This window comes from Oncorhynchus mykiss, chromosome 21 (genome assembly GCF_057628025.1).
Source record: "Oncorhynchus mykiss isolate SJ-2025 chromosome 21, ASM5762802v1, whole genome shotgun sequence".
Taxonomy (NCBI): domain Eukaryota; kingdom Metazoa; phylum Chordata; class Actinopteri; order Salmoniformes; family Salmonidae; genus Oncorhynchus; species Oncorhynchus mykiss.
The window spans coordinates 18,013,540-18,157,376 of record NC_143042.1 but is presented as its reverse complement, the minus strand read 5'-3'; the positions used below and the strand labels follow the sequence as shown (position 1 = coordinate 18,157,376).

Here is a 143,837-nt window from a genome sequence, read left to right as displayed (position 1 = left end):
TGCGGTTAAAATTGGCAAAAAACACTAATTTCTTTCCACAGGGCCGTGGGCTAAGACAGGGATGCAGCTTAAGCCCCATCCTCTTCAACATGTATATCAACGAATTGGCAAGAGCACAAGAACAGTCTGCAGCACCCGGCCTCAACCTACTAGAATCTGAAGTCAAATGTCAACTGTTTGCTGATGATCTGGTGCTTCTGTCACCAACCAAGGAGGGCCTACAGCAGCACCTAGATCTTCTGCACAGATTCTGCTAGACCTAGGCCCTGACAGTAAATCTCAGTAAGACAAAAAAATAAGTTCCAAAAATGATAGTCGCCAGGACCACAAAGACAAATTCCATCTAGACATCATTGCCCTCGAGCACACAAAAAACTATACATACCTCGGCCTAAGCATCAGCGCCACAGTAACTTCCACAAAGCTGTGAACGAGCTGAGAGACAAGGCAAGAAGGGCCTTCTAAGCCATCAAAAGGAACATAAAATTTGACATACCAATTAGGATCTGGCTAAAAATACTTGAATCAGTTATAGAGCCTTTTATGGTTGTGAGTTCTGGAGAAGAGTCCCCTAAGCAAGGTGGTCTTGGGGCTCTGTTCACAAACAGACCCCACAGAGCCCCAGGACAACAACTAAATTAGACCCAACCAAATCATGAGAAAACAAAAAGATAAGTACTTGACACATTGGAAAGAATTAACAAAAAAACAGAGCAAACTAGAATGCTATTTGGAGACCGAGAGTACACAGTGGCAGAATACCTGACCACTGTGACGGACCCAAACTTAAGGAAAGCTTTGACTATGTACAGACTCAGTGAGCATAGCCTTGCTATTGAGAAAGGCCACTGTAGGCAGACCTGGCTCTCAAGAGAAGACAGGCTATGTGCACACTGCCCACAAAATGAGGTGGAAACTGAGCTGCACCTAACCTCCTGCCAAATGTATGACCACATTAGAGAGACATATTTCCCTCAGATTACACAGATCCACAAAGAATTCGAAAAAACAAACCCAATTTTGATAAACTCCCATATCTACTGGGTGAAATCCCAGTGTGCCATCACTGCAGCAAGATTTGTGACCTGTTGCAACAAGAAAAGGGCAACCAGTGAATAACAAACACTATTGTAAATACAACCCATATTTGTTTATTTATTTTCCATTTTGTACTTTAACTATTTACACATCGTTAAATTTGAATTGTCTTTTTATTTTGAAACTTCTGTAAGTGTAATGTTAACTGTTCATTTTGATTGTTTATTTCACTTCTGTTTATTATCTAATTCACTTGCTTTATCAATGTTAAATGTTTTCCATGCCAATAAAGCCCTTGAATTGAATAGAATTTAAATTAACATTCAATTCTCTGGCCAAAGCTCTGGTGGACAAACAAATGTGTGCACAAAATTGGAGAGAAATAAGCTTTCTGCATATGGACATTTTCTGCAATCTTATTTCAGCTCATGAAACATAAGACCAACACTACATGTTGCATTTATATTTTTGTTCAGTCTATTTTTGTAGCCATTCATGGGCAGTTTTGAACAAGTCCTACAAATAAGCATTGGATATGAAATGCTGCAGGAATCAAATATAATTTGACATTTTAATATTGTGGACATGCTAGGCAACTCAAACATTTTCTAGAGTAAGATGATGGCAAGGATCTTCAACCAGTAGGCATAAACCTCCTGAATATTGATATTCATTAGATTTCTCTTGAAGTTTTGGTGATTTAGAGAAATTAATTCTTATAACAAGAACATTTTCTAATACCCAGCAATTGGGAAACACAGATCAGGGGTGGCCAACCCTCCTTAAGAGTAAGCAGGATTTTTTCCCCAAAACCTATTTTAAAGTGATAGTTCACCCAAATTATAAAATGTTTGTGTCCTTACCTTGAAACCAGTAAATGGACAAGGAGACCCACTGCCATAAACCATTCAAATGTCCTGGCCAAAAACTTGATGTAGCTGTAACACCCTGCCACTTGTTGCACACAACTTTCCACCTGAGAACAGGGATTAATCCCTGCTTCCAACCTTCCCACAGTTTCTAGCATTGGCCTGTCTCCCTATCTCATTTCATTACTGTCTGAATAGTGTCAAACCACCTAAAAGTGTTTACATTTTTTGGCATACTTTGTATTTCACCCACCAAAAGTGGCAAAGTAGCAAGTTGTCCAATTTTGAGTGTTCATTTAATGTTCAAAGCATTCTGAATACACCTGACCTGTGTTTAAAAATATATATTCCACCATGGTCATAGGCCTAAACCATGTCAAAATTCATAGAATTGCAGGAAATTAGCTTTAAAATAGTAACATTTCCTCCTGTCTAGGGGTTGTGCCAAAGGGGCAATGAAATTCACATAGCAAATCTCACTCCAAGCATTCTTCAAAAGTTGTCAGCTGTGTCCAATGACCAAACGAAGTAGGCAGTGGCATGGTGTATTTAGCCATAGAAGCACAGTGACATGCCTCAATGCTGTCATATTGGTTGGTTATTGGGGGTGTGGTTTTCAGTTGGCTCTTGTGTTAATCTGTTCTGTTATATTTCATCAAATCGGACTAACTCCGTGCACAGCTTGCTATGAATTCTATATGATAGTGTTTGCATGTTTATGTAAAAAGACTAATGGCCTTTTTGAAACACTGACAAGTAAAGAGCAGTTTTCTTGTTGTTGCTAAATCTGATTTGGTGGGCCTGGCTCCCCAGTGGGCCCACCCTTGCCTACGCCTCTGGTTAAGAAACATCACGTCAAATCTAAGGTTACCACAAATGATTGACTGAAGGGACATTTTCAGTCATGACCACTCCAGTTCTTAAGGTGGCAGTAAAGACAAATCTCTGCAATGTCTATACCTATTACAGAGAGAACAAGAAAGAAGGGCTACCGTAAATCGCCACTATTTACATTGCTTTGCGTCCACCGCCTGCTGATTGCCGGTAAAATGGGGCAGGGCTAGGGCAGCTCCATAACGCTTTGCCGAATCTGAAGCAGTTCATGTATGTGATTGTGAAACATAGAAATTAACACTCGATTAGACCTGGATTTTACATTATGGATCCCAATCGGATAATTCAAGCCCTGAAAGGGACGATCGATCCCAACCTCCGGATAGCGGCTGAAAACGAACTCAATCAGGTGGGTGGATGCCCAAAATAACTTTGTTGTTTTTGTTATCCGGTCAGCATGAACCCATTTCCAGAAAGGGTTGTCCGTGTTTATGATTTGGGATCGCAATAAGGCCGTGTTTCGGGATCAATGATTAGTCCTTCTATAACTTATGTTTGCATCTCTCTGTTTATTGTGTAGGACACGAAACAGTAGATTGACATGTAATGTAACTTGCAACACAAACTGTTGCACCGGAGAACAATAGAATTGTGAGGGAGAGTGCGCCCACTGTGCAGCAGTCCGGAGATGGAGCTATTCGTGAAACAATGTAACTAGCAAGTGTCCGATTGGAGTGGAATTGTAGACGTCACGCGCGAGTTGAAACATTGTAACAAATGCAGCAATTTCAGCCAGCGATAGTAAAAGTTTACAATTTCGATGGTTCATTGGATTTGACCGGTGAATTCTAACCGGGACAAATGATTGGTGTGTCTGTATGAAATGCCTGTCAGTCAGTTATTCAACCAAGTGAAATTAGGAGCATTTGCTGGAGACAGAACACTGACAGGGAGAGGAGGGAGATAAAGAAAGAGCGAGGTAAAGAGAAAGAATTCGGTTCAAAATATCCCTCCTTTTTTAATTGTTGTTTGCTGGTTATAACTTTGACAGACCCTGGCTCTTTTTTACAACCTGAAATCTGATAACTGGTCTGGCAAGATTGATGTGAGTGTGTGAGGAGCGAATAGGCTACATGCTTCACCTGCTCTGTGTTTACCTTGTTCTTCAGTTAGAGTGTAAGGAGTCCACCTCCTTACACTCTGCTCGGTCATCATATAATTGTTTTGACCACTGTGCTCACTGTGCGCTGTAGATGTGAAGCTGACACCTGAAGTAGTCAGGTGCTTAACTTTATGTGGTCCGATTTGGGTTGAGCTCATTTTAAAGCAGTGTCTTATTTTGTGTGTTCCAGTCGTACAAGATCATCAACTTCGCCCCCACTCTGCTCCAGATCATTGTGTCTGAACAGGTGGAGTTCCCTGTTCGCCAAGCAGGTAAGAACCTTGCCTCAGAACATGACATAAAGACATGCATCTGGCTGTTTTTAAAACATCACTGGACCAATGCAACAACTATAAACAACACTGATAATAGCCTCACTTTGGGCCGGTGTCCAGGACACAGATTAAGCCTAGTCCTGGGCAAAAGATCACTTTCAATGAAGGTTCTTCATCAAGCATGCTTTTTAGTCCAGGACTAAGCTTAATCTGTGTCCAGGAAACTGGCACATGAATGAATGAATGAATGAATTGTAAGGTAGAATTGTGTCAGTCTTGCCAGTCTGAGTGATCTCTGTTTGCCAGCGGCCATCTACCTAAAGAACATGGTGAGCCAGTACTGGCAGGACCGCGAGCCCTCTCTAGGGGAGGTGGTGTTCCCCTTCAACATCCACGAGAACGACCGCACGCAGATCAGAAACCACATCGTGGAGGCCATCATCCAGTGTCCCGAGTCCATCCGGTGGGTCCTGCTGTCCTAACCTCCTTTACCTCCCTTAACCTACTAACCCTTACCTCTTAGCCTGATACTCAGGGAAGGTGGTGCCCTGCTCCGGTCCTCTGCTCTGCTCTACCTAGAGTCTTTGAAACCGGGTCACTTCATTGGGGACTACAAGTGCCCAATGAAGAGGGATGTGAGGATCGTTTAGTGATGGCATGTTATAGAAAGAATACAATGCTGATGTATGTGTGTGTATTCTCTCTCCCAGGGCCCAGTTGACAGTGTGTTTGCGAGCCATCATAAAGCATGACTTCCCTGGGCGCTGGACGGCCATAGTGGATAAGATCGGCCTGTATCTGCAGTCTCAGAACAGTGGCAGCTGGTACGGCAGCCTCCTGGCCCTCTACCAGCTTGTCAAGACCTACGAGTGAGTCAACCAACCGGCGCTGTTTGTCCCACCTGGGGACCCGTCACTCTCACTAGTGATCAAGTCGTAACGATGCGGTGTTTTGAGCCACCATTTTCAGTCCTAGTTTAGTAGTTCTAGTGTATAAGCTGAGTGATATAAATGATTATTTCATTTACATTTTTCAGTCATTACACCCAGCCTGTTGTCGATGATATCACGTGCGTGTGTGTGTGTGTGTCAGGTATAAGAAGGCGGAGGAGAGGGATCCGCTGCTAGCAGCCATGCAGATCTTCCTGCCCCGTATACAGCAGCTCGTCACCCAGCTACTGCCTGACTGCACCATCTTCTCTGTCCTCATACAGAAACAGATCCTCAAGATCTTCCACGCTCTCGTACAGGTGAGAGAAAAGACTGTGTGTGTGTGTGTGTGACTGACTGACTGTGCGTGCAAGTGTCTGTGACTGACTGCATGTGGCATGCGTGTGCAATTGTGCGTGATACTAATACCAGTGTCTCTCTATTCTGCTCCTGCAGTACTCCCTGCCTCTCCAGCTGATTAATAACACAGTCATTACCCAGTGGATGGAGCTCCTCAGAGCTGTTATGGACAGAGATGTCCCCCCAGTAAGGTTTATTTCTTCATCCTTTATTGTGTAGACCTGCCAGCCTTCTGCGAATTCTTCGACCTACGTTTTTTTATTGAAAGGGAGTGGCGAACCTCTGTTGTGTGTGGTTGCTAGGAGACGTTGGAAGTGGATGAGGATGACCGTCCTGACTTGGTGTGGTGGAAGAGTAAGAAGTGGGCCCTACACATCATCACCAGACTGTTCGAGAGGTGAGGGGACACGGGAGATGTATTTGTGTGTTGATGAATTTGGATGTATGTTGATGTGAATATGTTTGTTTGTTTGTTTGTGGATCGTAGCCTTTTTTTCAGTCTAACCATGTTGTTCTATACTTGTGTGGCAGGTACGGAAGCCCAGGCAACGTGACAAAGGAGTACTTTGAGTTTGCAGACTTTTTCTTGAAGACGTACGCTGTAGGGATCCAACAGGTAAGAGTTTGTAACATTCTAAATATGACATCCCGCTTGAATGTATAGATGTCTGTTAGTCCACATCTACCAATGGTGGGTGGGTGGGTGTGTGTGTGTGTGTGGTGTGAGCAGCAGTAGTCTTCTGTTTAGTCTGACCCCGTACGATCTGGTGTGACCTCGTCTCTGGGTGGTCTCCTTCAGGTCCTGTTGAAGGTGCTGGACCAACACCGACAGAAGCAGTATGTCACGCCTCACGTCCTCCAGAAGTCTCTTAACTACCTGAACCAGGGCCTGTCTCACTCCCTCACCTGGAAACACATGAAGCCACACATGCAGGCGGGTCAGACAGACACCACTACACCTGTACCTCTGTGACACGCTAATAATAATGGATTTGATTTATATTTAGGTCTTTTCCATCACAAATGTGAAATTACACATTGTTATACCGGTGGTATGTCTGTGACATTACAATTTTGGATTGAGTTACAGTATGTGGCAGGTGATGATCAAAGTTAAATTTGTCTAATCTTTATGTCAGCATTTATATCTTCTGTTTTATATACTTAGTAATTGAGCTAATCAGAATACTGCTATGCTTCTGAAAACGATGTTACAATTCCATTCCACTTTTAGTAGTTAACCTGAGTGTGTGTGTGTGTACTGTGCGTTCCACAGACCATCAGCCAAGAGGTGATCTTCCCTCTAATGTGTTACAAAGACGAGGATGAGAAACTGTGGCAGGAGGATCCATACGAGTACATCCGCATGAAGTTCAGTGAGTACACACGTTCTATAACTCAATCAGTTAGTAGTTTTGGAGGTAATGGGACATTGAATGGTCAGTATACATAATGACATGTTAGGTTGAAAATGTATGGCTTCCACAGAATAGAGATAAGGTAAATTGTGATCTTGGCTGCGTTTCATTCTCTGTTCCAGATGTGTATGATGACCATGCCCTCCCTGCCACCGCCGCCCAGAGCCTCCTGTGTAAAGCAGCCCGCAAGAGGAAGGAGGTGAGTGGAGAACCACACAAGAACCAAACAAAAACTACCCAACAGTCCTAAATAGATTACTTTCCTCATTTCCTTTCCTTAACTGAGTCTTCTCTGAAATGACTTGCACCCCCCCCCCCCCCCCCTAGGTTCTTCCCCAGATGATGGAGTTCTGCCACCAGATCATGATGGAGCCCTCTGCTGACCCCCGCAGGAAGGATGGGGCGCTGCACGTCATCGGCTCACTGGCCGAACTCCTACTGAAGGTCAGCAAGTGTGGCTGTCTCTGTACTTTCCCCTCTTGTTTTATGGCCTGTTTTATGGCCTGTTTAGTCTATCTGTGACTGAGTCCTCTGTTCCTGTTGTCTTCCTGTTGTCGTCCTGTAGAAGAGGGTGTACAGGGAGCAGATGGAGCTGATGTTACAGAATTACGTTTTCCCTCTACTCAACTCCCCTCTGGGATACCTCCGGGCCAGGGTGAGACACACACGCATGCGTGCGCTTTCACTCCAGGGCCCCTCTAACCCAACCCTTCACATGGAGCTGAGAATGGGTGTGTAAGAACATGTAGGGCGGCAGGTAGCCTAGTGGTTAGAGCGTTGGACTAGTAACTGAAAGGTTGCAAGATCGAATCTCTGAGCTGACAAGGTAAAAATCTGTCGTTCTGCCCCTGAACAAGGCAGTTAACCCACTGTTCCTAGGCCGTCATTGAAAATAAAAATTTGTTCTTAACTGACTTGCCTAGTTAAATGAAGGTAAAATAGAAGTGTGTGTGTTATTGTGTGTGAGCAGTTCTTCGATCTTTAAAATGGCTCCTTCCCTCTTTATACCTACAGTCCTGTTGGGTGCTACATTCCATACAGTCCATCCATGTGAGTCAGAATGGTCTGTCAGTCCTGTTTTATATGGATTAAACATCCCCCTCCCTGTGTTTCTTTACCCTCCTCACCCCTGCTATTTTACTTACTGGCCCTCTTCAGGCTGGTGATCGTGTTGGGAAGCACCACTGCACATTTTGGTGACTGGAAGTGGACGGTGCTGATTTGTACATAATGTGGATCGGCTCCACACTGATAGCGATGCCCATCCGTGTGGTATATAGATCAGTGATTGTGACCCTGTGTTTGTCTTCAGTCGTGCTGGGTGCTGCATTCGTTCAGCCCGCTGCGTTTCCATAACGAGTTGGTCCTGAGGAATGCGGTGGAGCTGGTCAAACAGGGCCTGGTAGCAGACAAGGAGATGCCCGTCAAGGTGGAGGCTGCTATCGCCTTGCAGACACTGGTCAGCAACCAGGAGCAAGGTCTGGGGTTCACACACACGCACGGACGTGCACACATGCATACACAAATGCACAAGCGTCGCTAGCACAGACACACACACACACACACACGCACTCTGAACCCTCTCTCTCCCTCTCTTTAGCTAAGGTCTACATCAGGCCCTACATCCGGCCTGTCATGCAGGAGCTGCTCCACGTCATCAAGGAGACGGAGAACGATGACCTCACTAATGTCATTCAGAAGATGATCTGCGAGTACAACCAGGAAGTGGCTGTCATCGCCGTCGACATGACCCAGAACCTGGTACGCCCCCTACGCCTCCACTGGCATGCTCTACTGTTTAACAGGATCTCTGTGTGTGTGTGAAAGAGTCTTAGTATACATACAATCTTCACCAGTATGATTCTACATAAAGAGTGAGAAGTAAGAGTGCATCTAACCTCGCTCTGTGTCTCTCTGTGTCTCTCTGTGTCTGTCTGTCTCTCTGTGTCTGTCTGTCTCTCTGTGTCTGTCTGTCTCTGTGTCTGTCTGTCTCTCTGTCTCTCTGTCTGTCTGTGTCTCTGTCTGTCTGTGTCTCTGTCTGTCTGTCTCTCTGTGTCTCTGTCTGTCTGTCTCTCTGTGTCTCTGTCTGTCTGTCTCTCTGTGTCTCTGTCTGTCTGTCTCTCTGTGTCTCTGTCTGTCTGTCTCTCTGTGTCTCTGTCTGTCTGTCTGTCGCTCTGTGTCTGTCGCTCTGTGTCTGTCTCTGTGTGTGTGTGTAAAGGCGCCCGCATGCTTCCTATCTGAAACAGTTTGTGCATATATTATGACAACATTTTGTGACGTTTTTGTTTGATTGGTCTTCGGCTAGGGTTGTTTTTTGGCTGTTCGTGAACACTTTTCTCTCGAGGCAAGCCGAATTCGGTAGCGAAGAAATACTGCACCAAACATCTTAGTTAGATGTAAAATTGCATGACTAAGATCTCCTAAGCATGATTTTTTTTTTGTTTAATTCAGACTATTTTGGCTACGGCGTCTCAAGATGGACAAACAGTACTATTGTCGCTTCCCCCCCCTCGTTTTTTCAAGCGAAGGTCTTTTTAAGCGAGCACAGCCAAACCGAAACACGCGAAAGCCTTAACACCCCCTGCATATGTGTGTCTCCAGGCTGAGATCTTCACCAAGGTGCTACAGAGTGAAGAGTATGAGGAGAATGAAGACAAGACGGTGATGGCTCTGGGGATCCTCAGCACCATAGACACCATACTCACTGTTATGGAGGACCACAAGGAGGTGAGACAAACTGTATACTCACGCATTCTACAGATATACACACACACACACGCTCACCCTATTCCAAATCGAGTCCTCTGAAGCTCCAGTTGAATGTGTGATGATTGGTGATTGATTTGCTCCCTCTCCCCTGCTTTGTGTGAACACACAGTGTTATTGAACATCCTGTATGTCAGACTAGGGCTGTGACGGTCATGGAATTTAGGATGACAGTAATTGGCCAGCCAAATGACTGTGCTCTCTGTAATAACCGTTTTCCCTCTCCGCTCCTGACCACATGTGCCTCCATAGAAATAGAATGAATAGAACGGGCGTCCCCATTCAAGTCAATGATGGTATGATGGGTGTACTGGCGGCCATTGCGAGTGTACCCATAGAAGTAAAAACAGGAAGTGTACCCATCAATATGTGCCGTGATTTGTTGATTCAACTCCACTGACATTACAGAAATACATTCCATTGCATGAGCCACACCAGTTAACATCATTTGAATGAACAGTGTACATTTCATAACGTTGTTATGAGTCCATGTTAACGCAGAAACACTCAACCGTACGATTGCCCTGCCGCTCTGTCTTCAGTCAGCTGTTCGTGCCACATTTTACGCTTATGACTGTTATTTTATCCATAACCGTCGGTTATATGGTAATTGTGCCCTCCCTATGTCAGACCGATATTAGCCTGGGATCAATAGATCTTTGACCTTTTGATATCTCTCTTTCTCTTTCTGCCTGTATCTTTCCTCTCTCACCCTCTTGACTGCCTCTCGTTCTTTCGTTATCGTGTTCTCTCTCTTCCCCTCTCTCCATCTCCCTCTCTCTCTCAGATCACTCAGCAGTTGGAGGGCATCTGTTTACAGGTGATAGGCCTGGTGCTGCAGAAGCCCATCATAGGTATGGCAGGTGTGTGTGCTCACGTCACTGTCTGTTTTTGTGTGTACACACATACTCATTTGTTTGCGTTGTGTGTCTATTCTTCTGTGTGACCTTTTGTGGGTGTGTGTGTGTGTGTGCTTTTCACACACATTACACAATAACCATATTAATCTCACTTCCCTGTTCCATTGAGCTGTTCCCCGTCTTGTATAACACCTTGTCCATTTCCGTCGCACAATGAGCACGGTCTAATTATCAAAAGGTGCTTCCCAGATAACCAAGCACCGTGTGTGTGTGTGTAAGGAGAGAATACAGCTCTATGTTAATGAATGGGTTATGTGATAACTTGTATAATGTTAGTTTCCTTCAGGAAGAGTGGGGGGGGGGGGGGTCACTGTGGAAGATTGTTTATCTCTCAAAGGGAAACATCAATTCGATGATCTGTTTCCTCCTCTTCTCTCTCCCCTCCAGAGTTCTACGAGGAGATTCTGTCCCTGGGGTTTGGGCTGACCTGCCAGACCATCTCCCCTCAGATGTGGCAGCTACTGGCGGTGCTCTACGAGGTCTTCCAGCACGACTGCTTTGACTACTTCACGGGTAGAGTACTGAGTCACTGAGTGAGAATATTGGGCTTACACTCCTGTCTCGGTGAACATTGAATATCACAGTGAATGTGATGTTGAATAGCATGATGGTGATACTGGCTAAACATGCTGATGATCACGGTCTGTTCTCTTTCAGATATGATGCCTCTTTTGCACAACTACGTTACCGTGGATACAGACACGCTCCTGTCCAACCCCAAATATTTAGAGGTCATATACAACATGTGCAAAAAGGTGAGTGTGAGCATATGTGTGTGTGTGTTCAGGTAGAGTTTGATGAAGTGTCCCATGTTGAGCTTTGACTCCTGTACTGTAGGTGCTGACCAGTGATGCAGGTGAGGATGCAGAGTGTCACGCTGCTAAGCTGCTAGAGGTCATCGTCCTCCAGTGTCGGGGGAGGGGCATCGACCAGGTGAGAGGGACCGCGAAGGCTTCTGGGTAGTATTTAAGGGTAGAAGTGGTCCCAGTTCAGCCCAAATCAGTTTGCACGGTCTTTCCTTTTCATACCCTCAATCTCCCGTTGGGAGGGATGATTGCTATCAATATTGAATTGATTCTTCTCTCTCACCCGCATGTGATTTGGCACAGTTGTATCTCTTGTTTGCTCTCTCACTCGCTCTCTCTCTCACTCTCTCCCCCCTTCCTCCAGTGTATCCCGTTGTTTGTGGAGGTTGTGTTGGAGCGGCTAACCAGAGGTGTGAAGTCCAGTGAGCTGAGGACCATGTGTCTGCAGGTGGCCATCGCTGCTCTCTACTACAACCCAGCCCTGCTCATCCACACGCTGGACAACATGCACTTCCCCCACACCCCACAGCCCATCACCGCTCACTTCATCAACCAGTGGATGAATGACACTGAGTTCTTCCTGGGGTAAGTGTATAAACTAAGCCATACGCCCTACATCCTACATCCTACGCCCTATACACTACCCACTATAAAGTGCACAGTGGATAAACAACGTGTCCTAAACCATGGTCCCTAAATACTACTAGACCCATACTGTTACGGTCCACTTCATCAACTATATTGTTAGTTATCACTGAGTCACACTGTGTTCTTCCTATAGCAGTGTAAAAACATAAGGGACATGCAATACTTATACCTACTACAGTACACTGTACATGATTAATTCACCACCTACCTGGAGTTCATTGTCTCTCTCCCTCTCTCCACTCCTCTCTCTCCCAGGCTCCATGACCGTAAGATGTGTATCATCGGACTGAGTGTTCTGATGGAGCTACCCTCCAGGCCAGTGGTGGTAGACGGGATAGCGGCTCAGATTGTCCCCAGCGTCCTGCTCCTCTTCCTGGGGCTCAAACACCTTTACTCCTCCCGCCTCAACAAGCCAGATCTTCTGGCCTGTACTGGGGTACCGGAGGAAGACCAGAACGGTGAGAGGAGGAAAACGGGTGACAGAGGAGGAGAGGAGACAGAACAAATGAGAGGGGAATGGAGAGAGCAGGCAAGAGAGGAGGAGAGAAAAGGAAAGGAGAGATGCTAATACTGTTGAATCAAACCCGCTTCTTGGAAGCCATTGGGTAGGGCCAGGGATAATGTCAATGGTAGAAGATTAAGACACTACTAACACTAGCTATGGATGTGGTGGGAATCAGTCCTCAGCTGTTCATGTGTGTTGCTTTACACATCTATGGCCAGGTTTCAACACCTATGGACCTCTCTTTCTCTCTCTCTCTCTCTCTCGCTTGACTTCTCACTCTGCCTTCAGGTCATATTAGTTGCACTACATTTCCCTACATACCGCAGGGCAGCTGTGCTGGCATTCCTCAGTCAAGTGTGAAGAACCTGTTCCAGAATATTCAGAGTGCTTCTGGGGGTTGTAGTGTTGTTGTGCAGTCAGACACAAAGGTAGTAGATGAGACTAGCTCAGAGGGAATGACTTTGAGTGTTCCATTTAGTCTCCATATTCGCTCCATTTGAGTTGATTTACCTTCTGGGAATATAGGTGTGTTATTGGGAACAGCAGGGTACAGGGGAGGTTAGGATGAAGTCAATTGTTATGTATGTTAGCTAAGCAGCTGTTACTGTAATTTGGCATATTTAAAATAGCATTAAGAAGAATTGTGCATTTAAAAAAAGTTTATTCATTCTGTTTGTCTGTCTGCGTGTGTATTGCGTCCACAGAGGAGATCCCTAGTGATGAGGACGAGGTGAATGAGAACTGTAACGCCATGATGCAACAGCAGACCTGCACACGAGTAGGCCACGAGGACGATGAGGAGGAGGAGGATGATGAAGACTACTGGGATGAAGAAGGGCTGGAGGGGACACCCCTGGAGGAGTACAACACGCCTCTGGAATATGACAATGGAGAGGACGAGTACCAGTTCTTCACCGCTGCCCTACTCAGTAAGTGGTTACACATCTACACACACCGACTCGCACACAAATGCACACACACACACACACACACACACACACACACACACACAGGAAAAACAAATATGCATGCATACATGTACGAGCGCGCACACACACACACACACACACACACACACACACACACAGAGGCATCTAACCCTTACTCTATCCTGTGTGTACTGTAGGGGTCCAGAACACTGACCAGCCTTGGTACCAGTCTCTGACCACGCCCCTCAGTGATGACCAGAAGAAACAGCTGCAGGAGATCTACAGCCTGTCCCAGCAGAGGAGGAGCACCGCTGCCAAGGGCCAATGGTGAGGCAGAAGAGAGGTACGGGGGACCAATGGGGAGAGAGGACAGGGGGCGAATGGGGAGAGAGGACGGGGGGGGCGAAGGGCTAATTGGGAAAGAGGGGAGAGCGCCAATGGGCAGGAGAGAGAGGACAGGAGGCCAAGGGCCAATGGGTTGGGAGATGGTGAGGCTGAAGAATAAGGATGCAGGGTGTAAAATACAACAACAGTAAAAGGTTGTTGATTTAAACATGTATTTTGTCAAGCATGCTGTATTTTCCAGTACGTTGAGTCCTAACACTGTGTCATGTTGTTTCAGAGCTGTAAGAGACATGGCTGGAGGCCTGGATGGAAGGAGGAGTAGCAGCAGAGTTCTGGCCTGATCTGAAGTGGATTTAAAACACACCAATAACTGTTTCAGACCAGATCTATCTAGACTTTACTGATCCCACCAAGACCAGGCCATCTAGAACCGAAACTGAACTCGGTGGAGACCCACCAGAGACCATAACACCAGGACTTTACACTACACACTTTACGATTCATATCTCAGACCGTAATTGGACCACACCCACCCCAGAGAGAGAGAGAGAGAGTGTGTGTGAGATTGATGTCCTGCTCTGTATCACTGACCAGCGAATTCATCTTCTAGTGCAGTACAGTCCTTGGGTCTGTGATTCTGTAACTGTGTGAATGTAAGTATTGTACACAAAATCTCTGTTTCTCTATAGCCTGACATTTGTTTGGTCTCGAGAGGACTGGGCAGGTGTCCTTGGTTGCCATGGCATCAATCAGAACCATGTGTCAGTTAGTCTGAACCAAAGCTGTGGTTCTAATGGACGGACAGACAGGCATGTTGGGGTGAAGGGTTAGAGGTCAGTGACCTTTAACCCACGGGGGGGGTTCCTTTCACACTGATGAATTGTAATAGGGGGCAAGATGCTGGGAGGAGAGTGTTTGTTTGTCTTTGTTTTATATAACTGTTTTCATTTAACTTAAGAAAATCATAAATGTTCATGTAACATCTAGCCCTGTGCCTTTTCCTGTTATGTTACTATAGTGTGTGTGTGTGTGTGTGTGGGGGGGGGGGGATAAAGATTTTATATTGATTTCACATAGAGGATATTGCGGCAGCTGAAACGTTCCGTCTTTGTACGTCTCTTCCTGCTCTGTTGAATCAATACTAGGTCAGAGTTCACTGCTGCGATCAACCCTCATTTATAAAACATCCAGCTCAGTAGCACACAGATGGATTGAACAACTACTGTAACATCATGTAGGTGAACAGTATCAGCAGGAGTAAATATGTTTTCATAACATCATTTACAGGCTTCTCTCAGGGCCCATGTTCAAATACTTCCAAATGGATTCCTCCCATCCTCCATGGTTCTGACACAAGACAGAGGGCATAACATGGTGGATTCTGGCTTTCACCAGTCTACCAACTATCTGGACTTGGGTGTCAAATTCAAATCACAGCTGGGAATCTCTCCATGCCCGGCAGTTCTTTCTCTCCTGTCCCCAGCTGTCCAGAAAGAGGAGCCAACTGTGAAAGGAGTTTCCTCTGGAATGTTAGAGATGTCCAAATACCACAGGGCTTCTTTCTGCATTTTATAGTCAGTATTTGATTCTCTAGTGGAGTCAGAGGGATCTGCTTGCAGGATTGGTAGTCAGATCCTGATTTTTCAGATGGGACGCTTGGATGGGTTTTGGTGCGGCAACGGCGTTCTTGCTCTCGCTCTCTCTCTCTCCCTGTGTTAGTATTCTGTGTGTGTTCGGCTGCAGTTTGTATGTTCTAGCCCACTGCAGTTTGTACTGAAGACTGTGTGTGTGCAGGACAGTAAGGAGCAGCCAAGCGTTGAAGAGCTGTCGAACTCTGCGGGCAGTGAAACCAACATAGGGTGTGTGTTATTTGTTGTTGACTAGTGTCTGGAGTTGTTTCTCTCCAGAAAATGTTCTGTTGCAATCTGCCTCTGCACTTAAGCACCGCAGTGAATTATGTTCTCCAACAACCACCCTCCCTCTCTCTTCTATTGGTCTGTATGATTGTTTTATGTAGGTGATGTTGCGTATACCTGACACTTCCAGGCCATGCTAGGATGCTGTTACACTAATCTGTGAGAGAGAGACGGAGTTAACTCTAGTCTACTGCCCTGGTAATAATGCAGGGGATTCTCTGGCCCCTGTGTCCCAGTCAGGGTGCCTCTCCTCCAGCCTGCCTGGTGGCCTCTTTCCCCCTGGGGAGCAGAGTGGAGGTAATGATGATGGCCATAGACCGTGGTGTGCTGGGCAAAGCTAATCGGATCTGATAGTATAGTCTCACTAAAGCAGCGTATGAGAAGGGCAAACAAGGGCAGAGTCAAAGAGAGAGACCTCACTGCAGTTCAGCAACCGAATAACTTCAGCTCACAGTTAAAAAGGGAGCGGAAGTCTCCAGCTAACTATTGAGTGGAGTACTGTGATGTGTGTTTGTTCTCTGGGGCAGCTAACTGCCTGTGGTCTCTGCAGTGTGTGCCTCTGTCAGAATCACTTACATGGATGGATGGATGGATGGATGTGGGTAGGCAAAGTTCAGGTGAAGTGAATTTTGTGTCATGTGGTAGTTCCCTGCCCTTTTATAGCCACCCAAAAACACACTCACACAGAGAACTCTCCTGTGTGCGTGTGTGTCCAGGGCACACAGGGACCATCTCCACCCGCCAGTGAAGCTGAGACAGATGCAGACTGACAGTGCTGACTGTGTCTCTATCGGCCCTGTGTGAGTCAGAGGTCCCCATATATATATATATATAACAGTTCTCAAGTTTCCGAGATGCTGGTCTCAAGTTTAGGGAGCATCCACAAACAGTGTAGCCTCCCTATTAAACTGGCCTCTGCTAAGAGGAGTGGACTTCTATGGCACAGGTTGAAGTGTGCTGCCTCGCATTGTAACTATACAAGGTCACTGGTTCAAGCCCCATTCCGGCTGACTACTCCCCCTCCACCGCTGCATTAGTAATGGGATATTTGATTCCTAATGGGGGTCTTGGCTACTTTGCAACCCCTTCTCACACTCCAGTTAATTGCATTTGCTTTGGTAATGAGGGAGTCTGATTGCATATCATGAATCATGCGCCACTCTCCCGCCCTTGTGCCCCTTCCACTTGAATCCCGAAGGGTTTTTTAAAGAGAGCGGGTCACTGTCAACTTTCCCGTTCAGAGGAATAAGGCAACCTCCGAGAGCGTTCCACACACTAAAGAACTTTATTTCCAGAGGACATATATGAGATGGTTCTGTACAGAGAAGAGATGTGAATGAATAAACCACATGAGACAGAATCAGTAATAGCACAAGAGCAATTAATAGACTATAAGGGGATAGTGACATCAGCAAAGGACTAAGTAACACATAGCATCAACTACTATTAACAACTAGCAATAGTAACAACCAGTAAATGCACACGTTTCAATAACAACAACACTCACCGTTGTCCACTTGGAGAGAGACTGAGGAGGCTCTGACCTGAGCAGGCAGGACTCTCTGGTATCCTGCCCCCTAGCAAACTATTGGTGGCCTGATGGCAGAGGTCACTGGAAGTTTGGGCAGACAGTTTATGATCCCCTAGTCTCTGGCACCATCAGGTGATGGGTGGAGTGAGCTGCATGAAATTAGAAACCTTGCAGGCAGGAAGATCCATAACAGGTTTAGTCTGATGATTCCATCCCAAAGCTCTTCATACCTGAGTAGTAGTATTATAATCACCTCTCCTTCTAATGAGCTACTCATCCTCAAGTACACCTGTGAGATTGAATACCACCTCGTGCTGCGATGGGCCTGGCGGTGGCGTAACTGCCAGGCAGGCTCATTTAGTGGCAATCAGCCACCGACCTAAGGTAATGAAATCAAACGCAGTTGTAGAAAGAGAGAGGCCCACACTCGCCTCAAACATGTAACCGTATCATTACCGATGGATAATGGCTATTGTGGTCGACACGCTCCGTCGCCCACAGGAATGTAGGCCTGCCTAGCCCTGCTGAGCGGTGCGGCAGTTGGTGAGTGCACCATGCATTCTGAAGGCAATTAGAGCACAGAAAGCCACCTTGAACACTCACAGATGCACCATTCCAATGGGGAAAAAACAAGCAAATTAATGAGGCAAACCCGTTTCATTCTTTATAGTCAGAGAGACCACAGAGAGCAGATGTTTGATTTTCTCCTGGTCCCAGAATGGTGAGGTGAATATATGGTGTGCAGCAATGTTCCCTCCATTTTTTATCCGGCACTGAGCAAATTTCAGGTCTGCTGACCGCAAACATTGAAAGTCCTGTACAACTTCCAGGGCGTTTACTGTGAACACTGAGGCTGTACCCTCTCTAAGTTACAGTTTTAACAGTGGCCAAATAGGCTACTTGATCATAAACTATGGAGAAAATGCATCCCATAACATTTTAACATGGAAATAGCTGTTCTATCATTCAGCCGACAGTAGCAGCCTATGTGTGGTGTTCAATGTCGGCCTACATTCCATGAGACTTTTGGAAAAAAACAAGCAGGCCTTGACATTAACCTGTTTTATCCACTTGTTGTTCAGACAAGGTGATTGAAAATGCTGCTGTGTTGTTTGATGCAAGTAACCACTTTACAAAATCAAATCCATTATTATTCTCCTACCATTACTACAGAGAATCAGACAAATTATGCTACACTCTGCCTATTGGCTACTTAGATTATTCAAACCTGTCTCAAAATGTAACACTGCCCCTTTAAGACCAAAACAAAAGCTCATTAACTGACTGGCTTTTCAAAGGTGTCTAGAAAGGTACACGTTTTTGTGCTCTTGTAGGAAGCAATCACTCCCCTATTGCTGACTATAAATAATCTATAACTGGGCTAATAATTCACTAACTATCAGAGGATATGAACAAAATGTACATGTGGCTTCATGCAGCTCTTGCTTTGATCTCACAAGTTCATCTACTCATGACTGCTCATGCTGTAAACGCATTCCAGTTCAAAGTAAACGGCACAGATCCATATATGGCAATAGTCTATTTGCATATAGGCCTACTGCAACTCTGATTGTTTATGCTGCACCATACGGGCTGAGTGTCGCTGTCAATGCAATAGAATCCTACTCCGATGCTTTCTGCCTACAACCAAATCTCTTGCATAGTTCGTTTTGTTTCAGTATGTTGCATTGAAAGTGGCTAATGTTGAGTCAATAGTGTTAACAGGGAAACTATAGAACAGTGGTCAGCAACCTTTTCTGAGTCAAGATCAAAATGCAAGCTGAGATCTACCGCTTAATTTATTTTTTTTACATAAAAACGTAAGCCTATGCAACATTAACCAATTAAAAACAGTACTGTAGCAGAGGTTTGTGCAGAAAGCTATAAGCCCAATACATTATCACTGCACATTGGCTTTGCTTGAATTGCCCTGCCAGTGCATTGTTGTTCTGGACATTTTTTTTAAATAATAGTTTTTTTTTAATTAGGTAGGCTATATGATCACACTGGTAATAGATCCATTGTTCTATTACTTGTGCGACACAGCTGAGTGAGCATACATTTCAATAATTTGCTTTTTATTTTTTATTTTACTGGGCTGACGGTGCCTGCATCCCTCTTCTCTCTCTCCTCCACTGACACTGACCAAAAAGGGACAATGTCTTCCAGCTGAAGACAACTCCAGTCGCACCGCATTATTTCTGCCTCGTGCACAAATTCATGTTGTTACTCCTATGAACAGAGAAAGTGAAATATTCCTTGATATTAAAAAAGACCCAATCCACTAATAATAACGCAAGCCTATACGTTCCTACTCATTCATTACTGGTGCACTGCTTGTTGTAGAGCTGAATACAGTTGACAGTGCTGAGTATAAACTTAAACATGAACTCATTCATAAAAACAGCAGCTCTTTGCTGTATTCGTTGACAGTCTCTCTCTAGTCACAGCTTTAAACGTTTTGAAATCTCACAGTATCAACTTTGCTGTATATATATTTTTTGTGCCTGCTTCATTACTGCAGACACGGTCATCTGAGCCATTCGATTGGCCAGCGGTAAACCTACAGTGCACTTGATATGCTCTCTGGGCCCTCGGAGTTTGTACCTTCTGAACAAACGTACATGCAATTATTGAAAATAGCAACAGTTCGCTTACTCGGCGCAGAGGGCAGATGAATCGGGTACACCTACCCTCAACTGCACGAGACGAATACAAAGAAAACAGAAACATGCTTTAATCGTAGATTTTTTACAGAAATGTTTGGCTTGTTGACCATTGAACATCACTCAACTTTCCAGAGCAATCTCTTGCTTCTCTCTGCGGACTGATATTTCAGCGCGGCAGTCTCGTGGCTAAGTTTAGAGCGAACATTGGTGCGCAAAATGGATACTTATACCCAGGTGAATAGCGAGCGGCTAATGGATGAAACAAATGGTCGAGAAGACGACCTTGATCCGTGTAGCCGGCTAGACGCCAGCTGCTGGGTGAAGAAATGGCCCTGAACAGCCTTCATGATGATGTGAATACAGCAACAGTATCATGTGCATTTTATAAGTCAGGGATGGACAACTGGCGGCCCACGGGCCCCACCACATTTAAAATAAAATATTTTTTAGAAACTCCTGTTGGGTCTCAACTGTTGCAAGTTAGAATATACAAGGTGCAATTTCGACACAAAACGTCTCTACACCCTATGGCAAAATGTGTACACTTGCAGGAAATTAGCTGTAAAACAGCTCGTTTTCCTATCTGCCCAATGGCAAAATGAGCAGAATTGCATGAAATGAGTTACAAAATTGCAAAATCTTCTGTCCCATGGCAAAAATGTGTAGGATTGCAGCAGTTGCTCTAAAACGAACATTCTCTACACCCTGCGAGCAACTGTGGCTCTCATGAGTTCAGATTTGTTGTGGCCCCCCACCACCATCAAAGTTGTCCATCCCTGATAGGATATCCTGTCACCGCACAACCCTCTGGCAATGACTAGAGAGCAAGAGAGGGGGAGGAAGGAGAGTAAGGGAGGGGGTACTTGACAACTTAGTTGTTTTGCCCTTTAGCATGTCTTTCCCAGTAGGCACGCCCCACCCCCTCCTCCTCCCCAGGTCCTGTCATGCTGGACTCAGAGCACAGGAGGTGGTTGTCTGCAGGTGTTGCACGCCAGTTTGTTTCCTGGCGGTGTGTACATGGTTCAGTGGTCAGTGTGCCCCAGTGTACCCTTTGCCAACCCCTACTGTACCATCAGAGCCCCCTCCCTAGTACCACCCACTAGCTGTAGTGACAGAAAGCTATTCTCAAGTAGTAGAAAGGGCAACTGAAGTGTGTTTGTCAAACATGTTATTCATACCTTATTAAAAATGTGCTTTCACGGCAAAGTCTACACTTGTGTTAGGCACATGATTTGATTTAAAGCACATAGCCTATGTGTTTTCATCACGAGTGGAAACACTTTTGTGTGTGTTTGTGTAATTTAGCGCGGTGCAGTGTTGTGTGAGTGTCTTGTAGGCAGTCATAGTTGTCAGTCTGTGTTGCTCTCACCGCCACTCACGTAGCTGCTGACTTGCCACATCCAGGGACTGTTACACACACTCTGCTGCAGTGAATGAGTGTTAGTAACAAACTCCTCATTATTGAGTTAATAAAGCTGCATAAAAACATAGTCTCTAGGTTGCTTTCTTGAGAAATGCAGCTCCAAAATGCAGGTGTTTCAGCCTAGCTCAGTGCTTTCTGTGGTGGGAGTGGCCAGTGGAAAATATGGAGTGTAGGTGTTGGTAATGTTCTCCGGTTGTGCTGTGATTGGCTCAGTGTTGTGTTACTCATGGGGACAAAATTCAAGCCCCTTGGGTGCTGCCATAGAGTTACATTAGTAGGTCATTGGCCACAGATAAAATTACGTCAAATCACGGTATATCTACAGTAGCTTTGATTGGACTGATCATGTCAACATCATACTTTCTAAATCTTAGCTAGCAGTCATCATCATGAATCAAGTCGACAATCTGCAGGTGAATCCTTTTTAATCCTTGTCATATTAAGATAAATAATGAAGAGAAATGATAGATAATACATATCGGTGCTCATTGGCCAAATTCAACAATGAGTGGTTTGGAAGGAATCTGTGACCGTGGCTAACTGCAAGCATTGCAAAGCAATCACTAGCCTTCTATTCATTGGAGTGCCTGTGTGGTCCCAAGTCTGGGATTAAGGTTCTCTTTTCCAAGCTTAAAATGATAAACATTCAACATTGGCCATGCTGCTAATGAAGCATGATTTGTGCCGCGCTCAAAACAACTTCAATGAGTTCAAGACAACTGGGAAAATACGTTTTGAACGGTCATCCAACTCGGAATTGTAAATCCAGAATTCTGGCCTCTTTTTAGAGCTACGACCTGAAGATCACTGACGTCTTCATGATTCAACCTTGTTTTTTTTCAAGTTCCCAGTTGTCTTGAAAGCACCATAAATCCAGAGAATGGCAGACTTTGATGACAACATTTGCCCACAAAGGACCGCCATACCACCTTCCTGTTCAAGTGAGCACAGCACAGCAAGGTGAGTCAAAAATGTATTGTATGCTGCTGCATAAATTATGTAATATGCCAGGGAGATATGTATACTGTAACTAAGAAGGTAATACTAAATGTATGGTGTGTAGTAAGCTGTTAGTAGCCCATGTGCCTCACCATAATAATTTGGTCTATTTACCCCTCTTAATTTCACCTACTATTCTGACTTGGTGGTGCACATGTAGCCTATAACCTGTTTTTGAGAAATGTAATCATTGAATATTGTAAGAGTTTTTGTCTGCTTATATGCCCCCTTTATTTATCCTACAGTTCTGATTTGGTGTACAGGGAGAACACTGTAAGAACGGCCCATGTTCTGAATTCTGTCGCTGTACATTTCAAAAGTGCTGAACAAATAGTTATATTTACTACGTCTGTCCTGGCTCGCTCATTGATGTCTTATTCAAACTGATGGATTGCCTCTTGTCTGCTCGTCGTCCCCTTATGCCATAGTTTGTACATCTCCATTGTCAGTAGAAACCACATTTGTTTAAGCAAGTCAGCCATGTCGGCTATGTTTTTTGTAAAGGCAGTAAACGAGGCTGAATGAACTGTTTCGTTGCCAGGCAAGGCTCCGCTGATAGCCAGATGTGGCAGTGTTGGGACTGCTGTTGGGACTCTGCTGTTGGGACAGCTTTATGTAGGCCCTAACAGTTTGTGTGTACCGTTTGTCACCGTTATATTGCAATTAATGTATTGTTTAGTATTGTGTAGTGGCTTTGCTGGCATGCATCCCACATTATTTTATTATTTTGCCCCACAGAGATTTACATGCTAAAATCGCCACTGTGTGTATATGCATTTGATCAGAATGACTAACCTGATGGATTATGGGAAGCAGCTATATGGATGTCCTCCACACTGCTTGAATAAGAAATTATTTAGTCTGGTCCATCTGTGCTTGTCCTTCAGTGCAGTTGTGTTTTCAGCTCACAGCTCTGTCCTGTCCCGAAGCCTCTAAAACAGAGACAGAGAAAAAACATCATACCCTTGGCTCAGTCTGTCAAGGTTGTGGCGCTAGATTTGCTCACAGCCTCACACACATAGAGTAGGCTACATACACACCACCGCCCTGCACTGACAGACACACACACATACAAACTGACACACACACACAAACTCTGCCCACCATCCCCACAGGACACAAAGAGACCTAATTCTCTACCCTTCATTTGTCTGAGAGCTAAAGTCGTCTCAGGCGTCAGACTGGAACTGACAGATATGTTAATGTCAGTGAGAACACTGGATATTTAAGGGAAGTGTGTGTGTGTGTGTGTGTGTGTGTGTGTCCATCCTCATCTGCGTTTCTCATATATATATATATATCAGTCTGTGTGAGATGGATTCATCCTAAAGCACTGTTAGCATTATTAAACAAACAAATTCATACTGGATGTGATTGTGTTGGCATATTTCCCTCCCAACAGATGGTGGTAAAAAAAATAGGCCATTGTAGAAGTATAACCATTCCTCTTCATCAACAGGTGATGATGCTGCCTTGCCAATGCAACTTTATGGAGAGGGTCATTGGCATGGACACTGGTGGTCGGCTGGTGTTTGGCCAGGCAGGACAGGAATGACAATGAGTAGTTTTAACCACAAGAGGGACAACGACTATGTTTAACTGGACGGACATATTCGGACATACGCACACACACACACACTCTATTTTTAAGTGCTACATCATTTGGAAGTCAAGCACCTGTATGCAATTGTCTCCATTAGTCATATTGCGTCAGCGGGGATGGTTTTGACACTGGCTCTGCGCTGTCTGAGAGCGCAGTTTCTGTACTGGGACTGGACGATCCCTTCACCTTTACCTGCTGCATATGAATGTAGCCCTTCATTACTTGCCATCTTGACTGTACAGGTTTCTGTGAAGGACAGCAGCAGGAGTGGTGTGAGGTTGCAGTGGCCAGCTGGTGTGCCTGTAGCAGGGCCCGCTGGATGGATGATCATCATACAACACAACAGCCGTTCCCACCGACCAGGCTGGCACTACACCTGCATTCTGCTGCTGAGGGCAAACTCAACACCAGCCTATTTAGAAATTATTAAAGTGACGCTTTGAAAGAGGATTTTTTTTGTTTTTGGAAAGTGTAGATTTAACATACTGACCTAGTGGATGTTTTTTCAATGAATAGATTTTCAGTAGGCCTAGTACAGTAGCCTACAAGGAAGTGGATGGATATTAAATCTTATACTCATCATAACCTGCTATGGTCAGGTCAATATCCCACATCGTAACCATCATCATGGTTCATTGATTTATGGTTATCTCTCTAGTAAACATGTTTATTACCTGTGTCTATACTGAGCTTACAAAACATTAGGAACATTTTCCTAATATTGAGTTGCCCCCCTTTTGTCCTCAGAACAGCTTCAATTCATCGGGGCATGAACTACAAGGTGTCAAAAGTGTTCCTCATTAGGGATTCTGCCCCTTGTTGACTCCAATGCTTCCAACAGTTGTGTCAAGTTGGCTGGATGTCTATTGGGTGGTGGACCATTCTTGATACACACAGGAAACTGTTGAGCATGAAAAACCCAGCGGTGTTGCAATTCTTGACACACACAAACCGATGTGCCTGGCACCTACTACCATACCCCGTTCAAAGGCACTTAAATATTTTGTCTTGCCCATTCCCCTCTGAATGGCACATATACACTCTAAAAATGAGGTGTTTAACAAGGGTTCTATAATCCTCAAAGTTATTTGAAGAACCTTAGGGTTCTTGGCACTAACAGTTGGGCAGTTAGGTTCCTGCACGAACCCCATAGGAGGTGGGGTTTAATTGAGGAACCTCCTTAGTTGTTGGAGGTTCTTGCAGGAACCTAACTGCCCAACTGAAACATTTGGATTTGAAAGGACAGCAGGTGCAGGCACTTAAATGAAAAATATAAAGATGCCCTCGATTTAAGGTAAGGTTTGTCCCTTGTATGATCTAAATTAATATTGTATTTTCAAATTTGTGCAAATATTTCTAAAACAGAAAATGGACACAATCCAATGGATATCAATCAACAGAGGTAAGAATATGTAGGCTATGAGAATATGTTGAAGGCTAGCTGTATTGGGTGCAGATGACTGAACTGCTCACTTCTGTGTCTGCAGGTATACAGGCGATGAGGCATACAAAGGTATGTCTGTTGGTATGTTATGGAGATCACATGTACCATCTCTCCCTTGCCTCTTCAATGAATATCCCATAGGCCTCTACATTATGGATAAGATATGTGAATGAAAACCATCATCAAAACAGTATTTTACCACAAAAACCAAGGTATGAATACTGTCATGTGCATGTTTTGTTAATCATCTGTATAATTACTATTTTTTGGGATTCACAGACTTCACCCTCCCCACACCTCTGATGAATATAACAGGAAACCTGTTCAATCACCATGCACTGCAAAATCATTCTGGCTATGCATACGGAGAACATCAACACATTAACATCAACAGGCCAGAGGATATACCCATTGGACTTGGGGCTCTGATGGGAGTTTACCTCGTATTTACATGTTTTATTCTGTTTGCCACTAAAATCCTAATAAACAATGACAACTAAACTATTGTGTTATTGTTGTGCATATTATTATTATTATTATTATTAATAATAGGGGAGGGGGGTAGTTCAGATATTAACCCCAAAAGGTTCTTTGAGGATCTATTAAAAGGGGTTCTTTGAAGAACTTATAAGGGTTCCCCCACAGTTTCCATTTGAAGAACCCCTAAATGATACTACAGGAACCTTTTATTTTTAGAGTGTAGTTCAATGTTCCCCAAAAGGTTCTTCAAAAGGTTATTTGAGGATCCATTGAAAGGGATTCTTTGAAGAACCCTTAATGGTTCTTTGAAGAACTTATAGGGGTTCCCCGACAGTTTCCATTTGAAGAACCCCTAAAGGATACTCCATGAATCTTTTATTTTTAAAGCGTACGCAATCCATGTCTCAATTGTCTCAAGGCTTGAAAATTGTTTTGTTTTTTACCTGTCTCCCCTTCATCTTCAAAATCAAATGTATTTATATAGCCCTTCTTACATCAGCTGATATATCAAAGTGCTGTAAAGAAACACAGCCTAAAACCCCAAACAGCAAGCAATGCAGGTGTAGAAGCACGGTGGCTAGGAAAAACTCCCTAGAAAGGCCAAAACCTAGGAAGAAACCTAGAGAGGAACCAGGCTATGAGGGGTGGCCAGTCCTCTTCTGGCTGTGCCGGATGGAGATTATAACAGAACATGGCAAAGATGTTCAAATGTTCATTAATGACCAGCATGGTCAAATAATAGTAATCACAGTGAACAGGTCAGGGTTCCATAGCCGCAGGCAGAACAGTTGAAACTGGAGAAGCAGCACGGCCAGGTGGACTGGGGACAGCAAGGAGTCATCATGCCAGGTAGTCCTGAGGCATGGTCCTAGGGCTAAAGTCCTCCGAGAGAGAGAAAGAAAGAGAGAATTAGAGAGAGCATTACTTAAATTCACACAGGACACCAAATAAGACAGGAGAAGTACTCCAGATATAACAAACTGACCCAAGTCCCCCGACACATAAACTACTGCAGCATAAATACTGGAGGCTGAGACAGGAGGGGTCAGGAGACACTGGCCCCATCCGATGATACCCCCGGACAGGGCCAAACAGGCAGGATATAACCCCACCCACTTTGCCAAAGCACAGCCCCTGCACCACTAGAGGGTTATCTTCAACCATCAACTTACCATCCTGAGACAAGGCCGAGTATAGCCCACAAAGATCTCCGCCACGGCACAACCCAGACGGGGGGGGGGGGGGGGGGGGCGCCAACCCAGACAGGACCACGTCAGTGACTCAACCCACTCAAGTGACGCACCCCTCCTAGGGATGGCATGGAAGAGCACCAGTAAGCCAGTGACTCAGCCCCTGTAATAGGGTTAGAGGCAGAGAATCCCATTGGAGAGAGGGGAACCGGCCAGGCAGAGACAGCAAGGGCGGTTCGTTGCTCCAGTGCCATTCCGTTCACCTTCACACTCCTGGGCCAGACTACACTCAATCATATGACCCACTGAAGAGATGAGTCTTCTATAAAGACTTAAAGGTTGAGACCGAGTCTGCGTCTCTCACATGGGTAGGCAGACCATTCCATAAACATGGAGCTCTATAGGAGAAAGCCCTGCCTACAGCTTTTTGCTTAGAAATTCTAGGGACAATTAGGAGGCCTGCGTCTTGTGACTGTAGCATACGTGTAGGTATGTACGGCAGGACCAAATCGGAAAGATAGGTAGGAGCAAGCCCATGTAATGCTTTGTAGGTTAGCAGTAAAACCTTGAAATCAGCCCTTGACTTAACAGGGAGCCAGTGTAAGGAGACTAGCACTGGAGTAATATGATCACATTTTTTGGTTCTAGTCAGGATTCTAGCAGCCGTATTTAGCACTAACTGAAGTTTATTTAGTGCTTTATCCGGGTAGCCAGAAAGTAGAGCATTGCAGTAGTCTAACCTAGAAGTAACAAAAGCATGGATACATTTTTCTGCATAATTTTTGGACAGAAAATGTCTGATTTTTGCAATGTTACTTAAATGGATAAAAGTTGTCCTTGAAACAGTCTTGATATGTTTGTCAAAAGAGAGGTCAGGTTCCAGAGTAATGCAGAGGTCCTTCACAGTTTTATTTGAGACAACTGTACAACCATCAAGATTCATTTTAAGATTCAACAGAAGATCTCTTTGTTTCTTGGGACCTAGAACAAGCATCTCTGTTTTGTCCGAGTTTAAAAGTAGAAAGTTTGCAGCCATCCACTTCCTTATGTCTGAAACACAAGCTTGCAAGGAGGGCAATTTTGGGGCTTCACCATGTTTCATTGAAATGTACAGATGTGTGTCATCCGCATAGCAGTGAAAGTTAACATTATGTTTTCGAATGACTTCCCCAAGAGGTAAAATATGTAGCGAAAACAATAGTGGTCCTAAAACGGAACATTGAGGAACACAGAAATGTACAGTTGATTTGTCAAAGGACAAACCATTCACAGAGACAAACTGATATCTTTCCAACAGATAAGATCTAAACCAGGCCAGAACTTGTCCGTGTAGACCAATTTGAGCTTCCAATCTCTCCAAAAGAATGTGGTGATCGATGGTATCAAAAGGTCATTTATCACCTTCACAAGTGCAGTCTCAGTGCTATGATGGGGTCTAAAACAAGACTGAAGCTTTTCGTATACATTATTTGTCTTCAGGAAGGCAGTGAGTTGTTGCGCAAACAGCTTTTTCAAAAAATGTTGAGAGGAATGGGAGATCCGATATAGGCAGATATATTTTAGATTTTCTGGGTCAAGGTTTGGCTTTTTCAAGAGAGGCTTTATTACTGCCACTTTTAGTGAGTTTGGTACACATCTGGTGGATAGAGAGACGTTTATTATGTTCAACATAGGAGGGCCAAGCACAGGAAGCAGCTCTTTCAGTAGTTTAGTTGGAATAGGGTCCAGTATGCAGCTTGAAGGTTTAGAGGCCATGATTATTTTCATCATTGTGTCAAGAGATATAGTACTAAAACACTTGAGTGTCTCCCTTGATCCTAGGTCCTGGCTGTCAATCTACACGGATTGAAGTGGATTTAACAGGTGACATCAATAAACTTTCATGTGGATTCACCTGGTCAGTCTATGTCATGGAAAGAGCAAGTTCCTAATGTTTTTGTTCACTCAGTGTACACTGTCATGAAGTTGGCCCGGGGGTACGTTTATGACAGTCATAAATACCTCTTCCCCCCTTTTTCCTCTCTCTATGCTACTGATGTTACATTTGCAAACACCTTGGTTAACATAGAGATTCTGGGAACATCAGAATGTGGGGGGAAATTATCTATATTCTGGTAATCCGACCAATTGAACATATGTGGTGGTACTTAATGAATATGATGTCAGTTCGGTTGTCATCTGAGACATTCTCTTCAATGATAAGATGACATAAACTCTACAGTGGAAAGTCTACACATCAGAGTTATCGGATTCACATGGAATTGTTGTTCAATCTAAATGTTTGAATATGAAATTATTCGTGATGGGATGAAATGTGATTTTAGCTTCTAAAATATGAGATTTGGGTTTTCATGAGTGAATTAGGCCCGACTCAGTGGCCCGCCCACGTGAAGAGACATAGGTTGTAAACTATGAAACACACCCCTTTTCTCCCTTCCTATATAAAGCCTTGATGACAATATAACCTCCTGTTCTGAGGATGTGAGGACGACGGTCTGATGTCAGAATGGTTCAGATAATAACTACAGAACGAAGCCAACATCAGCGTGAGATTTGGTTGCGAATGGTATGAACTTTGAACTCTTATTCACTACAGAAGTGATACCTCCTAGCCGTTGAGTTAGCAACAGCAGCTGCAAACGCAGGTTAGGAAGGAACAGACAGAGTATCCCGTCTACCAAACAACGATGTTACTACAACGTATCCAATTTACCAGCAGAGACATTCTTCAAAGGACAAAGGACTCGGTTGGGCAACACGGCCTTCCATCTACCACCAACCTACTGAAGCGCAGCTCAGAGTAAATATTTATTGCATTTTCCTTTTCCAAATGGTCGGTAATTTAGAATGCATAAGATATTGTATTTACGATAGCACAGCTTCGCCCTTTGTTCCTCAGTCTTCCCGCTCTTTCACTCAAACCCAGACCCTTTTCTTTTGTGTAACAAGCTGTCATATCTGTTCTGCCCGCTAGGGACGTTTTCCTTTATGACGTAATTTGTAATCAAGTTATGATTAATTATGTGTATGTGTAATTCTGTGTGATTAGTTAGGTATTTAGTAAATAAATAATTAAACCCAATTTTGTATTGCTGATTCAACTTGTTAGCCAGGGTTTGTGCAGATAACCAAGAATTTACAACTTTCAGATGAGACTGAATTAAGGTGACGATTAATATTGACTGCTATTGATGTAAAATATTACTAGGTCTTTAAGAGTTTATTCGGAAGATAACAGCTCTATAAATATTATTTTGTGGTGCCCCGACTCTCTAGTTAATTACATTTACATGATTAGCTCAATCAGGTAATATTAATTACAGAGAAATTATTTTATAGAATAGCATGTCATATCACTTCATCCGGCATAGCCAAAGACACGACAACACTCTAAAAAGAAAAGGTTCCTGGAGTATTATTTAGGGGTTCTTCAAATATAAGTTCGCCGAAGAACCCCTTTTAATGGATTGTCAAATAACTTTTTGAAAAACCTTTTGGGGTTCATTTTTTATCTACCCCCCTACCCTATGAATATTATTAATATTATGCATAACAAGAACAACAATAACACAATAGTTTAGTTGTCAGTGTTTATTATGATTTTAGTGGCAAACAGAATAAAACATGTAAATACGAGGTAAACTCCCATCAGAGACTCAAGTCCAATGGGTATATCCTCTGGCGTGTTGATGTTACTGTGTTGATGTTCTCCGTATGCATAGCCAGAATGATTTTGCAGTGCATGGTGATTGAACAGGTTTCCTGTTATATTCATCAGAGGTGTAGGGAGGGTGAAGTCCGTGAGTCCCAAAAAATAGTAATTATACAGATGATTAACAAAACATGCACATGACAGTATTCATACCTTGGATTTTGATCAGATTTTGCTCAGATACCTGCAGACACAGAAGTGAGCAGTTCAGTCATCTGCACCCAATACAGCTATCCATTGGAATATGTCCATTTCCTGTTTTAGAAAGATATGCACAAATATCATCCTAAAACAATATTCATGTAGATCACGAGGAGATCATTACATTTTCAGTTAAGTGCCTGCACCTGCTGTCCTTTCAAATTAAAATCCAAATGTTTAAGTTGGGCAGTTAGGTTCCTGCAAGAACCTCCAACAACTAAGGAGGTTCCTCGATGAACCCCACCTCCTATGGGGTTCTTGGAATAATATTTTGGGGGTAATTTTCAGTGCCAAGAACCCTACGTTTTTTGAGGATCTTAGAAGAACCCTTGTTGAACCCCTATTATTTTGTGTATAATAACCTGCTAGGCAGGGTAAGAGTCAGTGACCTCGAGCTCACAGAGACAGACAGACAAGGTATTTGTTTTCTCATCTCTCCCACTCAGACTGACAGGACACGGGCATGTATCTAACTCACTCTATTAGCGCGTCCCCACATGGCCCGTCCTAGACAATCATTCGTTTATTATTGTCCTAGTCTAAAGATAAAGGTCATGTCGGCTGGAACAGTACGCCGCGCGCTATTGATTTTCGATCTAGATGGTGCTAATGAACCTCTCTAGCTCTGCGAAGGCCTGTACTGCGCCGTACGCATGCGTCAAGAGGAGGTTTCTCATTTCGCTGGCTGTTCCATAGTCAGTCCCCGCAGCCCACTGTAGGCAATACAGTCGCTACCTGCCGGTCTAGTGGAACGGATATGGCTCCCCACTCACCCCGGCTTTTTCCCAGACCCAAGCGGCTTGTTGCCAGGCAAGGGCCGACATGACAGTACACCGACGAGAGAAGACCCCTGGTCGGCTCCGCCTGTCGGTCCCGTTAGAAGCGGGGAGAGGAGCGGGTCGATATGCCGTGTTGCTGGCTCTGTGCGCGCTGTGCTACAGTAACTCTCTGCATGGGGAGTTCGTGCACGACGATGTGTGGGCTATCAGCAATAACCCCGACGTCCGGCCCGGGTCCAGCCTTCAGAGCATCTTCTCCAACGACTTTTGGGGCAAGAGGATGGCGGACAACACAAGCCACAAGTCCTACAGACCGTTATGCATCCTCACCTTCAAGTAAGTTCTCTCTCTCCCCTCTCTCCTATAGCTCTCTGTGGTTATCTTCCCAGCATCGGTTGCAAAGTCTATGTAGTTTACTTGAACAGTTGGGTCTCGGGCTGGAATGAGAAACAATGTTGCAGAAGTTGGTGGCAATGTCCAGAAATGCGCCGGCCTCGTCAGCTATCCTACCTGTGATCGGATACAATTAATACCACGTATCCGTTCCCAGAAATAGGCTGACGTCATAGGCTAGCATATTGTAGGTTACTTCGATCGCCTGCGGTTATGAACGACGCACATCTGCACTTACCATAAACAAACATGCATGTAGCCTAATGGGTTATAAACAGACTGCTACCGCGGTCCGGTTGCGCAGTTAGCTAAACTTGCTGAAGCGTGCCATGAACACTGCTCGCTCGCAAGAACATCCGCTTTTATTTGTGCTCGTTGATCTTAGAATATGCTACTTGAAACATTTTCAAATAGCCCAGTGTCGACATACAGTATGTTAGCTGGACCAGGCAGATATTGACCGTTTTTTGCCTCCACACTTGTTGCTTGCTGTGGAATCCCTGAATTCGCACTCAGGTTCACTTCAATGTATTTTTGGCGGATATGTTTGACACTCCAGAACATTTATTGGCCACATTTTGGAAATGAGTGTTGAATGTTGTTGTATCAACTAAACAAACAGTCGTCATTCAAGGGAACTTTTCCAGACAGTGTAATTTTATTCTCCGGGTACACACACTGGAGAGGGCGTGTCACAGGCTGCGCAATGGGACGCGAGAGGGTTCTGGCTCTCGGCTCAAGCGTTAGTCAACCAGAAACATTAATAGCCTACACATTTCACAGATTGATGAAAAAACATACTGCAGACTATTTGAAAGATGTGTTGATATGAAAACTACACACAAACCATAGGCTCTGTTTCTATCTAGCACATGTAGGCTATGTAATCAGCGAGGGCACAAATTGCTTGGTTTTCTTCAGCAGGCAATACAGTTGAAATATAAACAATAGATATGAAAATCCTGGAATATTAATATGAACCATTCAGGCGGTAGACAACCACAGGATAGACCGATTCTCTGCCTGGTAAAGCTTTGTGCTACTTTTTTTGCACGGGACTGTGGATACACTCACACCGTCCTATGTATGGAACTTATCTATTCTAATACTTTGAGTTCTTAGTAAGACATCTCCACTGTCACTCTGTCGCTGTATCCTCTGACCTCTTTGCAGAGCCTGAACCGCATGCCAACCACGTGCTGCTCCTCCCCGACACTGCACGATGCGCCAGAAAATACATTTCAAAAAATATATTATTTCTTCTCTGCGCTACATTCCTGTGTTGAGCGTGTAGGTATCAACATCCTCTTTGAAAAGAGCACATTCAGAGCTGAAGTCGCGAGATGCTGATTATGACAACAGAGAGGTTGTCAGCTGCTGTGTGTGAGTGTGCTGAATACTTAGTGTGCTGGTACGGGGGAGAGGGAAGGCTGATGTGCTGAGGCGTTGAATGGGTTTCTCTCTTTTGAGGCGGTTGATGGAGCATCTGGTTGTATCGCGCTCTCCTTCTGGTTCTGCAGTTGGTTACCCACACACTGCTGTCAAGCCAAGCAGCTGAATCTCCATCTACACATAGCCCAAAACTGGCCAGATGCATTCTCTGTGGTGTGTACGCTCACGATCAGTTGTCAGTGTCTCAGTGACACTACAGTACCTTGTCTGGTCTCCTCTGTGTTCGCTTTAAGTTCAGACTAAATGGGGCAAATCTGACTCACATTTGCATGTATGCTTCCTTATTATGGGAGACTAAGTGCCTATTTACACTCATGTACCGTATATGGGTCAGTGGTACATATGTACACTCACACACACACTCCCACATCTATGCCCTTGAGGATCTGCTAGGTATATCTGTCATTTCGACATGCAGGGGCTCACACCTCATACACACACACACACACACACACACACACACCAACGCACGTTGTGCCTGTGGGGGCTCTGTGCTCAGTATAGCAGTGTGTTTCTGTGTCCGTGATCACTGTCGGGCCTCTGAGACGGTCCTCAAGGTGAAGGACACACACCCCTGAAGCACTTTAAAGTAGCCTATTAATGGAACAATGGCTTTGGGGAGAGAGCAGGAGGGGACCAAGGGAGAGGGGGAGTTATAGGTAGGTAGAGAGAAGGAGGGAGGAAGTGAATGGGATGAAAAGAGAGGGGCATAACAACCGAGAACAACAGAAGAACAGGCTATGAGATCACGTCACAGCATATGGTCCAGCACCCCCCCCCCCCCCCCCTTGAATCCCACCCAGAGGACATAGTATAAACATGGTACAACAGTGTAAAGACATAACCTGCTGAAGCCTCGGTCATATTCCCTGTCGCCTCCAACACAGCCAGGCTGCCTGGGGACAGTTACTGTGTGCTTTGGGAGCTGGACACCTGTCTGTTTCAGCATTGACCAGTGTAACCACTCTACCTGCACGGCTCAACACTTCTATCACAATACAGAGACTATAGTGCTGTAGCTAGGCAACGGTGAAACAAAAATGACACCTATACAGTGGTGGGCCTAGAGTTTTTCTTTCTGGTCAGGGGATGTGGTGTGGAAAACCTCCAGATCCTAGTCGTAGGGTATAAGAAAGGCCTTGTTTTTCCTGGTCAGATCACATTGTCAGGAAATTGTCCGCTGTCCAGTCTCTGGTCTCTAATTGAAATGCATTCATTTTAATAACAGAGTGCACATCCGCCATGACTCACTGAGAAGGCCTATCCTACAACATCCACTATGTCTGATCTATGATGTAACACAGGATATAGGAGGGGTGGAGCCTGCTTTTCATCATCACTTAATGGATTGGACGTTGGCTTTTATGAGACATCCCCATTATCGCTTATGTGTGACAATCAGCTCTATGGTCTTTCCCCCATTAAAACCCATGTTACGTTCTCTTCAGATTCCCTTCTGTCTAGTTTAGTTCAGTTTCAGATTCTCCCAGTCTTTCACCCTGGAAATGTGTGGGTTTCTTCACATTAGTAGTCGGACTGTGCTCGTTTAATGACGAGAGAAACAGGCTGTTTTACGGAGATGGTGTAATACTGTAATTGAATTCATAATGGAGGTTTGGGGTTGGGATTCTTCTCTTTGAGACGGGGGAGGAATCATAATTACAATCTCACGGAGAAATGCTTTTATGTAACCTGAACTAATGGTTTTCTGTACCTGGGTGTGTAATGGAGATTTTAGTATTGTGTCATAACTGTGTGTGGGTGGGGGGAAAAAATTAATTTGAAAAGACATATGCAGATATGAGATATATTCTATGAAGATTCCAAATGGCTTATCTCAGCCTTTTTACACCATCAAAAAGCTTTTTTAAAGGGAGATTATATGTGTTTCTGTGCTGGCATTTCAAAATGCTCGGCTTCATTCATGTGTAAAATAATTAGGGTTAGGCTCATCCATTTAAAATCGGGTAATTAAAGGGAAGGGAATATCCTCAACAAAAATGAATTTAATTGTATTCAATTCATGTAATTACCTTAAGTTAGATACCCGTCCTGAATTTAATTGACTCCGGTCGAATGGAATTGACCCCAGCCGTGATTGGACTGTAGTCATTGGTGATGGAGGAAACTGTAAAGGAGGGTCATAGTTCCGGACTCTGTGGCTGTGAAACATTAGCAGCAAATGTTTCATATCCTGCAGTTTTAGTTTGAATAAGTCTCTTTTCTCTCTAATTATGATGGTAAAATGTGGTTGATTACAGATCTGGTGATTTTGATTACAAAATGGTGATTACAATTACAATCTCTCTCTCTCTCTCTCTCTCTCTCTCTCTCTCTCCATCAGATTGAACATCCTCTTGGGTGGAATGACCCCTCTCTACTTCCATGTGGTCAACGTGTGTCTTCACTGTGCCGTGACCTGTCTGCTCATGCACACGTGCGATCGCTGCGTGTTTGACGACCCCCGTCTGGCCTTCCTCACCGCCCTCCTCTTCGCTGTGCACCCCATACACACTGAGGCTGTGAGTATGCACGCACACACACGACCCCCTCTAGCAGACATGGTTCTTCTTAATGACTCCTCCCTCACGTGTAAAACCAATGACATGGATTGCGTCACATACTGTAGAGTAGCACTACTTTGTGACACATGCAGTCACCCTCTGACGTGGTATTCTGTGACTAACTGTGCTCTCACTCACTCATCTCGCTACTGGTGAATCAGGTCCCTGTTCAATAAGTCCGGAAAAGGCAACCTTCCTGTTTTCATATTGCAGGATCCAGCTCCATGACTTTAGTTTTGAATGTTTGTAAAGTAGCGATGCAAGGGTAGGCTAGTGGTTAGAGCGTTGGACTAGTAACCGAAAGGTTGCAAATTCATATCCCCGAGCTGACAAGGTACAAATCTGTCGTTTTGCCCCTGAACAGGCAGTTCACTGTTCCTAGTCCGTCATTGAAAATAAGAATTTGTTCTTAACTGACTTGCCTATTTAAATAAAGGTAAAATAAATAAAAAAAGTTTTACAAATGCAAATCCTGTGTGGAGGAGAATTATAATTCATTCTCACAGGTGAAGGTAGAAGAAAGACTGCTGTGTTAAAGTTAGAGCTCTGCAGAGACACTGAGTGAAACGGAGAGAGAGATGAAGAGGGCGAAGGAGAAAAATGTGGAGAGGGCAAGGCAGAGGAATGTATGAGATGGTGGAGAAAGCGAAGGATAAAAGGAGGGGCGAGGGAGAGAAAGAGAGCAAGAGGGAGCTGAATGAAGAGCAGCAGGGGTGAGAGCTGAGCTACACTATAGAGCTCTACAGGGTGCTCCCTTGAGCCCCTGAGAGAGAGAGAGAGAGAATAATAATAATAATAATAATGGAGAGGAGAGAGTCTGTGTCAAGTCTGTGTCTTGCATCCCAATCAGCCTTAGTCTCTCTAGTGTTAATCCTGCAGTTCCCTTTATCCTTCCATCTGTCCCCAGTGTGAGCTTCAGCCCAGGCTTCATTGCCCAACCTTCTCCCTAAACCATAAACTAATCATGGACCAACCTCCAGCTCATAACCCCTGTCCACTTCCACAGCCACTCGAATCACATCCACATCCACTCGAGTCTTTAGCCTCCTAGCTCATACCAGCACTTGCCTCCCTAGCATACATTTTCAGGAGCTTCAGTCCCATTTCCACCCAGTGTCAGTCTGCTAGGCAGTCATGCAGTAAGTAGTTAGTCAGTCATTCTGAGGGCTGGGGCTGTGTCTCTGCAGTGAGTGACTGTGCCAGTGGTACCAGAATCTGATGAACTCAGTGCAGTAAACCGGTTACGTCATTAGCCAGGGGACCAGCTGGAGTTCACTTCACTTATACTGATGAGGAGACACACACACACACACACACACACACACACACACACACACACACACACACACACACACACACACACACACACACACACACACACACACACACACACACCACAATAAGACAGAGATTAAAAAGTGGCTTATCCCTCATCCTCCCTCTCTGTGGAGCTCCTGGCATCACACAGTCCCTGTCTCCCTATCCAATATGGCCGCCATAAAGATGCAGTCATTCAGATCTGCAGCCAGTGAATGGAGGTGCTGTTCAAGGCTGAAAGCCCTCTATTCATCCCACTCTCCTGCTGAGAGAGACTGGTCAGGTCATGTGGGGATCCCACTGACCGTCTGCGTGACTCACTGTCCACTTAGGCACACACATGGTTGGCATGGCGAAGTAGATGTTGCTGAGTGTCTTAGCTGTAGGGAAAAGACCGGCCAGACAGAGGTGAGGGACGCTATACTGTAGATATTTTTTCTCCTGACTTTTAACACCATGTTATTAAGAAAATACATATTTTGCAGACCTGAGGGAGTGTGTGTGGTGTGTGTGTGATATATGTGTTTGGGTCTGTGTCCTTGGGCCGTATTGTATATTCTACTCCACGTGTTAAGTTTAGAGTGGGGGAGCTGCAGCTGTGTTCAAATTCCTGCAAAAGTATGTAATTGGCTAGAAGGAGGTAGTCTGTGTTTTGTGTGTATGTGTGTTTGTGCCAGTGAACAGAGCCCAGTGTGTGTAGAGCAGAGCAGGCCAGAAGACAGCAGTGGAGAGGTGGGAGAGCCATACTTATTATTACAGCAGCTCTGGTTAACACAGTAGCTATTATTGAAACACCTTTGTGTCAGTCAGTTCAGTGTATCACTGTCACCATTGTGTCACCACTGTCAGAGGTACCGTCTATCACTATAGGTTTATGGACATGTTTGGTGCTGGGTTAAAGAGGAGTAGTATGGTACTGACTAGCGTCCTGTCCAGGGGGTGTACTTGTACATCAAGCTGCCTCACGCTACAGAAACAGGATGGGCCCAGTCCGTTCTGGCTTGGACAAGGCTAATTACTGACTACTGTAGTAGGGGTGTGTGGTGGGGTAGTACTTTAAATCAAATCAAATTTTATTAGTCACATGCACCGAATACAGCAGGGCACTGCTTACTTACGAGCCCCTATGCAGTTTAAAAAAAATACAGATAAGAGTAAGAGATAAAAGTGACAAGTAATTAAAGAGCAGCAGTGAAATAACAACAGCGAGACTATATACAGGGGGACTGATACAGAGTCGATGTGCGGGGGCACTGGTAATTTGAGGTAGTATGTACATGTAGTTAGAGTTATTAAAGTGACTATGCATAGATGACATTGGCTGCAGACAGCGTGATCACACAGTTTTCTGGATCAGCTGCTGCTCTCATGTATGTTTCAGTGTTATTTGCCTCGAAGAGAGCATAGAAGTAGTTTAGCTCGTCTAGTAGGCTCATGTCACTGGGCAGCTCTCGGCTGTGCTTCCCTTTGTAGTCTGTAATGGTTTGCAAGCCCTGCCACATCCGACGAGAGTCAGAGCTGGTGTAGTACGATTTGATCTTAGTCCTGTATTGACTCTTTGCCTGTTTTGATGTTTCGTCCGAGGGCATAGCGGGATTTCTTATAAGCTTCCGGGTTAGAGTCCCGCTCCTTGAAAGTGGCAGCTCTAGCCTTTAGCTCAGTGCGGATGCTGCCTGTAATCCATGACTTCTGGTTGGGATATGTACGTACAGTCACTGTGGGGACGACGTCATCGATACACTATTGATGAAGCCAATAACTGATGTGGTGTACTCCTCAATGCCATCGGAGCAATCCTGGAACATATTCCAGTCTGTGCTAGCAAAACAGTCCTGTAGCTTAGCATCTGTTTCATCTGACCACTTTTTTTTATTGATCTAGTCACTGGTGCTTCTTGATTTAATTTTTGCTTGTAAGCAGGAATCAGGAGGATAGAAATATGGTCAGATTTGCCAAATGGAGGGCGGGGGAGAGCTTTGTATGCGTCTCTGTGTGTGGAGTATAGGTGGTCCAGAGTTATTTTTCCTCTGGTTGCACATTTAACATGCTGATAGAAATTTGGTAAAACTGATTTAAGTTTCCCTGCATTAAAGTCCCCGGGTACTAGGAGCACCGCCTCTGGGTGAGCTGTCTTAGTGCCAGCCTCTGACTGTGGTGGTAGGTAAACAGCTACAAAGAATAGAGATTAAAACTCACTCGGTAGGTAGTGTGGTCTACAGCTTATCATGAGATACTCTACCTCAGGTGAGTAATAGCTTGAGACTTCCTTAGATATCATGCACAAGCTACATAGACTGCTGCCCCTTGTCTTACCAGACGCTGCTGTTCTATCCTACCGGTACATCCTATAACCGTCCAGCTGTATGTTGATGTTGTCGTCGTTCAGCCACGACTCCTTGAAACATAAGATGTTACAGTTTTTAATGTCCCGTTGGTAGATTAATCTTCCGCATAACTCGTCCATTTTATTCTCCAAAGATTGCACGTTTGCTAGCAGAACGAGGGAAGAATGAGGAAGTGGGGGTTTATTCGTTCGCCTACGAATTCTCAGATAGCAGCCCGACCTTCGGCCCCTCTTTCTCCTCCTCCTCTTCACTCTGATCATGGGGATCGGGGTCTGTTCCCGAGGAAGCAGTGTATCCTTCATGTCGGGCTCGTCAGAGTCGTGAAAGGAAAAATAGGATTCTGCTACTCCATGGTGAATAATCGCAGTCCTGATGCCTAGAATTTATTTTTGGTCATTAGAGATGGTAGCGGCAACATTATGTACAAAATAAGTTACAAAATTAAGTTTACTGTAGTAGGGATGTGTGGTAGGGTAGTACTTTACTATAGTAGGGGTGTGTGGTAGGGTAGTACTTTACTGTAGTAGGGATGTGTGGTAGGGTAGTACTTTACTGTAATAGGGGTGTGTGGTAGGGTAGTACTTTACTGTAGTAGGGATGTGTGGTAGGGTAGTACTTTACTGTAATAGGGGTGTGTGGTAGGGTAGTACTTTACTGTAGTAGGGATGTGTGGTAGGGTAGTACTTTACTGTAATAGGGGTGTGTGGTAGGGTAGTACTTTACTGTAGTAGAGGTGTGTGGTGAGGTAGTACTTTACTGTAGTAGAGGTGTGTGGTGAGGTAGTACTTTACTGTAGTAGAGGTGTGTGGTAAAGTAGTACTTTACTGTGGTAGGGTAGTACTCTACTGTAATAGGGATGTGTGGTAGGGTAGTACTTTACTGTAGTATGGATGTGTGGTAGGGAAAGTACTTTACTGTGGTAGGGTAGTACTTTACTGTAATAGGGATGTGTGGTAGGGTAGTACTTTACTGTAATAGGGATGTGTGGTAGGGTAGTACTTTACTGTAGTATGGATGTGTGGTAGGGTAGTACTTTACTGTAGTATGGATGTGTGGTAGGGTAGTACTTTACTGTAGTATGGATGTGTGGTAGGGTAGTACTTTACTGTAATAGGGGTGTGTGGTAGGGTAGTACTTTACTGTAATATGAGTGTGTGGTAGGGTAGTACTTTACTGTAGTATGGATGTGTGGTAGGGTAGTACTTTACTGTAATATGAGTGTGTGGTAGGGTAGTACTTTACTGTAATAGGGATGTGTGGTAGGGTAGTACTTTACTGTAGTATGGATGTGTGGTAGGGTAGTACTTTACTGTAGTATGGATGTGTGGTAGGGTAGTACTTTACTGTAATAGGGGTGTGTGGTAGGGTAGTACTTTACTGTAATATGAGTGTGTGGTAGGGTAGTACTTTACTGTAGTAGAGGTGTGTGGTGAGGTAGTACTTTAATGTAGTATAGGTGTGTGGTAAGGTAGTACTTTACTGTAATAGGGGTGTGTGGTAGGGTAGTACTTTACTGTAGTAGGGATGTGTGGTAGGGTAGTACTTTACTGTAGTAGGGGTGTGTGGTAGGGTAGTACTTTACTGTAATAGGGGTAATGTGTTAGGGTAGTACTTTACTGTAATAGGGGTGTGTGGTAGGGTAGTACTTTACTGTAATAGGGGTGTGTGTGATCAGGATAAGTACTCAACCCCCCCTAAGGGAACAGCATTATCCTGAGTTCGTCATGAGGAACCCTCTCGCCTCACGCCGTGCCTCATACCAGGAAGGGTTGTGGGGTTATGTAGGCTAATACACAAACACTCACACGTACACACACACACACACACACACACACACACACACACACACACACACACACACACACACACACACACACACACACACACACACTGTGTAAATCAGTACCAAATGTCCCATTAGACCTTTCCAAGGGGCAGGGTGTGTCTCTAAAGCACATTCTATTAGAAACAGTTGCAGCCCTATAGGGGTGTGGCTCAGAATGTACCATGATATGTGTTTCTCACTGCACACACGCACGTGTGCACACAAACACACAGCTGGTACTCCATGGGGTAGGACATTTAGATATTTTAAGTGAGTGTTAGGGCTGGGAGTGTTTTTGAGTTGAGATATATTGTTAAAGTGTGTGTGTGTGTGTGTGTGTGTGTGTGTGTGTGTGTGTGTTTACCGAGATGACACTGCTGAGTCACCTTCAGTCACAGTGGGAGGCAGGGATGGATAGAGGAAGATGAAAGGAGAGAAAGAACAGAGGGTGGGAAGTGACGGATGAAGGGCAATGGATGAGGGGGTGGGAGGGAAGAAGAAGTTGAAAGGGAGAGAGGGAGGAGCGTGAGGACAGGGAAGGGTGGAAGACTCTTGTCTTCTTCCTCATTAATTAAATATATAAGATACTGGGCTCCTCTCCCTGCTTCACTGATGAGCTTCTACAGCAGGAAAATGAAATACCAACAGTTACTGTAGGTCATGTTTGTTTATTTAGGAAATACAAATTGTTAGTATTCCTGACTCCATATATGATCATGAGTCAAAAAAATGACCAATGAGAGCACAATCAGGAATAATACCAACACTTTAGTATTTGATTAAATAAAAACAAATGATTACTCAACAACAACACTCAAATTAGTGAAATATGCGAGTGAAGTCAATATGTAAACATTGCTCAGACATATTATGCTGTCATTTCTTTCTTAGGTAGAGAACAATATGTGCTCTTGTGTGACTCTCATAAAGGAGGCGTGTCTGTAGCACGGCAGGCTACTTCTCATTTCCCACTCCTGGGTAATGCAATGGGCAGTCGCTAGCTATATTTCCATTAACTTGTCCAGTGATTTTTAGTTTTTTCTTCGTAATTTACATTTGCATAGAAAATAGATGTGACAGTGAATTGCCTGCTAGGGTACGTTTCCATTTAACTATCTTGTCGATTTAAAAACAGCTGGACATAATGACGCCACAGAAACAAACAACCAACTTTTGTGGCAAAAACCTACAATGTCGAATAAATTGTTTGTGGTTGAAGTGTTTAGGCAAATTGCGCATTAATACATTTGTGACAGACTGTATGTCCTCCCACCTGTTTCATGTCTCAGGTATAGCCGGCCAAAGCCAGCATGTATGGAATGCAGTATTTTACTAATATTAGCCATGTTCTAATAATTATCCTGCGCCAACAGATCGCCATGGTCCGCGCTGAAAGGTGCACTACTGGATATCTGAAATAATTGGATGGTGAAACTTGCCATCCAACCAGAAAAGCAATTCTGGTATTCTTGAAAGTCAGGACAATCCTTGACATAAATATACAGTATATCACAAAAGTGAGTACACCCCTCACATCTTTGTAAATATTTGAGTATATCTTTTCAAGTGACAACACTGAAGAAATGACACTTTGCTACAATGTAAAGTAGTGAGTGTACAGCTTGTATAACAGTGTAAATTTGCTGTCCCCTCAAAATAACTCAACACACAGCCATTAATGTCTAAACCGCTGGCAACAAAAGTGAGTACACCCCTAAGTGAAAATGTCCAAATTGGGCCCAAAGTGTCAATATTTTGTGTGGCCACCATCATTTTCCAGCACTGCCTTAACCCTCTTGGGCATGGAGTTTCCCAGAGCTTCACAGGTTGCCACTGGAGTCCTCTTCCACTCCTCCATGACGACATCACGGAGCTGGTGGATGTTAGAGACCTTGCACTCCTCTACCTTCCGTTTGAAGATGCCCCACAGATGCTCAATAGGGTTTAGATCTGGAGACATGCTTGGCCAGTCCATCACCTTTACCCTCAGCTTCTTTAGCAAGGCAGTGGTCGTCTTGGAGGTGTGTTTGGGGTCGTTATCATGTTGGAATACTGCCCTGCGGCCCAGTCTTCGAAGGGAGGGGGATCATGCTCTGCTTCAGTATGTCACAGTACATGTTGGCATTCATGGTTCCCTCAATGAACTGTAGCTCCCCAGTGCCGGCAGCACTCATGCAGCCCCAGACCATGACACTCCCACCACAATGCTTGCACTGTAGGCAAGACACACTTGTCTTTATACTCCTCTCACCTGGTTGCCACCACACACGCTTGACACCATCTGAACCAAATAAGTTTATCTTGATCTCATCAGACCACAGGACATGGTTCCAGTAATCCATGTCCTTAGTCTGCTTGTCTTCAGCAACCTGCTTGCAGGCTTTCTTGTGCATCATCTTTAGAAGAGGCTTCCTTCTGGGACGACAGCCATGCAGACCAATTTGATGCAGTGTACGGCGTATGGTCTGAGCACTGACAGGCTGACCCCCCACCCCTTCAACCTCTGCAGCAATGCTGGCAGCACTCATACTTCTATTTCCCAAAGACAACTTCTGGATATGATGCTGAGCACGTGCACTCAACTTCTTTGGTCGACCATGGCGAGGCCTGTTCTGAGTGGAACCTGTCCAGTTAAACCGCTGTATGGTCTTGGCCACCGTGCTGCAGCTCAGTTTCAGGGTCTTGGCAATCTTCTTATAGCCCAGGCCATCTTTATGTAGAGCAACAAAAAAAAAAGTCAGATCCTCAGAGAGTTCTTTGCCATGAGGTGCCATGTTGCACTTCCAGTGACCAGTCAGTATGAGGGTGTGTGAGAGCGATGACATCAAATTTAACACACCTGCTCCCCATTCACACCTGAAACCTTGTAACACTAACGAGTCACATGACACCGGGGAGGGAAAATGGCCAATTGGGCCCAATTTGGACATTTTCACTTAGGGGTGTACTCACTTTTGTTGCCAGCGGTTTAGACATTCATGGCTGTGTGTTGAGTTATTTTGAGGGGACAGCAAATTTACACTGTTATACAAGCTGTACACTCACTACTTTACATTGTAGCAAAGTGTCATTTCTTCAGTGTTGTCACTTGAAAAGATATACTCAAATATTTACAAAAATGTGAGGGGTGTACTCACTTTTGTGATATACTGTATATATAGTTTAAACATGTATTTAGTAGGCAGCAGGCATTTAGAATTAAATGTAGAGTGGAGTTTATAGTTACGTGATGACCTCACGCGTACCTTCAAAACTATTCCGGCTTTAGCCTGCTTATATAGAGCGGATACTACCTGTTTTCTGAAAACGGGGCAAAGTTCGTAGCTTGACTCGAGCACTTTCACAAAGTGCTGAATACCCCCACCCCCCCATTATTCTCAACCACCAATAATGCGCTCATATCCACGACTATTAACATAGGCTACCTATCGCTCTTGTAACTTCTTTGGTCAGAATGAGCTGCAAAGGGCTGCTTGAATGCAGAGGGGAGATTAAGTTGTGTTTTTATCATATTGTTTACATTTCCATCTTGCTCAGGAGGTAGGAATACTCGGGTGACGTCTGCGTAAATGTGTCAATGTGTTTGATGTGTTGGCGGCTGCTACTCTCTCTCCATCGACGTTCTAATCTACTGGGAAGCCCAAATGTTCCCAAACTGGAGATTTAAAGGATGATGGAGACTCCTGGTTTAACGACCACGCCATCGCACAAAACTAGTTTCGGCCTGTAGTAGTGATTACAACGTGCACATAGGCGCTAGTTTTCTTTTAGGAATAGCCTGAACTGTTGTTGTTTTTTTAGCTCAGATTTACGAAAGATGTCTACAATGCAGTGTAGGCCTAGTATTTTCTAAATATATTTTGTATTTATTCATTCGGGTTCACAGTGCAGACCAAACCGAGGTCCCTGTACCTTTATACACACACACACACACACACACACACACACACACACACACACACACACACACACACACACACACACACACACACACACACACACACACACACACACACACACACACACACACACACACAGTGACAGAGGTTGGCTGTCTTGCCAGTTAGATTAAAAGGTTCTGGGACCCAACTGTTATATTTACAGACTCTCTGGAGGGTGGCAATCAATCTACTTCTTCCTGTCCTCCTCATCTATTGCTATCCCACTCCTCTCCCCTCCCTCTCTCCATCCCCCTGCCTTCCTATCCTGGAGGTTTTGAGATTTATGATCTCACAACTCCTATCTGACCCAGTTCATCTTTCAGAGTCTGACTTTCTCTCTCTCTCTCTCTTTCTCTCTCTCTCTCTCTGTCTCTGTCTTTCTCTGTCTCTGTGTGTGTGTGTTCTTTATCTCAGTCCCAGTTGGACATGTCAGTGTGCTCATCCAGTCTGACTAACCACCTCTCTGCAGCAGAGACTTAAATACTGCAGACCTCACTAGAACTTAACGCACCCCAGACCCAAACAGAACTATAATACAATGTAACATATCACCAGCTAACATATCACACCTTAAGTATTACCACCTAACGAGGTCTCTCTCTTGGGGAAGAGGCTCAAACATCAGGCCACTTTGTGGTAAATATATAGAAATTAATAATGTCGTACTGTCATCTCCAACCTGCCCTGAACTGTCTCTGGACCTTTCTCTGACAGACTGTACCATAACACAGAGTTATGTGTCTCAGTGTAACCTAGCAACACAATAGACTTCCCTATGGACACTCACTCTACTCTGTCACTCGTCTACAGGTTGTGCGGGTCACCTGAGCCACAGGACTAATGTAAACTCTGTTTGTGTATGTTTCAGGTGTCTGGTATCGTGGGCAGGGCGGATGTCTTGGCCTGCATGCTGTTCCTCCTGGCCTTTCTCTCCTATATTAGGTGAGAAACCCTCTCTCTCTCTGTCACTACTATGGAGGGCCGATTGTGTGGAGTTTTATTTACACTGGGTGGCATTTTCTCTTTACTTAATAGCATCCCCCCCTTTCTCTCTCTCTCTCTCCAGGAGTGTGGGTGTGTGTGATTCTGCAGACTGTCTGCCCTCCACTGTGTCTGTGTGGGTGCTGGGTGCCAGTCTGCTGCTGGGCACCTGTGCCATGCTGGTCAAGGAGACGGGCATCACCGTCTTCGGGGTGTGTGTGTTCTACGATGCCCTGGTGCTCTGCCGCAAGCCCCTCCTCTTGTAAGTCACCTCTGTGTGTGTGTGTGTGTGTGTGTGTGTGTGTGTGTGTGTGTGTGTGTGTGTGTGTGTGTGTGTGTGTGTGTGTGTGTGTGTGTGTGTGTGTGTGTCGGGAATAGAACAATAAAGCAAGTAACACTATATTTCCTGCAAAAGTAACAACACTGTACTGTAACTTAGCAACAGAACAGCGTCTTAAAGCTATAGGAGTCAACATTTAAGTCACCACTAACTATTTAGCAGGCAGCTTTAGTCTAGAGCAACAGAGAGAGAAAAAAACAAAGCCACAAGTAAGTAGCAGCAGTAGTGCTGTACACCATTCATCAGCCCACAGTAGGGGTTAGTGGTGCACTCATTCACTATCAGACCAGTACAGCTGTTGTAATACTACAACAATACTGAAGGCTTTTACAGAGGCTTAGCAGTGAGTCTCTACGAGAGGCCTGTAGTCCAGGACTGTCAGTCAGAGGTAGCACACACACACACACACACTCTCTCTCTCACACACACACACACACACACACACACACACACACACACACACACACACACACACACACACACACAGTTTGAGTGCTCCACTGATATATTAAGAGGTTATATCAGATTAGCATGTTCATCCAGAGGAAGACATAAACAAGAGACATACGGCCACACGGCTCAATGACAGATGCCTGGGGCAGTTACCCTAACACAACCCCCTAATACACACACAAACGTCCCCCCTCACTCTTAAGTCCTTTAATGTGTTAGAGGCCAGCCCACTGAACACAGGCTAATTCCAGCACATTCCAACACTTAATGGGGTGGAGGCCCCCCAAAACATCTGGACCTGGCTTAGGCAGGGTGGACTACACACACACACACACACACACACACACACACACACACACACACACACACAAAGCTGTCTATGTAGTTTTCACCCGTCTCTCCCTTTGTCTGATCCTGTGTTACAATCCTTTGTAATATACACCCCAGAGAGGCAGAAACCAGGACATTCCCATACCAACATTTGGCCATACTGTTACTGTACACACACGTTATTCTGTTTCTCTAGATGGTTGATCCACCAAATGAACTGGCTGGTATATAACCAGCTCATACACACACACACACACACACACACACACACACACACACACACACACACACACACACACACACACACAAACAGCTGTGTTGGCCTGCTGCCCGGCCTGGCTGTGTGTTTACATGGCACAGTAACATGCCTCTGTGTCTCCAGCCAGAAAACACACACAAACTGCACACACAACTTCAATTCCCTCCACCCACCAGGGAACGCCCAGAGTTATATTCACAATCAGGCACTGTGCCTGGGCCACAACCCCGATCTCTGCTCCCTGTCCTCAGCCACCAAAACCGCTCCTGGGCCTCAGTCCGCTCTCCCTCCCCTCTTTCATGTGTGGAGTTCCATACCTCTAACCACCACCACTAGGCATTGCAGTCTTGAGTCCTACCCCAAACCAAGCACTGACGCTGGGCTTGGACTCTCTCACCCCCCCCCCCCCCCCCCCCCCCCCCCCAAGACCATCATCATCACTAGTAGCATCTGCTACTCACCACACACCAACCTCACCACCATCTCTATGGTGTGGCTATGACATCACAACACAACATGATGGAGATGGAAGGAGGGAGGGATGAATTGGTGTGAGGGGAGAGGGTGAGAGACAGATGTGAAAGAATAATGGTTGTGTTTGTTTGTGTGTGTGTTTTTGTGTAATCCTTTGCAGTATGTTAAGGCCTCAAATACAAGCCCAGAGCCCTATCAGTGTCTCAACTAGTGGTGACAAGAACTCTCTCTGAGGGATGGCGTGTGTGTTAGTGCAGTAGATGGAATCTCTCATTTGACCGCACGCACAGCATATTTCTTCTCTAAAGGCCTACAGTATCTGCCACGGGGCCTGCGGTTTGGGAGACCTCAGACTGTGTGTGTGTGAGTGAGTGACGCTGTGATCTGTGAATGAACCCAGCAGAAAGGGACCGAACAGAAAAGAGCTGTATGTGTCTGCTGTGAGCTCCACAGGCCCTGTTGCAGGGAGAGACCGAGACTATGTGTACGGATGTGTTTCAGAAGGCATAGAGAGAGGATGAGGAGAGGGAGAGAGTATTCACTGAATACGCACTCTTTTCCGGCCTCTCGCCTCACTGTACTGTCTTTGATACTGGTGCCAGGGAACAGGAAATGCGGATCATCTCCGGAATTCAGCGAGGAAGATCCAATAGCATTTCAAGCCAGACCCCCGCTTTTCCTCTCTCCTTCGCTCTATCTTTCTGTCCCTCTCACTCTCCTGTCCATTTTCACTCTCTTCTCCCTCCCTCTTTCCACCCCCCCCCCTCTCCCCCTCTTCCCTCCGGTCGCCCTTTGTTCTGGACTGTCAACATGCATTAGAAATGCGTTGGAGATAGGTTAGTGATATGTGTGGGGGTGCGTTAGATCTCTCCCCACGCCTGTCCCGTGCCGGGCTCTTTGATACGCTGGGAAGATTTAATAGATGCTGATTTAATTTGGGCCTTAATTAAACACCAACAGCTGTTCATGTATCTACAGGCTGGACTAACTGATAGAACTGGGGGAGGGAGTGGGGGGGGGGGGGGGGGGGGGGAATAGAGGGAGAGAGGGAGAGGGAAGGAATTAAGGAGGGAGAGAAAGATGGAGATAGTATGTGAGCCTGTGTGTGCACTGTGTGTGTGTGTGTGTGTGTGTGTGTGTGTGCACTCTGTCTCCTCTCTGTAATGAGAGCCCTTGGGCCACAGCTCTCTTGCCTGTTTGGAGACCTGTCTGTGATAAGCAGGGTATGTGAACGGTGTTGAGCGGTGGGAAATCCCGCTCATCGCTCCAAGTCCTTTCCAACCTTGCTGCTAAAAACCGGTCTGTGCTCACAGGGGGGAAAGACTGACGCCACAAATTCGCTCCATTCATTAAAATCACAATTTAAACAACGCCTATCTATTTCTGTGACTGCTTGGACCTACCATTTGGTTTGGAAGTATTGAAACCAAACCATATGATTGGAATGAAATGTAGGCTATTTTGATAAACATGAAAAGGTGAATGTCATCATTTCAAATAGGCTACATGTCATATTAAACCGCATATAACACTCTAAATAGGTTAGGAGCCAGACAGGGAGCCTAAGAAGGAACGAAAAGGAATGACTCAGGCTATATTATTTCAATTATTTCAATAGCCTACAAAGAAATACATTGTGAAACATTTGCAAGTGCGACACAATACCCTGGTAGGGACATAAAGCGTTTCCCAATTTAAACAACATTTTGTGGTATTAAATCATTAAATCCAAATTTAAATGAAAAATGTTTTATTAGGCTCAGTGCCTTTTTGAATTCATTTTTTAGAAACATGAGTTTAACCAGTTTGTGGCTTCAGGCTCATGTGATGGTCAGGCCAGTAGCAGAGAGCATCCTCTCCGCGCTCGCAGAGCCACTGGAGATGCTAAACACCCTTTTGGGCACTCTTGCCAAGCTGGGCGGAGATGGAGTTATTTATAAAAATGCCTATAGGTAGGCCAAAAAGTTTTTTAGGCCAAATAAATCAATCAAAACAGAAAGCTCATTGAAAGGGGGCATATGCCAGGCCTATTGTATAGATAATAGAAACTTTTAAGAGATCAGATTTTTAGTTTGTAAATACTTTGCACTTGATTAGCTACTCACCTCGTTCCTTTCTTTTAGCAAGTAAGTACACCATCATGCTTTCAGGATAGGTGTGTTTTCAGATTAGACAATGATTCTTTAGTTGTGGACATTACATTGCCGCAATCCCTCTCTTGCTCTTGGTCCTCATCTTTGTAAGTCACCTTGATTTAGCACCTGTGTGTTTTATCAGTTTCTTTATGGAAACATTTAGCGAACTCCATGACAGTAGTTAAAGCAAGGGGCCATAGCAGCACACAAGTAGACTACAAATGCATGCTGGGCCAGGCATGCCCTGAGCTCATGAAGTGAGCACTACTGGAGCGAAATTGAAGCAGGCGAGAAGGCCGACCCTCCAACCTTTTTGTAATCTCACTCCGCGCTCCAGTCAAATTGGGCACTCTTCGCTTCGCTCCAGTTCCGTTCACATACTCTGGTGATAAACGGTCCGGAACTGGGATTTTAAACAATCCAACATGACAATGGGAGGAGAGAAAGACTATGAGGGATGAGAGAAAGAAAGAAAGGGAGCATGCGACAGAGAGGAGGCACGGAGAGTGACGGAAAAAGAGTGAGTGAGAAGAAAGGCAGAGCGAGTGAGTGAGATAGCGACAGAGGGAATAAGAGAGAGAGAAAGATGAAGAGAGCAAAATAATGTCAGAGTGATCGCCATCACGTCTTTCTCCGGTGTATCTGGCCCAGTGGGGTGTGAGGGCCTGTTTTTAGATGGACGATTGCCCTGCATTGTCATTCAAATATTCAACCTCCCCCCCACACACACACAGGCCAGAGGCTTGAACACTAATTGGGAGATTGTTTTGTAAATGCCTCATCAAAAAAATGTCTGGCGATTTTTGTTGGGGTGAGCTTTTTCTCTCCTGCCTAATTTGTTTGGCACCCGTTTATCGCCGGCCCACACAACTGGAGAGCAGCCAATTGGATGGGAGAACAGATGTTTTAACCCTGTCTGGGTTGAGAGCACAGTATTTCACACTACAGTTACAGTACTTTTATCACACTGCATGCTCTTATTCCAAGCATCCTTATGTACTGTGTATGCCTTGCGAAAAGTGCCCTGCATATGGCAATACAGAGAACTCCTCATACAGTGTTCACATGCGTGCAGGATAATTTAATCACTATAAGTAGTTGACCACAAGATCCACATTCACTATAAGCAGAGTCTACTATATACAGAGAGTGTACTATATGGTTAATACGCTGCCATTTGAAACACAGCCGTAGACAGTATTTATGGGACGTGTCTCTGCCCTGTGAGTTAGCCCTCCTCCAGCTCCATTAGGTCTGTGTTAGCTCTGCCTGATAATGTCATCTCCTCCAGGCATGTTTACAGACGGGCTAGGAGATATGAGGGGCCCATCACACATGTGTTTCTGACTGGGGCCCTCTGCTTTAAAAATATTCAGACAGAGAGAGCTCGGGTCCAGAGGCGGTTTGTGACAGAGGAGTGTGTGTGTGTGTTGTACGGTATGAGTGAAAGCATATGGCTGACCAGAGAGTTCAACTCTGAGTAGATCTCTCCGTAAACCTGCATACCTACACAACTTAATGCAAGTTTGTGTGTGCCTGTGTGTATCTGCTGTATTTATGATAGAGTGTGTTCAATTTGGGGCTTTGTCCCTCATTCTTTTGGGGAGGTTCACAACTGTCAGTTGTGTTTCTTGTTAGGATCTCTTTCCTTAGGTGTTCTGCTCCCCCTGCCTTGCTTGTACTTCTGAAGAGACCTCTAATTGACAGAGGAACTCACACGACTTCTTTTGTGACACATTTTCTCTCCACTCACAGGAGTCTTTGTAGTTGGTGCATGTGGCACAATGTTCCCAAGGGATTTTGTTGGTGTGTTTTTATGTGTGTTTAAAAAAAAAAGTTTGTTTAAAAAGTTGATGGAAATGATGGTTATGATGAGACAGAGTATAAAATAAGTCCCTGAAGTGTGTGTGTATCGTTGTGTAAATGTGTGTTGGAGATATGTATTTTGATGTTTCATTGAGTTCTTTTGAGATGAAATACTTTGAAGATTCTATTTACTCAGACAGAACCCTTTGAAACTTCTAGAACGTGAAGAAGCCTCTGAAGAGAGTCTGTCTGTCCCCATGAAATGGAGTACTGGAGATATCGTTAGTGAGTGTGCGTGCCCTGCTGTGTAGCTTACATACATTAAGGGAACATTTTGTCCACATTGCAAATGTATGGTCCCTTACTAGACATCCGACAACGTTTCTCAAATTCGCGGACGGCGTCAGGCCGTGCAGCAGGGCCGGATCTTCCAGGAAGTCATCAAACGATGTCTCTCGGACATTCGGTTTCCTTTTTATAAAATGTTCATATTTTGGTCATTTTTCCACTGTCCCGGGCGAGTGGAATCATATTGCAAATGAACAAAACATCACCAATCACGACATGGTCTTATCTCCTAAACGGAAAAGTCTTCGAAGACGAAACTTGGTGAGCATAGGTTTAGCATAATGGGCAGTTGGCCCCGAACAAGATGGCGTCCAGGCCTCAACGGTTTTTGAGTTATGGCCATTTTCTGGGATTAAAGGTCAAAAATGAAAATAGAGCAATCATTTTTCCGCTTCACGTCAAAGTAAATCAACCTACGGTGTCAATAAAAAAAGAACCAGCCATTTATCTATCGTAATTTAAGAGAAATCATACAATGTCAAATTGGTGATGTTCAAACATTTAAAAAATGTTGTTTTAAGTTACAGTTGCAGCGTGTTCAGACAAATCTTTTTGAATTGTGTTTCCGAGCTATGCGAGATTTCTGTGATTTTCTGAAATAACACGCACTCATTCAACCCTCTGTAAATAAGTCAGTTCTTAACATAAAGACTTAACTCAATATTCTATAAGTGCCTACCCAAAGGAGGATATGTGTTCACTTTCAGCTTCCTGAGTAAACCGGAAGTGCCTTAAAATGGTGTCATAGGTGCTGTTTGGAAGGGTTAAAAAGGTCTGATCTTTTCAAAACTTAATGTGTTATTAGGCAACCCTCATGAACTGTAAATCATTCATTTCTCCCAACTGATGTCAAATAAAAGCTCTCTCTCACACACACACACACACACACACGTCACACACACACACACACACACAGACACACACAGACACACACAGACACACACACACACACACACACACACACACACACACACACACACACACACACACACACACACACACACACACACACACAGACACACAGACACACACACACACACACACAGACACACACACACACACACACACACACACACACACACACACACACACACACATACACACAGCAAGGATGGAGTGCCAAAGTGCGGTGCTTAAAGACACTCAGAGCCTGCTGCAATGGCATTATCATAATCTCTCGGCTGAGCCGAGTTCAACGAGATGCCCCGCAAGACCGTAGCTTGCTCGGTCTGAGCTCAGCGACCATGAAAAAAGTAGGCCCATAATGAAGCCTGGCCCTAAATTGCAGGTGCTTTTGGGTGACAGCGGGAGAACAGTTAGGGTTAGAAGCACAATTAGACCTCAGGAACATTCCTGAGGTCCTCCCGATCTGTGCAAGCCTAACCTTGACCATGTGGCATTAACCCTTAACAGTTAAAAGAAGGTGTTTACATCAAACAGTTTTCAATGACTTCTCTCCCCATAGGAATACATTGCCTGCACCCCTAAATTCAACCTGAAGCGTATGAGGGTTATGAATGTCTTATGAACCTGTCTTCGATGACAATCCATCAGGCCACTATGAGGTCTACCTGTGTTGATTCTAAGTTTCCTGGAGCAACCGGAAGTGGTTAAAATCACCCTAAAAGTGTTTTTCCATACCCAACCAGCAGTTTGTGATACATAGTGCATTCAACCCTGTGTAAATCAACCCTGTGTAAAAAATAAAACTCAGGATTCTGTAAAAGCATACCCCAATCAGGATATGTGTTTATTTATAGCTTCCTGGGCCAACCGAAAGTGCCTTAAATGGTGTCATCCCTTTCGAAGGGTTAAAAAGGTCAGATCTTTTCAAAACTTCATATGTGTGATTAGGCAACCCCCATGAACTGTGAATCAGTCATGTCTCCCATAAAATTTCCAAGAAAAAAATCACACACAGACAGCTAGGACAGAGGGACACAGTGTGGTGCGTAGAGACAGACAGAGCCTGCAATAGTTACCTTTGTTCGAACTATTAAAGAACCGTCAGACCTAGAGTTCTGAAACTTTAGAAATCTGTTCTAGAGCTCAGGTCGATAGTGCGTGGTGAGTTATGTGGCTCTATAAGGTTCTCGGACCGAGAAACAGCCTCGTACATTTGCAATAACTTCAATTAATTTTGACATCACGAAAATGACGACATTTAGAAATGTCCCAGAGTCGCAAGACTAGGTGCATTTCAACCGCCTCGGCCCATAGAGACGGACCCTAACGTTTCTGTCCGATAGCACATTCAAGGACCCCGTAGCAAGGCATAGAAAAAGGGGGATTTTCAGCACCAATTAAGGTCTTGCCCGGGCACCGAATGATCTAGCTAGGCCTACACATACTGTCAGAACTGGACCCGCAGCTAGAACACAACCACGTGTTTTACGTTTTTACTATGGTTTGAACAGAAGGCGCTGTGAATTTTGGGCCTGCTCTGAAATATGTGATAGTTGGCTTCTAAACGAGTTGGGAAAAGTGGGTGTGGTGTCAGTTTGTATCAGTTTGGTGTCAGAATGATATCTAATTGACTGTTGGACGGTGACTTGCTGGCTGACTTTTGTCCATTTGCAATATGTTTAAACAGTGAGGTACCATCACCAAAATGATATTCTGAAATCAACACCAACGAGCGATGGAGAGGAACCAGAAACACTGCCCGGCCATCCTGAGTTCATCGGGCCAGTCAATTTCGCATTTCTGCAGTATTTTTGAGCATGACAAATCCGTAATGTTAAATGCCCAATGAAACATATTGCAAATGCACAGTGCATTTGCAATATGATTCAACAGTGAAAAACATCACCAAATGGACATGATGAAATCAACACAACGAGCGATGGAGAGGAACCACCATCACTGCCCGGCCATCCCGAGTTCATCAGGCTAGTCAATTTTGCATTTCTGCAGTATTTTTGAACATGACAAATTTTTGATGGTAAATGCCCATTGAAACATATTGCAAATGCACAGTGCATTTCAGGGGGGTGTTCCCTTACATGACTCTGTAGGCCACCAGGGCATGTCTAATTGGGAGATCTGCTCAGTGTTTTTCTTTAGTCAAATATGGGGATTTGTATTTATTAGGGATCCCATTAGCTGCTGCCAAGGAAGCAGCTACTCTTCCTGGGGTCCAAACATATTAAAACACTTACATTACATATAAAACTAAAGACAGTACACCATATAACATTATTACATCACTACATACTGTGCATTCTGAAAGTATTCAGACCCCTTGACTTTTTCCACATTTTGTTACGTTACAGCCTTATTCTAAAATTGATTATATAGTTTTTTTCACTCATTAATCTACACACGATACCCCATAATGACAAAACAAAAACAGTTTGTTTTTTAAAACATTTTTGCTAATATATTTTTTTAACAAATACATTTACATAAGAATTCAGACCTTTTACTCAGTACTTTGTTGAAGCACCTTTGGCAGCGATTACAGCCTCAAGTCTTCTTGGTTATAACGATACAAGCTTGGCACACCTGTATTTGAGTTTCTCCCATTCTTCTCTGCAGATCCACTCAAGTTTTGTCAGGTTGGATGGGGAGCATTGCTGCACAGTTGTCTCCAGAGATGTTCGATCGGGTTCAAGTCCGGGCTCTGGCTGGGCCACTCAAGGACATTCAGAGACTTGTCTCAAAGCCATTCCTGTGTTGACTTGGCTGTGTGCTTAGGGATGTTGTCCTGTTATACTGGGGTGACGGTTGCCCTTCCAAGGTCCTGAGCTCTTTGGTTTCATCAAGGATCTCTCTGTACGTTGCTCCGTTCATCTTTGCCTCGATCCAGACTATTCTCAGAGTCCCTGCCGCTGAAAACCATCCCCACACCATGATTCTGCCACCACCATGCTTCACTGTAGGGATTGTGCCAGGTTTCCTCCAGACGTGATGTTTGGCATTCAAGCCAAAGAGTTCAATCTTGGTTTCATCAGACCAGAGAATCTTGTTTCTCATGGTCCGAGTCTTTAGGTGCCTTTTGACAAACTCAAAGTGGGCTGTCAAGTGCCTTTAACTGAGGAGTGGCTTCCGTCTGGCCACTCTACCCTAAAGACTTGATTGGTGGAGTGCTGCAGAGATGGTTGTCCTTCTGGAAGGTTCTGTCGTCTCTACAGCGGAACTCTAGAGCTCTGTCGGAGTGACCATCGGGTTCTAGATCACCTCCCAGCTCGGTGCATGTGTGTCTGAGCTGTGTGCTAGTGTGCTAGTAGTTTAAACAGACAGCTCGGTGCATTCAGCTTGTCAACACCTCTCCTCCTATTGCTAAGTTTGGCCGAGCTGTGTGCTAGTAGTTTAAACAGACAGCTCGGTGCATTCAGCTTGTCAACACCTCTCCTCCTATTGCTAAGTTTGGCCGAGCGGCCAGCTCTAGGAAGAGTCTTGGTGGTTCCAAACTTCTTCCATTTAAGAATGATGGAGGCCTCTGTGTTCTTGGGGACCTTCAATGCTGCCGAAGTGTTTTTGTACCTTTCCCCAGATCTGTGCCTCGACACAATCCTGTTTCGGAGCTCTATGGACAATTCCTTCTACCTCATGGCTTGGTTTTTGCTCTAACATGCACTTACATCTGTGGAATCTTATATAGACAGGTGTGTGCCTTTCCAAATCATGTCCAATCAATTGAAATTACCACAGGTAGGCTCCAATTAAGTTGCAGAAACTTCTCAAGGATGATCAATGGAAAAAGGATGCGCCTGAGCCCAATTTCGAGTCTCATAGCAAAGGGTCCCTATACTTATTTAAATAAGGTATTTCTATTTAAAATTTGTAATACATTTGCGAACATTTATAAAAACCTGTTTTTGCTTTGTAGTTATGGGTATTGTGTGTAGATTGCTGAGGATATTTTCTATTTTTATCAATTTTAGAATAAGGCTGTAACGTAACAAAATGTGGAAAAGTCCAGGGGTCTGACTACTTCCTGAAGGCACTGTGTCTACAATACTCCCATACAACAATGTCACAATGTATTCGTATGCGTGTGTCTGTACCTTGTGTGTGTCTCTTCACAGTCCTCGTTGTCCCATAATGTGTATTTTTGTGTATTAAATCTGATTCTACTGCTTGCATCAGTCATGGCTCTATGTCGTACTGTGCGCCTCCCATAGTCTGTTCTGGACTTGCGGATTGTGAAGAGACCTCTGGTGGCATGCCTTGTGGGGTATGCATGTGTGTCTGAGCTGTGTGCCTCCCATAGTCTGTTCTGGACTTGGGGATTGTGAAGAGACCTCTGGTGGCATGCCTTGCGGAGTATGCATGTGTGTCTGAGCTGTGTGCTAGTAGTTTAAACAGACAGCTCGGTGCATTCAGCTTGTCAACACCTCTTACAAAAACAAGTAGTGATGAGAAATTGACATGCTTATCATTAATGTTAGCTCTCATGGTGTACTTTTAAGAGCCAGTCTTATCGTGAAAGACTTACTTACTTAGTGTAAAAACAAAGGGGGGTGTGGGGGTGTCAATATAACTAGTCCGGATGACCTTTTGATGAATTGTTCACGAGTCTTATGACTTAGAGGTAGAAGCTGTTTAGAAGCCTTTTGGTCCTAGAATTGTCGTGCATTAGCAGAGAGAACAGTCTATGACTTGGGTGCCTCTGACACCGCCTAGTGTATATACAGTTGATGTCGGAAGTTTACATACTGTACACTTTAGCCAAATACATTTAAACTCAGTTTTTCACAAATCCTGACATTTAATCCTAGTAAAAATGCCCTGTCTTAGGTCAGTTAGGATCACCACTTTATTTTAAGAATGTGAAATGTCAGAATAATAGTAAAGATAATTATTTATTTATTTCAGCTTTTATTTCTTTCATCACATTCCCAGTGGGTCAGAATTTTACAAACACTCAATTAGTATTTGGTAGCATTGCCTTTAAATTGTTTAACTTGGGTCAAACTTTTTGGGTAGCCTTCCACAAGCTTCCCACAACAAGTTGGGTGAATTATGGCCCATTCCTCCTGACAGAGCTGGTGTAACTGTAGGTTTGTAGGCCTCCTGGCACACACACTTTTTCAGTTCTGCCCACACATTTCCTATAGGATTGAGGTCAGGGCTTTGTGATGGCCACTCCACTACCTTGACTTTGTTGTCCTTAAGCCATTTTGCCACAACTTTGGACGTATGCTTGGGGTCATTGTCCATTTGGAAGACCCATTTGTGACCAAGCTTTAACTTCCTGACTGATGTTTTGAGATGTGGCTTCAATATATCCACATAATTTTCCTCCCTTATCATGCCATCTATTTTGTGAAGTGCACCAGTCCCTCCTGCAGCAAAGCACCCCCACAATATGATGCTGCCACAACCATGCTTCACGGTTGGGGTGGTGTTCTTTGGCTTGCAAGCCTCTCCCTTTTTCCTCCAAACATAACGATGGTCATTATGGCCAAATAGTTATATTTTTCTTTCATCCGACCAGGGGACATTTCTCCAAATAGTACAATCTTCTGTCCCCATGTGCCATTGCAAACTATAGTCTGTCTTTTTTATGGCGGTTTTGGAGCAGTGGCTTCTTCCTTGCTGAGCGGCCTTCCTGGTTATGTCGATGTAGGACTTGTTTTACCGTGGATATAGATACTTTTGTACCTGTTTTCTCCAGCATCTTTACAAGGTCCTTTGCTGTTGTTCGGTGATTGATTTGCACTTTTCGCACCAAAGTACCTTCATCTCTAAGAGACAGAACGTGTCTCCTTCCTGAGCGGTATGACGGCTGCGTAATCCCATGGTGTTTCTACTTGCGTACTATTGTTTGTACAGATGAACGTGGTACCTTCGGCCGTTTTAAAATTGCTCCCAAGGATGAACCAGACTTGTGGAGGGCTGCAATTTTTTTCCCGAGGTCTTGGCTGATTTCTTTTGATTTTCCCATGATGTCAAGCAAAGAGGCAGTGAGTTTGAAGGTAGGCCTTGAAATACATCCAGGAGCATCAGAGCCGGTGTAGTAGGATTCAATCTTAGTACTGTACTGACGCTTTGCCTGTTTCATGGTTCGTCCGAGGGCAGAGCGGGATTTCTTATACGCTTCCGGGTTAGAGTCCCACTCCTTTAGAAGCGGTAGCTCTAGCCTTTAGCTCGGTGCAAATGTTGCCTGTAATCCATGGCTTCTGGTTGGGGTATGTACATACGGTCACTGTGGGGACGACGTCGTCATTGCACAAATTGATGAAGGCAGTGACTGAGGTGGAATACTCCTCAATGCCATTGGATGAATCCCGGAACATATTCCAGTCTGTGCTAGTAAAACAGTCATGTAGTGTAGCATCTGCGTCATCTGACCACTTCCCTATTGAGACTTCTTTAATATTAGACATTGCGCACCAGCTGTTTTGACAAATAGACACACACCCCCACCCCTCGTCTTACCAGACGTTTTGACATTTGACACATTCGGGGAAAGCATTGTAACAGCTGGTCAAAATAAAACCCTACTTTAAACCCTCTCTATTATCATAATGATCTATGCACAGTGATACAACACCCACTTCATCTTTAGTGTCCATGCCTCCACAGCCTTTTGCCAATACATTGTTGAACATAGAAATTAAATATGTAGATTCTGCAGTGTTGAAAGAAGACATGGCGCATGTTTAAGGAACATCTTTATTAGCAGTAAAGAAAGCTTGTTTTTTCATAATTAAACATTTTAAAGGCAACACATTTATTTTTCAGGCATTGCCATCAATTCTTGCGAACCCTTCTTACAGATTAGAGGAGAGCGAGAGAGAGTAGAGAGAACATTGGTGTCACACCCTGGTCAAAGTATTTTGTGTTTATCTTTATTTATTTGGTCAGGCCAGGGTGTGGCATGGGTTTTTGTATGTGGTGTGTATGTATGGGGATTGTAGCTAGTGGGGTGTTCTAGCTAAGTCTATGGCTGTCTGAAGTGGTTCTCAATCAGAGGCAGGTGTTTATCGTTGTCTCTGATTGGGAACCATATTTAGGCAGCCATATTCTTTGAGTTTGTCGTGGGTGATTGTCCTTTGTGTCCTGATGTCATTGTTCTGTGTTAGGTTACACAAGTATAGGCTGTTTCGGTTTTCGTTAAGTTTATTGTTTTGATAGTGTTCGTGTTTAGTGTGTTACTTCATTAAACATGGATTGCAATAGACACGCCGCATTTTGGTCCGACTCTCCTTCTCACCAAGAAAACCGTTACAATTGGACTGTGAGGAAGAGTTAGCTTTCACTCTCAAATGTCAGCTTTTGCGTTAAATGGGTTTAATCAAAGCAATGTGTAGAGTACATTTGGTCCTTTTTCATTTTTAATACGAACATTTATTCATACTTAAGACAGATCAAATACAATTCTGATTCTAAGATTCCAATGACAAAACACAAATAATGTGTAATGAACCTTAACTGAATAAACTAAATTTGTAAATGTAGAAATGCAATCTGTTATGAAAAATAGTTCCCGTTCCAACAATACAGTTCAGAGTCTTGTTAATCAGGCTGTGTGATTGACAGGAGAGATGATCAGAGGGGCAGAGTTTTCACCACCATCATTACTACAGGGACAGAAGTATGGATAGAGTTTCTCTGTGAAGGTGCAGCCAGTGAAAGAGTAGATATGAGACCTGGCCTTCACATCATAAAAGGAGACCTGACCCTCTTCATAATCCACAAACACCCCCAATTTATGGGGCTTCTCTCTCAGGGAGAGGGGAACACCAGGGCCAGCTAGAGCCTTGTACTCTCCATTCCTCAGCCGTACAGTCCAGTATCCATTATTAGGTGTCAGTGGGATTTTATTATTCTTCCTGTTGATAGACTCTCTGGCCACTCCTAAATCCCACTTAGTCTTCCCTTTGACAGTCACCTCATAATAAAATCTCCATGAGGAGAATATTTCTTTCCCAAGGACATCACCGTAATTATGAAACCTTTTTGGATTGTTAGGAACATTCTGTTTTGTGTCTCCATATTTCACTTGTTTTCCACCCTCAGACAGGATGAGGTAGGGATGTGCTGTATCAGGGTCCAGAGTCACATCCACTGCATACTGCTGAATCCTCTTCAGCTCAGCGTCACACAACTTCTCCACTTCACTCATAATGGTCTCCTCCACTTGAGACGCAGCTCTCCTCACAGTCCCCACACAAAGATCACCGTGAACACTGATCTCAGACCAGTCTCTGGTGTCTGGAGGGGTGCAGAGGGATGGGAAGCTCTGTAGGAGGTGGAGGTGGTCCTCAGTGTGTGAGAGCTGCTCCAGCTCAATGCTTCTCCTCTTTAGCTCAGTGACTTCCTGCTCCAGCTCTTTAATGAGCCCTTCAGCCTGCCTCTCTGTTGCTTTCAGCTTCTCCTCAATCACCTCAATGAGCACAGCCTGACTTCTCTCAATGGAGCGAACCAGAGCAGTGAAGACCTGTACACTGTCTGATATCTCTCGCTCTGACTCTCTCTTGCTGAGATCTACTGAGTGTTTGATCTCTTGAACCTTCTTCAGTCTCTCCTGGATCATCTTCTGCACTTCTGCCTCAGTCTTCCTAAGCTGAGCCTTCCTCTCTCCACGCTCTTCCTCTAGAGGGACAGTGTCATGAGTCATGTGGTCTGCTTTCAAGCAGAAGACACAAAGAGACATCTCGTCACTTCTACAGAACAGCTCTAGAGGTCTGTCATGCTTTTTACACATCCTGTCTTCCAGTTTCTCCACAGGGTCAATTAGCTCGTGCCTCTTTAAGGCTTGGGATATCTGATGAGGCTCCAGGTGAGTCTCACAGTAAGAGGCCAGACACACCAGACAGGACTTCAGGGCCTTGAGCTTTGTCCCAGTGCAGACATCACAGGGCACTTCTCCTGGTAGGTCAGGGTGGAGGCCTTGGTTGCTGTTAGATTCCCTAACACTCTTTCTGAACTGTGCAGCCATCTCAGAAATGAAAGTATTGACGAACAGATCTGGTCTCTTATCGAATGTATTTTTACACATGGGACACTGGCACAGGTCATCCCTATCCCAGTACTTTGTGATACAGGCCTTGCAGAAGTTGTGTCCACATGAAGTAGAGACTGGCTCAGTGAACACATCCAGACAGACAGAACACAGGAACTGCTCTTCAGACAGGAGACTGCCGGAGGTGGCCATATCTAGACAAGAGACCAAAGGTGAAACCATAAAGCATTTACTGGAATTCTTATGGGATTGATATTAACCAAACATAATATATGGTTTTAACATAGAAATCAGAAGTTTTACAAAAGAGAGTTTAACATACTGGAGATAAAGAACCTGGATCATATTTAAACAAGGTCGAGTTTAGGTTGACTTGTCCATGTTTATCTCTCTACTCACCTGTGTTTATGTGAGTGTGGGTGCTGTCTCTGTTCTTTCCATTTGTGGGGTCAAATTAGGCCTAAAAGCTTGTTTTTTTAGAAATATTTATAAAGTGTTCGAGAGAGTTTGTTCCCGTACACAATATACTGTACGTCTCACCACTTTAGTTTCAGTTCAGTAAAGTGAAGTTGAAGTGCTCCTCCCCACCGGATTCTGCTCTGCAGCGTTTCTCTTCCTGGAACAGTATTAACCCTTTACACGGCTGAACTCTCCCAAGTTCTCTCCGACACTGAGACCAAAAGAGCAATCATCGGGACTGCTTGAAATCGACAGCAATCTACATTTACAGGTCAATTTAGTCCTCGTAATTGTTCAGCCATAAACGATGTAGTGATAACGAACGTTCTTGTTACGTTATTTTACCATTTACCTTAAGTCAACCAAGACAGAGTGACCTCCGAGAGGACAGTTAAAACAGGGCAGGTTTTCATCATTTTCACCGGTCTAGATAGTAAATGAAGTGATCACCAAAGTGCTTTTTGTGTTATTTTCACTGGTATGTGTTTTTTTTTTGTCTCCTAAAGAGCAATTCAAAGTTTGAGACAGTTTGTTCTGCTGTTAAACATATAGATTCCCTGAAAAGTACAATTACATTACTAAGCTCCTTCCTGTGCAATAGTTCTGTGTGATGTATCTTTCTTTTACTGCGCCATAAGGTTAAACATGATCTTTCACTGTTTTAATTGTTCTTATCTACCGTCATTGCTTTGACCTCTACTAAAGTGTTTTAGTCCACATGGAGATGAGCTCTAGATAGACTGTTATTGACGATAATACGGTGTTCAGTTCCTGCCTCGGCCTCTTCTCTGTTCCAGACGTGCACCCCAACTCTCTCTACATGACTAACGGACATTCATTCTGTGGAAGGGATCTCCTCTTCCTCTTTTCCATTCGCCACAGAAGATCTGTGATCATAACAGTATATACACAGGGATGCATCATCCACTTAGGATTTGGAGTGTATATGCCCCATTGTCTTTAGCCTATGGAATGTCGAACATAGAAACATATGGACAACGACATATGCAACGACAAAACTGTTTTTACTCAGGTTCATATCCTTTTGAAAGTTTTCCTTTTCAGTAAATACAATAATTTATTTGCAAGGTTAAGACAGAAATCAGCGTGTCAAATGTTTTATTTGATTGTAAGATTTCAGAGGGCAGTAGTTTAAATACTAATCATACCGATACTGAGTCAATGTGCGGGGGTACAGGTTAGTCGAGGTAATTTGTACATGTAGGTAGGGGTAAAGTGACTGCATAGGTAATAAACAGCGAGTAGCAGCAGTGTAAAAACAAAGAGGGGGGGGGGGGGGGTGTCAATGTAAATATCTCTCTTGCTGAGATCTACTGAGTGTTTGATCTCTTGAATCTTCTGCAGTCTCTCCTGGATCATCTTCTGCACTTCTGCCTCAGTCTTCCTAAGCTGAGCCTTCCTCTCTCCACTCTCTTCCTCTAGAGGGACACTGTTATGTGGTCTGTACAGAACTGACACACACACACACACACACACACACACACACACACACATCTTGTCAGGCCTACAGAACAGCTCTAGAGGTCTGTCGTGCTTCTTACACATCCTGTCTTCCAGGCTGAGACACTCTGAGGCACCAGGTGAGTCTCGCCGTAAGAGGTCTGACACACCAGGCAGGACTTCAGGGCCTCTTCCCAGTGCAGATGTCACAGGACACTTCCCAGGTTTGGCAGAGAACTCATTTTTACCTCTGATTTAAATCTTACAATGTTCTACAACTACTCAACATTGTGTTGACACAACACTCCGGTCTTCTGTAGAATTACAATACCCGCTGATACAGGCGTTGCGGAAGTTGTGTCCACAAGAAGTGGTGACCGGCTCAGTAAGCACATGTAGACAGACAGAGAACAGGAACGGCTCTTCAGACAGGCGACTGCTGGAGGTGTCGCCGTATCTAGACAGATACCAGAGGTGAAACAATAAGGCATTTAGTGGAGTCAGTACCCTGTGGTACTACTTTTCATAGTTTCCAGTTGAGAGGTTTTATTCTGATGGGGTCACATATGGGATCAATCTTGATAAGTTATTTCTATACATGAGTCATTTTTACCAAAGATAATTTAACCCAAATACTGTAGCTACTCTAAATTTAAGAAGACAAGAGAATACATAAAACGTCCTTGCGATCTCTCTACTCACCTCTTTGTGGCTATATTCTTTGTTTCTTCTGTCGGTATTATTAAAATGTGTTCAAGTTTAGCGTTTTAAGAGATTTCCAAAGAGATTGAGATAGTATGCACAATGTACTGTATGTCTCAGTTTCACAGAGTAAAATGATGTCTTTCTGCCTCACGCAATATTGCTATGCACTTTGAAACAGTAAGCGGGATGGAGTTAACCCTTTATATGGATGAACTCTCTGAACCTTCTGTCCTTAGACACTTCAGAGACAAAAGTTCACTTTAAATTATAAGAATAGCTTGAAATCTGTTAAAACATGACATGGGCTTTTTTTTATAAGATAGAGATGATTTTTCTCCAGTGTTCAACTTGAAAGTTTTCCTTCAAAAGGTGCATTACCAGTCCTCCCTGTACGATATTGCTGTACCATTTCTACTGCACCGTGAGGTTTTAAGGGATTTTACTGTTTCTATTGAGCACAAGGTTGAAGTGTTTTCTGAAAGGGGTTCGGCAGAAATCTGCAATATGATATACTTTATGCATTAGATCTGTCTATGAATTGTCATGGGGTTATTAGTTTGTTGTGTATTGTAAAAATGTCCCCTATCTCTTCTTCTATTCCCTCCCCTTCACTGTAAACGAAGTCAGTGTCTGTGTGTGGGTGACTGAATGTAAAGTGGATGGATAGGGACTGGTGGTGCCTGCTGAGTGATGGAGTTGCCATCTCTCGGTTACTCTATGGATATTAGATGACTGTGCCTGCCCAGCTGCTCACACAACAACACACCTGGACAGACAGGCAGAGATAGAGACCCCGCTCTCATCAAATCTTAATGACCTGGGGTGTGAGTGTGATTATGCCTTTTTGAGAAAATGTTCCGTGACTCAGCACAATTGACTGTATCACACCCAGAGGAAAAGGGAGAGAGAGAGATTTGTTTTCGTAGCTCAGCGGAGCATCTGCTCAATGTATCTTCTGGACGTTCCTAATTAGCAACTAGGGAGCCTATGTGTACATAGCTCTCAAAGATTTATGAGTATATCTCTCTCCCTCTGCCCTCCCCTCCCTCCGCATCTTGCTATTCCTCTTCCTCTCTGCTCTTCCTTTCGATCTCCTTTCTTAGAGGCGTACTTAAGCAATAAGGCCCGAGGAGGTGTGATATATGGCCAATATATACCACGGCTAATGGCTGTTCTTATGCACGACGCAACATGGAGTGCCTGGACACAGCCCGTAGCCATGGTATATTGGCCATATATCACAAACCCCCGAGGTGCCTTATTGCTATTATTAACTAGTTACCAACTTAATTAGAGCAGTAAAAATACATGTTTTGTCATGTACCACGGTTGTCAGCCAATCAGCATTCAGGGCTCGAACCACCCAGTTTGTGGAGCTGAGATGTGTATTACTTCAGTGGTGAACACAATTCTATAACACACATACACCTTTCAGTGTACCCAAACCAGACCCTGAGTGGCTTAGAGTTCTCTGGGCGGTGAGCTTTCATTTGTCATTGATGAGAGTTGATGGTTCACTCTGGCAGATAATTGAATTCTCGTTTGGCCTCTTGTTTTAGAGAAAGCCTGGGTCCAAGTCAAATGAAGCCAGTAGGCTCATTTAAAAAACAATGAGGCCAAACAGAATTGACTAACACAACTGGCTCGGCCTCGTTATCGACTGATTAGAACAGAGTGTGTGGCCTTACAGTAATGGCTTTTCTCCCGGTGTAGACATGCAGTAAACCACTAACTACCTCAACACACCCTCGCTTTGCTGATCTCAGATTTGACTTGTAATCCTGCCGACGGCCTTAAGTTCAGTTGCTCAAACATTTTTCTCTGCTGCACAACCACACAATGTACAGTAAGTTCAGTTATTGAGTGAGTGAGTGATTGAGAGTGTGTGTTAGTGTTTATGTGTTATTCCGTTTGTGCAATACAGGAGTGTTTGCATATATCAGATTTTGTAATGGTTTATCACAGCCTCTGGGCCTCTACCTTTGGCTGATCTACAGGGCCTTCAGAAAGTATTCACACCCCTTGACTTTTTCCTAATTTTGTTATGTTACAGCCTGAATTTAAAATTAACAGTGTCCAAAGAAGGGCCAGAGGTATACAGAATGGTGTCGTCTGCATTGAGGTGGATCAAAGAATCACCAGCAGCAAGAGCAACATCATTGATGTATACAGAGAAGAGAGTCGGCCCAAGAATTGAACCCTGTGGCACCCCCATAGAGACTGCCAGAGGTCCGGACAACAGGCCCTCCGATTTGACACACTGAACTCTGTCTGAGAAGTAGTTGGTGAACCAGGCGAGGCAATCCTTTGAGAAACCAAGGCTGTTGAGTCTGCCAATAAGAATGTTGTGATTGACAGAGTCGAAAGCCTTGGCCAGGTCGATGAATACGGCTGCACAGTAATGTCTCTTATCGATGGTGGTTATGATATCGTTTAGGACCTTGAGTGTGGCTGAGGTGCACCCATGACCAGCTCTGATCCAGATTGCATAGCGGAGAACTTGGGCGAGTTGCTGTGGAGGGGGCTGTTTATCGGGGTAGGGGTAGCCAGGTGGAAAGCATTGCCAGCCGTAGAAAAATGCTTATTGAAATTCTCAATTATAGTGGATTTATCGGTGGTGATAGTGTTTCCTATACTCAGTGCAGTGGGCAGCTGGGAGGAGGTGCTCTTATTCTCCATGGACTTTACAGTGTCCCAGAACATTTTTGAGTTTGTGCTACAGGATGCAAATATATGTTTCTAAAAAGCTTGCCTTTGCTTTCCTAACTGCCTTTGTATTTTTGTTCCTAACTTCCCTGAAAAGTTTCATATCACGGGGGCTATTCGATGCTAATGCAGAACACCAGAGGATGATTTGTGCTGGTCAAGGGCAGTCAGTTCTGGAGAGAACCACGGACTATATCTGTTCCTGGTTCTACATTTTTTGAATTGGGCATGCTTATTTAAGATGATAAGGAAGGCACTTTTGAAGAATAACCAGGCATCCTCTACTACTGGGATATCCTTCCAGAATACCCGGGCCAGGTCATTTTTAGAAAGGCCTGCTCGCTGAAGTGTTTTAGGGAGCGTTTGACAGTGATCAGGGGTGGTCGTTTGACCCCAGACCCATTACGGTTGCAGGCAATGAGGCAGTGATTGCTGAGATCTTGGTTGAAAACAGCAGAGGTGTATTTGGAGGGCAAGTTGGTTAGGATGATATCTATGAGGGTGCCCGTGTTTATGGATTTGGGGTTGTACCTGGTGGGTTCATTGATAATTTGTGTGAGATTGAGGGCATCAAGCTTAGATTGTAGGATGGCCGGGGTGTTAAGCATGTCACAGTTTAGGTCACCTAGCAGCACGAGCTCTGAAGATAGATGACGGGCAATCAATTCACATATGGTGTCCAGGGCACAGCTGGGGGCAGAAGGTGGTCTATAGCAGGCGGCAACGGTGAGAGACTTGTTTCTGGAAAGATGGATTTTTAAAAGTAGAAGTTTGAATTGTATGCTTGTCATTGGCAAGGACTAGGGAGTTTATAAAAAAACTAAGAACAGGCTAAATCCTAGAGGAGGAAAACCTGGTTCCGTCTGCTTTTCAACTGACACCGCAAGACAAATTCACCTTTTAGTATGACAATAACCTAAAATACAAGGCCAAATATATACTGGAGTTGCTTACCAAGATGAAATGTAATGTTTCTGAGGGGCCTAGTTACAGTTTTGACTTAAATTGGCTTGAAAATCTATGGCAAGACTTGAAAATGGCTTGAAGAATAACAACTTTTTTTTTTGCAAATATTGTACAATCCAGGTGTGCAAAGCCCTTCCAGACTTACCCAGAAAGACTCACAGCTGTAACATGTAATGACTCAGGGGTTTGAATACTTATGTAAATGAGATATTTCTGTATTTCATTTTCAATTAATTTGCCCCCCAAAAATTAACATCTATTTAATCCATTTTTAATTCTGGCTGTAACACAACAAAATGTGGAATAAATCAAGTGGTATCAATCATTTCTAAAGGCACTGTACTGATCCTATTGGCCAGGGTTGAGGCTCTGTAGCAGACCAGAATGGGGGGGGTTGAAGCGTATATCTTGTTCCCATGCACAACTGTCGACTGGTACGAATAGTGTGTACTTGGAAAGCTGAGCACCTGTGTTTTTGTGTGTGTAGCGAGTTGGGTGTACAGTGCATATACGAATGCTAGGCTTATAGATTCCCATGCGAACCTCTCCCATCCAACCTGACAGAGCTTGAGAGGATCTGCAGAGAAGAATGGGAGAAACTCCCCAAATACAGGTGTGCCAAGCTTTGTAGCATCATACCCAAGAAGACTCAAGACTGTAATCGCTGCCTGAAGGTGCTTCAACACATTACCGAGTAAAGGGTCTGAATATTTATGTAAATGTCATATTTCAGTTTAACATTTTTAATACATTTGCAAAAAAATTAAAAAAAAACTTTCTTCAATTTTATAATAAGGCTGTAACATATCAAAATGTGGGAAAAAGTCATGATCTGAATGCTGAGCTTATAGATTCCCATGAGAACCTCTCCCCATCTCTTTTCCTTTCTCATTCTCTTATTCTTCCTGTGTCTTTCTGGTCTGGACCACCACTTCACCTCCCCGGTGGTCTCTGTCTTCTCCTGGTGGATGAGCTGACTGTCCGTCACTCCTGAATAAGTCATATCCCAGAGAGAGAACACACTGCAGGAAAACCATCTGCTGCTCCATGTCAAGGAATCTGTTCTCTCCTCTAGGTCAAGCACACTGAAAGTGTGTGTGTGTGATTTAAGATTTGATGCATGTCTGTCGGTGTGTGTGTTTGTCTTCATTCGGGTGTGTGTCTTTGTCCATCCGTGAGTGTGTGTGCGTGTGTCATTATTCATCTCTGTGTGTGTCCATGCGCGCATGTGTGTCAGTACATCTTGGTCCTTGGTATCTGCAGAGTTACTAATGAAGGGGCTGCTCTCAGCGCTGGGCCTCAGTATTAATAACCAGCAGCCTGAAATAGAACTGAATACTATTAACATGCTAATACAATCAGCATGGAGCCCTGTCCGTTTCCCTAGCAGCCTATTCACTTCCACTCTGGTACCACACTGCCTCTCTGTAGAACATCATTATCCTTTCTATACAGTTGTGTGTGTGTGTGTGTGTGTGTGTGTGTGTGTGTGTGTGTGTGTGTGTGTGTGTGTGTGTGTGTGTGTGTGTGTGTGTGTGTGTGTGTGTTAGGGCCGGGACGATATTCGCTAGTATCGTGGCAAGGAAACAAAACACAAGTTGCATGTATTTATTTTCCAACCTATAGCACAATATGTTACATACAGCAGGTTTTCAAATGGCCACAGAGTTTGGTCTGCATTGTGTTTGCCATGGAAAAAAATATTGCGATACTGGTTTAGTCACAGCCCTAGTGTGTGTGTGTGTGTCAGTGGAGGCTGCTGAGGGGAGGACGGCTCATAATAATGTCTGGAACAAAGCGAATGGAATGGCATCAATCCATGTATTTGATACCTTTCTACTGATTCTGCTCCAGTTGTTACCATGAGCCCACCCTCCAAAATTAAGGTACCACCAGCCTCGCGTGTGTGTGCGTGTGTGTGTGTGTGTGTGTGTGTGTGTGTGTGTGTGTGTGTGTGTGTGTGTGTGTGTGTGTGTGTGTGTGTGTGTGTGTGTGTGTGTGTGTGTGTGTGTGTGTGTGTGTGTGTGTGTGTGTGTGTGTGTGTAATGTTCATTGTTAAAGATGTTAGTGTAGATGTGAAATGATTCAGATGATTATATAAGTGGGTTATGTAGGTAAAGGAGAAACTGAGTGAACCGTGCTGTGTGTTCAAATGATTGCCTACCTGCTATACCATAGCAGTGTGCACCTATTAGAGACATTATAGAGGGACGTTGTAGTTAGACGGCCACATAACAGCACCTACTGTGACTGCCTACATGGCTTCTGTAAATAGAACTCATGCCTGAGTGAGATGATTGCAAAAGCATAGAGCATATAGGACCCCCACCCTCAAGAAACCTGCTGGTGATATAGAAAGGGAAACAGACAGGGAGGGGTCTTTATGCTTTAGCAATCATCTAACTCAAGTCCCTGAGTTCTATCTATGGAAGACATACTGCAGGCGCAGATGGGAACATATTTGTCAGTTGAATTCATGGGTGACCATTTCCCGAATGCCCGAGTCTTTTGGTTTTCCTGGCACGTTCCTCTGCCTTCCTATTCCTAAAGAGGACTAGAGAGGTGCTGACCCTGGCCATCAGCACCATCACCATCCTCTGCATTACAATACCTTCTCTCTCTCTCTCTCTCTCTCTCTCTCTCTCTCTCTCGCTCTCTCTCGCTCTCTCTCGCTCTCTCTCTCTCTCTCGCTCTCTCTCGCTCTCTCTTTCTCTCTCCACCCCTCTCTCTCTCTCTCTCTCGCTCTCTCTCTCTCTCTCTCTCTCTCTCTCTCTCTCTCCATGACATGACATGTATTAAACAGGACTTTGTCTCCTTCATGGTCACCTCTCCTCACTGGCTCTGTCACTCCATTTCTCCCTTCTCTTTCTCTCTGCCCCTGTGACTGCCCCTGTGACTGCCCCTCTCTGTCTATGTTTCTCTTTCTGTCTCTCAATTCAATTAAATTTGCTGTATTGGCATGATGTGACAATGTACATATTGCCAAAGCTTATTTTGGAGATTTGCATAATTAACATAATAATAATAATCAATGTTGTCAACGGGACAACAGTAACAACAATAATCAAGTATCAACATAACCATACAAATAACCATACATTTAACAATAAGCAGAGAGGACATGTGCAGGTTGCTCTCTCTCTCTCTCTCTCTCTCTCTCTCTCTCTCTCTGTCTCTCTCTCTCTCTCTCTCTCTCTCTCTCTCTCACTCTCTCACTCTCTCCCTCTCTCTCTCTCTCTCTCTCTCTCTCTCTCTCTCTCTCTCTCTCTCTCTCTCTCTCGCATCTAATTCCATATTTCCATGAAATGCGAGGAGCTTTCCAGTGGCTTATGGACAGAAGTGAATTAATGCGGACATCAGACTGATGTGAAAAGCGTTTTGTTTTTAAATCCCCGGGTGAACGAGGTGAAGGGGATTGGTACATGTATTCCTGCACTCTTTCCCCCTGCCTATTATCTCACAGCTGTGATGGGCTGTCATTGTTATGCTGCCTCACACAACCCAGGGAACACACACACACACACACACACACACACACACACTGTAGCTGGAGCAATACCTCCCCGGCAAGCGGAGGTGTATCCACACTAACACCCTCACGCACTACTGTGTGTACACAAAACCTCTCTCATACACAACCACCTTCGTCAATTACCTGGGCAAGCCTACGACCAAACTACAACACCTCTTTCAAGTTCCATCCCACACTCACCCACACATGGAGCCTTACGAATGAGGTAGAATCCTGCAGCCACAGAATGGAGCACATAGTAACCCTCTCCCTATGACAGGACCTCCTCACTGAGAGGAAACGGCCTAAATCAGAGCCAAAATGGAGCCCTCTGTCCTCATGAGCGTGAAGCAGTAGGCTCAGCATAGCGGAACCCATTTCCTGGTCTGGCGTGATTTGGGGCTGTGGGCCTTTTGTCATGAAGCTGTGTTAATTTCAGTTTAGCAGGTTAGCTCTGAATGTACACTGATTGGTCAATAATGGAACTGACTAGCAGTAGAGCGCTACGTGTACTGTTATGAATCGTGCGTGCGTGCGTCTGTAATCACTCTACCCTCTCAATTTAGTTCCCCTACAGCATTCAGTTCCAGCTCATGTGAGGAACTGGAGTGATTAAAAGAAACGCAAAGCAAGAAGTTTCTCAGTAAACAGGCTGATTGTGAGATTGAGGCTAAGCTGGGGGAATATGGGAGAGATGTGTTTTAATATGTTAGGCCTCAGGGTCTCGTTAAAAGGTCTGTGCAGAGTTGATAGGTAAGCAAGAAGTGTATGTGTGTGTGTGTGTGTGTGTGTGTGTGTGTGTGTGTGTGTGTGTGTGTGTGTGTGTGTGTGTGTGTGTGTGTGTGTGTGTGTGTGTGTGTGTGTGTGTGTGTGTGAGATAAATGACTGGTCAGCATTGGCAGTCAAGCCTATGGCAGACCTCATGTCACACACACACACACACACACACACACACACACACACACACACACACACACACAGTAAAACAATTTTGTATATCTGTAAGGATGCCCAATCCTAATCTTTATCTTGGGGATTATATCATTCAGACTTTGACCCTATCTAGCAGAGTGTTGTTTGGGGTACTGCTGCAGTTACATGTATTTCTGTGCTTCACTGCTCTCAAAGCTCTGCAACCTAATCTTGATTATGACATAATGAACAAGGCGGGGGGGGAGGGACCCTGACCGAATCACATAACGAGTGTGTTTTTAAAGCAACGGCAACAGAGGAGATTGTCAGGACATCTCCTGCAGGATTTGAACAAAGGAAACAGTCATCATGGATTTAAGAGCTCTCGTATTACTGTCCCCACTTCTCCCAATCATCCTCTCCTCCTCTCCTCCTCTCCTCTCCTCCTCTCCTCCTCCCTCCAGGATCGTCTGCTCTGTCACTGCTCAATGATTCAGCATCCAAACCACACCGCTTTGCTGTAGTTTATCCCTTTCTTGAAGGATAAAAGTGGTCTCTTGGGTGTGTGAGATTGTGTCTGTGTGTGTGTATAGGTTTCACACACCCCTTCTCTGCTCGATCACGTTCTGTTCCTCCTTCACTCCAAAGCTATTTTGTAGTGTGTTTTATAGTGTGTGTGTTTTGTGTGTGTGTGTGTGTGGTTAGTGTGTGTGTGTGTGTGTGTGTGTGTGTGTGTGGTTAGTGTGTGTTTCACTCCAAAGCTATTTTGTAGTGTGTTTTATAGTGTGTGTGTTTTATTGTGTGTGTGGTTAGTGTGTGTGTGTGGTTAGTCTGTGTTTCACGCCAAAGCTATTTTGTAGTGCGTTTTATAGTGTGTGTGTGGTTAGTGTGTGTGTGTGGTTATTGTGTGTTTCACTCCAAAGCTATTTTATAGTGTGTGTTTGTGTACTCCCTATCCATCTGTCTTTTTCCTTCTACTCCTTGACAAAGTGTTTTGAGGTCCACTCTTAAGATACACTGAGGAATCTGGTTGACTGTCAGCTTACCAAACACTGGTTTGACCATGCCTTACCTCACACCATTGATACAAGACCTAACACTGCATGACGTTGTCTTTCCGGTCTCCACCGAAACGTATTCTCACCATACGGTACTTCCTTTCCTTCTGTCCAGTTAATAGACTGTGGGCATAAATGAGCGCGGTGGGTCGGGCCAGCCCCGCGGGGTGGTTGCCGTAGCACCCAGTCTCTGATCTCCCCTCCTGTTTGAACTCCGCGTCGTATGATTATTAAGGAAAGAACACATCACTTATTCAACACAGAGAAGCAGCAGGGACAGAGATGTAGCATGACTGCTGTACAAACAGCACCTAGTCTGTGTCAGCCAGTGTCCCCGGACCAGAGATGGTGCCCTTTTTCTGTGTGTGTTAAATAATCATGTGTGTAAAAGCTTCTGCGTATACGCATCTGTGTGTGTGTGTGTGCGCGCTTGTCATCCGTGTGTGTGTGTGTGTGTGTGTGTGTGTTTGCATCTCTGCTGAACAGACACAGGGGGACGGTGTGTTCAGATGTATTACAGAGGCTACTACAGCACTGCGTCCTTTCCTACAGCAGGGTCTAATCAGATGACCTTCTACAGTTTCACTGGACTCCTGTTCTATTGTGTTTGTGTTATGGGATTATTTATTTATTCCCCAATTGAGGAGAATAGCCTGGGAGATGATTGTGTTTCTGTAGACAGTGGAGGGGCCTCTATGGGGGAGGAAGAGGGGGGCAGGAACCCCTCTCTGTAGTGAAGGAATGGGATGGGGCAGGTAGAAGGGGTGGGGCAGACATTAGGCAGCAGACACAGGCAAGGGCTACCAAGAGATTAACACACACACACACACACACACACACACACACACACACACACACACACACACACGTTGCATAATGCGACAAAGGCCTGCCTGTATTGGCCTCTACTCTACTGTAGCTGTGTGAGTAGCCCTTCACATTACATCACCCATCACACCACAGGAACAGAAGTCAGGCAGGGCAGACGCTGGAGACTGCTTTGTCCAGTCGCCCCTGAGAAGGAGAGTGTGCCAACCAAGCCAACAGACACTTCATCAACCATGAATGCTGCATCCTTGTACTCACACACACACACACGCACACGCACACACACACACACACACACACACACACACACACACACACACACACACACACACACACACACACACACACACACACACACACACACACACACACACACACACACACACACACACACACACCTCCCTCGTGCAGGGCTGTCATCTAAGATAGCCCTATGTAGAACGTAATCCATTGTAACATGAGACTGTGTTAAGTGTCAGGGTATCATCGCATCTACTGGGGATGAACTAGGTACACACACACCTTTCTGGTCTCCACAAGCATAGTTAAACACGTCCACCCACATGCAGAGAGGCATAACTCATTCCTGTTTGATATGTGTGGAAAGCAGAACTCAGACCTGTGTGTATATGTGTGTGTGTGTGTGTGACAGAATATAATTCTTCCCTCTGTACCTTAAACACAGTGTGGTTGGTTTGAAGGTCAGTATGAAGGTAGAGATGTGCTGCCATTGGTCCAGAGCTCCTATACAGAACACTTTCACCCCAGGCCCTTTTTCCCCACTGAGCTGATAGGAGGGGAGGGGAGGGGGGCATAAATAACAGTGGCACGTGAGGATGACAGACTTAATGGCATGGGAGGAGGAGATAGAAATACCACACCCCTAGCAGGAGAGTTACAGAAATGACTGGAAGGGAAAGGGGATACCTAGTCAGTTGTACAACCGAATGCATTCAACTGAAATTAGTCTTCCGGGGGGGCTGCCGTAATCCAGGTCATCGGCGACTAGGGAGCAGTTGTTGGGGGTTAACTGCCTTGTTCAAGGGCAGCTCGGGGTTTCGACCTCTCGGTTACTGGCCCAATGCTCCTGCCGCCTGGAGCATAGCCTGTTGTGAATGAACTGTTATTCACCCAGCAGAGAGTAGTTACACAGTGATGGTTATTTATGGTTATTCATTCCTTGGGGTTTTGGAGGGTTTTTCCTGCAAGCCCGTGTGTGTGTGTGCTTCATATAGAAACGTGTGTGTGTGTTGTTTGTCTACGTTTCCATGGTGTGTAACTGATCCCTGGTGTATAATGTCTAAGACAGACCATACACACACACACACACACACACACACTGCATCACTAAGCAGTGTGAGGAGGTGGCGCCAACTCTACTCTTGAACAATCAACCACATCTCAATGTCTCTCCCCTCCACCCCCAAACTACCCCCTCCCTCCACCTCGTCATTCATCCCTTCCTGAAACCACGGTCACAGTTGTCATGACAAATTAACATCCTGTTTGGATGCGTGGTGATGTCTTCTTGCCCATCAGGCCTTTGGGGAGAGGGAGAGGCCCAAGTCTGAGAACGCAACAATACCTGTCTCTGTGTTTGTTTGTTTGTCTGTTACATCTCATTCCTCTACACAGCGTGAAATCTGTCTTCAGCGCAGCTCAAATCCGTAATGTTTCCCAAGGTCGACGTGTCTCTTTACATTCCATGCTCGGGAATTCTGTCTGTGTGAGCGTCACCGACTCTCGGAATCTCTCGCCCCTTTCTCTCCCTGCTTTCCCTTCTCTCTCTGTCTGTCTCTCTCGCTCTCTCTCTCTGTCTGTCTCTCTCGCTCTCTCTCTCTCTCTCTCTCTCTCTCTCTCTGTGTTGCTGCCTCAGTGACTGTGGGATTTTTAGAATGCATTTCACAGCATTGCACAGGCTTACAAACACATCGTGACAAGATAATGACACTCGTTTGCAATTGTCTTGTTCTTTTAAACTCTCCTTCTCTCTTTCTAATGTCTCTGCAGCATTAGATAGACACCAGAGTTCCAGACACCAGAGTTCTCTCTCTCTCTCTCTCACTTCATTGACATGCTCTGGCAGATATTCTCCCTTCCGTCTTTCTTTTATCGGTCTCTGCCGATTTCTCCTCTTCTTTCTCTCCCCAGGTCTCTGTCTGTGCACCTCTGTTATATAAGACACTTCATACTCTTCCCCTCTCTTTTCTCCACCTCCCTTCTCCTTTCCTTTCCTCTCCTCTCCTCTCATCCTCCTCTATCCCCCATTATGGAGTCTCAATGCCATTAGTGAGTGTACATGTGGAAGGGTGAACAAGGAAACCGATGAGACCAAACATGCCATTAACCCTGGGGGAGGATTCAACTGTACGTGTCTGTCCTCGGACTCAAACATTATAGGTCCGTTCTCTGACCTTTCGTCTCTCTGTGTTGTTGTGTTCCAGGCACCTCTCCGGCTCCAAGATCAAGGATCTTCACAGAATCTCCGTCCCCTTCCTCAAACGAGCCTGTGCCGTCTCTCTCTATGTGAGAATCAACCACAATCATTACAACTAAGACTATGTCTATATCTCAGTACACATCTGTTTGGTATAGTAATCATGTTAAATGTGTAGGTTAAAGCACATGTTTGATGTTATGTTCGGTACAGTTAACATTATATACATTGAATGTGTATGTTAAAGCATGCGGGTTTGATGTTAGTTTTTGGTCCATTTCACTGTTATGTTGATATTTTTAAATGTAGGTCTAGTTGAATGGTAATGTCCTGCTGTTCACTCCTCCCTCCTGTAGGTGGCGGTCATCATGTCCTTCAGGCTCTGGCTGATGGGCGGCTCCATGCCTCTCTTCTCGGAGCAGGACAACCCAGCCTCCTTCTCTCCTCACCTGCTCACCAGGTTATTCCTAGCCCTATCACAGACATGTTAAATCAATTTCAATGCTAAAATGCTAAGATACCGTATTTCCTGCTACATGTAACCACTATGTTAAAAGTTGTATAAAAAGCTATGAATATACATAGAACCACAAATAGACCCAAACAACAGCCTCCCTCCCTGGGTTAGCCTCCTACCCACTCCCCAGGCTTCAGGGCTTACCCCATGGTTGTAGACCTCAGAGTGCGTGAGCAGTAGAGTTCTGGTCCCTATCTGCAGTAGCAGACACTGTAGCTGGCCTCTGGCAACAGATCATCTGTCAATTAGCTCTTGCAAGGCCACCTGGAAAATGTACTTCCTAAATCTCTTCATACCCTACATCCAATCCTTCTTTCCCTCCTTCCCTCCTTTCTCCCTGGCACTGTCTCGAGGATGCTCTTGTCATTGAGAAAGGAGAGTGTCCGTTTTAGTGTCAAACATTTCCATCCAGCCAGCTATCTATTTGCTGTCTATCTATCCATCAGTCAGTGTGCTCCATAATGTTTTAATGAAGAGATGTGTCTCGTAGTGAATACTGAGGATTGAGACTAACCTTGAAGAGTGTGTGTGTCCTTTTTATTCTGCCAATCAGTCAGTTATGTGTGTGTGTGTGTGTGTGTGTGTGTGTGTGTGTGTGTGTGTGTATCGTCCTTGGTGTGTGTGTGTGTGGTCTGTGTTTATTCATTCCCACTCCATCTGTGGTGATGCAGTAGTGATTATCCATCATGTCAGCGTTTCTCTGCCATTCCATTTATAATTCATCACAGCGCCCTCCCTTCTGTCATCAATCTACCCTGTGTGTGTGTGTGTGTGTGTGTGTGTGTGTGTGTGTGTGTGTGAGGTTGTGTAGGTATGTCTGTCTGTGTGTGTGTGTAGGTGCTTGTGTGATTTATTTGAATAAACATGCGGACTGCGGTCACTGCTTGATATGACATATTTATCAACTGCGGGGGACTGGAGAAGTAGCTGTGTGTTTGTGTGTGTGAGTGCGTGCGTGTGTAGGTGCTTAAGTGATTCATTTGAATAAACAAGCGGACTGCGGTCACAGCTTCATATGACTGATTTACCAACCGCGGGTGACTGGAGAAGTAGCTGTTTTCTATATGAATTAGTTAGGTCCTAGTTTTCAGAGTACAAACTCAACAGACACTATGCAAGCTTTAAACCAAGTTTATTCTGCCCAGAGGGTCAATACAGCTGCATTAGACAAAGACATGGTTTCACCCGTGGTAGTGTATACATACCCCACCTTGGGCAGAGTCTCCTCCTCACCCGTGGTAGTGTATACATACCCCACCTTGGGCGGAGTCTCCTCCTCACCCGTGGTAGTGTATACATACCCCACCTTGGGCAGAGTCTCCTCCTCACCCGTGGTAGTGTATACATACCCCACCTTGGGCGGAGTCTCCTCCTCACCCGTGGTAGTGTGCACATACCCCGCCTTGGGCGGAGTCTCCTCCTCACCCGTGGTAGTGTATACATACCCCGCCTTGGGCGGAGTCTCCTCCTCACCCGTGGTAGTGTATACATACCCCGCCTTGGGCGGAGTCTCCTCCTCACCCGTGGTAGTGTATACATACCCCACCTTGGGCGGAGTCTCCTCCTCATCGCTACACATTGCATCCTTATTGCTAGGCAGGGAGCTAAGAGATATGGGCCTTAAACGGTTCCTCCCCTTATCAATACTACCACGTGTGACCGTTTTCCCTGCACTCAGCCCCTCCCAAACTTCATTATGGCACCCCTCATGTCTCTTTTAGAACTAATGATTCATAATAGGTTTGGTTTTTGAGCTTTAACTATCAAATTATGTGCAACAGTCACAGCCTGGTTAATGGCTATGTGTGTGTGTGTGTGTGTGTGTGTGTGTGTGTGTGTGTGTGTGTGTGCGTGCGTGCGTGCGTGCGTGTGCATGCTTTGGAGTTTTAATCTTCAACTGACCATGTTGCAGACCAGTGACTTTTCTGTTGATTTAGCGTTTTCTATTCCTCTCTCGTTTCTCATAAAGGTCAGGTGTGTTTGTGTGTTATTGCCTATTTGTGTGTGTGTGTGTGTGTGTATGTGTGTGTAATTGCCTAGTTGAGTGTGTACATCAAATGTAATGCTGAAAGCTTTTTGAGAATCTTGAGTGTCATACTGCAACTCACATTCTAATCCATTAAACATCAAGTGCCATTGTCTGTGATTGCCTTTTTCTCTCTGTGTGTGTGTGTGTGTGTTTGCACATGTGCGTGCATGTATTTATTTACCTGTGTGTTTGCCCCCGTGTGTGTGTGTGTGTGTGTGTGTGTGTGTGTGTGAGAGTGTATTTCAAGGGTATTTGTCTTTCTGGTGTGTCAGTGTCCTCTGCGCTGAGTGGTGTGGAGTGCTCTCCTCACATCATGACTATGTGAGCCTTTAAGGCTGTTAAGCTGGTTGGTTTGACACCTGAATTCAGGACTCTTGATCAGGGAGAACATGCTGGAACACAGGAGACCGAGGAGACACAGCTACAGTCCTCAAACCTCCCATCACCTACCTGTCAGCAACTGCTATTCATTTTCTCCATTATTCTTTCTCTGTCTCGATGTCTCTCTCTTTCGATGGCTGTTTCTCTCACTTTCCCTCTCTTTCTTGATTACGCTCCCTCTTTCACTCTCTCTCTCTCTCATTTTCACTCCCTCTTCTCTCTTTCTTGATTACTCTCTTTCACTCCCTCACTCCCTCTCTCACTTTCTCTCTCTTTCACTCCCTCAATTTCTCTCACTCTTTCTTCTGTCTCTCTCTCTTTCACTCCCTCACTCCCTCTCTCACTTTCTCTCTCTTTCACTCCCTCAATTTCTCTCACTCTTTCTTCTGTCTCTCTCTGTTTATTGATTACTCTCTTTCTCCCTCTCCCATTTTCTTTCTCTTTTTTTTCCAAACATGCATCACTTTCCTCTCTCCCTTTTCCCCTCCCTCACTTCTCCCTGCCCTGTCTCCTCCTCTCTGTTAGGAAATGCTGTGCATGTTGTGTTTAGTGGGGGGAGTGGCGGGTTGTGGGCAGTGGGGGGAATTGAATCTATGTCCCGTTCCAGTCTGATCATGGCAGTTGGTGAGCATACTCCTCCATGTTGAACTCTCTGGTTCTGTCAGTCGCCGTGTGTGTGTGTGTGTGTGCACATGTTTGTTCATGCTTGTGCATGTCTATCTGTATGTCTTTCTCTCCAATAGCCAGCCTGACTGGGTGGCAAAAACAGAAGGATGAGGTTGATATTCTGTACATCCATTGCACATATCTAGCCTCCTATTCAGCAGGGATTTCCCCTCAATCTGCTATAGCACGGGGTTAGGTGAATCTGTCAATAGATCACTTAATGGCTTCCTCCGGCATTAGATGTTCCTCCATAAATCGATGATATACCAGCAGTTCATATTCACTCTGCGTCCCCTCTCAAATCAACAGGCGATCTGAACCCGCCTGTCCAAATCAATGGAGAATTGACTTTCCCTATCTATTCTATGGGAAAGCTTGTTTTGCTGCAGAGAGAGAATCAATGTGTAATCTATGCATATCTCTGAAGCTGCTCCTCTTCTGAGTGGGAGGAGGATGCTGATAGGGTGTCACAGTGTTCTCATGTTCTCTGACCAGAGATAGGGCTGGGTGCCATTTTGGATGCAGAAACACACACACATGCAAATTACTTCTAGCATCACCCTACTGTGTGTGTGTGTGTGTGTGTGTGTGTGTGTGTGTGTGTGTGTGTGTGTGTGTGTTTCTGCCCGTGAGCGTTTGTCTGGGTGTTAGGATTCATTTTCTTCAGTGCACTGAAGCACACCAATATGCCTTTTCCCATTTGCAGTGTTGTCTAATCAAAGTTTCATTACACCTCAAACCACATCGACTATGTGTCCATTTGGAAAGTGTTGTCTTACAGTTCACCATCCCAAACACCGAACTCACTAACTCATCTCCAATCATAGCTTCAGCTACAGAGCAGTTCATACTGTGTCCTCTGTGCTGAGTGGTGTGGAGTGCTCTCCTCACATCATGACTATGTGAGCCTTTAAGGCTGTTAAGCTGGTTGGTTTGACACCTGAATTCAGGACTCTTGATCAGGGAGAACATGCTGGAACACAGGAGACCGAGGAGACACAGCTACAGTCCTCAAACCTCCCATCACCTACCTGTCAGCAACTGCTATTAATTTTCTCTATTATTCTTTCTCTGTCTCGATGTCTCTCTCTTTCGATGGCTGTTTCTCTCACTTTCCCTCTCTTTCTTGATTACGCTCCCTCTTTCACTCAATTCAATTCAATTCAAGGGCTTTATTGGCATGGGAAACGTGTTAACATTGCCAAAGCAAGTGAGGTAGATAATATATAAAGTGAATATATAAAGTGAAAAACAATAAAAATTAACAGTAAACATTACACATACAGAAGTTTCAAAACAATAAAGACATTACAAATGTCATATTATATATATACAGTGTTTTAACAATGTACAAATGGTTAAAGGACACAAGATAAAATAAATAAGCATAAATATGGGTTATATTTACAATGGTGTTTGTTCTTCACTGGTTGCCCTTTTCTCATGGCAACAGGTCACAAATCTTGCTGCTGTGATGGCACACTGTGAAATTTCACCCAGTAGTTATGGGAGTTTTTCAAAATTGGATTTGTTTTCGAATTCTTTGTGGATCTGTGTAATCTGAGGGAAATATGGTCATACATTGGGCAGGAGGTTAGGAAGTGCATCTCAGTTTCCACCTCATTTTGTGGGCAGTGAGCACATAGCCTTCTCTTGAGAGCCATGTCTGCCTACGGCGGCCTTTCTCAATAGCAAGGCTATGCTCACTGAGTCTGTACATAGTCAAAGCTTTCCTTAATTTTGGGTCAGTCACAGTGGTCAGGTATTCCGCCGCTGTGTACCCTCTGTGTAGGGCCAAATAGCATTCTAGTTGTCGCTCTCTCTCATTTTCACTCCCTCTTCTCTCTTTCTTGATTACGCTCCCTCTTTCACTCTCTCTCTCTCATTTTCACTCCCTCTTCTCTCTTTCTTGATTACTCTCTTTCACTCCCTCACTCCCTCTCTCATTTTCTCTCTCTTTCTTGATTACTTTCTCTCTCTTTCACTCCCTTACTCCCTCTCTCATTTTCTCTCTCTTTCTTGATTACTCTCTTTCACTCCCTCACCCCTCTCTCATTTTCTCTCTCTGTTTATTGATTACTCTCTTTCACTCCCTCACCCCCTCTCTCATTTTCTCTCTGTTTATTGATTACTCTCTTTCACTCCCTCACCCCCTCTCTCATTTTCTCTCTCTTTCTTGATTACTCTTTCACTCCCTCACCCCCTCTCTCATTTTTTCTCTCTCTCTCTCTCTGTTTATTGATTACTCTCTTTCACTCCCTCATTCCCTCTCTCATTTTTTCTCTCTTTCTTGATTACTCTCTTTCACTCCCTCACCCCCCTCTCATTTTCTCTCTCTTTCTTGATTACTCTCTTTCACTCCCTCACCCCCTCTCTCATTTTCTCTCTCTCTTTCTTGATTACTCTCTTTTACTCCCTCACCCCCTCTCGTTTTCTCTCTCTTTCTTGAGTACTCTCTTTCACTCCCTCACCCCTTCTCTCATTTTCTCTCTGTTTATTGATTACTCTCTTTTACTCCCTCACCCCCTCTCGTTTTCTCTCTCTTTCTCGAGTACTCTCTTTCACTCCCTCACCCCTTCTCTCATTTTCTCTCTCTGTTTATTGATTACTCTCTTTCTCCCTCTCCCATTTTCTTTCTCTTTTTTTTCCAAACATGCATCACTTTCCTCTTTCCCTTTTCTGTCTCGATGTCTCTCTCTTTCAATGGCTGTTTATTTCTCTCTCTCTCTCTCTCTCTCTCTCTCTCTCTATCTCTCTCTCTCTCTCTGTTTCTTGATTTCTCTCTCTCTTTCACTCACTCTCTAATTTTCTTTCTCTATCTCTTCTTTTCTCATCCATGCATCACTTTCCTCTCTCCCTTTTCCCTTCCCTCATTCTCTCCCTGCCGTGTCTTCTCCTATGTTAGGAAATGCTGTGCATGTTATGCTTAGTCGGGAGAGAGGGGGTTGTGGGTAGAGGGGATCTGTCTCTCTGTGTGTGTGTGTGTGTGTGTGTGTGTGTGTGTGTGTGTGTGTGTGTGTGTGTGTGTGTGTGTGTGTGAGAGAGAGCATGCGTGTGAGTGTGTGTGTGTGTGTGTGTGTGTGTGTGAGAGCATGCGTTTGTGTGTGTGTGTGTGTGAGAGAGCATGCGTGTGAGTGTGTGTGTGTGTGTGAGAGCATGCGTTTGTGTGTGTGTGTGTGTGTGTGTGAGAGAGCATGCATTTGTGTGGGTGTTAGGATTCATTTTTATCAATGCAATGAAGTACAAAAGATATTCCCTTAACCATTTGCAGTTTTGTCAAATCAAAGTTTCACTTCACTTCAAATCGACTGTATGTTCATTTGGAAAGTGTTGTCTTACAGTTCACCATCCCAAATACCGGACTCACTAACTCATCTCCAGTCATAGCTTCAGCTACAGAGCAGTTCATACAGAACCGTTCCTTACAGCCCTGTGTTTGTTGTTCCAGTTAGTCTTTGAGTAGAGGAACGGCCACCCACTCAGACTGGAGCTGAAGCCTTTCCATTTCTATAGAGGAGCCAGCTTATCTGTTCAAAATGATAAGGGGCTGTAATGGAGAGTCATTTAGTGATTTAACAGTGTGAGTGTCTGTGTGTGTTCTCTATCGCTTCCTGCTCCCCTCTCTCTGTTTTCTTTCATTACTCATTCTCCTCTCTCAGCTACCAGTCCTTTCACTTTCCCCTACTCCCCCACTCCTCCCATCTCCTCTCTCCCTCTCTTCTCTGTCTCCTGCTCAGTCAAGCAGGCCTATCTCTCTTTCTGTCCGTGGCCATGGAATGGTCTCAGGTAGCTCCCCCAGTGCGACAGAATCAATAGCACAGCCGCTCGGACCTCTACGTCCCAAATGGCACCGTATGGCCTTTGTAGTGCACTACTTTTTGACCAGGGCCCATAGAGCTCTGGTCAACAGTAGTGCACCAGAGGGAATAGAGTTCCATATCCACATATCTAAACTCACGGAGGACATGATGACCAACAGAACAGGAACAAGATGTTCTTTAATGGCTGTTTGCAGTCAACAACCATAGCGTGTGATTGAATACAGTGCGATTCAACTTCCTGTACATGTAATGTAAGAATGTGACCAATAGTTAACATTTGAACCCTCTCTCTCTCTCTCTGTCTATTTCTCTCTGTTCTTTCCTGTTCTCTTGTCTTCTCCCTCTAGGTTCCTGACCTACTGCTACCTGTTGGCGTTCAACGCGTGGCTGCTGCTGTCTCCCGCGGTGCTGTGTTATGACTGGCAGGTGGGCAGTATACCCCTGGTGGAGTCACTGTGGGACATGCGCAACGTCGCCGCCCTGCTGCTGGGAGTGGTCATGGTCGCCCTCTGTCTGCACTGTGTCATGTCGCTACAGGTGAGATGGACATGGAGATTAGGTGCCCTCAGAACAGCCTCAATTCGTCGGGGCGTGGACTCTACAAGGTGTCGGAAGTGTTCCACAGGGATGCTGGCCCATGTTGACTCCAATGCTTCCCACAGTTGTCAAGTTGGCTGGATGTCCTTTGGTTGGTGGACCATTCTTGATACACACGGGAAACTGTTGAGCGTGAAAAACCCAGCAGCATTGCAGTTCTTGACACAAACCAGTGTGCCTGGCACCTACTACCATACCCCGTTCAAAGGCACTTAAGTCTTTTGTCTTGCCCATTCACCCTCTGAATGGCACATATACACAACCCATGTCTCAGTTGTCTCAAGGCTTAAACACCCTTCTTTAACCTGTCTCCTCCCCTTCATCTACTCTGATTTGAAGCGCATTTAACAAGTGACATCAATAAGGGATCGTAGCTTTAACCTGGATTCACCCAGTCAGTCTATGTGGAAAGAGTATAATGTTCAGAATGTGTTGTACACAGTGTATTGATTATATCTGTCTAGTACTTGGACGTCTACATTAGAAGCTAGGGGTTTCTGAACTAGGCCTGCTTTTGCACACTGATACTCACAGGTTTCTAAACACAGACACTATGCTATCAAAACTCTCACCTTCTAATCAGACCACACTCTGTTCGAGGAGTTGCGCAACCCACAACATACAGTACACGCTTTCTCTGCGTTGCCGTGGTGACAGGCAGTGTTTAGAGAAGGAGACTTATGTGTGAAAAGTGTGTGTCCTATGTGTGTCTATGCCAGGTGGGTATTGGGTATGCTCTCACATGACACCCTCCTCTTAGTGCATCCACCCTCCCTCCCTCTCTCTCTCTCTCTCCTCTCGCTCGCTCTCTCCCTCCTCTCTTTCTCCCCCGAGAGGAACTCATTCTACAAGCCTTATTCAATCAAGCCTGCTTGTCAAAAGCATCATTCATCGTTATTGAATAGACCTTTGGACCCCATGCCACTCAGACAGAGTGAGAGATGTTTCGGCTGCTACTGTCAGCTGTCAACACCGAATGGCATTTGTGATATTGATCTCTGCACCCTTTACCCCTTGGTTTGCGTCGGTGTAATTGTTTAAAGCTGAAAGAATTGTGAAAGCTCTTGTTCTCTTCCTGTAGTTTGGTAGGTAACTTTTCTCAATATGCTGATCTTCTTGTAGAGAATGAAGTGAAACAAGGCGGCAGGTAGCCTTAGCATTGAAGAGCGTCGGGTCGGTAACTCAAAGGTCGCTGGTTCGAATCGCCAAACTGACTAGATTGGAAAGTCTGTTTATGTGCCCTTGAGGAAGGCAATTCACCCTAATTGCTCCTGTACGTACTATTTCTCAATGAACTTTACCCTTAACATGGCCTCCACACCAGTCATCCAGAACAGCCCGCGCAAACAGAGTTCTGTGATCATGTGTGAGTGATGGGAACAGGAAGTGTATTGAAAAGGAGTCAGGTGTGTGTGTGTATGTGCATGCCAGAGCAAGATGAGGAAAGACAAATGCAAGTGAGGAAAAGCTAAATGGAGAGGTGCAGTACGAATGAGAGGGAGAGTAAAAGAGAGGAAGCGGAAGAAGAGGGAGCATGAACACTTTTCCATTAGCAGGGAAGAGTGAGGAAATTAGATGAACATTTAATTGGCCAGCCCCTGCTGGGTGGGTACAGGATTACTGTAGGAGAAGCTGACTCATACTCTACAATACAGCAGTGGTATTCTGCTGTGCACTAATCAGACAGAGGTAAACTCATTAGGCTGGTTAGTGTCATTGGTTGTTAAGACAAGTTATCACTGCTTGAGAGAGAGAGAGAGAGAGAGCTTTCTTTTTCCTCCCTATTTCAATCTTCTGTTTTTCTCTCTTTCCCCCTCTCTCCCCTGTCTCTCTCTGACATCCCTTTGCTCTGTCTGTTTTTGCTGAGGTTTGCATTAGAGGTCGACCGATTAATCGGAATGACCGATTTAATTAGGGCCGATTTTCAAGTTTTCATAACAATCGGTGATCTGCATTTTTGGACACCGATCATGGCCGATTACATTGCACTCCACGAGGAGACTGCCTGGCAGGCTTGACTACCTGTTATGCGATTGCAGAAAGGAGCCATGGTAAGGTGCTAGCTAGCATTACACGTATCTTATAAAAAACAATCAATCTTAACACAATCACTAGTTAACTACACATAGTGGATGATATAACTAGTTTATCTAGCTTGTCCTGCATTGCATATAATCGATGCGGTAACTGTTAATTTATCATTGAATCATAGCCTACTTCGCCAAGCAGGTGATTTAACAAGCGCATTCGCGAAAAAAGCACTGTCGTTGCACCAATGTGTACCTAAACACAAACATCAACGCCTTTCTTAAAATCAATACACAAGTATATGTTTTTAAACCTGCATATTTAGTTAATATTGCCTGCTAACATGAATTTCTTTTAACTAGGTAAATTGTGTCATTTCTCTTGCGTTCTGTGCAACAGAGTCAGGGTATATGCAGCAGTTTGGGCTGCCTGGCTCGTTGCGAACTGTGACGACTATTTCTTCCTAACAAAGACAGCCAACTTCGCCAAACGGGGGATGATTTAACAAAAGCGCATTTGCGAAAAAAGCATAATCGTTGCACGAATGTACCTAACTATAAACATCAATGCGTTTCTTAAAATCAATACACAGAAGTATATATTTTTAAACCTGCATATTTAGTTAAAAGAAATTCATGTTAGCAGGCAATATTAAACTAGGGAAATTGTGTCATTTCTCTTGCGTTCATTGCACCCAGAGTCAGGGTATATGCAGCAGTTTGGGCCGCCTGGCTCGTTGCTAACTAATTTGCCAGAATTTTAGGTAATTATGACATAAGATTGAAGGTTGTGCAATGTAACAGGAATATTTAGACTTATTGATGCCACCCGTTAGATAAAATACGGAATGGTTCCCTATTTCACTGAAAGAATAAACGTTTTATTTTCTAAATGATAGTTTCCGGATTTGACCATATTAATGACCTAAGGCTCGTATTTCTGTGTGTTATTATGTTATAATTAAGTCTATGATTTGATAGAATTGTCACATACACATGGTTAGCAGATGTTAATGCGAGTGTAGCGAAATGCTTGTGCTTCTAGTTCCGACAATGCAGTAATAACCAACTAGTAATCTAACCTAACAATTCTACAACTACTACCTTATACACACAAGTGTAAAGGGATAAAGAATATGTACATATATGAATGAGTGATAGTACAGAACGGCATAGGCAAGATGCAGTAGATGATATCGAGTACAGTATATACATATGAGATGAGTAATGTAGGGTATGTAAACATAAAAGTGGCATAGTTTAAAGTGGCTAGTGATACATGTATTACATAAAGATGGCAAGATGCAGTAGATGATAGAGTACAGTAATTACATATACATATGAGATGAGAAACGTAGGGTATGTAAACATAAAAGTGGCATTGTTTAAAGTTGCTAGTGATACATTTTTTAAATCAATTTCCATCCATTTCCATTATTAAAGTGGCTGGAGTTGAGTCAGTATGTTGGCAGCAGCCACTCAATGTTAGTGGTGGCTGTTTAACAGTCTGATGGCCTTGAGATAGAAGCTGTTTTTCAGTCTCTCAGTCCCTGCTTTGATGCACCTGTACTGACCTCGCCTTCTGGATGATAGCGGGGTGAACAGGCAGTGGCTCGGGTGGTTGTTGTCCTTGATGATCTTAATGGCATTCCTGTGACATCGGGTGGTGTAGGTGTCCTGGAGGGCAGGTAGTTTGCCCCCGGTAATGCTTTGTGCTCACTACCCTATGGAGAGCCTTATGGTTGTGGGCAGAGCAGTTGCCGTACCAGGCGGTGATACAGCCCGCCAGGATGCTCTCGATTGTGCATCTGTAGAAGATTGTGAGTGCTTTTGGTGACACGCCAAATTTATTCAGCCTTCTGAGGTTGAAGAGGCAATGCTGCCCCTTCTTCACAATGCTGTCTGTGTGGGTGGACCGATTCAGTTTGTCCGTGATGTGTACGCCTAGGAACTTAACTTACTACCCTCTCCACTACTGTCCCGTCGATGTGGATAGGGTGGTGCTCCCTCTGCTGTTTCCTGAAGTCCACGATCATCTCCTTTGTTTTGTTGACGTTGAGTGTGAGGTTATTTTCCTGACACCACACTCCGAGGGCCCTCACCTCCTCCCTATAGGCCGTCTCGTCGTTGTTGGTAAACTTGATGATTGAGTTGGAGGCGTGCATGGCCACGCAGTCGTGGATGAACAGGGAGTATAGGAGAGGGCTCAGAACGCACACTTGTGGGGCCCCAGTGTTGAGGATCAGCGGGGTGGAGATGTTGTTGGCGGCCTGTCAGGAAGTCCAGTGCACAGGGTGCGGTCAAGACCCAGGGTCTCGAGCTTCATACGAGTTTGGAGGGTACTATGGTGTTAAATGCTAAGCTGTAGTCGATGAACAGCATTCTCACATAGGTATTCCTCTTGTCCAGATGGGTTAGTGCAGTGTGGTTGCGATTGCATCGTCTCTGGACCTATTGGGGCGGTAATCAAATTGGAGTGGGTCTAGGGTGTCAGGTAGGGGGGAGGTGATATGGTCCTTGACTAGTCTCTCAAAGCACTTCATGATGACGGAGGTGAATGCTACGGGGCGGTAGTCGTTTAGCTCAGTTACCTTAGCTTTCTTGGGAACAGGAACAATGGTGGCCCTCTTGAAGCATGTGGGAACAGCAGACTGGGATAAGGATTGATTGAATATGTCCGTAAACACACCAGCCAGGTGATCTGCGCATGCTCTGAGGACGCGGCTGGGGATGCCGTCTGGGCCTGCAGCCTTGCGAGGGTTAACATGTTTAAATGTTTTACTCAGCTGCAGTGAAGGAAAGTCCGCAGGTTTTGGTAGCGGGCCGTGTCAGTGGCACTGTATTGTCCTCAAAGCGAGCAAAGAAGGGCTGGTTTTCTTTTTGTAATCCGTGATTGACTGTAGACCCTGCCACATACCTCTTGTGTCTGAGCCGTTGAATTGCAACTCTACTTTGTCTCTATACTGACGCTTAGCTTGTTTGATTGCCTTGCGGAGGGAATAGCTACACTGTTTGTATTCGGTCATGTTTCCGGTCACCTTGCCCTGGTTAAAGGCAGTGGTCCGCGCTTTCAGTTTTGCGTGAATGCTGCCATCAATCCACGGTTTCTGGTTTGGGAATGTTTTAATAGTTGCTGTGGGTACGACAACGCCGATGCACTTTCTAATGAACTCACTCACCAAATCAGCGTATTCGTCAGTGTTGTTGTTGGAAGCAATGCGGAATATATCCCAATCCACGTGATCGAAGCAGTCTTGAAGCGTGGAATCAGATTGGTCGGACCAGTGTTGAACAGACCTGAGCGCGGGAGCTTCTTGTTTTAGTTTCTGTCTGTAGGCTGGAAGCAACAAAATGGAGTCGTGGTCAGCTTTTCCGTAAGCAGGGCGGGGGAGGGCCTTATATGCGTCGCGGAAGTTAGAATAACAAGGATCCAGGGTTATACCAGCCCTGGTTACACAATCGATATGCTGATAGAATTTAGGGAGTCTTGTTTTCAGATCTGCCTTGTTAAAATCCCCAGCTACAATGAATGCAGCCTCAGGATATGTGGTTTCCAGTTTACCTAGAGTCAAATAAAGTTTGTTCAGGGCCATCAATGTGTCTGCTTGGGGGGGAATATATACGGCTGTAATTATAATCCAAGAGAATTCCCTTGGTAGATAATGCAGTCGACATTTGAGTCAGGTGAACAGAAGGACTTGAGTTCCTGTATGTTGTTATGATCACACTACGTCTCATTAATCATAAGGCATACTCTTCTTACCAGGAAGATGCTTGTTTCTGTCGGCGCGATGCGTGAAGAAACCAGCTGGCTGCACCGACTCCGATAGCGTCTCTCGAGTGAGCCATGTTTCTGTGAAGCAAAGAACGTTAGTCTCTGATGTCTCTCTGGAATGCTACCCTTGCTCGGATTTCATCTACCATGTTGTCAAGAGACTGGACATTGGCGAGTGGTATGCTAGGGAGTGGTGCGCAATGTGCCCGTCTCCGGAGCCTGACCAGAAGACCGCTTCGTTTGCCCCTTTTACGGCAACGTTGTTTAGGTTCGCCGGCTGGGATCCGATCCATTGTGGTGGGCAAAACACAGGAGCCGCTTCGGGAAAGTCATATTCCTGGTCGTAATGATGGTGAGTTGATGTTGCTCTTATATTCAGTAGTTCCTCCCGGCTGTATGTAATGAAACCTAAGATTACATTTTATTTTTATTTTTTAGATTACATGGGGTACCAATGAAAGAAATAACACGTAAAAAAACAAAATACTGCATAGTTTCCTAGGAATGCGAAGCGGCCATCTCTGTCGGCACCGGGTGTAGGGGAGAAGGGTCTGACTGAGTGGTGGTAGGCAGCAGCAGGCTCGTAAGCATTCATTCAAACAACACTTTCATGCGTTTGCCAGCAGCTCTTCGCAATGCTTTAAGCATTGCGCTGTTTATGACTTTAAGCCTATCAACTCCCGAGATTAGACTGGTGTAACCGATGTGAAATGGCTAGCTAGTTAGTGGGGTGCGCGCTAATAGCGTTTCAAACGTCACTCACTCTGAGACTTGGAGTAGTTGTTCCCCTTGCTCTGCAAGGGCCGCGGCTTTTGTGGAGCGATTGGTAACGATGCTTCGAGGGTGGCTGTTGTCGATGTGTTCCTGGTTCAAGCCCAGGTAGGGGCGAGGAGAGGGACAGAAGCTATACTGTTACACTAGCAATACTAAAGTGCCTATAAGAACATCCAATAGTCAAAGGTATATGAAATACAAATGGTATAGAGAGAAATAGTCCTATAATAACTACAACCTAAAACTTCTTACCTGGGAATATTGAAGACTCTAATAAAAGGAACCACCAGCTTTCATATGTTCTTATGTTCTGAGCAAGGAACTTAAACGTTAGCTTTTTTACATGGCACATATTGCACTTTTACTTTCTTCTCCAACACTTTGTTTTTGCGTTATTTCAACCAAATTGAACATGTTTCATTATTTACTTGAGGCTAAATTGATTTGATTGATGTATTATATTAAGTTAAAATAAAAATGTTCATTCAGTATTGTTGTAATTGTCCGATTTAATTGGTATCGGCTTTTTTTGGTCCTCCAATAATCGGTATCGGTACCAGCGTTGAAAAATCATAATCGGTCGACCTCCTAGAATGCATGCGGCTTGGTTATTGATAAATGATGAGTCTAATGGCTTTCTCCCTTCCTCGCTCTCTCTCTCTCTCCCTCTCTCCCGTCACACTCCCGACATGCTACAAAGGCCCTTGGGAGATGTGACATAGTCACACAGTGCCATCAGTGTGACTTGCCTCTGTAACCCCTATGACCTCTCCTAGAGAGATCTGTCTGTATCATCATCCACAACCACCTCAAGCAGAATGCACAGGTGACCCTTGACCCCAGGAAGTAATTGGTGCATCACTCCTGTCCCCTGTTGGTGTTTGTCAGTTCCTGGTTCCTGCCCTTAACCTTGACCTCAAAAAGTCATTTAAAGCCCGGTCTGTGGGCGCGTTCCAGGCCTGGCTACATTGCAGTTTCCTTCTAGATCACACAACGCCTGGATGAACGCAGCCCATGCCGCCTTTGCTTGATGTGACTGCAATATACAGTAGATTGTCTGCAACATGGTCAATGTCATAGAATTAGAATGACCACTTCCAGGTTTGGTCACTTCCTGATTTATATCCCTGACCATTGACACGGTGGGTGTGGGGGTCAGTGCATCATCAGCAAAGGCATACAGTATAGCAAACTCATGGAACCAACAGCTGTCTGAGAGGAACAAGTACAAGAGAGGGCAGGGAAAGCCTGAGATGATCAAGTACATGAGAGGGCAGGGAAAGCCTGAGATGATCAAGTACGTGAGAGGGCAGGGAAAGTCTGAGATGATCAAGTACATGAGAGGGCAGGGAAAGCCTGAGAGGAAGAAGTATGTGAGAGGGCAGGGAAAGCCTGAGAGGAAGAAGTATGTGAGAGGGCAGGGAAAGCCTGAGAGGAAGAAGTATGTGAGAGGGCAGGGAAAGCCTGAGAGGAACAAGTACGTGAGAGGGCAGGGAAAGCCTGAGAGGAACAAGTACGTGAGAGGGCAGGGAAAGCCTGAGAGGAACAAGTACGTGAGAGGGCAGGGAAAGCCTGAGAGGAACAAGTACGTGAGAGGGCAGGGAAAGCCTGAGAGGAACAAGTACGTGAGAGGGCAGGGAAAGCCTGAGAGGAACAAGTACGTGAGAGGGCAGGGAAAGCCTGAGAGGAACAAGTACGTGAGAGGGCAGGGAAAGCCTGAGAGGAACAAGTACGTGAGAGGGCAGGGAAAGCCTGAGAGGAACAAGTACGTGAGAGGGCAGGGAAAGCCTGGGAGGAACAAGTACGTGAGAGGGCAGGGAAAGCCTGAGAGGAACAAGTATGTGAGAGGGCAGGGAAAGCCTGAGAGGAACAAGTACGTGAGAGGGCAGGGAAAGCCTGAGAGGAACAAGTACGTGAGAGGGCAGGGAAAGACAACTCCTTACAGTGGAGTGTGTTTGTTGGTTTATTTGCTCTATTTACTGTTCGAAATGATGGGTCGGATCCCATTTTGTGTGTGTGTGTGTCAAATCAAAATGTATTGGTCACATACACATGTTTAGCAGATGTTATTGCGAGGTTAGGGAAATGATTGTGCTTTCAGATCCGACAGTGCAGCAGTATCTAACAGGTCATATCAACAATTCCACAACAAAACCTTATACACACAATCTAGTAAAGGAATGGGATGAGAATATATAAGTATAAAATATATGGATGAGCAGTGACAGAGCGGCTAAGATGCAATAGTATAGAATACATAGTGTAGGATACAGTATATACAGTGCCTTGCGAAAGTATTCGGCCCCCTTGAACTTTGCGACCTTTTGCCACATTTCAGGCTTCAAACATAAAGATATAAAACTGTATTTTTTTTGTGAAGAATCAACAACAAGTGGGACACATTCATGAAGTGGAACGACATTTATTGGATATTTCAAACTTTTTTAACAAATCAAAAACTGAAAAATTGGGCGTGCAAAATTATTCAGCCCCTTTACTTTCAGTGCAGCAAACTCTCTCCAGAAGTTCAGTGAGGATCTCTGAATGATCCAATGTTGACCTAAATGACTAATGAGTATAAATACAATCCACCTGTGTGTAATCAAGTCTCCATATAAATGCACCTGCACTGTGATAGTCTCAGAGGTCCGTCAAAAGCGCAGAGAGCATCATGAAGAACAAGGAACACACCAGGCAGGTCCGAGATACTGTTGTGAAGAAGTTTAAAGCCGGATTTGGATACAAAAAGATTTCCCAAGCTTTAAACATCCCAAGGAGCACTGTGCAAGCGATAATATTGAAATGGAAGGAGTATCAGACCACTGCAAATCTACCAAGACCTGGCCGTCCCTCTAAACTTTCAGCTCATACAAGGAGAAGACTGATCAGAGATGCAGCCAAGAGGCCCATGATCACTCTGGATGAACTGCAGAGATCTACAGCTGAGGTGGGAGACTCTGTCCATAGGACAACAATCAGTCGTATATTGCACAAATCTGGCCTTTATGGAAGAGTGGCAAGAAGAAAGCCATTTCTTAAAGATATCCATAAAAAGTGTTGTTTAAAGTTTGCCACAAGCCACCTGGGAGACACACCAAACATGTGGAAGAAGGTGCTCTGGTCAGATGAAACCAAAATTGAACTTTTTGGCAACAATGCAAAACGTTATGTTTGGCGTAAAAGCAACACAGCTCATCACCCTGAACACACCATCCCCACTGTCAAACATGGTGGTGGCAGCATCATGGTTTGGGCCTGCTTTTCTTCAGCAGGGACAGGGAAGATGGTTAAAATTGATGGGAAGATGGATGGAGCCAAATACAGGACCATTCTGGAAGAAAACCTGATGGAGTCTGCAAAAGACCTGAGACTGGGACGAAGATTTGTCTTCCAACAAGACAATGATCCAAAACATAAAGCAAAATCTACAATGGAATGGTTCAAAAATAAACATATCCAGGTGTTAGAATGGCCAAGTCAAAGTCCAGACCTGAATCGAATCGAGAATCTGTGGAAAGAACTGAAAACTGCTGTTCACAAATGCTCTCCATCCAACCTCACTGAGCTCGAGCTGTTTTGCAAGGAGGAATGGGAAAAAATGTCAGTCTCTCGATGTGCAAAACTGATAGAGACATACCCCAAGCGACTTACAGCTGTAATCACAGCAAAAGGTGGCGCTACAAAGTATTAACTTAAGGGGGCTGAATAATTTTGCACGCCCAATTTTTCAGTTTTTGATTTGTTAAAAAAGTTTGAAATATCCAATAAATGTCGTTCCACTTCATGATTGTGTCCCACTTGTTGTTGATTCTTCACAAAAAAATACAGTTTTATATCTTTATGTTTGAAGCCTGAAATGTGGCAAAAGGTCGCAAAGTTCAAGGGGGCCGAATACTTTCGCAAGGCACTGTACATATGAGATGAGGATTGTGAGATATGTAAACATTATTAAAGTGTCATTCTTAAAGTGACTAGTGTTCCATGTATTAAAGTGGCCAATGATATCAAGTCTGTAGATAGGCAGCCGCCTCTCTGTGCTAATGGTGGCTGTTTAACAATCTGATGGCCTTGACATAGAAGCTGTTTTTCAATCTCTCGGTCCCAGCTTTGATGCACCTGTACTGACCTTGTCTTCTAGATGATAGTGGGGTGAACAGAGTGGCTCGGGTGATTGTTGTCCTTGATGATCTTTTTGGCCTTCCGGTGACATTGGGTGGTGTAGGAGGGCAGGTACTTTGCCCCCGGTGATGCGTTGTACAGACCGCACCACCCTCTGGAGAGCCCTGCAGTTGTGGGCGGTGCAGTTGCTGTACCAGGCGGTGATACAGCCCGACAGGATGCTCTCAATTGTGCACCTGTAAAGGTTAGTGAGGGTTTTCGGGGAGACGAGACACATTTTTCTCAGACTCCTGCTGTCCCTTCAATGTGGATTGGGGGGGAGCTCCCTCTGCTGTTTCCTGAAGTCCACGATCATCTCTCTTGTTTTGCTGACATTGAGTGATAGAGTGTGGTGTCAGGAAAATAACCTGAGGGCCCTCACCTCCTCCCTGGAGGCCGTCTCGTCGTTGTTGCTAATCAAGCCTACCACTGTAGTGTCGTCTGCAAACTTGATGATTGAGTTGGAGGCGTGCATGGCCCCGCAGTCGTGGGTGAACGGAATACAGGAGAGTGTATTATGGTGTTAAATGCTGAGCTGTAGTCCATGAACGGCATTCTTACTTAGGTATTCCTCTTGTCCAGATGGGATAGAGTAGTGTGATGGCGATTGCATCGTGTGTGCGTGCACATGTATATAGCCTGGAGGAAGCTGTGTGTGGAGGGGGGGGGGGGCTGTGTAAAATCCACTCACTTCATCTCTCTCCACTCACTGCATGTGTGTGTGTGTGTGTGTGTCTGTGTGTGTGTGTACTGCCTAGCCATCTGTTGGCCTGGCAGGGCTGGTGAGTGTGTGTATGTGTGGACTGCCTAGCCATCTGTTGGCCTGGCAGGGCTGGTGAGTGTGTGTGTGTGTGTGTGTACTGCCTAGCCATCTGTTGGCCTGGCAGGGCTGGTGAGTGTGTGTGTACTGCCTAGCCATCTGTTGGCCTGGCAGGGCTGGTGAGTGTGTGTGTGTGTGGACTGCCTAGCCATCTGTTGGCCTGGCAGGGCTGGTGTGTGTGTGTGTGTGTGTGTGTGTGTGTGTGTGTGTGTGTGTGTGTGTGTGTGTACTGCCTAGCCATCTGTTGGCCTGGCAGGGCTGGTGAGTGTGTGTGTGTGTGTGGACTGCCTAGCCATCTGTTGGCCTGGCAGGGCTGGTGAGTGTGTGTGTGTGTGTGTGTACTGCCTAGCCATCTGTTGGCCTGGCAGGGCTGGTGAGTGTGTGTGTGTACTGCCTAGCCATCTGTTGGCCTGGCAGGGCTGGTGAGTGTGTGTGTGTGTGTACTGCCTAGCCATCTGTTGGCCTGGCAGGGCTGGTGAGTGTGTGTGTGTACTGCCTAGCCATCTGTTGGCCTGGCAGGGCTGGTGAGTGTGTGTGTGTGTACTGCCTAGCCATCTGTTGGCCTGGCAGGGCTGGTGAGTGTGTGTGTGTGTGGACTGCCTAGCCATCTGTTGGCCTGGCAGGGCTGGTGAGTGTGTGTGTGTGTGGACTGCCTAGCCATCTGTTGGCCTGGCAGGGATGGTGTGTGTGTGTGTGTGTGTGTGTGTGTGTGTGTGTGTGTGTGTGTGTGTGTGTGTGTACTGCCTAGCCATCTGTTGGCCTGGCAGGGCTGGTGAGTGTGTGTGTGTGTGTGTACTGCCTAGCCATCTGTTGGCCTGGCAGGGCTGGTGAGTGTGTGTGTGTGTGTGTACTGCCTAGCCATCTGTTGGCCTGGCAGGGCTGGTGAGTGTGTGTGTACTGCCTAGCCATCTGTTGGCCTGGCAGGGCTGGTGAGTGTGTGTGTACTGCCTAGCCATCTGTTGGCCTGGCAGGGCTGGTGTGTGTGTGTGGACTGCCTAGCCATCTGTTTTTTTTATTTTATTTTACCTTTATTTAACCAGGTAGGCAAGTTGAGAACAAGTTCTCATTTACAATTGCGACCTGGCCAAGATAAAGCAAAGCAGTTCGACAGATACAACGACACAGAGTTACACATGGAGTAAAACAAACATACAGTCAATAATACAGTAGAAACAAGTCTATATACAATGTGAGCAAATTAGGTGAGAAGGGAGGTAAAGGCAAAAAAGGCCATGGTGTCAAGGTAAATACAATATAGCAAGTAAAACACTGGAATGGTAGTTTTGCAATGGAAGAATGTGCAAAGTAGAAATAAAAATAATGGGGTGCAAAGGAGCAAAATAAATAAATTAATTAAATACAGTTGGGAAAGAGGTAGTTGTTTGGGATAAATTATAGGTGGGCTATGTACAGGTGCAGTAATCTGTGAGCTGCTCTGACAGTTGGTGCTTAAATCTAGTGAGGGAGATAAGTGTTTCCAGTTTCAGAGATTTTTGTAGTTCGTTCCAGTCATTGGCAGCAGAGAACTGGAAAGAGAGGCGGCCAAAGAAAGAATTGGTTTTGGGGGTGACTAGAGAGATATACCTGCTGGAGCGTGTGCTACAGGTGGGAGATGCTATGGTGACCAGCGAGCTGAGATAAGGGGGGACTTTACCTAGCAGGGTCTTGTAGATGACATGGAGCCAGTGGGTTTGGCGACGAGTATGAAGCGAGGGCCAGCCAACGAGAGCGTACAGGTCGCAATGGTGGGTAGTATATGGGGCTTTGGTGACAAAACGGATTGCACTGTGATAGACTGCATCCAATTTGTTGAGTAGGGTATTGGAGGCTATTTTGTAAATGACATCGCCAAAGTCGAGGATTGGTAGGATGGTCAGTTTTACAAGGGAATGTTTGGCAGCATGAGTGAAGGATGCTTTGTTGCGAAATAGGAAGCCAATTCTAGATTTAATTTTGGATTGGAGATGTTTGATATGGGTCTGGAAGGAGAGTTTACAGTCTAACCAGACACCTAAGTATTTGTTGGCCTGGCAGGGCTGGTGTGTGTGTGTGTGTGTGTGTGTGTGTGTGTGTGTGTGTGTGTGTGTGTGTGTGTGTGTGTGTGTGTGTGTGTGTGTGTGTGTGTGTGTGTGTGTGTGTGTGTGTGTGTGTGTGTGTGTACTGCCTAGCCATCTGTTGGCCTGGCAGGGCTGGTGAGTGTGTGTGTGTGTGTGTGTGTGTGGACTGCCTAGCCATCTGTTGGCCTGGCAGGGCTGGTGAGTGTGTGTGTGTGTGTACTGCCTAGCCATCTGTTGGCCTGGCAGGGCTGGTGTGTGTGTGTGTGTGTACTGTCTAGCCATCTGTTGGCCTGGCAGGGCTGGTGAGTGTGTGTGTGTACTGCCTAGCCATCTGTTGGCCTGGCAGGGCTGGTGAGTGTGTGTGTGTACTGCCTAGCCATCTGTTGGCCTGGCAGGGCTGGTGAGTGTGTGTGTGTGTGTGTAATGCCTAGCCATCTGTTGGCCTGGCAGGGCTGGTGAGTGTGTGTGTGTGTGGACTGCCTAGCCATCTGTTGGCTTGGCAGGGCTGGTGAGTGTGTGTGTGTGTGGACTGCCTAGCCATCTGTTGGCCTGGCAGGGCTGGTGTGTGTGTGTGTGTGTGTGTGTGTACTGCCTAGCCATCTGTTGGCCTGGCAAGGCTGGTGAGTGTGTGTGTGTGTGTGGACTGGGACATATGTCAGTCAGCCAGTTCTGAAGGGTTCTACTGGGATGGACTAACGGTCCAGAACTAGAGGGGTCTGATCTGGGAGGGATGCCTTGCTGCTGACCACCCAGTATAGTCATCTGGAGCACTGGGCTGTAGCGCAGAATATTCCTCTACACCAGGGGTTGAGAGATGAGGAGAGAGGAAAGGAGGGATGGTGGAAAGGGAAGAAAAGAGGAGAGGAGGAGAAGAGAGAGTAGAGTGACGGGGGAAACTAGAGGACATTTAGAATGGAAAGGAAAGAGTTAAGAGTAGAGGACTGAGGACGAAAGAAAGAGAGAGGAGATGAACAGGTGATAGAGAGGAGGAGGAGGAGGATGGAGGGAGAAAGGTGTGCAAGGTTAAAGCAGCTGTATTGTGACAGACGTTGTACAGGCGCCTGCTGCCGTCTCCATGGTAACGGAGAAGCAGTTGAGACATTGCTCTCGTCTACAGCAGAGTTCAGATGTACAGGGAGAATAGGAAGAAGAAGAGGAGGAGGAGTGAGAGTGAGAGAGAGATTTTGTGTGTGCAAGAGAGAGAGAGTCCCCTGAAGGGGCTGTGTTGGAATGACATACAGGGAACCAATGACACATGGAGAGAGACTATCAGCAACCCAACCTCCCCCATCCATTCACTGGTCCACTCCACTGCCTAGTGTATGGGATCACACTGCTTAGAGCAGCACGGTTGAATGGGGGAGAGTGTATGTGCATGTGTTAATTACTGTGTGATCCTATCTATGGCATAATATCTAGCCCCCAGTCTGTGTGCTTCCATGCGTGTGTGTCTGTAGTCGACTAGTGTGTGATCCTATCTATGTCCGCATGCTGTACGTCCCGCGGTGTGATTAGGTGGTTGACAAGAGAATGGGGCGTGGATTGGACCGGCGGCTTAATTAAGACGCCGCGGCTTTGCAACTGTAATTTAACGAGGGAATCAACGCCATTACTGAGGGCACAGTCATTAGACCAATTAGCTTCTGTTTGTTCTAACAACTACGCCGGCTACGTTCAGAATGGAAAAATACAGAGGGGGCTTTTTACTCTTATTAAAAATGAATCGTTTCGACGCAGCGTAGATTTCAAATGAATGAACTGTTTTTAATGATCTACTCAATCGGCGTCGGGCTTCGATATTTCCGAGCATCAGTCAGATATGCTCAGTAACTAAGTGTGACATGTATAATGAATATGCCATTGATCTATTTCCACTGCTGTTTGAAGTGGGCCTGCTGACATGCACATCATGTATTCAAACACTGGACAGAATGCGTGCTACTGCATACAACATGAAGGCCACAGGCGAAACAATTAAATGTGGGGGATTTTAGGCTCTGTTTTTCCTATGGGTGTGCTAACCTCTCACACTTTCTCTCCCTCTCCCCCCCCCCGTCTGTAGAGGTTGGAGAATAGGGAGGTGTTGCTGGGGGTGTTGTTCCTGGTCTTTCCCTTCATCCCTGCCAGTAACCTCTTCTTCAGGGTGGGCTTCGTGGTGGCAGAGAGGGTCCTCTACATGCCCAGGTGGGTTGTGTGTGTGTGTGTGTGTGTGTTATTGTAGGTAATGTGTGTGTTTCCCCACCTCTAAACCTCTCTGGGTTAGGATGGTTTTTAATTAGATAGCTGGTGTAATTCTCCTGTGTGCAGTAGTGTGTAGACTAGCTTGGTTGCCCTTACTGCATTTGTGTGTGTTTTAGGGCTGACCCCATTTAGTCAACTGTTCGAAAGGCCAGAAACAGTGAGCAGCAGGAGGACCAGGTTTTTCCCCTTCTGTTCAGGCTATATTGATCTCTGGCTCCCTCTTTTTTTAGTAATTTGTGTGTCTTCATTTTTATCCTACATCTACTGTAGTTGATTTATTTAACAATACACTTTAAAAAAATTCAACCAAGAACAGACGACTCTTGGTCGACCAATATATTTTTTTTGTTGGGGACAGCCCTAGTGTGTTTATCTGTGCGGGAGTTTACAAGAGTGTGTACGAGTGAGTGATTGAACATATGGAGAGCGCGTCACACATGCACGCACACACATGCACGCACACACACACACACACACACACACACACACACACACACACACACATGGTTATTTTCTGCTGTGCTTCACACTTCAGTCAAGGGCCTCTCTGGTACGTCCTTGTAGTGGATTCCTATGAAGTGCTCTCTCTCTCTCTCTCCTCCCTCTCTCCTTTATTCTCTCTCCTCCCTCTCTCCTTTACTTTCTGCTCTCTCCATCTGTCTGTTCTCTCCCGCTGCCTTGCGTCACTCTAAGGGCTCCTTCGTCCTTCAGTGCTTTCAAGGGCTTCCCAGATAAGTTTTCTATTTATTTTTCCTGATGCTGATATCTTATAAGAAAAGCAAATTCTGTTTTGTCTGTCAATGCTCTGTCTCTCTTCTCTCTCTCTTTCGACTTTCTATTGTCCTGTCTCAGGGCCTACCCCCATCTCTTTCTGCTAATCCGGTCCCGGTGTGTGAATGTACGTGTGTGTGCCTGTGTGTGTGCGCATGCGTGTGTGTGTGTAGGATTATCATGGCTGTAGGGGCCTGGAGCCCTGATCAGGCTCAGATGGGCCCTTGGGGGCCTCTGCCCTTTAAACACACATACATGCCCGCGCGCACACAGACACACACATTCACTCCTGCAGGTTGGGAGTTTAGAGTGTATAGCCTGGAGGAAGCTGTGTGTGGAGGGGGGGGGGGGGGGGCTGTGTAAAATCCACTCACTTCATCTCTCTCCACTCACTTACCCTCCTGCATGTATAATGACAGAATAAAGTGTCAACAGATGCTTCTCAAATATGTAAATGATCCCCCCTCAAAAGCAGTTCCCACTGCTGTGATAGGAGGAGTAAGGGAAATGGGACTCCTCCTCCTGTACTGTGGGGTAGTTGATCAAACAGAAAACATGCAACTGTTTTCCAATGTGTATGTGTTGTATCATCTCAGGCAGGTATATGTACAGTATGTGTGTTATTACAGCCACGGTGTAACTAACCAGCGCAGTGGGATACTTGTCAACGAGGCAGAGGGCATGCTGGGATTGATTTAAAGTGAAGGGAACATGAGACGGTGCTAAAGAGAGACCCCTCATCTCTGCCTGCAGTGTGTTACATGTTAGGCTAAATGTAGTCCAGACACATGTCTGAGCACAGGGTTTTCACTTCCATCTAAATGTAGTCCAGACACATGTCTGAGCACAGGGTTTTCACTTCCATCTAAATGTAGTCCAGACACATGTCTGAGCACAGGGTTTTCACTTCCATCTAAATGTAGTCCAGACACATGTCTGGGCACAGGGTTTACACTTCCATCTAAATGTAGTCCAGACACATGTCTGAGCACAGGGTTTACACTTCCATCTAAATGTAGTCCAGACACATGTCTGAGCACAGGGTTTACACTTCCATCTAAATGTAGTCCAAACACATGGCTGTGCACAGGGTTTACACTTCCATCTAAATGTAGTCCAAACACATGGCTGTGCACAGGGTTTACACTTCCATCTAAATGTAGTCCAGACACATGGCTGTGCACAGGGTTTACACTTCCATCTAAATGTAGTCCAGACACATGTCTGAGCACAGGGTTTACACTTCCATCTAAATGTAGTCCAGACACATGTCTGAGCACAGGGTTTTCACTTCCATCTAAATGTAGTCCAGACACATGACTGAGCACAGGGTTTACACTTCCATCTAAATGTAGTCCAGACACATGTCTGAGCACAGGGTTTACACTTCCATCTAAATGTAGTCCAGACACATGTCTGAGCACAGGGTTTACACTTCAATCTAAATGTAGTCCAGACACATGTCTGAGCACAGGGTTTACACTTCCATCTAAATGTAGTCCAGACACATGGCTGTGCACAGGGTTTACACTTCCATCTAAATGTAGTCCAGACACATGGCTGTGCACAGGGTTTACACTTCAATCTAAATGTAGTCCAGACACATGTCTGAGCACAGGGTTTACACTTCCATCTAAATGTAGTCCAGACACATGTCTGAGCACAGGGTTTACACTTCCATCTAAATGTAGTCCAGACACATGTCTGAGCACAGGGTTTACACTTCCATCTAAATGTAGTCCAAACACATGGCTGTGCACAGGGTTTACACTTCCATCTAAATGTAGTCCAGACACATGGCTGTGCACAGGGTTTACACTTCCATCTAAATGTAGTCCAGACACATGGCTGTGCACAGGGTTTACACTTCAATCTAAATGTAGTCCAGACACATGTCTGAGCACAGGGTTTACACTTCAATCTAAATGTAGTCCAGACACATGTCTGAGCACAGGGTTTACACTTCCATCTAAATGTAGTCTTTATTGGGCATGGTTGCTTTAGGGAGGTTTATGCTCATACAACAGGTTTCTCCTGCTCTATATCCCCTTTTAACCTCCTCCTACCCCCTTCCGTCCTTTTCCTATCGCAGTCTAACTCAAATTGTTCTAATTCCCCCCCCCCCTCTCCTTCTCTCCCTCCCTCAATCCCTCGCCTCCTCCCTCTCTCCATCCCTCTAACTATTAATTCTGCTAATCTTTCCTTGCTCGGGTCTGCAGGGAACTTTCACTTATACTCCCTGAGTCATCTGCGTAGCTGAGCGCAGGATTAGTAGTGATTTCCATGCAGACAGGTTCCCCATCCCAGGGTTTAATATCGCCCACTCACAGCTCGACACTCGGCCGCTAAATGAATTCCACCCCAGCCAGAGGTATTAGAGATGCATCACTAACCCGCTGCAAATGCAAAAGGGGACCGAGATTGTGTGTGTGTGTGTGTGTGTGTGTGTGTGTGTGAGACAGAGAGCGATTGCAATTATGCGAGCTTGCGTTTGAGTGTGTGTGTGTGTGTGTGTGTGTGTGTGTGTGTGTGTGTGTGTGTGTGTGTGTGTGTGTGTGTGTGTGTGTGTGTGAGTGTTTGCATGAGAGAGAGAGATTTGTGATTGCGGCTAGAGAGACAGAATGTGGATGTGTGTGGGTGTATGAGAATGTATTGGAAGAGATTGGAGTCTTGTGTAATCGGACATTTCTACCATCCCTTTCCACTTTGCCGCGCCTGCAGAGAAACGCTTTGTTTGCTTTTCAAATGAAACATTTGCCAGGTTCTCGGTTAGCATTCTGTGTGTTTGTTAATTGATTTTCTCCGATGCTGTATACCTTCCTTTCGTCTGACTTTCTGACGAACGCGCTAGCAGAACTTTTTAATGAAGCCCCAAGCGTACGGAGACGTCTCCGGGGAAACGGAGTTCTGCTCCGTGTGTTTTTCGAGAGCTTTCCGCTGCCTGCAATCACACAACCATTTTACTCCACAACAGAGCAAGAGGGAATGCTGGAACGTTATCATGGCAGGCAGGCTTGGTGTGTGTGTGTGTGTGTGTGTGTGTGTGTGTGTGTGTGTGTGTGTGTGTGTGTGTGTGTCTGGCAGGGCTGTACAACTGACAGAGGCGCGGGCGTTTCAGCTGAATTCATTGGCGGTGCTTTTCAGAGAGAGGACAATTAGCGCAGGGTGATCTCATTCATGATCATGCTGATTCACTCAGTTTACGGTCTGCTGTCTGAGATCAACGTCACAGTGCATGCTCTCACGCTCTCTCACACACACGCACACACACACACACACACACGCACCGTGTCATTCTAAGAGACTGCACTTCTCTCATGTGTCACATGCTTTGTTTCACACAGGCCTCAAGGCTTATTATGTGTACTCACAACACACACACACAGTACTCAGATGGGAGTTGTGCAGTGTGTGTGTGCCTGCATGCAAGCACGTGTGTGGATGTGTGTGTGTGTGTGGATAGTGGATAGGATAGGATAGTTTTCTGCTCAGTGAATTCCAGCGTGTGATATCAAGGTCCCCACTTAGGCTGGCATTCATCCCTGTCCGCCCACCCAGGGCTCTGATTGGGGGGGGGGGTTGGGCCGTGCCGTGTGCCAGGGTAAATATTAGCACTGGTTAGGCCGTTAGCTCTGACAGCAGAATGTCTAAAGCAGGAGTGATGGATGCCGGGGCTGTCTGGGTGCTCTCTCTCTCTCTCTCTCTCTGTCTCTGTCTGTGTCTCTGTCTCTGTCTCTCTCTCTCTCTCTCTCTCTCTCTCTCTCTGTCTTTCTCCCTCTCTCTCTGTGTGTCTCTCTCTCTCTCTCTCTCTCTCTCTCTGTGTCTCTCTCCCTCTCTCTCTGTGTCTCTCCCTCTCTCTCTCTCTCTCTCTCTCTTTCTCTCTGTGTCTCTCTCTCTCTCTCTGTCTCTCTCTCTCTCTCGCTGTGTCTCTGTCTCTCTCTCTCTCTCTCTCTCTCTGTGTCTCTCGCTCTCTCTCTCTGTCTCTCTGTGCGTCTCTCTCTCTCTGTGTCTCTCTCTCTCTGTGTCTCTCTCTCTGTGTCTCTCTCTCTCTCTCTCTCTCTCTGACACACACTCAGGAGGATACTGTAAATCAGCAGACAGACTTTAAATAGCTGGCTGCTAGCTCTCTCCCATGTATTCTCCCTCGGTTTCAATCACTCTCTTTGGCTCCTCTCTCGCTCTTCTCCTCTGTCTGTCTGTCGCCGTGTCGTTCTATCACATCTGTACTTTTAACACAGTGTTTTCTGCCTCCTTTCTTTTTTCAACCTGTTCTCACATTCTGTCTCTCTCTCTCTCTCTCTCTCTTAAGATGATTTTCCTCTGTGTTACTTTCTCACAATGTCTCCTGGTTATTTTGTCCACCCACTTTCCTTCCTTCTGCCTGGGTTTGTAGTGGAAACTGCAATGGTTTGGAAGGAATGAGAGAGCCCTGTTTGCCCTGTGCTAATACACACACACACACACACACACACACGCAAACAGGGGTGTGAGACAGCATTGGGGTGGGAGATGGGGTTTGTTCAGTCTTAGTTGTGTGTGTTTGGGGAGGTAGGGGATTGTAAGGAAGCAGCCATGTTATATTTCCTGTGGAAAAACAGGGTACTGTGGGACTGGAGAGGGGGGATTCTTGGCTAGACTTCTAGGACTTCTTGAACTCTGGATAACTGAAAAGCACGTCATTTTCTTGGGTGTGTGCACATGCACAGTGCTTGTGTGTAGTGTTTGTGTGTCCGTTGTCCTGCTTTTGTGTGTGTGCGTGCGTGCGTGCGTGCGTGTGTGTGTGTGTGTGTACGTGCACATTCATTGGTGTGTGCATGTGTACATGCATCATATGTGTGTGGACATGCTGTTAAAGCTCATCGCGCTATGTTTAGCTCAAACTGTCAGGACACGGCGACCAGGGACGTCTTAACCATAAACAGGAAGTGTATGAGCGGCCAATGAGAGCTTCTAGAAAGGGCCGTTTTCTTAATGTGTCGTTTTATTGTGTCGTTTTCTTGTTGAATCCTGTCCAGGGAAAACTCTAGAGAAGCACATTGGTCTCAGAGTAGTGAATGTCTTTGAGAGCAGGAGGAATAGAAAGTATTATCCATGTATGTATTTACACTGCAGCACTGGACTGGAGATGATTGAGTGGGAGATAATTGAAAGACATCTCTCTTTCTCTCTTCCCATCCCCCCCTCATTTCGGCTCCCCTCCTTTCCTTCCCTGTACTATATCTCTCCCTCCCCCTCTTTACTTTTACAAACTCCCCTCTCTTTCCCTGCCTCCCCTCCTCACTGACATACCTTTCTCTAACTTCTCTCCTTCCCCCCATCCTGTCTCCTCCCCCCCACTCCTCTCTACGTCAAATTCACCCCCCTTCTTCTCTCTGACCTTTTTCCCCCATCTTTCTTCACTCCCCTCTCCCTCTCGCTCCCCTTTACCCCCTCCCTCCTCCTCCAGTATGGGTTACTGTATCCTGGTGGCCCATGGCCTGGGCAGGTTGTGTTCTGTGGTGGGTCGCTGGGGCACCACGGCCCTGACCGTCTCCACGCTGCTGCTCCTCCTGCTCTTCTCCTGGAAGACCGTTCAGCAGAACGACATCTGGCTGTCCCGGGAGGCCCTCTTCAGGTCAGTGGTATGGGGTGTGTGTGTGTCTGTGTCTGTGTCTGTGTCTGTGTCTGTGGCCCTGATTCATGCAATGGCTTGAGTTATCACCAGTAGCACATTAGAGAGGCTCGCTCTTTCCACTCACATTTTCTCTTCCTCTCTCCCACTATTTACCCTTCCTCTCTCCTTCCTTCCACACTCTCTCCTTTCCATGTTGTTTTACATGCTAGATTAATGGGTGTGAATATAAAGCTGTTCATTAGAATATGGCACGGTCAGATTACATGCTAATCACACACACGCGCACACGCACACACACACACACACACGTAAACACACCCCTGACCCCATCTACAGTATATGTCCTCAGCAGACATTATCTCTCTCCCAGACTCTGCTTCCTGCTGTTTATCGATTAGTTTATCTGTCCGTTCCTCTTCCTGTCTGCTTCGCTAACAGATAAGGACAGGCTACTAAGACACCTCATTTCATCCCTCCCTCCCTCCATCCCTCCATCTCTCATTCTGGGATCTAGGCATTTTACTTGTCTAACATCAGCTAGCTTGCACTGAAGTGGGAGGGGGGGGGGGGGGGGGGGGGGGGCAATATTTGCGCAATAGTGACAATTTCATGCAGCGCTAAAGGGACTTTTTTCAGACCCACCAAAAGCAGGTCTTAACAGTAATTCAGTTGGATTTCGAGAGTGGAAGCGCAGCCTATCCAGTACCTTTTGTGTCGTTGAATCTCGTAGTTAGAAACGATTGGTTTCCCTCCAAAACCAAGCATAGCCTACCCTCCTCTTAATGAAGGCTGGTTTAGCAGCATCCCAGAGGTGTGTGTTTTTATCCTGGCCATTAGCCAAGTAGCCTATGATTAAAGGGGTTTTAAATGGTCTCCGGAGAGTGCTTTGAAATATTTCAGAGGTTTTTAGCCCTCATGCTTTTTATTATTCATAATTCACATACCTGCATAATTCATTCAACTTTTTCGAGTACGCTATCCATCTCCATTTTCAAAGAGCGGGACTCGTTCCGATTACAAAAGACACACTCCTTCAAACTATTCAGTCCTATGTTTTTTTTTGTTGTTGAGAATCTGCCTTGCAAATAGGAGACAATGATACAATGGCCAATGTAGAAATATTGTTGTTGTTTTAAAAAACAGATTGCTTTTTTTGGGGGGGTTTATATGATTAAAGACCAAGCCCTTCATAGGCTACCCTTACCTTAGGCCTAGGCTACTAACAAATGCTGGTTCAATGGCAAATTTGTATCCTTGCCTTTATCCTAGCCTATCCATAAAAGGTGTTTAAATGGTCTATTCGTCAGAGTGCCTTGAATGAAACATGTACTACACATCCTAAAACATAAACAAATCTGACTTGCATTCTTAAATTCACTTGTTCAGGTATCCAACCCCATCTCCAAACAGCACCTCTCATCCAGTTACCAAAGATTTGCCTCTCCAAACATATTTAAATGATTTAGTCCTATAATGCAGTGTCAACGGTAGGCCTAGGCTATATTTTGCTTCTTGAGAACGTGACACACGCATATGCAATTTACAGGAGCCTAGTATTTTTTATTTTATTTTAGGAGAAGTGCGATGAGGGCAGACATGCCCTCGTTGAAGCCAATTACAACAATGATGACTGTCAACACTCCAAACATATTGAGGGGACAAAAACAGGATTGAATTATTATTATTATTATTATTTTTACTATCACTCGTTACTGTAGCCTAAGCTTTTTAATTAAACTGTAGTATCAATCCGCAATGGGCCAGGGCGAGCAAATGCAGTGCACCCAGTCGAATTGCAGTTGATGACAAGGCAAAGGCCATCAATAACTTATAGAACTTGAGACGAACACATGCAGTAAAAGGCGACTGCACTTCCTGATTTGGCCTTGTTTTGAAGAATGCTCATTAAGAATGCTAGCGGCCACGACTGAAGCCAAGCGAGAGTTGTCTTGGGGGTGTGGTTTGGTGGGGGTGTGGTTTGGTGGCGGTGTGGTTTGTTCATCTGCTTCACTGCCTCTCCTCCTTTTCCCCTCATCCTCTCTCTCTCTTTACTACAGGTCTGGCATCCAGACGTTGCCTCACAACGCCAAGGTTCACTACAACTACGCCAACTTCCTGAAAGACAGAGGGCGCCACCAGGAGGCCATCCACCACTACAAAACTGCTCTCAGGTCAGTTATAGTGTCCATAATGACCGAGCTTTTGCTGTTTACACCACAACAAATCTGTTCTGAAGACAATCTGAGTGTCCAAGAAAGTAAAACTACAGGAATAAAAGTGAGTTTAGGCGTTTCATCCTGATCACCGTGTCAACTGGACACAGTCCCGCCAAACCACAGTCATTCCTCAACCGCAATAACACCATCAGCTTTTCAACGTTCAGGGATACAGTAATTCTGCCAAAACCACAGTCTCGGTTCTCAGGGCATGTTTGAAACCTCAGGTGACCTCACCCACTCCTGGACCTGAAAGTTTTCAAGTTACATTCAAAATTACATCGAGGTAAGAAAACCCCCACTGAGAAACGTTAAGGAACCTCCCTGAGAAACGGTAAGGAAAACCCCACTGAGAAACGGTAAGAAAACCCCACTGAGAAATGGTAAGGAACCCCACTGAGAAACGGTAAGGGAACCCCACTGAGAAACGGTAAGGAAAACCCCACTGAGAAACGGTAAGAAAACCCCACTGAGAAATGGTAAGGAACCCCACTGAGAAACGGTAAGGGAACCCCACTGAGAAACGGTAAGGGAACCCCACTGAGAAACGGTAAGAAACCCCATTGAGAAACGGTAAGAAACCCCACTGAGAAACGGTAAGGAACCCCTGTGAGAAACGGTAAGGAACGCCACTGAGAAACGGTAAGGGAACCCCACTGAGAAACGGTAAGGGAACCCCACTGAGAAACGGTAAGGAACCCCCCTGAGAAACGTTAAGGAACCCCACTGAGAAATGGTAAGGAACCCCCCTGAGAAACGGTAAGGAAAACCCCACTGAGAAACGGTAAGAAAACCCCACTGAGAAACGGTAAGGAACCCCCCTGAGAAACGGTAAGGAACCCCCTTGAGAAATGGTAAGGAACCCCCCTGAGAAACGGTAAGGAAAACCCCACTGAGAAACGGTAAGAAAACCCCACTGAGAAACGGTAAGGAACCCCACTGAGAAACGGTAAGGGAACCCCACTGAGAAACGGTAAGGAACCCCCCCTGAGAAACGTTAAGGAACTCCACTGAGAAACGGTAAGAAAACCCCACTGAGAAACGGTAAGAAACCCCCACTGAGAAACGGTAAGAAAACCCCACTGAGAAACGGTAAGGAACCCCCCTGAGAAACGGTAAGGAACCCCCCTGAGAAATGGTAAGAAACCCCCACTGAGAAACGGTAAGGAACCCCATTGAAATCTTGGCTCCAAACCTCAATCAGCAAGCGGTCAAGAAACGGTCAGGTAGGTCTCAACGGAGAACAGTTCTTCGCCCTTGCTCCAGGACAAAGAGAGGACATCTTTCTTAATATGGCATGTCGTCCCTATAATGTCTAGACTGTACCTTCAGGCCTAACTAGAATTCATTAATTTAAGTAGGAGACACGTTATTGACTATCGTAGGTTGATGGTCCGCCCCCTCAACTAATTACAAAACACCATTTTATTAAATCAGAAGGAACTCTGTTTTCTGCACCTAAATGCATAAAGGCACACACGCTCTCTTGCTTGCACACACAGGCACACACTAGATTGCATATTCTCAAGCATGTAATGGCCTTGTCTCAGCTCGATGCTTGCACCCCATTCATCTCAGTGAGACACAAACATCCAGCGCTCTACCTAATGAAAGAAGGGATCCATTTGTTCTGCCTGTCACTGGCCCTGGCCCAGAGGGCTATATATTTATCCCCCAGTCCAGCTTTTCCTTTTTCTCGTCCCCCTCTCTTCCCTCCCCACTACCACCCTCCATTCTTCTTGAGTCATAACTGATGATCCTTTCAGTGCTCTGTCATTTTGTCTCTGTGTAGTTGTGCGGGTGTGTGTGTGAGAGAGTTTGTTTGTCTCAGTCGTCAGTATTTGACTGACAGGAGCAGGGAAATCATCATGCTGTGTATGTCTGCTGCTGTATCGGAGTCTCTCTCCCCTCCTCCTTCTCCTCCCTTCTTCCTCCCTTCCCTCCTCCTCCCTTCCCCCCTCCTCTCTCTTCTCTCCCCTCTGCCTGTTTTCCCTCCTCCCCCCCTTCCCTCCTCCTCCTTTCCCCCCTCCTCTCTCTTCTCTCCCCTCTGCATGTTTTCCCTCCTCCCCCCCTTCCCTCCTCCTCCTTTCCCCCCTCCTCTCTCTTCTCTCCCCTCTGCATGTTTTCCCTCCTCCCCCCCTTCCCTCCATGTCCCGTCCCTCCTCCTCTCTCTTCTCTCCCCTCTGCCTGTTTTCCCTCCTCCCCCCCTTCCCTCCTCCTCCTTTCCCCCCTCCTCTCTCTTCTCTCCCCTCTGCATGTTTTCCCTCCTCCCCCCCTTCCCTCCATGTCCCGTCCCTCCTCCTCTCTCTTCTCTCCCCTCCTCCCCCTCTCCTCTCTTCCAGTGTGCCAGGCGCTAGCTAGAGCCAGTTTGACATATTTGGACAGAAGGGTTTAGGTCCAGTGGGATCATTCTTTTCTCTTCCTGCAGTTTGTTCTTTTACCTTTCTATCCCCCCTGGCTTAGCTAGAGTGTGTGTGTGTGTGTGTGTGTGTGTGCATAGGGATGCATATCTCAGACCTCAATCAGTTCCCTTCCCTGTTTCTATGTTCCTCATCCCCCTATCCGTCCATCTCTCCATCCTCCGAATACCCCATAATTTCATCCACTTTCCTCCCCCTTCCCCTTTTCCCATCTCTGTCTCATCCCTCCACAAAGTCAAAGACAGACGAGCAGAAGTCTGCTCCCCCCTCCCTCTCTTTCTCCCTCTCTCTCTCTCTCTTTTCCTGTTCCCCTCGAATGCCTTCTCCTGCCTGTATCTACGTATAGCAACAGGATCCTGCATGTGTGCTGTTGTAATCCTGTCCAGAACCCTTTGCTGCCTTTGTCCCCCTCCAAACCACATGACTCTCTACACAGAGGCTGCTCTGAAATGGTACCCTTTTCTCTATGTTCTGTCAAAGGTAGTGTACTGTATAGGGAATAAGGCAGAAAAACTTCAAGAAATGAAGAGGTGGTGAATTCCATTTGTTTCTTAACGGCTATTGTGTACGTTGCTTGTACGTTATCAATGGGCTGCACGGTGCATTCTGGGTCATTCTGGACAAGTGGGAGTCAATTGGGCCCTAGCTCAAAAACCCAATATTAGCACGAATTACGTGAAGAAGAAAAACAACGTGAAAAATGCTACCACGACGTGAGATAATAACTTGTTCTCTTTAATACCGTATAGCTTTGAAATCGGGACATTGCGTAGGTAGAAGGGATTGCGTGACGCTTAACTTAGCAACCGCGTGACGCAGCATGACAACGTGAAAGCGATTGGTCTACAGTCGGCATTATATGTTACATTATACAGTCATTGGCCAATGACATAACCATCTCCTCATTTCTTTAAGTATTTCTGGAATAGGGTGCCTTTTTTTTTCAGACAACAAAGTTTAACCCTCAGGCAATTTACCTCCACTTCAAATGAGGTTCGTAGCTCATTTTTCTTGTTTTTCATTTGGGCTAAAACGTGGTAAGAGAGAGAGGCGATGTTGTTACCCTGGAGTTGTTGGTTTTATTGCATGCTTTCGAGGTTGTTTTATTAGTTTGTTTTTCAGGTTTAGTGTTCTGGTCCCCTGCTAAGACATTAGATTGGGTGATGGTGTGTGTGTGGGGATCAATAGTGTGCTTACGGGCAGTGTGCGTGCCACTAAGTCCACACTGCTTCCTTTCCAGGCAGGGTCACACTGAAAGGCGATGTAAACTGTGACTCGTTAGCCAATGGAACGGAGCCCGAGTTGCCATGGAAATGGACACGGTTGTCGTGGCGTTGTTTCACCTCTCGCCCCCCGGCGTTGTGATGAGTGTCTCTCACAGTTATGGCACTAATAATTCAAATGGATTTACAAATTACATGCCACCTTTGACCCGATCCTTTCTTAAAGCACTCAAAGCTCTTTAAGGGCGTTTCATGCCTTTTTCAGACACTCTAGAATGATTGATTTACAGAAGCCATTTTGTGTACGATAACCATTATCAGGATAACAACCACTCATCCTAATGACGGTATCATGGGGGTCATGTCGTCTTCTTGTAGTGCTTTGGGGGTCATGCAAGGATACATGAGAAGGGTCACATGTCCCCAAAGTGCTAAATTGCTTCCTGTCATCGGCATGGATTTCAAGGACCAGACCGATCAGGCACCTTTTCAACCAGTAGCGGTCATCACAAAATGTGATGAAGGAAGAATGTTTTCTTCCAGATTGGAACTTGAAGATACCTGTCTGTTTTCTTCTCCTCCTCTCCCTGAACTACTTTCCTGCTCTTCTCCTTTCCGCCTCCCTTCCCCCTCCTCTAACCTCTCCAGGTTGTGCCCTCGCCATGCCAGTGCCATGAACAACCTGGGTACTCTGACACGCCACCCAGAGGATGCCGAGCACTACTACAGGACCGCCCTGGACACCAACCCCCAGCACAACAGAGCCCTGTTCAACCTGGGAAACCTGCTCAAGTAGGATGTACACACACACACGGCATGCGTGCACACACACACACACATTGTGCGTGCACTCAGAGGTCTCAGCACAAGGCTCGCACCCCATTCATTCGTACACACCCTGTCCCTGCAGCTCACGTAACGAGGAACACACAGTGCCCTACCTGAGGATAAATGGCTTACATTAGCAGAATGCTGTGTCTGTTCTTTCTCACACAGTCATAGCGCTGAGGGAAATAGTTTAGACACGTGGTGGCGAGCTGTTCTGCTTGTTGCTCATTAGGGGTGTGTGTGTGTGTGTGTATGTGTGTGTGTGTGTGTGTGTCACATCATCGACACTGCTCTGCTCTACTCATCCCTGTCACTCTGGCAGGAGGCTGATTGGAAAAACATTTAGTTTAACACAGAGATAAACAGAGCACTCATGAAATCACTGGGTAGACACAAAGAGGAGGGGCTTAGGTGGGGGCTTGTTAGAACAACAAAACACTTTCATACACACACACACACACAGACACAGACACCAGCGCAGCAGACTTGGCGTTTGCCGGGACAGTGGGAGTATTCTGTTACTGTTTGTTTACTGTCTGCATTATAGCCCCCACCTACTTTATTGTCATTGATGGGCGTGTAAGGTGTTTGTAGTACACACACAGCAGCATTCCTGCTTGCCTGGCTGGCTCTAATGGAGAAACATGGCAGTAATGGCAATACAAATTAACTCCATTATTGCGCTACAGATCCATCAACATCAACATTGATGGGAGTGTAAAGTGTTTGTAGTACACACACACACACACACACACACACACACACACGCACAGCAGCATTCCCTGCTAGCGTGGCTATCTCTAATGTTGAATCAAATGAACTTCATCATTGCGCTACAGATCCATCAGGTCTATATTTTAAATTACGGCCTGTGAACATACAGCCTCGAGCCTAGAGACAGACCCAACATGGATTCCCATTACTCCTGCTGGGCCTGACACCGTTTCCAGGTCATCTACTGTATGGATACACAGCGGGTGTGTGTGTGTTTGTGTGTCAGCAGAAAACGGACACAACATAGCCATATGATGATGATGATGATGATGATGATGATGTTATTTCAGGTCCCAAGGGAAGAAGGAAGAGGCGGAGGCTCTGTTGAGAGACTCCATTCGGTTTGGCCCACACTTCGCTGACGCCTACTCCAGTCTAGCATCACTTTATGCAGAGCAGGTAACACACACGTATATGCACGCGCACTCACACACACACACACACACACACACACACGCTTTGCAGGTAATACACAAGCCATTCCAGTGATGTCTCAATCTATGCACTGGTTGCATACACACACAAAAATACACACATTCTCTCACACACATACTTAGCATGCACTCACACACACACTTTTGTAAGAGCATGTTAGGCAATGTGAGTTCTGCTATAGCCCCCCTTCCCCCCTTTCCATGGATTCAGAATTCAATTAAAATTCGCTGTAGATCATTAATCTTGCTGCCGGGAACTCCAGTCACTGTGCCATTACTTTGGCTTGTTCAATTAAACACGCTCACTGACTCCCTAACCTTCTATTACCACAGGCTCTTTCTAACCTTATCTCAGCGTAGCCACAATTTCACACATGACATCAGCTCACACTCAATAATTCAATATAACTATTTTATTGATCTTGTATTCTTTTTATTATAGAAGCGGTTTGCGGAGGCCAATGACGTTTATCTTCAAGGCATAGAGAGCTGCCCGGACAGCTCGGACCTGCATAATAACTACGGAGTGTTTCTGGTTGATACCGGTGAGTTCCGTTGGGTTGGTAGGAGAGGAGAATGTTGATCTGTCTGCAAATAAAGTTTTAGCTTACTACTCACAACTCTCTGTCTCTCTGTCTGTCTGTCTGTCTGTCTCTCTCTCTCTCTCTCTCTCTCTCTCTCTCTCTCTCTCTCTCTCTCTCTCTCTCTCTCTCTCTCTCTCTCCCTCTCTCACGCCTCTCTCACACCTCTCTCTCTCTCCTCTCTCTCACACACCTCTCTCTCATACACCTCTCTCTCTCTCACACACCTCTCTCTCTCTCACACACCTCTCGCTCTCTCACACACCTCTCGCTCTCTCACACACCTCTCTCTCTCTCACACACCTCTCGCTCTCTCACACACCTCTCGCTCTCTCACACACCTCTCGCTCTCTCACACCTCTCGCTCTCTCACACCTCTCTCTCTCACACCTCTCTCTCTCTCTCACACCTCTCTCTCTCTTCCTCTCTCTCTCTTCCTCTCTCTCTCTCTCTCTCTCTCTCACACCTCTCTCTCTCTCACACCTCTCTCTCTCTCTCACACACTTCTCTCTCTCTCTCACACCTCTCTTTCTCACACACCTCTCTCTCTCTCACACATCTCTCTCTCTCGCTCTCACACACCTCTCTCTCTCTCGCTCTCACACACCTCTCTCTCTCTCTCGCTCTCACACACCTCTCTCTCTCACACCTCTCTCTCTCTCACACCTCTCGCTCTCTCACACCTCTCGCTCTCTCACACCTCTCTCGCTCTCTCACACCTCTCTCGCTCTCTCACACCTCTCTCTCTCTCTCTTACACCTCTCTCTCTCACACACTTCTCTCTCTCTCTCACACCTCTCTCTCTCTCGCACCTCTCTCTCTCGCACCTCTCTCTCTCTCACACCTCTCTCTCTCTCTCACACCTCTCTCTCTCTCACACCTCTCTCTCTCTCACACACCTCTCTCTCTCGCTCTCACACACCTCTCTCGCTCTCTCACACCTCTCACCCTCTCACACCTCTCTCGCCCTCTCACACCTCTCTCTCTCTCTCTCTCACACACACTTCTCTCTCTCTCTCACACCTCTCTCTCTCACACCTCTCTCTCTCTCTCACACCTCTCTCTCTCACACACCTCTCTCTCGCTCTCACACACTTCTCTCTCTCGCTTTCACACACCACTCTCTCTCGCTCTCACACACCTCTCTCTCTCTCTCTCTCGCTCTTACACACCTCTCTCTCTCGCTCTCACACACCTCTCTCTCTCTCACACACCTCTCTCTCTCTCGCTCTCTCTCTCACACACCTCTCTCTCTCGCTCTCACACACACCTCTCTCTCTCTCTCTTACACCTCTCTGTATCTCTCTCTCTCAATTCAATTTAATTCAATTTGCTTTATTGGCATGACGTAATAATGTACATATTGCCAAAGCTTATTTTGGATCTTTACAATACATAAAAAAAAAAATGGGAATCAAATTGTCAACGGGACAACAGTAACAACAATAACCTAGTGTCAAAATAACCATACATTCAACAATAACTATAAGTATACAGTAGAGGACATGTCTCTCTCTCTCACACACTTCTCTCACTCTCACTCTCTCTCTCACTCTTCTCTCATTAGGAGAAGGCGATCTGGCGGCAGCCCACTACCAGCATGCCGTGCGTCTCAAGCCGGTGCACTACGTCGCCATGGTAAACTTGGGCCGCCTCCTTCGCTCCTCAAGTGAGAACAAGGAGGCGGAGTCTTGGTACAAAAAGTGAGTTAAGAGGTGACAACCAATTTGGGAATATGGGAGAAATTCACAAGTCAAAACGAGAGCAACACTAGCCAAGTGCCCATTGTCCAGAGAAGAGAGTCATGGGTGGCGCTGTCCTGTGTGACCTTGTATGAGCTCTTGTTGACCTTCCATTGACCTCTCCCTGATCTTTGACCCCAGGGCCCTGCAGGTGACGAGGAAGGTGGACATCCTGACGCCACTAGGGGCGCTGTACTACAACACAGGACGCTATGAGGAGGCTCTGCAGGTGTACCGCGAGGCGGCTACACTACAGCCAGATAGCACCGATATCTGGCTGGCTCTGGTGAGTCACACACACACACACACACACACAGACGCAGGCACACACACATGCAGGCATGTACGCGCCACATGCTGCAGTCATACCAGGACAGCACAAACAGATGTCTGGCCCTGAATTGCCCTCTCTCTCTCCCTCTCCCTCTCCCTTCCTCCTCTCTCTCTCCCCCTCTCTCTCCCTCTCCCTTCCTCCTCTCCCTATACAGGCACAAGTGTTAGCCATGGCAGGCCGCTCTAAAGAGGCCGAGAAGATGACTCTGGGCATCATATCGAAGCAGGGGAACTGCATCGAGTGTTACCGCCTACTGTCTGCCATCTACAGCAAACGAGGCAACTACACAGAGGTGCGTGTGTTGTTGGGTCTGTGGTGTCTGCCTTTGAAAGAAAGAACGGGAAAGAGTGAGAAGAATAGAGAGAGTGATGGGGGATGGGCGAAGGACTGAGACGGTCAAGAAAAACAGTACAATCCTTATCGCCTCAGGGTCAGCAACAGTGATCGCCGCGGAAACAGTGGTTGCTATGGAAACCCATCACATCCAGATTCTGTCTCCTCCGAGTCTCACAGGGTCCCATCCCCATCTGTTCACACTGATCGTTCATTCGTTACTTCATTCACTTCATCTCTCCATTCTGATTACATTCTCCTCCTTCTCCACCTCCGTCCCTGGTTCCATCCCTCATTCCATCCCTCCGTCTCTGGGGGCTCATCTGTAGACACTCTAACAGAATGGATGCAATCCCCACCCTTATCCCTGTGTAGTGCACTACTTATGCGGAATTGGGTGCTATTTGAGATTTAGCCTCGCTGCTAAAAAATAGTATTTCCTTCCTAAAATAACAGAGGTGGTGTTGGGGGGGCTGACTAGAGCAGCTAACTTTTTTGTGCCCGTGACCGGCAAGATAAGGCCTTTTTTTTCCCCTCTAGGGACCGCTTGGGTATAAACATATTGACAATCGCTTTTTTTATTCAGAACACCAATTAATCTATACATTTTCTCTATTATGTGTACTACCCTAACACCAGTGGAGGCTGCTGAGGGGAGGACGGCTCATAATAATGGATGGAACGGAGAGAATGGAATGGCTTCAAACACGTTTGATGTATTTGATACCTTTCTACTAATTCCGTTCCAGCCTTCACCATGATCCGTCCTCCCCCATTAAGGTGCCACCAGCCTCCTGGGCCTAACACATATCATTTGTTTAGGACAGTAATAACATAGTCCATCACGCTATTTGATTCTCTATTTTAGGACACCTGGTAATATCATCAACAAAACAAAAATATATATATATTATTTGGTGAACATGTTGAACTTGGCCTTACTGCCATTACCTCAATAAACATAGTAACACACTAAGATATGTCAAATCTCAAATCAGGGAGGCCACCTTTCGATCTAAAGTATTTATGGTATGTAGTCACTGAAATGCTTGAGAAAGGTATTGGGAAGAAGATCTGCATTGCTTTCAAATGGGATTTTGTCACAGTCCGTTCCAACGTGTCCTGTGCAGTTTGTGAGCTCCGTAGAGGGAAACGGAAGGTACGCCCCCGTTGCTGAGAGTCACGGCTTTCGTGATGGGGTCATAATAGCTAATAGCTCCGACCGGTCAAAAGTTAGAGCCGAAACTTGTTGGAAGAAAAAAAGAAAGTGCTCTGTTTTGTCACAAACCTCATTTATCGGCGATCGGAGGTTACTCGCGTAACCGTGGTTTCTATGAACCAAGCGCGACATTTAGTAGATCGAGGCGAATCCAGTGCAATGAGTCAGGCTTTTTCAGGCCTTCCCTCTGTGGACTGGTGGCGGTCCCACGGGCCTGGGTTTGAGAAAGGCTGGACAAGAGGACGCTTGTTGATCTCTGTCCGGCGCCGACAGAGATGGCCGCCTCGCTTCGCGTTCCTAGGAAACTATGCAGTTTTTTGTTTTTTTACGTGTTATTTCTTACATTAGTACCCCAGGTCATCTTAGGTTTCATTACATACAGTCGAGAAGAACTACTGAATATAAGATCAGCGTCAACTCACCATCAGTACGACCAAGAATATGATTTTCGCGACGCGGATCCTGTGTTCTGCCTTACAAACAGGACAACAGAGCGGATCCCATGCAGCGACCCAAAAAAACGACTCCGAAAAAGAGGGAAACGAGGCGGTCTTCTGGTCAGACTCCGGAGATGGGCACACCGTGCACCACTCCCTAGCATTCTTCTTGCCAATGTCCAGTCTCTTGACAACAAGGTTGATGAAATCCGAGGGTAGCATTCCAGAGGGACATCAGAGACTGCAACGTTCTTTGCTTCACGGAAACGTGGCTCACTGGAGAGACGCTATCCGAGGCGGTGCAGCCAACGGGTTTCTCCACGCATCGCGCAGACAGAAACAAACATCTTTCTGGTAAGAAGAGGGGCGGGGGCGTATGCCTTATGGCTAACGTGACATGGTGTGATGAAAGAAACATACAGGAACTCAAATCCTTCTGTTCACCTGATTTAGAATTCCTCACAATCAAATGTAGACCGCATTATCTACCAAGAGAATTCTCTTCGATTATAATCACAGCCGTATATATCCCCCCCCAAGCAGACACATCGATGGCTCTGAATGAACTTTATTTGACTCTTTGCAAACTGGAAACCATTTATCCGGAGGCTGCATTCATTGTAGCTGGGGATTTTAACAAGGCTAATCTGAAAACAAGACTCCCTAAATTTTATCAGCATATCGATTGCGCAACCAGGGGTGGAAAGACCTTGGATCATTGTTACTCTAACTTCCGCGACGCATATAAGGCCCTGCCCCGCCCCCCTTTCGGAAAAGCTGACCACGACTCCATTTTGTTGATCCCTGCCTACAGACAGAAACTAAAACAAGAGGCTCCCACGCTGAGGTCTGTCCAATGCTGGTCCGACCAAGCTGACTCCACACTCCAAGACTGCTTCCATCACGTGGACTGGGACATGTTTCGTATTGCGTCAGACAACAACATTGACGAATACGCTGATTCGGTGTGCGAGTTCATTAGAACGTGCGTTGAAGATGTCGTTCCCATAGCAACGATTAAAACATTCCCTAACCAGAAACCGTGGATTGATGGCAGCATTCGCGTGAAACTGAAAGCGCGAACCACTGCTTTTAATCAGGGCAAGGTGTCTGGTAACATGACCGAATACAAACAGTGCAGCTATTCCCTCCGCAAGGCTATCAAACAAGCTAAGCGTCAGTACAGAGACAAAGTAGAATCTCAATTCAACGGCTCAGACACAAGAGGCATGTGGCAGGGTCTACAGTCAATCACGGGACTACAGGAAGAAATCCAGCCCAGTCACGGACCAGGATGTCCTGCTCCCAGGCAGACTAAATAACTTTTTTGCCCGCTTTGAGGACAATACAGTGCCACTGACACGGCCTGCAATGAAAACATGCGGTCTCTCCTTCACTGCAGCCGAGGTGAGTAAGACATTTAAACGTGTTAACCCTCGCAAGGCTGCAGGCCCAGACGGCATCCCCAGCCGCGCCCTCAGAGCATGCGCAGACCAGCTGGCCGGTGTGTTTACCGACATATTCAATCAATCCCTATACCAGTCTGCTGTTCCCACATGCTTCAAGAGGGCCACCATTGTTCCTGTTCCCAAGAAAGCTAAGGTAACTGAGCTAAACGACTACTGCCCCGTAGCACTCACTTCCGTCATCATGAAGTGCTTTGAGAGACTAGTCAAGGACCATATCACCTCCACCCTACCTGACACCCTAGACCCACTCCAATTTGCTTACCGCCCAAATAGGTCCACAGACGATGCAATCTCAACCACACTGCACACTGCCCTAACCCATCTGGACAAGAGGAATACCTATGTGAGAATGCTGTTCATTGACTACAGCTCGGCATTCAACACCATAGTACCCTCCAAGCTTGTCATCAAGCTCGAGACCCTGGGTCTCGACCCCGCCCTGTGCAACTGGGTACTGGACTTCCTGACGGGCCGCCCCCAGGTGGTGAGGGTAGGCAACAACATCTCCTCCCCGCTGATCCTCAACACTGGGGCCCCACAAGGGTGCGTTCTGAGCCCTCTCCTGTACTCCCTGTTCACCCACGACTGCGTGGCCACGCACGCCTCCAACTCAATCATCAAGTTTGCGGACGACACAACAGTGGTAGGCTTGATTACCAACAACGACGAGACGGCCTACAGGGAGGAGGTGAGGGCCCTCGGAGTGTGGTGTCAGGAAAATAACCTCACACTCAACGTCAACAAAACTAAGGAGATGATTGTGGACTTCAGGAAACAGCAGAGGGAACACCCCCCTATCCACATCGATGGAACAGTAGTGGAGAGGGTAGCAAGTTTTAAGTTCCTCGGCATACACATCACAGACAAACTGAATTGGTCCACTCACACAGACAGCATTGTGAAGAAGGCGCAGCAGCGCCTCTTCAACCTCAGGAGGCTGAAGAAATTTGGCTTGTCACCAAAAGCACTCACAAACTTCTACAGATGCACAATCGAGAGCATCCTGGCGGGCTGTATCACCGCCTGGTACGGCAACTGCTCCGCCCTCAACCGTAAGGCTCTCCAGAGGGTAGTGAGGTCTGCACAACGCATCACCGGGGGCAAACTACCTGCCCTCCAGGACACCTACACCACCCGATGTCACAGGAAGGCCATAAAGATCATCAAGTACATCAACCACCCGAGCCACTGCCTGTTCACCCCGCTATCATCCAGAAGGCGAGGTCAGTACAGGTGCATCAAAGCTGGGACCGAGAGACTGAAAAACAGCTTCTATCTCAAGGCCATCAGACTGTTAAACAGCCACCACTAACATTGAGTGGCTGCTGCCAACACACTGACACTGACTCAACTCCAGCCACTTTAATAATGGGAATTGATGGGAAATGATGTCAATATATCACTAGCCACTTTAAACAATGCTACCTTATATAATGTTACTTACCCTACATTATTCATCTCACATGCATACGTATATACTGTACTCTATACCATCGACTGTATCCTTATGTAATACATGAATCACTAGCCACTTTAACTATGCCACTTTGTTTACATACTCATCTCATATGTATATACTGTACTCGATATCATCTACTGTATCTTGCCTATGCTGCTCTGTACCATCACTCATTCATATATCCTTATGTGCATATTCTTTATCCCCTTACACTGTGTACAAGACAGTAGTTTTGGAATTGTTAGTTAGTGTGCTTGTTGGTTATTACTGCATTGTCGGAACTAGAAGCACAAGCATTTCGCTACACTCACATTAACATCTGCTAACAATGTGTATGTGACAAATAAAATTTGATTTGATTTGTTTTCTCTCAGTCTCTCAGATAGAAAACAGAGTGAATATTACACCCTCCTCCCTTTGGATAGTCTTAGTGTGTTTCTGTCTAGTGTCTACATACTAACTCACCAAGGATACTGCTACACTTCCAGATCTGTTAGCCACACTATCTCGTTATCCCCTTAATGGGGGTTTTATACATGCTTTTTGTTTTCTCTCTCTCTCTCTCTTTCTGTCAAAGGGAAGGGAAAATAAAAAGCGATTGATGATATTTATGTAATCTCAAGGATGATACTTCTCTCTCCCAGAGGCAAAAGTAAATTCCATTAAATTCTCACCTCTCTCTTCCTCGTTCTTTTCTTTCCCCTTCAAATCCCCTTCAAATCTCTCAGCTTTCCGCTCTCTCTCTCTCTCTCTCTCTCTCTACTACTGTCTACTACTATAATCAGCCTCACTCTCTTTTTTTTCTTTAAAAAAAAAATCTCTCTCTGACTACCTTTTCTCTGCTCATCAGTCAGTGAATGACGAGTCTGTCTCTCTCTCTCTGATATGTCATGGTGCACTTCCAACCAGGATTTAGCCCGGTGTTTTACCAAAAAGCCTCAGACTTTTGTGTTTCCAGCTCCGTGGCCTGGCTCCTGGGACTCACTGGGTCACGGCCTCAGTAGACCTGCTCTGACTTGGGGTCAAGGCTGCTGGGGCATTCAGGTTAAAATGACATAACAATGGCTAGCTGTGAACACGGGTTTACACCTTCAACGGTTATCACCTCCTCACAAAGCAACTCTTTTTGTTTATGCAGAGGTTGTTGATTCTGCTCTTCACAAGTCCTCACTGTCATCCCTAGCCATGGAAGTCTATCCCTAGCCATGGAAGTCTATCCCTAGCCATGGAAGTCTATCCCTAGCCATGGAAGTCTATCCCTAGCCATGGAAGTCTATCCCTAGCCATGGAAGTCTATCCCTAGCCATGGAAGTCTATCCCTAGCCATGGAAGTCTATCCCTAGCCATGGAAGTCTATCCCTAGCCATGGAAGTCTATCCCTAGCCATGGAAGTCTATCCCTAGCCATGGAAATCTATCCCTAGCCATGGAAGTCTATCCCGAGCCATGGAAGTCTATCCCTATCCATGGAAGTCTATCCCTAGCCATGGAAATCTATCCCTAGCCATGGAAGTCTATCCCTAGCCATGGAAGTCTATCCCTAGCCATGGAAGTCTATCCCTAGCCATGGAAGTCTATCCCTGGCCATGGAAATCTATCCCTAGCCATGGAAGTCTATCCCTAGCCATGGAAGTCTATCCCTAGCCATGGAAATCTATCCCTAGCCATGGAAGTCTATCCCTAGCCATGGAAGTCTATCCCTAGCCATGGAAGTCTATCCCTAGCCATGGAAGTCTATCCCTAGCCATGGAAATCTATCCCTAGCCATGGAAGTCTATCCCTAGCCATGGAAGTCTACTAGCCATGGAAGTCTATCCCTAGCCATGGAAGTCTATCCCTAGCCATGGAAGTCTATCCCTAGCCATGGAAGTCTATCCCTAGCCATGGAAGTCTATCCCTAGCCATGGAAATCTATCCCTAGCCATGGAAGTCTATCCCTAGCCATGGAAGTCTATCCCTATCCATGGAAGTCTATCCCTAGCCATGGAAGTCTATCCCTAGCCATGGAAGTCTATCCCGAGCCATGGAAGTCTATCCCGAGCCATGGAAGTCTATCCCGAGCCATGGAAGTCTATCCCGAGCCATGGAAGTCTATCCCGAGCCATGGAAGTCTATCCCGAGCCATGGAAGTCTATCCCGAGCCATGGAAGTCTATCCCTAGCCATGGAAGTCTATCCCGAGCCATGGAAGTCTATCCCTAGCCATGGAAGTCTATCCCGAGCCATGGAAGTCTATCCCGAGCCATGGAAGTCTATCCCTAGCCATGGAAGTCTATCCCTAGCCATGGAATCTATCCCTAGCCATGGAAGTCTATCCCTAGCCATGGAATCTATCCCTAGCCATGGAAGTCTATCCCTAGCCATGGAAGTCTATCCCTAGCCATGGAATCTATCCCTAGCCATGGAAGTCTATCCCTAGCCATGGAAGTCTATCCCTAGCCATGGAAGTCTATCCCTAGCCATGGAAGTCTATCCCTAGCTATGGAAGTCTATCCCTAGCCATGGAAGTCTATCCCGAGCCATGGAAGTCTATCCCTAGCCATGGAAGTCTAGCCCGAGCCATGGAAGTCTATCCCGAGCCATGGAAGTCTATCCCGAGCCATGGAAGTCTATCCCGAGCCATGGAAGTCTATCCCGAGCCATGGAAGTCTATCCCGAGCCATGGAAGTCTATCCCGAGCCATGGAAGTCTATCCCTAGCCATGGAAGTCTATCCCGAGCCATGGAAGTCTATCCCGAGCCATGGAAGTCTATCCCGAGCCATGGAAGTCTATCCCGAGCCATGGAAGTCTATCCCGAGCCATGGAAGTCTATCCCGAGCCATGGAAGTCTATCCCGAGCCATGGAAGTATATCCGAGCCATGGAAGTCTATCCCGAGCCATGGAAGTCTATCCCTAGCCATGGAAGTCTATCCCTAGCCATGGAAGGGTGTGTACACTGGTGATACAGTCGAGAAACAGAAGTAATGTCGTGGTTGAGCTTCACTCATGAGAACACTCTGTCTCATCAGGATCCCAGTGGGTGTGTGTGTGTGCATGTGCGTGTGTGTGCGTGTGTGTGTGTATGTGGTAACCTCTGTAAATGTGTACTAATTCTCTCCTCTTCCTTCAGGCTCTGGATGCTCTAGACAAGGCACTACTGCAAAACCCCATAGACATGTCTGTCAGGGCAGAGCTTCACTTCTCCAAGGGCAACCAGCTCAGAGAGATGAACCAGCTGGACAGAGCCTTCGAGGTACAGGAGGCTCCACACACACACATTACTCTGCATACTTTTCTACATCTGCTCTCTCTTCTCCCTCAGACTCCCTCTCTCCTCATCCAAAAATGTTTCAAACTTTCCAACCTAATTAACTTTGTCTCCTGCTGGACGCTCTCCTCTCTCTCCCTCCTCAACATTACACCATCTTCTCTCCGTCCTCACCATCATACCCCTCTCTCCCTCCTCACTGTCATACCCCTCTCTCTCCCTCCTCACTGTCATACCCCTCTCTCTCCCTCCTCACTGTCATACCCTTCTCTCTCCCTCCTCACTGTCATACCCCTCTCTCTCCCTCCTCACTGGCATACCCTTCTCTCTCCCTCCTCACTGTCATACCCTTCTCTCTCCCTCCTCACCGTCATTACCCCTCTCTCTCTCCCTCCTCACCATCATTACCCCTCTCTCTCTCCCTCCTCACCGTCATACCCCTCTCTCTCTCCCTCCTCAACATTACCCCCCTCTCTCTCTCCCTCCTCACCGTCAAACCCCTCTCTCTCCCTCCTCACCGTCATTACGCCTCTCTCTCTCCCTCCTCACCGTCATTACCCCTCTCTCCCTCCTCACCGTCATTACCCCTCTCTCCCTCCTCACCATCATTACGCCTCTCTCTCTCCCTCCTCACCGTCATTACCCCTCTCTCTCTCCCTCCTCACCGTCATTACCCCTCTCTCTCTCTCCTTCCTCACCGTCATTACCCCTCTCTCTCTCCCTCCTCACCGTCATTACCCCTCGCTCTCTCTCCCTCCTCACCGTCATTACCCCTCTCTCTCTCCCTCCTCACCGTCATTACCCCTCTCTCTCTCCCTCCTCACCGTCATTACCCCTCTCTCCCTCCTCACCGTAATTACCCCTCTCTCTCTCCCTCCTCACCGCCATTACCCCTCTCTCTCTCCCTCATCACCGTCATTACCCCCTCTCTCTCCCTCCTCACCATCATTACCCCCTCTCTCCCTCCTCACCGTCATTACCCCCTCTCTCTCCCTCCTCACCATCATTACCCCCCTCTCTCTCCCTCCTCACTGTCATTACCCCTCTCTCTCCCCCTCCTCACCGTCATTACCCCTCTCTCTCCCCCTCCTCACCGTCATTACCCCTCTCTCTCCCCCTCCTCACCGTCATTACCCCCCTCTCTCTCCCTCCTCACCGTCATACCGTCACCTCCTCACCGTCTCTCTCCCTCTTCACAGGCATAACCCCTCTCTCGCCCTCATTATCCACTTTTCCCTTCTCTTTTCTTTTCTCTCCTTTCACCTCTGTGAATAACTTTAGAACCTCCTATAACCTCAAACTTTACTTCTTACAGAACGAAACCACTAATTGGCTCATATATCCCAATCTCCCCGAAAGCTACTAGGAATAAAGAAAATAACATATTTTTAGGTATATTCCCTAAGAACAACACGATTTGCATCTCCTACATGAAGTATATTATCTGCAGGGGTTTCAAGGGCACCTGTGGATCTTCTAAGTGCCGGGTGCTTTATTTCTCCTGTTCAAGCGGACACACTTGAGAGAGAAGAGATACAAAGTTTGCAAATAAAATCACATCAAACAGCATTCCAAATCAAATGTATTTATATAGCCCTTCTTACATCAGCTGATATCTAAAAGTGCTGTACAGAAACTCAGCCTAAAACCCCAAACAGCAAGCAATGCAGGTGTAGAAGCACGGTGGCTATGAAAAACTACCTAGAAAGGCCAGAACCTAGGAAGAAACCTAGAGAGGAACCAGGCTTTGAGGGTCGGCCAGTCCTCTTCTGGCTGTGCCGGGTGGAGATTATAACAGAACATGGCCAAGCTGTTCAAATGTTCATAAATGACCAGCATGGTCAAATAATAATAATCACAGTAGTTGTCGAGGGTGCAGCAAGTCAGCACCTCAGGAGTTAATGTCAGTTGGCTTTTCATAGCCGATCATTAAGAGTATCTCTACCGCTCCTGCTGTCTCTAGAGAGTTGAAAACAGCAGGTCTGGGACAGGTAGCACGTCCGGTGAACAGGTCAGGGTTCCATAGCCGCAGGCAGAACAGTTGAAATTGGAGCAGCAGCACGGCCAGGTGGACTGGGGACAGCAAGGAGTCATCATGCCAGGTAGTCCTGAGGCATGGTCCTAGGGCTCAAGTCCTCAGAGAGAGAGCATACTTAAATTCACACAGGACACCGGATAAGACAGGAGAAGTTCTCCAGATATAACAAACTGACCCAAGCCCCCCGACACATAAACTACTGCAACATAAATACTGGAGGCTGAGACAGGAGGGGTCAGGAGACACTGTGGCCCCATCCGATGATACCCCCGGACAGGGCCAAACAGGCAGGATAGAACCCCACCCACTTTTCCAAAGCACAGCCCCCACACCACTAGAGGGTTATCTTCAACCACCAACTTACCATCCTGAGACAAGGCTGAGTATAGCCCACAAAGATCTCCACCACGGCACAACCCAAGGGGGGGGGCACCAACCCAAACAAGACCACGTCAGTGACTCAACCCACTCAAGTGACGCACCCCTCCTAGGGACGGCATGAAAGGGCACCAGTAAGCCAGTGACTCAGCCCCTGCAATAGGGTTAGAGGCAGAGAATCCCAGTGGAGAGAGGGGAACCGGCCAGGCAGAGACAGCAAGGGCGGTTCGTTGCTCCAGAGCCTTTCCCATTCACCTTCACACTCCTGGGCCAGACTACACTCAATCATATGATGAAGAGATGAGTCTTCAGTAAAGACTTAAATGTTGTCACCCGAGTCTGCGTCTCTCACATGGGTAGGCAGACCGTTCCATAAAAATGGAGCTCTATAGGAGAAAGCCCTGCCTCCAGCTGTTTGCCCAGAAATTCTAGGGATAATTAGGAGGCCTGCATCTTGTGACCGTAGCGTACGTGTAGGTATGTACGGCAGGACCAAATCGGAAAGATAGGTAGGAGCAAGCCCATGTAATGCTTTGTAGTAAATCTGCCCTTGCCTTAACAGGAAGCCAGTATAGGGAGGCTAGCACTGGAGTAATATGATCACATTTTTTGGTTCTAGTCAGGATTCTAGCAGCCGTATTTAGCACTAACTGAAGTTTATTTATGGCTTTATCCGGGTAGCCGGAAAGTAGAGGCCTTTCGCTGCCTTGATCTTTTTCCGCCTTGTCACTAAAATAACACCATATCTCCTCCACTGTCTGCATCAACAAATAAGCTAATTTCCGCCCAACCACACTTCTCACAAGAGAGAGTGTGTCCTAAGATAAACTTATTTCGCTTCCCTCTCTTTCTTTCGTTTTTTCCTCGTGCTGAACTCTCTCTGCTTATACAGCAGGTCTCTCGTTCCTCTCTCTCTGTCTTTCCACTCCCTCCCTGTCTCTCTCTCCCTTTCCACTCCCTCACTCCCTTTCTCTCCCTCCATCTCTCCGTCTTTCTTCAGTTCAGGAAGTCAATAAAGGCCTTCTATGTTGAACAGTTTATTCTCAGGGTTTCTTTTAGAGATAAACTCTGCAGTTCTGTCTCTCTCAGTGGGTCTTGGCCAGGCGCCAGGGCTCCAGCTCTTGTTCGGGTGTTGTTCCCCTTCTAAGAAAAGGCACAAAAGGGCCAATTGAGATCATGCGGGCTTGGGGTGTGGTGGTTGACAAGGTTGAAACGGATCCAATGTCTGCTTGTGTTATTTTGATTGCATATTCTATTGTTTCAGGGTGTTTGGTGTTCAAAGACACACAACATGTTGCGCCGATTTTAAAGTTTCAGTAATCTTCTCAGTCAACTTTTCTCCCTCCATATTCACTTTATAGCCCGAGCATAAGAACCCTACTGCCACCTAGTGATCGTTGGTTGTAACTACTTTATGTTAAGGTATGCTTGGTCTTCATTACAGAGCTACAAGCTGGTAGTGGAACTAAAACCTGACCAATCGCAGGCTTGGATGAACATGGGAGGAATTCAACATATCAAGGTACTATGACGACACAGTAGAGTTAGTTTGCACAAGTAAAAAGCCATTTACAAGCCATCAAGTCTTTGATTATACCGGAATTGCATATCAAGCAATAATGGCAAAGGATGAGAGCTGATAAATGTCTGTATTTGATCCACTGCAGGGAGACTATGCAGCAGCCAGGCAGTACTACCAGAGGGCCCTGATCCTAACACCTGGCTCCAAGCTGCTGAAGGAGAACCTGGCCAAGCTGGACCGGCTGGAGAGGAGGCTAACCGGGGCCTAGACTAACCCAGAGACACAGCTCTATCCTGGGCATGAGTTGGGGACCAAGGACCCTGGATGCCCCAACAGTACGGTTAAAAATAAAAAAAACTTCTTCTTAAGTCAACCTACCTGGTTGATGATGTGAGATTATGGTGAACATGACAGGGTTGCAGGGTATGGAATCAGACTGGGAGTGATGGAGCTTCCAGGGGAGCATGAGGCTGGTTAAGCCTGTGACGGGAGTCACATTCTGGGGGAAGCAGATGGAGAGAGGACCCGAAGGAGTGGAGATGGAGATTCAGCCAGCAGCACTTCAAATTGGAGCGGACTGGATCAGCTCTCTTCAAGACAGTACCATAAGCTCCACACATCGCCCATCCTGAAAAAGCTTCAAACAAACTGATCTGTTTTTTAAAATGTTTTGTTTCGTTTTTATTTGTTTTCGTATTTAATATCATGTTAAATCCTGTTTTAGGCACTACATCTGTGATCACTTCCCTCATCGCTGCTGATGAGCAAATCCACAAGTAAACCCATGTTGAGATTTTTTAATGTATTGGGTGTCATGATCACAGTAAATGCTCCAACAATATCATTCTACATGAAGGACAGTTTTCTGAAGTCACTGTATATCCATGCTTAGGTTTGGGCTTGCCTTGACTCAAATCTGGCACCTGCAACCCCTTAGCCTGAGCTTGTCTGGGATACATAAGCCCTGTTATAAGACAAGGTGTCAGTGTGCTCCGTGAGCACATTGACAACATGTGCTTTTAACCTCAAGCTATGGCAGAGCCTCTGAGAAGCAAGCAACGTCTGCTCAATGTAGCCTTCCACAAGTACAAGTAAGCTAGTGTCTGTAGACTCCTCCTAAGGCCTAACACTTACCCTCTGATCCGCTCAACATTTCTGACGCTGTGTATTATTTGTTGCTGTTGATGTTGCTATGATGATCGTGAATGCATATTTTATGTGGAATATACAATAGGATAAAGATGAACTGACTAGTGCAATGACTGAGATTGATTTGCACCATACAAATAAATATATGTTTTATTAACTGGTGTCGGTGCGTGATAAATTGAAGTGTCTCTATCATTGTGAATGGGAGAAAGTCATATGAAATGTGTCTATACTGCCCTCATCTGGCCTAGTGAGTACATGACATGTTAAGGAATCTAATTAGGTGATGATGGTGGCAGGTGCAGCGTGGGAAGCTGATGAGCGCTTCAAAGTAGAAAGGCACATTGTCAAGTTTCATTTTTATTCCGATTGGTCTTAAGCAAAACTTTTTTAATGCACTTTGGATGAAAATGCTTGTTTTCCTAATTGTGTATCTGTCTGTGTTGGGGCTTGGAATCCAGCACGGTAAGGGCAACACATTGATTTTCGTTCTAGTTTTGTTGTAGTGACTTGATTGAGTAAATGGTGATTCGTCTGTGATTTTTGACCATGCTCTTTAGATGTACATAACCAGACTGAAATTGTACAGAATCTTCAAAATTGTGCATTGAACGGAACAGAAGAGGGAAATGCAACCCTCACCAGTGGATTTCAATTTGAAGGTATGGAAGAACACGTTTAACAGTGAATCATAAAACAATCGAGGTGAGGGCGTTGGAACTGTGTGCTCTTTTTAAGGATGGGTCACAATCTCTAGGATACAGTGGAACAGGGGCGATCTGCCTGTCGCTGACTACAACCCAACCTGGGGTGGCGGGGTAGATTTTAGCGGGTGGAATAGTGGAGAACAATTGGAGGTCTACGTAGTAGCGACGCAAATATATGGACACTCAAATATTGTGGTACTTTTTAATGGTAAGTTTCCAAACATATTATGATAAATGGAATTGAGTCTCATTGTGGTTAAATACGTAAAGCCAGTTATAATTGAAATGGTTTAGAGGACAGTAAGAAAATACGAATCAGTATTTACCTGGCTTGAAGAGATGGAATATAATATCTGTTTACAGGACACGCATTCAACAATTTTAGATTAAGTTGTGTGGAAAAAGGACTGGTAGGGGGAGGCATATACTTTTCACTTGGGCATAGAAACTAAAAGGGGTGATGATAGTAATTAACAACCATTTTGATCTGAATGTGCAAATTGTCCAAATAGATCTGCAAGGTAGATGGATTATTTTAAATATGTTATTGGACCACAAACGGATTTGGCTCATAGATCTGTATGGTCCAAATATTGATGATCATTCTGCTTTGAAAATATATGATAATTGATCAAGAAATACAATGCTCCATTTATTATGGTTGGAGATTTATAATACTGTTTTAAATAACTCGATGGACCGTAAAATAATTCGTCCTACAAACGATCATCCCCATGCACTTAAGGAAATCACGAATATCATCGGTATATTGAAACTAGTGCATAAATGGAGGCTTAAATATCCTGAGCTAGTGAGATCTACATGGTGGAGGCTCAATCAAGCTAGTCGTCTTGACTACTTTCTTATGTCATTCTCCCTGGCACCAAAAGATAGTGCTGACAGAATGCGGTCGGACCATCAAATAATTGGCATATACATTACTCTTACAGAATTTCCACGTGGGCGAGGATATTGGAAATGTAATCAAAGCCTATTGGATGATAACTTGTTTTTAACCAGGACAGAAGAATTTATAACAGAAGAATTTATAACTTTTTCCGACTCTACGTACAGCAGTTCCCTTATTGTATGGGACACTTTTAAATGTGGCTTTAGAGGCCATGCAATTCAATACTAATCTTTAAAACAAATGCAATTTAGGTCAAAAGAGTTCGTATTAACAAAGTAAATGGGACTAACCGTACAGATGTCAATAAAAACTAAGAGGCACAGAATAAGTTAGAGGAAAAATACATGGAGCAACGTAAGAAAGATCAAGTGTAATATATTATAAAGTGAATTGGATGGAATATGTGGAAAAATGCACCAAATTAATTTTTTAATACAACTTGTTACAAGTGACAGTCACCCACAGAGCACCAAACCAAGAACTTGCTGATGTAATTAAAGCATTTAAGTCCGGGAAAACTCTTGGGCAGCTGTAAGCAAGCGTAGGTTCAGAATCTATTCTGGCTATATGTAATGCGCACATTGATCTACACAAACACTGGTAGCATCAGCCCTACTGGCAAGACCAGATATGCACTGCATATCCCCCCCACACCAATAAAGAAACCTGTAACCTCTGAGCTTTGTTGCAGATCTGGCAGGGGTTCGGTCCTTTGTGCCAGAGCAGGAGATGGAGGTGAGGATCATTGGTGGTGTGGAGGCCTGGGCCCACTCCTGGCCATGGCAGGTATCCCTAGGCTTTACCACCATGCCAGCCTGTGGTGGTGCCATCATCGCCCCTCAGTGGGTTCTGACTGCCGCACACTGCTTCAAGCAGTGAGTAGTTCTGGAAGTTCAAGTGACCATAAATGGAATGGATGTATAGCTAGAGAAATCAAAGTAATTATGGATGGCGTTTTACAGGTATAACAAAGTGGATTTCTGGACCGTGATGGCGGGTAAACATGACCTTGAGAATCCTAATGAAGAATGTCAACAGGTGGGACGCACGCATGGACGAATGACATTCAAGTCATTAAACATATTTAAAAATTCTGTATTACTATTCTGCGGTGACATTTTAACTGTTAAGGCACACATTTATTTTCAGTTGGTTGCAGTCTCAAAAATAGTCACCCACAAGGATTACAACCGCATGACAAAGATGCATGACATTGCCCTGCTGAAGCTGAAGACCCCGCTGATGTTCAACCAGTGTGTGAGACCCATAGAGATATGGATGAGGCCAATCGAACCCAAAAAGCAATGCACAGTGACCGGCTGGGGTACCACCAGAGAGAGTCAGTAGATTGCCTAAATTTCAAAAAGAAATGTAGGCAGTTGCCTTTTTTCTCTTTATAAGAAAGGTCAGGTATGGTCTTCTGGGGTCATGACTGACATTAAATCATAATTGATCATTCACAGTGAGGACGGTCCTGTTTCTTGTTTTCACCTCTTCGTGTGCTCTTTCTCCCTTTTCCTACTCTTCTACTCTCAGATGGGCCTCGTGCCAACAGACTCCAGGAGGTTAATGTGACCTGCCTGTCCCTAGAGGACTGTAACAAGTTCTACCGTGGTGTAGTTCAGCCCACCATGTTCTGTGCTGGAGACCCTGAAGGAGGTGTAGACGCCTGCCAGGTAGTGAACTCGAACCCTGACCGTGCTCTCATTTATTTATCCCGTTCATTGTATTCTACTTTCATATAAAAAGTCTGTCCTGTTATCCCGGTCTTGTGATGTGGTTGTTCCTGCAGGGTGACTCAGGTGGACCTCTGTCCTGCTACACAGGGTCCCGGTATGAGTTGGCTGGAGTGGTCAGCTGGGGAGTGGGCTGTGGTAGAGCCCAGAGGCCTGGGGTCTATACTAAAGTACAGGTCTACCTAGACTGGATCAATGAATTAATTCAAGGTATGTACACACTTGGAGCCCAACCCTGGAAAAGTATTTCATTTTAAGCACTCAGAAAATGTATTTATGATCTTTTATTTTTAACAGGTGAAAAGTCTATGTTTGATGGTATTACTGTGACTGAAGGTAGGTTATGTCACTGCTAAATTAGTTAACTAACTATGTAAAAATGAACATCTGATTAATTTTAGTCTTCCTGCCAACACATCAAATTGTATTTTGTTTATCAAAACATTGCATTATCAAAACCGCAGATCATATTCAGTTTGACCACTAACCCTCTGGTACTCACACTCTTCCTGTCTCCCAGAGAGTTGTGGTCAGAGTAAGGTATTGGCCTGCCGGCTGGACTCCCGCCCAGCGTGGTTGTATGTGCCCTTGGAGGGTGCGGTGCGGGTGGGGAGTGTGACAGAGGCTTGCGCCAACTCCTGGCCCTGGCAGGTCAGTCTGCAGTCCAAAGGGAGACATTATTGCAGTGGGACCCTGATCCACCACCACTGGGTCCTGGCACCGCAACACTGCCACAGCAAGTGAGTCAGTCACCAAGTACCGACACAGGACACACACTATCGTCTGTAATCTACCCCTTCAAACATTCAACCTCCGGCTGTGTACCCCCTCTAGCACCAGGGTCAGCGCGCTCTCAAATGTTATTTTTTGCCATCGTTGTAAGCCTGCCACACGCACAAACACTATAGTGTTTGTCACAACCCAGCTCGTGGGAAGTGAAAAAGAGCTCTTATAGGACCAGGACACAAATAAATTATTTTGCTCTTTATTTAGCAATCTTGCATATAAAACCTTATTTGTTCATCAAAAATTGTGAATAACTCACCACAGGTTAATGAAGGATGTCCTTGAAAGGATGTATTAGAGTCTCGGTCTTAAATAATTTTCTTCACATAGTCTGTGCCTGTATTTAGTTTTCATGCCAGTGAGGGCGGAGAATCCACTCTCACATAGGCACGTGGTTGCAAAGGGCATCAGTCTCTTAACAGCATGATTTGCCAAGGCAGGATACTGAGTGCAGCCCAATCCAGAAATCTGTCAGTGGCTTCTGATTTAAATTACATTTTCACAGAACCGCTTGTTGCAATTTCGATGAGGGTCTCTTGTTCAGATATCGGTAGGAGACCCGGAGGCAGGGCATGAAAGGGATAAAGAACCCAGTTGTATGTGTCATCCGTTTCTGTTAAGTACCTGCGAAATTGCGTACCCAACTCACTCCGGTGCTTCACTTTCACATTTTACATTGTCTGTAAAGCTTGTTAATTTGCACACAAAAAAATCATTAAATGATTGAAAAACCTGTGTTGGCCTTGTTAATGCAGACCGAGAAGAGTTCCAACTTCTTAATTATAGCCTCAATCTTGTCCCGAACATTGAATTTAGTTGTGGAGAGTCCCTATAATCCTAGATTCAGATCATTCAGACTAGGAAAAAACATCACCCAGATAGGCCAGTCGTGTGAAACTCGTCATCAGACAAGTGAAAATGATGGTCAGTGAAGAGAACTTTAAGCTCGTCTCTCAATTAAAAAAAAAAACATGTAATTACTTTGCCCCTTGATAACCAGCACATCTCTGTGTAGTAAAGGTTGCTTGACTGTCCTACCCACTCGGTAGCTCACCATAGGAAACACTTCTAGCCCCTTTCTTATTAATGTTATCTGTTGCTTTTATACATGTCTTACTACTCAAAAGTCTTCATTCTCGCTCAGACTCCTGTGGCTTATTTGAAGTTGGCATGTTTTGTTTCTAAATGTCTGCGCAAGAGTGAAGGTTTCATCGAGTTGTGAGATAGTAGTTTTGCACATATAACACACTGTGGCTGAGGAAAGGCACTACTCCCAGTATAAGTGAACCCCAAATCAATGTAGTTCTCATCATTTGCTCCTCTTCGATGGTCCAACGTCCCTCTGTTCGGTGCTTTCCCGGGTAAGGGGGCAGTAGCTCTTTGCCTGCATGTTTCACAGCTGTCAGTGTCCATGCTAGCTGGGCTAACAACACATGTAGAATTACTGATGCTAGCATTGGATGTGCTTGTGGAAGCAGAAGAACTTGTGTTGTCGACAGGTGCAGGTTTAGTACTGCTGGTAGTAGCAGTATGTGTCTATGCACGCTGGCCTTTTTTTTTTTTTTTTGAGCAAATGGGATGAGCAGCAGCTACGTTTGGCTACATACGGACCGTTAGTGGAATTCCCGCGAGAGAGTAACGGTTAATGTGATTGGATGTTAATTATTTGAGTAGGCTACCTGTATTTGACATTGTGTTAGTTCACTGAACACTGGATGGTTTAATTTTATTTTTGACAGTGAAACAAGGCTAGTGGGGTCTATTCTCTCTATTTCAGAGCTACAGTTGACACAGTGGTGCTGGGAGGTCACGACCTGAGGTTCATGGCTGCCCAGACCATCCCGGTGGATGAGGTGTTCAGCCACCCCCACGACGGAACCTTCCCTCCGACCTCTGACCTCACACTCATCAAGCTCAGTGTTCCAGCTCGATTTGGTATCAAATACTCCTCCAGAATGGGTTACTTTAGCTCACTGATTGTTTTGCTTGACTGGTTTACAGGACTGTTAACTTTGCTTTCAGGCCTAAAGCATGTGACATCTAAGGATGCTTATTCTGGTGGTTTTCTTCTCTGATATGTACTTAGATGACACAGTGTCTCCAGTTTGCCTCCCAGATGAGGATTTGAAGCTGGATGACAGCTGGTCCTGTGTGACAACAGGCTGGGGAACCAGCAACTCGGCACGTATGTACAGCAACAAAGCTCATGACCATAGGTTCTTGTGTGCTGTTGGTGGCCGGTTTACCACTGAGGGACTCCTCCTCCTGCATCCACGGTGTTTCATCGGTCTTGCTCTTACTCATTATCATAAATAGGCAGCATCCTTCTCTATATAAATATATAATGTGCTCTCTTGTCTCCCCCTAGCGAAGGTTAGCAGAGCCACCCTGCACCAGGCCAGGCTGGGTCTGGTCAACAGGACCGCTTGTAGAGCGAGCTGGGGAGAGGATCTCATCACGGACACTCAGCTGTGTACAGACCCAGCCGGCTCTGTCTCCTGCATGGTATGTATAGTGGGACGGTTAACTCTAAGGTGTACTCATGAAGACCTGGGTGATGATTTGGATCAATGAATGGTTGTAAAATGGCTATGAACTAACACTACTGATGTGAACGAGTGGTCTTCATAAAAATGAGGAATGATTCTAAGTTGATGTTGAATACCCGACTGGACTAGTGCACGCGAACGTTCACTACGTTGTTATAGTTACATTGTGTTAACACTAGTGTAATATATCAAGTCTTTTCTTATTTCTTCCCTATCTATAGGGGGACTCTGGTGCTCCACTCCTCTGCCAGAAAATAAATGGGGTCTTCTTCCTCTTTGGGGTGGTCACATGGGGCAGCCCGAACTGTGACATCAGCACACCAGCAGTCTTCTCCCGACTATCAGCTTATCATTCCTGGATCACAAACATGACCACTGACATCTGACTTTGTTTCACATAACGAAATAAACAATGACTTTTTTTTTTTGATCCAGTGTTCATTTTCAGACTTGTGTAAGGCAAAGGCCCACAATGAAATGGTGTATGACGCAATCACAATAAGTTGTTCCAATAGGTTTGAGGAGAATGTGTCGCGCGCACACACACACACACACAGCTGACTGTTGTCGCACACTGTATTTCTGTCTTCATATCGTTTGTCAAAGATGTTTACTTTTCTCTTGTAATTATGTTTGTAGACTATGATTGAAGTAAATTGCACATGCATTCAATTATAACGTAGGAACATGTTTTAAGGAGGTAGGAATGAACACTTTCTCATTCCATGACATCCTGACCAGGTGAATCCAGGTGCAAGATATGACCCCTTATGGCACTTAAATCCACCAATCAGTGTAGATCAACGGGAGGAGACAGGTTTACGAAGGATTTTTGAAAGCCTTGGGATATGGATTTGTGTATGTGCCCATTCACCCTCAATGGCAAGACACAATATTTAAATGCCTTTTGAGCAGGTTATGGTAGTAGGTGCCAGGCGCACCGGTTTGTGTCAATTGCAACACTACTGAGTTTTTCCACACGCAACAGTTTCCTGTGTGTCTCAAGAATGGTCCAGCACCCAAAGGACATCCAGCCAACTTGGCACAACTGTGGGAAGCAATGGAGTCAACATGGGCCAGCATCTCTGTGGAACGCTTTCGACACCTTGTAGCAGCCATTCCCCGGCAAATTGGGGGGGGGTGTGCAACTTTCATAAAACAAAAACATGATCTTTTTAAACAGTCAAAAGACAGACGTTCAGCCTCCTGCTCTGTTTATCTGGCCTATAATCTCACACAAGGTTCCTTTATCACATGTCAATATTTGGCTACCTATAAAAGCCAATGGCATGCTTGGAAAAACTACCAGTGCCACTAAGATAATGCTAATGTATCATTCAAACAGGTGCTGCACAGCTTAAAATGTCAGGAGCCTTGGGTTGACCTGGAATAACTCGTCCTAGACAGCCAGCTACCACGACACAACACATGGGGAATGTCAGATTTACCCGCTTTGTTTATTTGAATGATGATAAAATGTTTGTAGGCTACAGTAACTAATGACCCGATACAAAGATCATTATTTTTGTGTAGGCTTTTATTTTTTTTTATGTTTCATTCATAGAGTTATATAGAGAACTCTAGTGCCCAAAAGCCTGTTCGGGAGTTGGAAGTGTTGACTTTCCCCATTTTTGAAGTAGTGGGACTGAGTGGGACTTACTATGGGTTAAGGAAGAATCACATAATTCCATCCAGGTCATCAGGGAATCAGCCAATGAATTATACTCCGAAAACATTCCATAACTGCAAGTGGCAGCAAATCGCCAACCAAGGCTTTATACCTGTTCAAACAACACAGGGCCCTTTCAGTTCGTTTACCAAGTTGTAGAAGTACATTGACTACTTCAAAATGGAGATAGATGGCCTCAACGGCAGTGCTCGTGCACTCACAGAAGCCAAAGTGGGAGAGATACAACGTTGTGATCTCAATACAACTCAATGATTTTGTATCATTAGGGCGTGCGTGGTACGCGAATAAACACATCATAAATGTCATGTTAATTGACTGTTATCTCCTAAAACAAAACATAGAAGATATCATAATCCTGTGTTGACCTCAGACCTTTTTCTACGTGTTTTCCAAAACCCTGTTCATTCCCCATAAATTTTTCCCATAGGGATGGCTTTATTTATTTCCAAGTTTTAGGACTACAAGATGGCAGCTCTAGAGAGTACCACAGTTTGAGTCATAATACCCATCAAACCTAGCGGTCAAACAAAGAAATGGTTCCAACACTTAGAATAAGAGCTGTGTTTCATGTAGGCTTACCCTGGCGTGACATTTTGATAACCGTGTAAATCTCTTTAGGACGAGGTGACTTTTCAGTGTTTATAAAATTCCCTATGGGAAAAATGAATGGTGGAAAAACAATTGGAACCATTTCCCTCTTTGACCGCTAGGTTTTATGGGTATGATGACACCTCCACTGTGAAGCTCTATTGTGGCCATAGCGAGTGAGAAACCACACCGGGCTGAGAAGCTGTCCACATTTGGTGAATTAGGATAGATAAACAACGATTATTCAATATAGCTAAGTTAATAGATTTCAACGAAGACAAACAAAACAGAGGGGAAATCCGGTGGAGGTGGTTGAGCAACGCTGAGCTGTGACTGGAGCAGAGATGCATGGAAAGGTAGGGAGGTTAGGAGTTGAGGAGGATGGGACGGAGTGTAGTGGTGGAGTGGAAAAAGGTGGATTCCAGCCAGGAATCATGTATTGGTTAATTTGCATTATTGCGTTAATCCTTCAATGGAATGCCAGAAGTTTGATGGCCAATGGTCAAGAGTTCAAACCGTTTATTGAGGAGTTACCAGCCAAACCTGATGTGACATGTCTCCAGGAGACATGGCTAAAACCTACTCTCGATTTTGTATTACAGGGTTATGTTGCAGTCCATAGAGATATGATGGCAGGGGGAGGAGGAGGGTGTGTTACCTTTATAAAGCAAGGGAACCCATATAGGTGTGTGGGAGAGGGAGTGGAACAGTAGTATGTAGTGGTAGCATTGTGGTTGGGAGGGAGGGGGGGAATATGGTAATAGTGAACTTTCACAACCTGCGTAAGAGATTGGAGTTGCTGTCCCTTGGGAATGTAGAAGGTCAAGATAGGAGACAGGTAATGTGGTGTGGGGATTTTAATGCTCATAGTACACTATGGGGAGGGTCACGGACTGATGTAAACTGACTAGTGTTGGAGGGAATACTGGATGAGAAAGGGCTTGTGAGTCTTAATGACGGCCGGGGAACCAGGATTGACCCAGTAACTGGAAATGAATCTGCTCTGGTTCTTACTTGGATCTCAAGTTGAATGGCAGGCGGATGTCGTTGGGAGGTTTTGGAGGAATCTACCGTGGGTAGTGATCACTATCCTGTCATGTGTACTGTAGGATTGAGGGAGGAAGAATCGGTAGGAAATGGATATTTGGTAAAGCAGAGTGGGGTCCGTTTCAGGAGTTGAGTGAACAGGAGTTGTCTCAGGTTGATCTTAATTCAGGTATAGAAACAGTCAATGATGGATTAAGAGGCACAATAGTAGGGGCAGCAAGGCAGGTGATTCGTATGGGTACAGGGGGGAGAAAGAGTAACGCAGTCCCCTGGTGGAGTGAAGAGTGTAGAGAAGCATCGAAGAGTAGGAACAGCGCTTTCAGAATGTTGAAAAGGTCCCATAATTTCCAGCACCGGATTCAGTATAAGCAAGCACAAGCAGTAGTAAGGAGGGTCATTAGGACAGCTAAGAGGGAGTATTGGCGTCGGATGGTTAAGAGGATGAGTGGGGACAGAAGAGATTGGCATCTCTCTGTGCTGAAAAGTGGGGGGATTGCTGCATATGGAGAAGGCAGAGATGCTAACCCAGGCATTTGTGAATGATGCACAGCTCAAACAATCTGACAGAAGAGAGGCAGCATGGGAGAGAGAGGGTCAGCGGAGAGCATCCGGGGGTCACGGATCAGAGAGAGATGGTGGGGGGATACATTGAATGGCCCTTTTACGTTGGCTGACATGAAGAGAGCAATAACTAAAGCTGGGGTAACATCTCCTGGGAAGGATGAGATGTGTTACATCATGATGGCTCATCTCAGTGATGCTGCAATGGGGAAAGTATTGGGCCTTTACAAGAAGATGTGGCAGGAAGGGAAACTGCTGCCAGGAAGTTGGAAAGAGGCGCTAGTGGTGCTAATACGTAAACCTGGGAAAGACCCTACCAGTCCTTCAAGCTATAGGCCGATAGTGTTGACATCTCACGTATGTAAACTTATGGAAAGGATGATAACGGGAAGGCTGACTTACTTTCTGGAGAGCAAAAGACTAATGTCACCAGATCAAGGGTAAGGAAAGGCAAATAAGAAGGTGGTGGTAGCTGTTTTCTTTGATGTAGAGAAGGCTTATGATATGATGTTGAAGGAAGGCCTATATATTAAGCTGGATAATATGGGGGTTGGAGGAAGGGCTTTTAACTGGATGAAGGATTTTATTTTGTCATTCGAGTGTCAAACCAGACCCCAGGAACCTAAACCCCTCCCACCCTCTCCAGATTCCTTCCATACAGCTTCAAGTATATTTCCTCCCCAACTTTCTTTCTAGAAAAAAACACAGTCTGTGTTTTCTCAACTGAAAACCTGAAGCCCCACCTGACGGACCACTGCTCTACTTCACTAATCGCTTCTTGAACTCTTCTGGCTACAAAGGACTAATGACACTTCCCTGGCCCGGGGCAGAAGGGAGGAAAGTGGTCACAAAGCTGAGACTGGGACACACAAGGCTAAATAGTACATTGAAAGTGCTGGCGGAACATCCGACTTGGATGTGTGATCATTGTCAGGAGGAGACGGAGACAGTGGAACATGTTCTATTTCAGTGGCAGAAATATGTGAGAGAAAGGCAGCGAATGTTATTAGATTTGAGGTGTAATGGGGCTGAAGAGCCAGGATTAAGTGAACTGCTGCGGAAATCTTCAGGGGATGTAGTATTTAATGATGTATTTCCTTTCCATAGGAAAACGAGATTATTGGGTAGGATTTAGAGACCTTCGCTGTCTCTGGTCCACACTCCAGTCCAGTTGGTGGCGGTAATGCAGTTTAAATTTGGTTGCCAACCGCGATATAAATTCCACAGAAGAGAAGAAGACGAAGAACCACGCCTTCTGCACCATCCACTTAATTTTTTTTTTACCGTCCTGGATGAATTGCACAGCAGTGGTTATTTGTTCGTGCTGTGTTGAAAGAAGTAGGAAATAGTTTTATATTTAGCAGGAACGCCAAGCCGTAAAGATGGGGGAAACCAGATTACCGCGTCATATGTTTTTATGGAGTATGGCAATTATTTACATGTTTGCTTTTGCATCCCTCTATGTTCAGATACCAGGTAAAACAACATTTATCTATTTATTAATTGCAATCGAAGGAACCTTATTATTGGTTGACT

The 143,837-nt window shown here is 45.5% G+C and overlaps 5 protein-coding genes and 1 long non-coding RNA gene across 10 annotated transcripts in view; 5 read left to right on the top strand and 1 right to left on the bottom strand.

Moving 5' to 3' along the window:
• Window positions 1–2,877: 2,877 nt before the first annotated feature.
• LOC110500168 (importin-8) lies at window positions 2,878–14,790 on the top strand. 4 transcript variants are annotated; one of them, XM_036957517.2, is made up of 25 exons: window positions 2,878–3,150; window positions 4,094–4,175; window positions 4,485–4,641; window positions 4,889–5,047; window positions 5,271–5,427; window positions 5,564–5,653; window positions 5,770–5,864; window positions 5,999–6,083; window positions 6,267–6,401; window positions 6,744–6,843; window positions 7,008–7,084; window positions 7,213–7,329; window positions 7,451–7,540; window positions 8,198–8,363; window positions 8,486–8,646; window positions 9,487–9,612; window positions 10,439–10,505; window positions 10,959–11,084; window positions 11,229–11,326; window positions 11,409–11,504; window positions 11,742–11,962; window positions 12,281–12,483; window positions 13,235–13,459; window positions 13,657–13,802; window positions 14,082–14,790. In XM_036957517.2, exons 1-24 carry the CDS (start codon window positions 3,067–3,069, stop codon window positions 13,788–13,790), a joined length of 3,051 nt encoding a protein of 1,016 aa, XP_036813412.2. In that variant the 5' UTR covers window positions 2,878–3,066; the 3' UTR covers window positions 13,791–13,802; window positions 14,082–14,790. The 4 variants fall into 4 exon arrangements, with proteins under 4 accessions (XP_036813412.2, XP_036813411.2, XP_090071166.1 ...); XM_036957516.2 differs by having other exon boundaries at window positions 2,898–3,150; window positions 10,439–10,514; XM_090215040.1 differs by having other exon boundaries at window positions 2,911–3,150; window positions 13,657–13,786.
• A 10,344-nt stretch (window positions 14,791–25,134) lies between these two features.
• LOC149973013 (uncharacterized) lies at window positions 25,135–25,890 on the top strand. The gene is made up of 3 exons (XR_016490442.1): window positions 25,135–25,239; window positions 25,433–25,458; window positions 25,669–25,890. It is a non-coding gene; the product is annotated as an uncharacterized LOC149973013 (long non-coding RNA).
• A 5,743-nt stretch (window positions 25,891–31,633) lies between these two features.
• LOC110501043 (protein O-mannosyl-transferase TMTC1) lies at window positions 31,634–131,884 on the top strand. The gene is made up of 19 exons (XM_036957509.2): window positions 31,634–32,087; window positions 35,941–36,118; window positions 46,457–46,530; window positions 46,655–46,831; window positions 77,684–77,765; window positions 78,033–78,136; window positions 85,438–85,627; window positions 101,361–101,482; window positions 107,757–107,924; window positions 109,982–110,095; window positions 114,432–114,575; window positions 115,676–115,784; window positions 116,262–116,364; window positions 117,968–118,103; window positions 118,284–118,428; window positions 118,631–118,768; window positions 126,503–126,625; window positions 130,501–130,578; window positions 130,724–131,884. Exons 1-19 carry the CDS (start codon window positions 31,795–31,797, stop codon window positions 130,844–130,846), a joined length of 2,601 nt encoding a protein of 866 aa, XP_036813404.1. The 5' UTR covers window positions 31,634–31,794; the 3' UTR covers window positions 130,847–131,884.
• Window positions 60,327–64,963, bottom strand: LOC110500167 (E3 ubiquitin-protein ligase TRIM39-like). Of its 2 annotated transcripts, none has more exons than XM_090214137.1 (2): window positions 64,895–64,963; window positions 60,327–62,873 (listed from the first exon to the last, which is right to left on the bottom strand). In XM_090214137.1, the coding sequence occupies exons 1-2, from the start codon at window positions 64,946–64,948 to the stop codon at window positions 61,188–61,190; spliced, it is 1,740 nt and encodes a 579-aa protein (XP_090070263.1). In that variant the 5' UTR covers window positions 64,949–64,963; the 3' UTR covers window positions 60,327–61,187. The 2 variants fall into 2 exon arrangements, with proteins under 2 accessions (XP_090070263.1, XP_021433036.2); XM_021577361.3 differs by lacking the exon at window positions 64,895–64,963 and adding an exon at window positions 63,033–63,243 and having other exon boundaries at window positions 60,327–62,827.
• A 149-nt stretch (window positions 131,885–132,033) lies between the features above and the next one.
• LOC110500166 (transmembrane protease serine 9-like) lies at window positions 132,034–138,855 on the top strand. Its single transcript, XM_021577360.3, has 13 exons — window positions 132,034–132,192; window positions 132,288–132,389; window positions 134,036–134,219; window positions 134,307–134,382; window positions 134,494–134,683; window positions 134,881–135,020; window positions 135,137–135,290; window positions 135,378–135,416; window positions 135,601–135,820; window positions 137,644–137,801; window positions 137,953–138,051; window positions 138,235–138,371; window positions 138,637–138,855. Exons 1-13 carry the CDS (start codon window positions 132,132–132,134, stop codon window positions 138,799–138,801), a joined length of 1,725 nt encoding a protein of 574 aa, XP_021433035.3. The 5' UTR covers window positions 132,034–132,131; the 3' UTR covers window positions 138,802–138,855.
• A 4,662-nt stretch (window positions 138,856–143,517) lies between these two features.
• Window positions 143,518–143,837, top strand: part of LOC110500165 (lipase maturation factor 2) — a 16,456-nt gene continuing 16,136 nt past the window's right edge. The window contains exon 1 of the mRNA XM_021577359.3: window positions 143,518–143,777. Within this exon, the coding sequence (XP_021433034.3) occupies window positions 143,684–143,777 (94 nt within the window). The 5' untranslated portion in view covers window positions 143,518–143,683. The remainder of the gene's footprint in view (window positions 143,778–143,837) is intronic.

Excerpts from the sequence above, each read along its gene's own strand:
- LOC110500168 (XM_036957516.2), top strand. The coding sequence starts at position 3,067 with ATGGATCCCAATCGGATAATTCAAGCCCTGAAAGGGACGATCGATCCC. Across the intron at positions 5,865-5,998 it reads ATCACCAGACTGTTCGAGAG|GTACGGAAGCCCAGGCAACG; the intron begins GTGAGGGGACAC and ends CTTGTGTGGCAG. Across the intron at positions 8,647-9,486 it reads TCGACATGACCCAGAACCTG|GCTGAGATCTTCACCAAGGT; the intron begins GTACGCCCCCTA and ends GTGTGTCTCCAG.
- LOC110501043 (XM_036957509.2), top strand. The coding sequence starts at position 31,795 with ATGACAGTACACCGACGAGAGAAGACCCCTGGTCGGCTCCGCCTGTCG. Across the intron at positions 32,088-35,940 it reads TTATGCATCCTCACCTTCAA|ATTGAACATCCTCTTGGGTG; the intron begins GTAAGTTCTCTC and ends TCTCTCCATCAG. Across the intron at positions 85,628-101,360 it reads ACTGTGTCATGTCGCTACAG|AGGTTGGAGAATAGGGAGGT; the intron begins GTGAGATGGACA and ends CCCCGTCTGTAG.
- LOC110500167 (XM_090214137.1), bottom strand. The coding sequence starts at position 64,948 with ATGTGCTTACTGAGCCGGTCACCACTTCTTGTGGACACAACTTCCGCA. Across the intron at positions 62,874-64,894 it reads ACACAACTTCCGCAACGCCT|AATTCCAGTAAATGCTTTAT; the intron begins GTATCAGCGGGT and ends CAATCCCATAAG.
- LOC110500166 (XM_021577360.3), top strand. The coding sequence starts at position 132,132 with ATGAAAATGCTTGTTTTCCTAATTGTGTATCTGTCTGTGTTGGGGCTT. Across the intron at positions 134,684-134,880 it reads CTGGGGTACCACCAGAGAGA|ATGGGCCTCGTGCCAACAGA; the intron begins GTCAGTAGATTG and ends TTCTACTCTCAG. Across the intron at positions 138,372-138,636 it reads CCGGCTCTGTCTCCTGCATG|GGGGACTCTGGTGCTCCACT; the intron begins GTATGTATAGTG and ends CCCTATCTATAG.